Raw genomic sequence first — 144,179 nt, forward strand, 5'->3', positions numbered from 1 at the left:
GCCTCTCTTCAGTAAACGACAAATGAAAGACCACTTCTAAAGCTTAGTTTTGCAACTCTTATATGGCTTTGTCTTTCCTAGTCTTTGGATCTCTCTCCCTTGGCCTGTATGTGATGATCATTGTGCCTTAACATTCAAATGAGACTCAGCTAATCATCTCTGTCTTTTTGACTTGATAGATAGATAGATAGATAGATAGATAGATAGATAGATAGATAGATAGATAGATAGATAGATAGATAGATAGATCTGTAGGGGGATTTTTTACAGAAGCTCAATAAATAAATAATATTATTATATTATGACAAACAACAAACCCCCCTCCAGTGCTGGATTAACCATATAAGCAAAGTGAGCGCATGCTTAGGGAATCAAGGGTAAAGGGAGCACCACAAATATTTTTCATGGCTGAATGTATCACATAAATTATTAAATTAATTAAATTTATAGCCATTTTCAAAATTTAATGAAAAATTAATAATGCCTCCCTGTACCTCCATATGCCGTCACTGTTTGTACATGGCACCTTACACAGTGCATTTTGCATACTGGTGCCATCTATGATGGGGAATTCCTGTTTCATGGTGATTCCCTTAAATGCCATGTTATGTCAAAATATTGTGAAAATAATTTGATTCAAAACAATATTTTTTTATATTTTTAAATAATAGTTAATAATTGATTAAAAATTATTATCATGTAATTGTTGTGTTTCGTGAATTATCTGTTATTTAACTCATTTCTAGTGCATAGAAAACGTTATTTTCTGTTTTAAGAAAAAACAAAAAATCGTCCCAGTTTGAGGAAAAAATATCGTACAGCTAATTACTATTGGATAAAATTGTGTATAACTTTTTTACTAATAAAGATTTATTAACAAAATTTTCACAAAATATAGTGTTCTTCAAATCTTGTACTAAGGATGTGTAAATAGATTTGCAAATTGACACAAAAGCCATAAATAAATTAAATAATCAAAATGGTAAATCTACGGTTTTCATGAAAACCATACATTTCAAAAAAACCTTTAAAATCGACCCCAAACATTAAAATTTGTAAAATTTCGGATGCCATTTTCTCTTCAAGTAACGGTAAAAACGTGATCAGATCTTTATGGAAAAACAGTGCCGCACAAAATAAATTTTTAAATCAATTTTGTGGTTAATGTCAATTTCTACAGGTTTTAGCAGGAGATTGGATAATTTGTAGTCGTAAGAATAATGGCAGATGAAATTAATATTTGTAGCCATTTAAGCCACTTTGTAGTCACTTTGAGACCTAAAACATCCTTAAATATGAGATGTATAAAATATCAAAAAAGCTAAAAGAAAATCTGTGCTAATTGATATTTTGGAATTTGGTTTGCTTCATCAAAAACTAGATATTTTCACGAAAATTTTGGTCCTAGTCTCATTTTGATACGACAATTTTTATGACCCCTAGGTACTATAACAATTAAAGTTGTTTGGTTTATGACATGGAGGCTGCAGTTTTTAATGCATATAAAATTATTAAGATAAAAATAAAATGAAGCATACAAAACTAAATATTATTTTCCTTCTTACTATAAGTATGTTTTGTTTAATTTTGAATTTTTGATAATAAAATAAAATTTTATTTTCTAATTTGTTATTGTTTTAATATTTTGAATTACTAGTGTAAGGGGGCACCAAAATTACTTAGTGCTTAGGGCATCTAAGGGTCTTAATCCAGCCCTGCCCCCCTCAAATATACACCAGAATGATTAAAAAGAAAGAAGACTAGAAAGTAAGAAAACGTGGCAGTCACAGTTTTGCTTTCCTTCTGTCTTTTGCTACTAACTCAAGGGGATTAATAATGCAAGGTATTACCGAGCCTCCCTTTTATGTTAGCTTGTTGATTCAGTGGGCCACCCCTTAAGAGATGTTAATGGCCCAGTACACACCACAACACATAAAATGTTACCATCCATTACAGAGTTGTAGAATATATGATGGGTGCCACTAATCACATTAAAGGAGTATAGTCTCCAAAGAAAAAAAGAGTCTGCCCTTTTTTATATAGTGGCTCTTTGTTACAAGACCAGCCGAGCCTTTCATTGATGTGGACCCACAAGTGCTTGTTGCATTGCACTTCCTCTACATCCACTCCCTGAATAGTGACTAGCCATAAAGGCTGCTTGGTATGGTGAATGTCAATAACCAGGTCCTGGGTTCTGCACCAAAAAACAAAATTCTCCACCTGACTCCTAACCTCTGTCCCATCACCCTTATCAATACACCCTATAAATGCAGAATCATCCAATATTTTTAACAAGTGGCATAACCTGGTGCTCTATTTATGGTCTGACGTATACAGAGTGAAGAGAAAAGGAGACAGAACTGTTCCTTATAGTGTTACAGTGTTGCTTATATCCATATTAGACACACAGTCTTTGAGTCACACAAACTACAGTCTACCCAACAGATAGTCCATTCTACTAGACACTGTAGGCTCGTCCATCTGCATATCTAAAGGCACTGAAGGTATCAAAAAACATAATTCTCACAGTGCTCCCAGGTTTGTCTAAGTCTTGAGAAACAGACAGATAATTGCATCTTCGACTTAAATCTTTGTCTGATAAGCAAACTACAGCGAGCTCAAGTGGTCTGCCAGAAGAGGAAGCATATAATCGAAGCCTAGCCTCTCAAAAGTCCTCAGGATATGAGACTTTATTGCCACTTTTTAGGTTAGGTGTTAGATAAAGAGGCACCTGCCTTCTGTGGCACAGGAACAAAGCAAGATGTTTGCACCAGCAGCAGCACTTTTTGTGGCCTTAATAACAGACTGAACAGGCGGCAGAGTATACCACAAAGCTGGTCAGCACAGGCCTTAAGTACTTGAGGACTGACTCCATCTGGTCCCACAGCTTTTTCCTAGGTGTAACCTCCTCAGTTGTCTCCTCATTTGGTCATTAGTTATGGAAAGCCCATACTGATGATTAGGGGTAGACTCATTACTAGCCATTCCATAATAGTTGGTGATGTATTAGGGATGGTGTGGCGGTACTAGTCATTGGAAGAAAGTGGCAGTGGGAAGGAAAATCAATTCAAAATTTGGTTCAGGGTGTTTTCATGTTAATATATTTTAAAGTTGGTATACTAACCTTAAAAGTTTGCCCCAAATTCCCTAGTTTACCTTGTGCTTTAATTAAATACCTTTCTCTGCTCTGTCAAATGTTATTTAGTATTCTGTTACTTTTGAACTCAATTGTAATCACAATCTGTTTTACTGATTTAGCGTGTCATTTAAAACACACAAGACAAAACTATCCAAAATGTTTTTTCCATCCTAAAAACTAGGGGGTTCTGCCTCCTGCTTGCTTCGCTCTCTAACCCCCAGGCGGGCCCTACACGCTAGTCATTTCCCGGATCTGCCGCTTGCGACGAATCGTGCTGTCACGATGAACACCCCATAAAGATAAACACGAATATCAACTTTGTCTTTGATATCTCCGTCTTTCAAAACTATTATCGCCACGTGTTGGTTTATTATCTATGCGAGTGTGATCTTTCAGATTCACATAGAAATCCAAGAAAATTTCTTTGTCCGCGTTTTTCAGATAAATTTCTTACTTTTGGACGTTTGGATTAGTATCCATTATTGACTGTAGAATTTCTAATACGTCCGATCGTTTAACTCTTTCGATTCTATGTTGCATCACTTCCCTGTAAACATAAATATAAACCTGTCCGAATTGTGGTTTCTTTGAAATTAAACTTGTAATAGCTTTAATTGTTGCGGGACCATAGGTTCGCATAGCGTATGGTCATGAATCGTGTAAATCAACATTTTGAGCCTTGATTGATGCAGACGTGAACAGATTATTGTAGATTCAGATATTTTAGTGTTTGTGGATTTCACTTTCACCAAATAACAAATCTTTTATTTCTCACGGATACTCCTCTTCATTGGGAAGAAACACTACTTTTCCCTGATGGCAACACAAATTAGACGATTTAAACTTTAAAGCCGAACAATATCTTCATACTTCTGTCATATCACCTATGTCCATATATTCAATCTCTTTTCGCTGTTCCATTATTTCACCGAATAATGATTTCCGTTTGTTTGTGCTAGTGATCTTTATTATCAGTTTTTTTGAGACGTTTGAATTTTAGTACTTTCATAATCTATAACCTGCTCTGTATGTGTATCGTTCCAACATTTTTGAACCTCTTTACGATGTTCTACTTTGTCCTCTACTCTTTGTCGTTTCTTCTTCTACTGTTTTCTTTTCCGCCCCGCTTGGACCTGTTAGGTTTTCAGTTCATCTTTTGTCTCGCAGGACTTGAAATTATCTCTCTGAAAATGTCTCGTCTCTCTGAAAAAGTTTTGTCAAGTCCCAAGATTTTTTTTATATAATAGAGAGATGTTAGAAAACAAATATGTAGGATACTTAGAAATGAATTCACGCATTTATTTCTAGTAATATTAACTACTGCAGTGTGTTATTCAATATCTCTTCAAATCATTTTTTATGTAGCTTGTTTTAATCTAAATGCTGCAAGAACTGTTAGAAGAATCAGAAAGCACAAACACATAATTCCAGTTCTTATGTCCTTACACTGGCTCTCAGTTTAGCTTGGGGCTAATTTCAAAATCTTCCTTTTAACATATAGCCTTAAATGGCCAAAGTCCTGCTTATATACTTATTTGAACTTATCATTATTTACAAACCAGAGCGCACATTGAGATCTTAAAATGCCAGCCTACTTATGAGTCCAAGCATTAATAAAATATCAGTGGAAGTTTGAGCTTTTAGTTACAGGGATCCGAAGCTGTGGAATGATTGCTAAAATAAGAAATGCCCCTTCAGTCTCAGCTTTTAAATCCAGGCTGAAGACTTACCACTTTAGTCTGGCATACCCTGATTAGAGCTGCTGATTAGCTGTGCAAACTGCACCTCTGTTTGTTAGTCATTTGTACAAAAAATATAAATAATACAAAATTCATAGACCATTATTTACCCTTCTCTGTTCTGTTTCTTTTATCAATACAAGGTTGCTCTGCCCCCTGCTCACTTCGCTTGACAACTCCCGTGTGTGCTATGAGCTAGCCACTTCGTGGCTCTGCTGCTCGCATATTGAAAAGCAGATCTACAATTTAAACAGATTATTATTTTCATGGAAATTGTTACATGTGCATAATAGACCTAACTATTTTACATTACAGCAAGTTAACCATAGTAAAAAATACTAAAATGTAGTAAATTGAAAGAAAATTATGTTTCATGTTGTGTTAGAGGTATTAATTGTGTTGTACATTATTTTTCCGTTTGGCTTTGAAATTAACATGGAAATAGTTTTTAAATTTACACTTTTACTGTAACACTTCAGTAAAAACAATATTTGGATTTAACGTTTTGTCAATATTGCTTTGAATTTTGATTCTGTGTTTGGAGTTATATCATGACAACACAACATATAACTGCCTGTTAGTGAATATTAATGGGCACTTGGTGCCACTGCTCTGCTGCCAAGGTGTTCCCTTGCCTTGATGGAAAAGTCATCTCAGGTAAACAAGTTTTGGAATCATCGGATAGAAAGATTCTAATATCAGATTGGATGGCTGAGCACAGATTCCACTATAGAATGCATAGGAGGGTGTGGCAGAGATCTCCAGGATTGTGACTGTGTCTGATTTTGTCTTTGACTTTTTTACAATTTTCATATTCTTTGTTGTCAACTGACTGTAGTTCAGCAGTTACAGTTGTGCTTGAAAATGTGTAAGCCCTTTAGAATTTTCTTTATTTATGCATACATATGACCTAAAACATCATCTAATTTTCACTCAAGTCATAAAAGTAGATAAAGAGAAACCAGTTAAACAAATGAGACAAAATATTATACTTGGTCATTTATTTATTGAGGAAAATGATCAAATATTACATATTTGTGAGTGGCAAAAGTATGTGAACCTCTAGGATTAGCAGTAAGTTTGAAGGTGAAATTAGAGTCAGGTGTTTTTAATCAATGGGATGACAATCAGGTATGAGTGGGCACCCTGTGTTATTTAAAGAACAGGGATCTATCAAAGTCTGCTCTTCACAACACATGTTTGTGGAAGTGTATCAAGGCATGAACAAAGGAGATTTCTGAGGACCTCAGAAAAAGAGTTGTTGATGCTCATCAGGCTGGAAAAGGTTACAAAACCATCTCTAAAGAGTTTGAACTCCACTAGTCCACAGTCAGACAGATTGTGTACAAATGGAGGAAATTCAAGACCATTGTTACCCTCCCCAGGAGTGGTCGACCAACAAAGATCACTCCAAGAGCAAGGCGTGTAATAGTCAGTGAGGTCACAAAGGACCCCAGGGTAACTTCTAAGCAACTAAAAGCCTCTCTCACATTGGCTAATGTTCATGTTTGCGATTCCACCATCAGGAGAACACTGAAAAACAATGGTGTGCATGGCAGGATTGCAAGGGGAAAGTCACTGCTCTCCAAAAAAAACATTGCTGCTCGTCTGCAGTTTGCAAAAGATCACGTGGACAAACCAGAAGGCGATTGGAAGAATGTTTTGTAGACGGATGAGACCAAAATAGAACTTTTTGGTTTAAATGAAAAGCGTTATGTTCGGAGAAAAGAAAACGCTGCATTCCAGCATAAGAACCTTATCCCATCTGTGAAACATGGTGGTGGTAGTATCATGGTTTGGGCCTGTTTTGCTGCCTCTGGGCCAGGAAGGCTTGCCTTCATTGATGGAATAATGAATTCTGAATTATATCAGAGGGTTCTAAAGGAAAATGTCAGGACATCCGTCCATGAACTGAATCTCAAGAGAAGGTGGGTCATGCAGCAAGACAACGATCCTAAGCACGCAAGTTGTTCTACCAAAGAATGGTTAAAGAAGAATAAAGTTCATGTTTTGGAATGACCAAGTCAAAGTCCTGAATTTAATCCAATCGAAATGTTGTAGAAGGACCTGAAGCAAGCAGTTAATGTGAGGAAACCCACCAACATCCCAGAGTTGAAGCTGTTCTGTAAGGAGGAATGGGCTAAAATTCCTCCAAGCCGGTGTGCAGGAATGATCAAATGTTACCAGACACGTTTAGTTGCAGTTATTGCTGCAAAGGGGGTCACACCAGATACTGAAAGCAAAGGTTCACATACTTTTGCCACTCACAAATATGTAATATTAAATACTTTTCCTTAATAAATAAATGACCAAGTATAATATTTTTGTCTCATTTGTTTAACTGGTTTCTCTTTATCTACTTTTAGGACTTGAATGAAAATCTGATTATGTTTTAGGTCATATTTATACAGAAATATATAAAATTCTAAAGGGTTCACAAACTTTCAAGCACAACTGTAACTAATAGGCAGATGTTATTGGTTTCTATTTATGTTAATCAGTTTCTATTTTGTTTTCTGTGTGTTTTAACAAATCTGTATTTTTACATGTACTAATTACGTATTTAGTAATTAATATAAACATACTTGGCATTTTACCTGAGAATTCATATTGTATTATTTTATTGTCTGTATGATTCTCTTTACTCTGTCTATTTTTATTGCTATGTAAATTTCCTTTATGTATCCTGTAATTGTTTTAACATAGTGCCCCAGATTCATAAAGCTCCTTTCCAAGTGCTTGAAAAGGCTTGTGAAAGTGTAGAGGTACTGCACACCACATCAAATCACCTACAGCATGTGTGAGAACTATGTGAGACTGCTGTTCGTAGATTATAGCCTACCATTCAACACCATAGTGGCCTACATTCTGATTGCTAGGCCTGGGATTTGGCTCTTCCATTTGCCAAAGGGTCTTGAATTTTCTCATTTAGTCCATTGTAGTATACACTTTATACCTACGACTGCACATCTATGTACACCTCTGACTCCACTGTGATGTTTACAGGTGACACACAGCTTGTGGGATGTATCTTAGGGGGAGGATGACAGTTACCTGATTGACTTGGTCAACCTAGCACAGTGGTATCAGTCTGAGCATTTAAACTTGTATGTTAACAAGACCAATGAGATGGTCGTGGATTTTTGGAGTGTTAAACAGGGAAAATACACTCCCCTCACCATCAGTAATATAACAGTAGAAAGGTTAAACATTTTTAAGTACTTCTTGGTTTGAACTGATGTGTACTTGACTTGGAACACACACATAAGGACTCTGTCTTCAGTAAAGCCAGACAAAAATTTTACAACCGTAGGCTAAAGCCCTTTTACTCCTGAGCCACTGAAAGCAACCTAACTTGGTGTAACACTGCCTATGGCAGTATGGAATCAGCAGAATACGGGTGTGGAAATCTGTACAGAGGATTGCGTGTCTAGCTGAGCACATCACTGGGACTCCACTTCCTGCTTTACATGGTATCTTCATGTGGTGGTGCTTGGTCAAGTCTGCCAGGATATTGAGAGGCTTCAGTGATACCAGAAATAAACTGTTTAAGTTACTATCAGACAGACCACCCTGCAGCATAAAAACTTGGATTGAAAGATTTTGAAGGTGCTTCTGTTCCTATGCCATCAGGTTGCGAAATAAACACAATCATTAGAGTTTGCTTCCTGTTACTGCTATGTTGTATTTGTGGTATGGGCTATTAGCTTTTTCTTTTAGGCACGGTCCCTGATCTACCAGAAAAAAATCACTTCAATTAATATTTTGTGTGGTTTTGCATGTGACAAATAAGATACTAAATCCTGAATACTTATTTGCTGTTAAAATCTCCAAAGTTTACTTCCAAGGTTATGCTGGTGTCTTCTTCTGCTACATTTCTCTTCAGTGTGGCTTCATACTCTTAATGTAATGGCGTTACATAAAAATCAGCAATAAACTAGCAGACAAAAGTGACCAAAGCGAAGATGAAGCGGACAAGACTCAGTCGTCAGAAACACTGAAACAGATCCGAAGTATACATCTCATGTCAAAATGGAAGACAAGGCTACGTGACGTCTGCAGAGGGTATTCGATGATGAATCAGACGTAAACATGACGTTTGGGATCGCACGCTCTACCCTCCCCCCTCCTTGGATGAAAGGAGAAGTACAAGAAGGAGGCGGGATCTGCGGATCACGTGACCCAGCGAACTGGAAGGCTGCGGACAGCGCTAGGGTCACGTGACGCTGCCTGAAGCCCGAATAGGCTCTGATGAGAGAATCGCAGCTGCTTCCTCAGTCACTCAACTGCTTTTTACATCTTTTTTCTTCTCCGTTTTCTTGGTCCAAAAGCAACAGAAATGGATGAAGAAAAGCAAAAACTAGACTTTAATAGGCACTAATGCGCGCTTTTTAAGTCGTGGAACGAAAGCAATTCGACTTTTTATTAAGGAACGCTTTTGTTTTTAAACTGGAAAGTGAACAAGACAAAAGGCTTTCCATTGGAAATGGTTTGGGCCTAGAAGATAGCAGAGGTAAGCGGATTAACTTTTAAAAATAATAATGTCCAAATAAGTACATGATCGTTTTGGTTGTGTTTGTTTACAGTTATTATGTAGAAGAAGGTTTTCAATCAACAGAGATTTTTCTTTCAGAGCAATTAACGTGTTTTAAATATTCGGTGGTTGCCCCGTATAAAAATTAAAGATGTTAATTTGCTTCTTTCTAGAAATCGGTCTGCAATATCAAAGTTGCATTCATTTTTGTATGTGTACAGGCTTGTTGACCCGTGTTTAGGAAATGTGAAGTTAATTTTGATTGTTTTTCTTTGATTGTTTACGTATTCCTGGTTTTAATACTATAGGATATGTAAAGAAATCCAGATTTTGTTTTTGGAGGTAAACATTTTTATTATTGAAGTAACATTGCAGTAATTTAACACCACTGGTTTGTATGCGTTTTACTTTGAACATATATCCAAAAATATTTTTGCTCCGGCCAATCCTTTTACAATTTAAGAAGTGTAAGCCTTTTGATTGTTCCATTTTACATATTTTGTTTTGTACATTTTGGGAATCAATTTAATTTATTTTCGTTAATTATAAGTGACGTCAGTGCTTTGTTCTAGTCAACACTGCATGTAAAGGACTGTGGAGAGAGAGGTTACATGGGACTTGTAGTTTCCTTCTTTTTCACTAATCCAGTAGTGCGTTGTTTTCAGTGTTTGTTTTTTTATTATTATTATTTTAACGTGCCCACAGTTTTCGCTAGTAAAGATAACGATAAATTGAAGTTACTTTTCTTGTTGGTAATAGGAGTCCATGCCTAAATGTTGGTTCCGTGAATCTGACAGCTTGGCATAAGAATATATATATATATACCACATGTACATATGAGTTAAGTTGTGACACATAGCAGCAGTATTCAGAGTTAAGTTCTGAGAACCAAGTCAGTGTTCAAATGTAAATATATATGTAAAGCCTTTTTGAGAAGTGTATATTATGGAAGCTTTGTAGAGGTAAACAAAAGGATTGTATAATGGAAATTTGATAAACTACAGAGTGAAAATAAACACAGTTGACAAAATCTCCAAATACTTATTCATTGATTTTAATTTTTCCCCTAAAGTACTTTTTTCAAAAAATAGAGTACATTTTTAATTAATTTATTACTTAACATATGCTGTCAAAAATTAGGCACACTTTTTTTTTCCCCTTTGTCATGCAGGAACAAATTGTCTTGTGTTTTTCCTCTCAACATAACTCTTATAATTTTATGCGTGCTGTAGTTGCCTTTGAATATCTCATTATGAGACCGCTCAGACATTGACCTTTTAAGCATAAGTGAGTTCCAGTGTAACTTATATTTGTAACATTGGAAGCCATTTTAAAAGCAGAGGGACAGCTGGGGGAGGGGCTGCCGAGCAGAATTAGTCTTGCTGCATAATTACTGGTGTGTGATTTCAAGATCCACAAATCTTAAATCCTTGAACAATACCATAAACTTTGCCTATGTTTAGAATTCATCTGCAATAAGACCTTTATTTGCTTATAATGTGTACACTTATGCTTGTTTGTTTTTTCTTTTTTTATTGATGTTTTCTTGAGCCTTTTTATGGCTGCAGGATTTTTTTTAAACAAATCTTTTGTAAAGTTTTCTGTCTCTTGTTGATCATCTTTTGACCTATTTTAGAGTAAAAGCTTATATATTGAAGATGTTACTTTTGTAAGGTATGTTTATATATTCCTAATAATAAAATGAAAGTGGAATGCCACCAATAATTTAATTGTAAAGAAAATGAAATTTAGTTTTTGTCCAATAGTTTCATTATAAATAAAATTGTATTATCCACATGATGAAAATGTATCCTGAAATCCTCCAGCCGAGGCAACTTTTAACAAATTTCTTTTGAGTTGCAGAATCCCAAATGATTTATTTCCCATTTAATGTGTATAATAATATGCTGTCTGAATCACTTTTAATATGTTTAATAAAATGTATACTTTTCCATAATAAGCTGATCATATTGTTTGTATATTGAACAGTTAAAGCAGTTTTATTGATACTATGCTAGCCCTCAGGAGATCCAATTAAAGTAGCTTTAGGTTTCTTTCCATAGCTGAGCACTATACACAGCAAATCTTTCCTGCTGGCTCTGTGTGTGTTTGTGGTCAGCTGGTTTTTACTTTAGGTGATTAATTATACTTGAACCATATGCACAAGGTGTATTGGGACATACTGAACACTATTATGAAGTTCTGTCCTTTGGTTTGTAACTTTATTTTTGTAGTTACTTGGTGTTTGTGTCAGTACTTTGATTTCTCAGCTTTTTGCCAGTGTGGTCCTGGAAATCCTGCAGTTGTGTGTTATCTTCTAGTCCGATCAGTTATGTAGGTCAGGTAGGAAGCAGTCACAGCCAGGATCCTGTAATAGTACATGATGTTCTACTTCAGCCATGTCGTAGTCAACAGTACAGTAGTAAGCAGAGCTTTTCAATAAAGTAATTAATGAGGCAGTAAGTTGCATGTAACAAGTTGTATGATTTTTTTCTTTTGTTTAATTTGTTAAACTAGTGTTTATCTTTGACTGAGTACATATATGTAAATAATGTAGACATTTGGACTTTGAGTGCTGGGGATTATTGAATAAGTTAATCATAAGTCAAATGATGTACACTAGGTTAAGTTTGTGGTTGCCTAAGCAGGGTGTAAATGGGACATTTATATCAGTATATTAGAAATTGTGAGGGTCTTGTCTGTCACTCAAACTTGTTCACCTCTGCCATTTGAAGCTTGACCTTGGTCTCAATCAACAGCTTATGTCGTGACACGCACAACGCCACCCTTGATTTGGACAATTGGAGAATGGTGGGACAGAAATTGTTTCAAGTCCATGTCGTGGCCAGTGTAGATGTGCACTGCCATATCTACACACTTGGCCTGATAGGATCTGCACAGCTATATATGCTACACATAATTAGCATGGCAACAATGGCCGCCGTATCACATGTGTGGTATGGTAATGCTCTGGCTCGAGTGTGTGTGTGTGTGTGTGTGTGTGTGTGTACATAGCTGACACCACAGCTCCAACCAACTAATCCCATCGCTGGTCTGACACAAATGCGATACATGAATTGAAGGTGTGGGCTTTGATGCAGTATGCACACCAAACCTTACCACTTGCAGAAAAGGCCAATGTGGTGCAACTTGCCACATCAGTGACCCGTCAACTACAGCCAAGTAGTCACACCACAGCTCTGACACGAAAAGAATCCCTGCAAAATAATACAATTTAATTAATCTTGGTGGATTGACTGGGAATGCTATCTCTCATGAGATATGCATGCTCCTCCTGTTGCAACATGTGTTCATGCCACATACCTGACAGGAGAAGAAACATATGGAAAGGTGCTGATGGCAACTTGCATTAGACAGGCCGGGTGATCCTCTTCGTCACTTATGTGAGTCTGGCATTTCTACTTCTACTTTAAGCTTCTTACTTCTGTCCACTCACGAGCAAGGTGATGGCGCACTCCACAGTGTGACCTGGGCTTGTGCATCTCCTAACGGTCACACTTACAAATGCTTCCTGTGAAATGTAGTGCACAAGTGTATGTTGTGTTTTTTTTTTTTTCCCTCTTCTCATGGTGGGTTGTTTTTAACCATATTGCGTTTACAGATGTCATCCTCTTTAGCCCCCACCCTTAGTTTTCTTCTGGACCATTTTCTGAGAACTGCAAGAGTTCAAAACTGGCTTATTCAGGGTTGCTATTTGCTGTCTATTGTGATATTGTATTTGACATATTCTCCACAGCAGTGGTTCCCAAACTCAATCCTGGGGATCCACTGTGGCTGCAGGTTTTTGTTCCAACCAGATTCACAATTGATGATAATCAATAACTGATCTCATTTAATTAGGTGGCATTTTTTTACTCTTATTCTGCATTTTGAAAAACACAACAGTATGTTAAGACATTTAGAAATATTTCTATTTTTTTTTTCTAAAGCTATAAATGCTTAACTCTTTTGTTGTTTTACTCTTTTTTTCATTTTTTCCTGTGTAGTTTGCTCCCTTCATTTAACCCTAATAGTCACAATTAACAACCAGCACAGCAGACACTCGGGATGATGAAAGCAGCAATGACTTCAGTGTCAGACTTGGTAATTAGTAAATAATCAATTAAATAACTACTGTAGAACACCTGGAAAAGCATAATGAAAATCAGGTTGAAAATACTATTAACAACTTAAACAAAAACTGTATATTCCCCATATAACTGCATATTACATTTTAATAATAAATCTACCAAACTTAGTTTGTAATTTTTACATTGACTCCAAAACACAGAAACTGGGAAATAACGACTCGCTTAGTTAGGCTAAGAGTTCAGTGAAAAACAGACGGAACAAAAACCTGCAGCCACAGTGGGTCTCCAGGACCGAGTTTGGGAACCACTGCTCCACAGTGACATTTGACTTACTGTCATGCACTTGGTAAAATATGTTCTCCATTTTACCATCAACACTACATGTGACAGTTAATCTGAAATGCACAACCTTCTTTTTCTGAAAAAGCTAAAACTGTTGTCCACCTGCATATTGTCATTAACTTCACAATATGAATCAACAACCACTTTTAAGCAGTTTTTAAGTAAGAAAAAACACAGACAAAAAAAAAAGCCAAGATGGAACATAATGAACCACAATTTTCCCCCTTTTTCTATGGCTCAACATGCTATTTTTTTAGAATGTTATAGGACACCAACAGAAGATGCATTTCAAGGACTACTAATTTATTTTTGTCGGCACGTCTACTGCATAAAAAGTCAGTACAATTTTTGGCTTTAATGCCAAGATTTTTTCCATTTTTTCATGTTGAATGAATCAACATTAAATCGTCTTATTAACATTACAAAATACTGCTGTTGGTGCTGGATGTACTGTGGAATTATGCACTAATATTTCACGCTGTACCCCTGCCCTCCCACTCCATGCCTCTCGTTCTGTGGGTTCTTTTCTCAGTCCATGCGTCCAAGCCTAAAATAGAAGGCAAGTTAAAGAAGAATACAAACTAAAAGCACAGATAGATGTCACACATCTTCCCCAATCCTCCATTCTTTTTCAAAAGAACAGCAGCATTATAACACACAGTACTTTAATGTTTTGGTTTAAATGTTTCATCCCCTTTAACCTACATTTTCCAATTCTGTTTGAGGACCTGACAAACACATTCATAGTATCAGCTGCTCCTTATTTTTCACATCCATTCGAGACTCCATTTATAATCCCCTCTATACATGGTGCCTATGTGTTAAAAAATCAAGTTTATCTTTATATCGGTGGACTTCACCTACTTTCAGTTCCATTTTATTTGAGGACCGAGGTCTGTGCATTTCTCTAGTGTTGGCTTTTATCAGTAAGGGATAGAAATTTTAAACTTAGGTATTTTGTGTATGTTAGATACATAGTCATGTGCTCAAAATGTCCCAATCACGTTTATTTTTAGTAAAATATTGTTAAATAAACTACTTCTGGAAACTCCATATCTGACATATAGGTTTTTGACATGAGTAAATGGAATATTTTTTTATGTATATTTTGATTTTGTTTTGCTTTTCCCCATTAAAGGTTATTGGGTTAAGAATTTTATCTCTAGTCTTAAGAAAGTGAGATTAAAAAACACCAAATTAAGCAACAAAGAAAATGAGTATTCTTTTAACACGGATGGAAAAATATCCCTAGCAAAGTGAATGGAAATGACAGTTCTGTAGGGAGACTTTTTTTTTGTTTATGCCTCTGTATAGCAGGGATGGGCAAACCTTTTTTTTTTTTTTTTTTGATAGCCTGAATTGTCAATAATGACTCATACAGTGGGCTGTATAAAATCTAGGTGTGCCTAAGAACTCAGGCAGTTAACACATGTTACTGACAAACATTAATTTGAAAAATACATGCTCCAAGAAACAGTTTAATTGTAAAACATCTTATTAAAAGCTGTTAAGAGCAACTGTGAAACAGAGTAATTTTTAAAGTAAAAAGATTATTCTGTGACAGTTTTTATTGTCCTAAACATAAAATAGCTGATGTCAGCCGTTTGTGCTGAAGCAAGACAAGATGCTGTGTGTCCCAGCAATTAATTCATTGCTAAGACTTTGCACATTTCTGTACTTGGTTGTACTATTTCTTCTTTTGGTTAAAAAAGACCTACTTGCAGGTATATGCATTACAAATCAGTCATACTATCTGCACATCATTCTCATAAAGCGTTGAAAGGAAATATTGTAATATCTGTAGAAATCAAAAAAAAAAAAATTTGATCTTATTTTTCAGTTCACTATAACTCTAGGGCTTTAGTGAACATTGTCCACATTAAGAGCTAAAGGAGATGATGGGGCCTTGGGTGGGGGGTGGTTTGAAAAATCTGTCGAGTGGTGTCTAAAATCCTGACGGTGAGAGAGAAATTCGCCATGAAGGATGGCAATCAAATTAGCATGTCCGGCATAAGCCCAAACTTAATGTCTGAATTCTGTTTCTTAAAACTTGGGGGCAGGAATGAACAGCTTTTGCCTGTTGCTTCCATCTCAGGTTGTTATAAAATTTGCACAGTGGAGGAAATGGCACATTCTACACTTCTATACCAAAACTGAAATGAACTCCTGAAAAACCATAAAATCTTATTCTTTGGACATTTACGTAAACTGCCTGAAGGCACAGTTGAAATTCCACTGCTGTTAAGTGCATTTTGCTCCTCATCTCACCTAGTACAATGGTTCAAGTACAGGAATAATCCATTCTGTCTTTTGGAAACCCTTCTAATTTTCTTCTTTCACATTTATAATTGGCACTCTTAATACTGATTTGTAGACACTGTGACTCAAAGTTGCATCTGAAGTTCCATGTTTAGGGGTGCTGCTGCAAACCAAATCCACCTCTGATCAAATCACCACTCATTTAAAAATGTGCATGCAAGACAAAGCAGACCTCTAAAAACTTAAGACAATTACTATTAAGGTGGCAGTGAAATAGACTCTTGTCAATATGAATGGTAAAATCATGGTTTTTTTTTTTTTTGAGCGTCTCCACTTGGCCAACCTCATGGCGCTTACACCAGGCAATTGTGGCATTATCTTGGTAAAAAAAACTCACAAGGGCTGAAATATTTGATATTATTACAAAAAAATGTTTTTTTTTCTCCCTGTGATGCAATTGCTCTACTTTTGCACAATGCAACATTTGCAAAGAGAATAAATGCAAAAATTTAGACACAGTTGTAGTCTTTACTCTGACAGTGTTATTTTCAGGGAATGGAGTATGCTTCTGAGTTTGACAAATTGTTAAAGCTTGTCTTTGATAGAGACTCGCTAATGGACACTTAGATTTATGAGCCAAACAGATTTAGCATGTTTTTTATTCAGTAAATGTAAAATATTTGTTCTTTAGAATAATTTATATTCAGGTATCTAAATACTTGATCTTGGGAGTGTAATATCCTTCAGCAGTATTTTGGTCATTTTTAATAGCAGTGGCAGGAGAGATTTTTTTCATCACAAATGAACATGGTGATTTGCAGTTTTTCTCATAGTTGCAGGGACAGGAAGTGGAGTTTAACACATTGTATGCCAATGGAAAATGCTCGTGTACAAACATACTGCTTCTTCTCCTAAAAACACACAGTCATTAGTCATTTCACTACATCCCATGGGTGTTTTGGACTGCAAATGGACATAGCCATGCTGTTTAATGGCTGCCACTTTTCATATTTTTAAATATTAAATAGTGTACATTCTAATTTTTTTTCAGTGGCAGGAGTGCCAATCCTGCTACCAACCCCCGAGTTTTCCCTGCAAGCGGGTCCTCCAGCTTGCTGGATGCAGATTAACGTCGCTACTGACTTACAATATTTGAGATACAATTGGTTACATTTTTTTGTTTTTCCGATTGGAGCACAGGTAGTTGAAGTGGCTTACTCTGTATCACAGTGTTAGTAGTGGGATCTGAAATTACAACCTCAGTGGTTGAATTCCAAAGCCTTAACCACTACACCACGCTTGTTTTTCGTGTTAGACTTTCTCAACTTAAAAAAAAAAAAAAAAATAATAATTATTCTTCCCATAGACAGGTGCACACAATGATGGTAACAAATTAAATATTGCTCAACGTATTTGCTTGACAGTCCTGGGGACTTCAAAATTCTAATCTCTGCTCACATTCATTTTCTGGACTTGCAATAATGTAAATTGTAACAGCAAATGATTTTTTTCATTAGTTTTATATTTGAAATGCACAATTTTTCAGTTAATAGGAAGCGGTTTAGCTTTCAAAAAAATACCTAAATGTTTGTACATTTTGTCTGTCCATAGCAGTTCTTTGATATAGTACTTACCCTGTGAGAATTTGCAGATGTGCTCATTTGTCACCTGATTGTGTTTTTATATAAAAATGATTTACAGATTGAAAATATTATACCAGCTAACAATCTCCAGTTTATCATCTTTTCAAAGAGGAAAGGCTTGGATTTCTAAGAAATACAGTGCATCCGTCAAGTATTCACAGCACATTACTTTTTCCCAGGGCTCTAGACTAACTTTTTGCACTGGTTGCACTGGTGCGCCTAACTTTTTTTCATAGGTGCACTAGCACAAAAGTTAGGTGCACCCAAATTTTCAACCGCATCACATTTAACACCACAGTTTTGCAAGTTCACTTTATTTATTTGTTGTTGTTGTTTTTTTAATCGCTGTCCATATAGGCAATATTGACTTGTAAATGATTAACTAACAATCTAGTCAATATAAAGTTCTTTATTTGAAGGCAAGCACAATTCTACAAGAAAGGTAACTTACTGAAAAAGTGTTGGTGCTTAAAGTGCTTTACTGAGCTGAAATTTAAACTTAAAAAATCTCAAGATAAATTAACTAAAAAGAAAATCTAAATTAAGTGTTTTAAGGGCTTCAAACTGAACATGTCATGGCTCAATTTCTTATGGATTATCCTCCATTGCAGTCACATGCCTCTCGGATGGCCAACTCCTGTAGTTTGGCCTTCTTGATCTTTGGCCTTCACTAAATCAGCTGGCCACACTCTCTCTAGCATCAAAATCTTCCAGACTTGGGCATGAGCATGCTCGACCTCAATGTGTCCAATAAGTATATTCACCGGTCTTCCTCTCCGCAAGATACGACCGTACACAATGACACATTCCTTTGTGGCGATATCTGTGTCTCCGTCAATCAGGAATGTCATGTACGCACTGTTCGCAATTTGCACAGACGTCTTTTTTTTTTTTCAATGTATCTGCGATGACTCCTATAAATTGGGCACGCGACATCATTGCTGTACGTCGGGTTTACGTTCAAGCCGTTTTTCTTCATAAGAATTATTTCGGACTTGAATTTAGTGAAGGGAAGTTCTTCTTTTGCAATATTGTAGGCAACGTTAAACTTAATTATCATCTCAGCGTCGTCTGATGATCTGTTTGCTACTGCCTGCCGCTGAAAGGCAGCGGGGAGAGGGGACACTTCAGTGCATTTATCGCGGCATGTAATGTGTTTTATAGATGCATTGTGCTTTTTCAGCGTTTCAATTCTAAATGTATTAGAGCCAGTCACAAATGCACTACTGCCGGACATGGTCTTCCCACACTCTTTACAGTAAATACAGTGCATTATATTATCGGCTTTACTGTATCTTTGCCTGGGAAACTGGTCAAGCCACTCTTTTCGAAATGTATACACTTTACCCCTTTTAATTTCAGTGGGCTCGGACTCGATCGTTTGTGGCTCATTATCTAATGCCGTCTCCGGACCAGGGCTTGCTATAACTTGGGAGGTTGATGGCTCCGTGTCAGAGCATCGGTTATGATTTTCGGACGGATCAGGCCCTAACTTAACATTCTTAACGAAAAAGCTGTCAATCGTTCTTTTCATCTTCTCTCATAATCCGCGGCTACATCCACTGTTTACCTGATGGGCTACTCACCTCTCTCTGTCTGACTGCATCACATGCATTTTCAAACGTACACACACGTACAGGAATATCTGGACCACGGCCAATCAGAGGGGGGCGGGGATCAGCCCTTCACTATCTCTGGTTGGTTTAGACCACGATATGGGCCTAATGTGTGTCTGTTGTTGAACAACAGGGAGACTTTAAGAGTCGCAGAGTTTCGTTTTTCCCCTTGAGCGGCTGGTCGCACGGTGCAACCTTTGATTTTTTAGTCGCACCATTGAGAAATTAGGTCGCACGTGTGACCAAATTGGTCGCACTCTAGAGCCCTGTTTCCACATTTTGTTATGTTACAGCCTTATTCCAAAATGGATTAAATTCATTTTTTCCTCAGAATTCTACACACAACACCCCATAATGACATCGTGAAAATAGTTTACCTGAGATTTTTGCAAATTTATTAAAAATAAAAAAATTGAGAAAGCACATGTACATAAGTATTCACAGCCTTTGCCATGAAGCTCAAAATTGAGCTCAGGTGCATCCTGTTTCCCCTGATCATCCTTGAGATGTTTCTGCAGCTTAATTGGAGTCCACCTGTGGTAAATTCAGTTGATCGGACATGATTTGGAAAGGCACACACCTGTCTATATAAGGTCCCACAGTTGATAGTTCATGTCCGAGCACAAACCAAGCATAAAGTCAAAAGAAGTTTCTGCAGACCTCCAAGACAGGATTGTCTTGATGCACAAATCTGGGGAAGGTTACAGAAAAATTTCTGCTGCTTTGAAGGTCCCAATCAGCACAGTGGCCTCCATCATCCGTAAGTGGAAGAAGTTTGAAACCACCAGGACTCTTCCTAGAGCTGGCCGGCCATCTAAACTGAGCGATCGGGGGAGAAGGGTCTTAGTCAGGGAGGTGACCAAGAACCCGATGGTTACTCTGTCAGAGCTCAGAGGTCCTCTGTGGAGAGAGGAGAACCTTCCAGAAGGACAACCATCTCTGCAGCAATCCATCAATCAGGCCTGTATGGTAGAGTGGCCAGACGGAAGCCAATCCTTTGTAAAAGGCACATGGCAGCCCGCCTGGAGTTTGCCAAAAGGCACCTGAAAGACACTCAGACCATGAGAAACAAAATTCTCTGGTCTGATGAGACAAAGATTGAACTTTTTGGTGTGAATGCCAGGCGTCACGTTTGGAGGAAACCAGGCACTGCTCATCACCAGGCCAATACCATCCCTACAGTGAAGCATGGTGGTGGCAGCATCATGCTGTGGGGATGTTTTTCAGAGGCAGGAACTGGGAGACTAGTCAGGGTAAAGGGAAAGATGACTGCAGCAATGTACAGAGACATCCTGGATGAAAACCTGCTCCAGAGCGCTCTTGACCTCAGACTGGGGCGACGGTTCATCTTTCAGCAGAACAACGACCCTAAGCACACAGCCACAATATCAAAGGAGTGGCTTCAGGACAACTCTGTGAATGTCCTTGAGTGGCCCAGACTTGAATCCGATTGAACATCTCTGGAGAGATTTTAAAATGGCTGTGCACCGACGCTTCCCATCCAACCTGATGGAGCTTGAGAGGTGCTGCAAAGAAGAATGGGTGAAACTGGCCAAGGATAGGTGTGCCAAGCTTGTGGCATCATATTCAAAAAGGCTTGAGGCTGTAATTGCTGCCAAAGGTGCATCGACAAAGTATTGAGCAAAGGCTGTGAATACTTATGTACATGTGATTTCTCAGTTTTTTTTTTTTTTATTTTTAATAAATTTGCAAAAACCTCAAGTAAACTTTTTTCACATTGTCATTATGGGGTGATGTGTGTAGGATTCTGAGGGGAAAAAAATGAATTTAATACTTTTTGGAATAAGGCTGTAACATAACAATGTGGAAAAAGTGATGCGCTATGAATACTTTCTGGCTGCAGTATATACTGTAGACTTGCCTCTGCAAGTAACAGTGATTGTTTGATAGGATACTTTTTGTCAAAAAATGCATGTCAGTTTCTGCTTGTTTGGTTAGATTGTGTGTTTTCTTATCAAAGTGACTGGCAGTGTGTGTGTGGTTTTTTTTTTTTTTTTTTTTCCCCTACAGTAATGGAGTACCTGAGATTCTCCACCTATATGGCTCTCGCATATTACTCTGGAGCAAATTAATAACTTTTTTGGCAATAGAGTAGCATTCCCAAGATGGCTTCCTGGGAAAACCTGTCAAACCAGTTATGTGACTAATGTGCCCTTATCTCCTGAGGTTATTAGGCAGACAGCTATTTAAAAAGAAAGCTCAGTCTTTCCCTTAGTCAGAAAACTTAATCGATATTGTTGCTGTCTTCTCAAAGAAGTAAAAGATTTACAAGTAAATTTTGTCTTTCTATGGCAAGATATCTTAGTGGTTAGTGATCCTGCTTTATGAATCTTGCCTATTGGGTTTGAACCCTGTGTGAATTCTGCAGATTCTCCTAAGTCCTTTCAGAATTTTCTCTGGTGTTCCTACAGCCTTCACAAAAAATATTCAGTTAGGCTGAATACAAATTCCAATTGAGAATGATTCTGGATGTAATGTACAGCATGTGTGAATGGAAACTCTGAGATAGACTGATACTTTGTCTAGGGCTGTGTCCTGCCTTAGGCTTAGTGCTGCTCAATAAGGTCTTGGACCCTCTTCAAGCCTAATTTGGATTTAACAGGTTTAACTATAAATGTGTTTACATGCCACTTAATAACCCTGTTATTCATAGAAGTCTGCTTTCTTAAACGCCATGTAAACTTATATTCCGGATGGAGAAACTGGGTTATTGGCCTCGGAGAAACCTGTTTAAAATTATTACGTGGCTATGTAAACCCTGTGCCAGGTTATTAAGGATTTTGTAATCTGCATGTGTCCTTTGGACTTTGTCCGCTTGCGCTTGTGTTAGCTTTGTGGATACTTGTAATGGCCACCGATAAAAGCATTTACAAAATAAATTTCCAGAAGCAGATTTTCCAGTGATCTCATTATTCCTTCTCCTTGCTGAAAAAAAGTCTCTCTTTCAAAAATTGCTAAATTTATGTTTATGAGCTAAACATACAGTGCTTTCCCTAATGCTCTCAAGATTGTTTAACACAATAAAAGTAACATGCATTACGTAGCCTCATTACTTTATAAAGTAACAAGTAACCTAATGCAACCCTTAATTGAATTAAAAATACCCACATTATTAAAATTTCAGCATCACTGGGTGTAAGGTAAGAAGTAAATGTACCTGGGGCCTCATGTATAAACAGTGCGTACGCACAAAAATGTTGCATAAGAACATTTCCATGTTCAAATCGCGATGTATAAAACCTAAACTTGGTGTAAAGCCACACACATTTCCGCGGTAGCTCATACCCTGTCGTACACAAGTTCTGCGCTCGGTTTTGCAGACTGGTGGCACCCAGCGTCAAAGCAGTGCTACTGTTCCTGTGTGGTTACCCGGGTGTTTTGTGTTTTTTTTTTTTTTAATTTTTATTTTAAAAAAGATCCACATATCCCTGGCGCGGCTTTATAAATACACTGAAATTAACCGCATATTGTTTAATACATCTGATTGTAATTAACCTGTAACAATAGGAAGCACGTGGTGATTCACACACACACCGAGCACATAGAAGATCAAATACAAAACAAAGCATTTTACGTGCAACTTTAGTACGATGGGACTTGAGAAACTAGTAAATTAAACTATTTTAAGTTGAAGTTTATGATTTACTTTAATGAAAAACTACGTGATTAAAAGTGGAAATTACGAGATTTAAGTTGAAATTTCGTGCTTTTTTCCTCACTGTGTGCCTATTTTTTTTTTTCTCTCTCTGTAACCTAATAAGCTTTCATATGATGCGCAGGCGGTGGGCTACGATTCGCCTTTTCACGGCAACTAATATGTGACAAGTTTTTTTTTTTTTTAATTTCGGCACTGTCTGACTTTGTGAACATGAGCTTTTGATCGTCTCCGACATGCTATGTCACTCGATCAACTTCCTTTTGTTATTCATACCACTGTTTAAACCAACAAATAGTATGTTTTTCCTTGCCTCTATTTGGTATTCGTTTTCCCTTGTGCTTTTGCCTTTGCCTTTTCACAGAACACTGAGCTTAAGGGCTATTTATATTGATTTGCATATTCAAAGAGGCGTAATTCTGGGAGGAGTTGGGGCAGGACAGCAGGCGCATGCATGTGCGTTACTTTTCACGTTGACCGGGTTTTATGTAGTGGAAGAACGTGGAAGCTGGCGTTTGAACAGATTTATGAATCAGAATTTTTTTGTGCGTGAGCAAATTTCTGTTTTTGTGCTTATGTCATGTTATAGTGAGAATTATATGCACGGCGTTGTGTATGAGGCCCCAGGTCCTTTGCACGGCTCAATCTCACAGCCATGCAGAAAAGAGTATGTTGCATGCATTCCAGTAACAGAAACCTTAGTGTCAATTTGACTAAACATATCTATATACTACAAGAAAATGGTTACAGCCATCATGCTTATTTTTGGATTCATGGAGGCCAATGGGAACTTTTAACTCCTCTCTGCACAGTTTAATGACACCTGAGGATTATTTTCTTGTTTCTGAGTGAAATGCTTAGAGTTTTTAATATCGCTCAGTGTTTTATTTAAAATGACACACATTTATAAATTTGGGTTAAAAACCTGCTTGGAGAAGGTTTTTTTTATTTTAAAAAAGAGGTGAAAACTCCACAAATGGTGCCAAATGATCTATAATATACTGACCTGTCATTACTGGTATATGAAATATATTGTATCAAAGAACAAAAACTTAAACAAAAAGTACCCAGAGCAAATTGTTTCATTAGCAGTTTCAAAGCTTAAGAATGTTTATCTGTCACATTTGAGAAGTCTGCTTTCGGATTGTAGTAATAAAATTGACTGTCCAGCCTTTATACCCAGAGTAATATATATTTAATTTTTTTTTTTGTACCCACCTCACCCTGAAACTGCTGTATAATGATGCCAAATGCTTTATGTGTGTATTTAAGTTGTGCTATTAACAAAGCTTTATACTGGTACAGTTGGTATGTCTTGATAACCTCAAAAGTGAAATAATTGAGCAATCAGTATTAGTACATGAAATGCACTGTATCACAAAACGGAAATTTAAAAAAAAGAATGGAGCCTTTAAATATAGTAAATATGCAAAAAAGAAAATAAGACATATCTCTTAAAAGTAATAGTTAATTTATTTCCTTTTTTGAAAAACCATAATGTTTGTTGCATACAAAAAAAATTTTTCAAAACTAAACTAAAGTCTTCTTGGAAGGCTTTGTGGCATTTGTAGGAGGAACCCAAAAAAAAAAGTTCTGGCAGGATTGTATCCTCTAGATGAGGTATATAGGGTATGTTTATTTGTGTGCCTTAGCCTTTAAAGGAGCATGTGGTGGTTGCAGTGAAGAAAAGTGAGCATATCCACATGCTCAGAACTGAGGCTTGCTCTGCAGAAGATGCATTGATGGTATGGATGTTGCTGAAGTACACAAAATGGATTTTGCCAGCATTGGATAGTGTGGTGCATTTGTTTTCCACCATGTCAGTGGGTTTTCATTCTTGGACATGGTATGTTCTCTGAAATACATCAAGACCTCCTTCTGCACAACTTGGTTTAACTGGTGCTCCTTATCCTCTTCATCACTGGTGCTGGATTTTAATGATGATCCTAGCCTGTTTTCAAAGAGCAATGTTGTACCCTTTGGATGCATTACAGTTTATGTTGTGTTATGCTGCAGGCTCCATTTTCACTTATGGTGGGCTGCCTTGTTTCCTTTTTGAAAGCAAGTGCCATGGTTTATGCTGTGCTTTGGACCTTGAATGCTTAAGTTTCCTAAATCTGGGATCCAGAGCAGCAACAATTAGAAATGCGTTTGGTGATTCAGGTTGAAATGTGGATAGTCCTTGCCATCGCTGTGGTCTGTTCTGCCACATGAGCTTGGTATGACCTTTTACTGGTACAGTCTCAAAAGCTAAACTCTGAATGGACTTCGTACTAGCTGTGGAAGTGAAGAGGGTAACATATTGTTGCCCACTCAAACTCCTTCAAATGGTTCAAAGGACCACTCAGTTCCTCAATCAGGTTCCACAGTTCAGGCTTGAGATCAAGGTAATTGTGTGTTCTTCTCTGTGTCACTGCTATATTAGAGAGCATCTTTTAACCATCTTTGTATCAGCAGCCTGGATAACCTGTGATAAGCACTGTTTCTGCAAGTACTTGCATCTTGCACAAGAATGTGTTGCGGTGCACCCATTTGCCACTGCTTTTCCTTTAAATGGGTGCATGCCAGTTCATTTATTTATTTATGTATTTTTAAGTGTTCAAAAATGCATTTTGCACAGGGTGTGATCTACTCACCGGACTGATGTCCATCCATGTTTTCTGCCAAAATCTTCATTGTTGCTACAACATTATCACAGTTGTCATGGACAACAGTTTTGATTTTCTCTGTCAGAATGTTGAATTTGCCAGTAACACCTTCAATCCATTCTGCAATATTTGGGGACATTGTTGTCTGACTTTGGCACGCCATTTCCCAATCCTCCCCAAGATAGTGATACGTCACTCCCAGATATGCTTCTTTAGCAACACTCGTCCAAATGTCAGTTTTGAGTACAATGTTGTCTGTGTCGTGTTGCCTTTGATTTCTTCATACTTTTTCTCCATTTTCATGAAGTAGGTTCTTGAAGGCAGCATGTACCTGGCATTGAAAGTTGAAATGATCTTTTAAAAGCCTTCATCCTCCACCATGAACAGAGGGCACATGTCTGTGAAAATCATGTTCCAAGATGCTTTCTGTGAACTGTGCTGCTTGCTTAACTGAACATGATGCAGCTATCTGCACAAACATCTCCAGACAATGCTGTGATTTACATAAAAAGAGGTGAAATACTGATATTACTGATTACTGATAATACTGATAGTGTAAATATCATATTTAAGTACATAATACTAGCTAATGTACATTTATTTACTATGTTGAAGGATTGCCCTACACCCGGTGACTCCACTCACTGCTGTATCAGGTCCACTTTCACTGACAGAATCTGTTATTTCTACTTCCTTCAAAAGGGCAACAGTTATCCGTGTACCTAAGAAAACAAAAGTGGACTGTCTGACTACAGATGGGTGTAACTTATTATGAAGTGCTTTGAGGGACAGGTGTTGGGACACATTAAGCAATGTACTCGGTAGTCGTGATTGCCTGAAATTTGCATATCACTTCAACTGGCCCTCAGAGGATGCCATGTCCCTTGCACTTTATACTATCACGTCTGTATAATGCAAACTGCTATTATAGTCCCATTTTATCACTTTCAAAGCTGACCAAACTCCTCCATTTAGGACTCTGCTTGATCACCAACAGTGATAAAACAGCTTACAGAGAGTTGGCTACCTACTCGCTGTGGTGCCGGGATAATAATCTCACCCTTATTGCAGTAAAATGAAGGAACTGGTCATAGACTTGAGAAAGCATACCAGACTTCCATCTACATCAGAGGGGATACTGTTTCATGTTTAGCCAAAAATGTTTAACCAGTATCTCTTGGCTTACAGTTTGCTATCTGTTCTCACAAATGTCTGCAGGTGCACAGCGGAAGTCCATTCTTACTGGCTACCTCACATACTGGTATGGCACTTGATCGCCTCCAGATCTTAAAAACACTGCAAAGGATAGTGATGGATACACAGAATTATACTGGCACAGGTCTACCTTTTCTTTTAAACGTATACTTTGGCAAACAGTACAGGATCATTGGCACTCAACTGTAGATTTTAGAGAGAGTTTCTACACACAAGTTGTAAGGTTGCTGAACGGTTAATCCTAAGAATAAAAATTACAACAAATATTGTAAAAGTATATAACTGTATTTACATGGTATGTTGCATACTAACTACTGTAGACTTTATTTATCTTTGTATTATAGTCAACTGGCCTAAGGAGACAAGCAAATATGAACTTCATTGTACTATGTACACGTGACAGTATACTTTAAAAACACTAAATGGTGTGGTATTTATTTTGCATAATGCAGAAAATCTGTAGCAAATTTAGTTACTGTATAGGTCTGTATTAGCTGGGAACAAATCCATTTCTCCATCCCCAAAAGTAATGGTGACTTTAAGGTTTAATGTATTTTTCTTTGGTCATATTACTTTCCATGTTAGCTGGGCTTTAGGTGTTTGTTTACATTTCTTCTTCTTTTAGTTGAAGTTAAACGTAATCCTCCGTATTTTTGGTTTAAATATTATCATTTCAAGGTGGTAGGATATCAAGCCCTAAAAAACAATTATTTATTATGCTTTTTGTTGAAAAATGTGCTTCTTAGCCTTTACAAAGTTGGTGTGGTTTTAGGAATATTATATAAATAATTTTAATTCCTTTCTAAATCATTTTAAATGTAATTTTCTTATGTTTGAAGTGCAAATATATGAGCACAATATGAGTTTATTTCTTTAAGTAGTTTTTATGTACATTTTTATAGTATGTAATGTGCTGTTAAGTTTTTATATAGGTCCAAATTCAGTTTTTCTCGTGTGTTTTTGCAGTACAGTTTTTTCCAAATCATTGACTGGGTGGGATTTGGGTTATTTTTAAACAGCGTACCACCTTTAATAAAGGGTATTTGGTTGCTACTATCATTTCAAAATTGTACTAGTTTCCCTATTGCCAAATGCTTCCCTGCTGAATTAATCGTAGGGAAGATCAATTATTGGATTACTTTTCCATGACCACAACCCCCTACTTGTGAGGGTAAAGTCTGACAAGGAACCTGATGCAGGGAACAAAATACATTTTAAATAGTATGTTTTTTGTAAGTTAGTATGTAACCTTTTTTTTAATCTTAAAGTACTTTTTTTGAATGGATTAGAATGTTTCACTTTGTCCTGGATAAAGATAGATAGAAATGTCCCACCTTGACCTTGTCCGGTCTAACCCTTCATCACTTAATAACTAATGTGTGGTGAGCATTCTGGCACTTTTTAGTAGGTTAGAAAAGTGTGTTATGAATGTTTTTATTAAATTTTGAGAAGTTACTCTACTGTATGTTATACAGTGAGCTAAGTGCACTGTTTACTTTGCCTTTATTTTGTTTACTTAGGTTATGGACTTCTATATTTTAAGAGTTCATCGTAACTGTGTTTTGTGTAGTCTTTATGGTCACCTGGTGCAACACTGCAGTTTCCTTTTGGGATCAATAAAGTAACCTTTCTGCTATCTCCTGAACTGTCTTTCTACTCATTGTTTGAGACTTTAACGTTTTAGTGTTTCAGTTGTTCATTAAAAAAAAAAAAAAGATTTTATAGTATTGGTATAATGGGTTTGTTGGAATAAGTCGGTTTGCAATTTACTTAATTGGATTCAGTTTGCATGTGCATGCATGTAAGGTAATGACTGCCATTTATAGGGCCCTATAAAATAGTTTTTATTTTTTCCACAAAATTTAACTTCACTTTTAGGGTCTCTAGGATATTTGGTACAGCCTGAGCTGATGTGTTCTCGTTCAGAAAGAACTTTTTGTAGAGGTGAATATGTTCAGTGAGGTACCCTACCGATTTGTACCAGCTATTCTACCTGGTATTTCCTGCCTCTAGGGTTCCTGGCAGGCTTCTTGAAGAAGGCAGACTTTACCCACATTACTAGTTATGCAGCCTCACTAAAGTATTTATAGTGCTGCCAGGTCTCTCCCACCAAACTGATGACATGACACAAGCAGGTTGAATGAACACTGTTAGGCATAACCCATTTTAAAACTTCCTGGTATGCTTTGACAGTATGACACATTGTCTGTAACCACTGCTAAAATGTCATTTAAAATTCAGCTGGTTTTTGTGAAGGGGCTGAAGTGCTGCTGCCTGTGAAAAGGTTCAAAAGTTGCAGCTCTCCATAAAGATAACAGCTGCCAAAAAGTACTGGACTTCAGTACCTGTAATTGTAATTATGTAAAATATTTCTAATGATTCTTAAACCTTAAGTGTTTATAGATTGAAAACCTGCTTCATTACATATGTAGCTTTATCTACTGTATATTTTAAAGTTTATTAATTACAAAGCAATAGCAATCTAATCTGGAAGATGCTAAGTCCGGGAATTAAACAGAAAAAAAAGAGACCCACTTTTAAAGACTTGTTGCATCTGAGCAGAAGCTTGCTCTTCTGCCCAGGTTTGTAGGGGCTAAATTTATAATGGAAGAGTCAAATGTGGACCTTGCATGCCTCGTCACTGCGAGGCAAAACATTTATTAAACTCAAAATCATCATTTTTGATTTTTAAAAGGGAACCCATTAACAACCAGTGCAGTTCACTAATAACATTTTTCTTTGGGAAAGACTGTTAATACGGGTTTAATATAATTTTGTGTACAGTTAGAACTGCTTACATAAACATTCTGGCAGTGCACCTCCTTATTTACAATGTTTAATAAAAGATGCATCTTCATTTTTTTCGAGCTGTATGCCTGACTTGCCAAAGTATCTTTTCGTGTCCAGTTTATGGTATACTGGCAAAACTTACAGAAAAGTTGTTGTCCAGATTCGTAAAAGTCGCCGGGATATTGTTGTACCCTCAGTTTTGCAGTTGAGCTTGTGTTTCATTCTTTTTATTTTTAAATTTTTTTTTAAAAATATGTAATTAGGTTATCTGATACCGTCTCATGCAGCTGGCTAATTTGCATGCCTTTAACGAGAAAACATACAGGAAACAATAGAGGCAATACTGAACTTCTACAAAGAATTGTGTTCGCTTGAAATACAACAAACTAGAAAATAGTATCTGAATGACAGAACTACACATTTTTCAATAGTCTAATTTATTGGGAAGTTTTGTAACAGTCACTCCTTCAGTCTCAAAATTCAGCACATTTCTGTTTTTTAAATCTAAAATCCCTTTTAATGTGTTAATTCTGTGATTCTGGCCATGTTTTCCGCGTTGCGGAAATTCTAGGGCCCTAGATTTATAGATATAGAAGGCTTCAGGTGTAAATTGTTTGCATTTCTAAAGTCACTTTTACAGAGTGCAGTCAGTGTGAACTACATGATAATGTAAAGTGCTGTAAAAAAAAAGTGTATCACTGTTTTCTAATGTGACACACAGTTACAATTTTTTAAATATTTTTGTAAAAACTCATTCTTTGAAATAACTGAAAATGTTAAATGATCCAGGTGTTTTGGTCTTGTACTTGTTTGTGTAAATACCTTTTGACCCATTGCCTTTTCAGCACCTGTGTTCTTTAGTTTGTATGTTTAGAGGCTAGTTGAGGTATTCACACTGTCATTTATTTTTTAATGGTATGCAAAAGTCTATGTACTACTCCAAAGAATTGTATTCACCTTTTTCTATAATCAAATATAACAATAGTGTTACTATGCTAATATTGTATGTAGTTTAATTCATTTCGTCTGGTTTGGGTGGATTGTGATTGAGTACTCTTTCCAGAGGGCCGGCCAGCAAGTTTTCTGCCTAAAGCTAACAATGCAGGGGTCTCGCGTGTAACCTCCTGCACCGCCGTGTTCAATTTCAAACCGGAGCTCTGGCAGCCACTTAGTCCAATCCTGATGGTAGACTCCGACAAAGGAAGCCATCATTGTCTTTAGGGTCCGGTTCACCTGCTCAGTGCGATTTAAATTGGGGGTGGTATGCTGTCTTCAGTTGAACCACCACCCATTGTCTCAAATTTTTCAGCTACTGAGCTGGTAAACTGCAAGCCCTGGTCTGTGATGATGTTCTTCAGCACCACCCATCGGGTAAATATCTCGTCCTTCAGGGTGGAGCATATCTTCTTGGCTGTGGCATTAGCTGTGGGAAATAGCTCCACCCATCGGGTAAAATAGTCCACAACCACCATCTCTGGTCCTTGCTTGCAGGAAATGGTCCCATTAGGTCCACGCCTGTCTCTCCTCTGGGGTAGTGATGTTTGCTGGATGAAGCTGTCCATAGGGCAGACAAGATTAGCTTTTGTATTGTTCACAGGTAGTACAAGTCTGGACACGGGACCAAATGTCTTTGCGAACAGTCGGCCACCATGCCACCTACAGGATTTTGAACAGTGTCTTTGTACGTCCAAGGTGACCACCGATCGGGCTATCATGGTAATATTTTTGGAACGTAGGCACATATGTCTCGGGCACTGATAATGGTAACCCCGATCTTTTGTTGGTGCACAGCGATAGTGCCCCTTGAAGTTCCTAACACCCAAACAATCTGTCAAAACGAGAGGAAAAGATGCATACAAAACTGTTCATATCACTAGGAAGGTAAATCCATTTGTCACCATGTACAGTGAATATAGAAAAGAATCACCTCCTTCAAAATATTCCCATTTTTTTTGCTTTACAGCCTTAAATGAAAACACGCACAAAAAATTTCTTCCCAGCTTTACTTGCTCAATGCAACCTTTAACATCCAAGTGAAAGATATCACAGCTACAGTTCAGAAAAACTATATAAAAAAACAAGACATACTGAGATTAATAAAGCATCACCAGCAAAATGTCAATATTTTGTTGAACCACCTTTTGCTTTAATGACAGCCTTGAGTCTGTTGGGATACTTTTCTATCAGCTTTGCACATCTAGATTGAGCAATATTTACCCACTCTTCTTTACAAAACTGTTCAAGTTCGGTCAAATTGGTTGGTGAGCATTGGTGGACTGCTATCTTCAAATCTTTCCACAGATTTTCAATGGGATTTAGGGACATTCAATTTTTTCTCCTTCAGCCACTGTGTGGTCCATTTTGCTCTGTACTTTGGGTTGTTGTCGTGTTGAAAAGTGAACATTCTGCCCATCTTCAACTTTCTGGCAGAGCATAGCAGGTTTTCCTCAAGAATTTGACGGTATTTTGCCCCATCCATTTTTCATTCTACCCTAGAAAGAGCCCCAGGTCCTGCGACAGAGAAACACAGGATGCTGCCACCTCCATGCTTTACTGTAGGTATGGTGTGTTGTGGATGGTGAACTGCATTGGATTTCTGCCAGGTGTACCAAGTATTTAACAGATTTTTTTTTTTAACAATAGGATGGGTTTTTCACCCATGTTCTTCTGTTACTGTTGCCCCACAGAGGTTTGCGTTTTTTTTTTTTTTTTTTTTTTTTTGCATTTACCATCTGGAATAAACCAAGTATGTATGTACATTTTCATACCAGCTTCTTCCAGTGCTGGGTTATAGGGGTGGAGATAATGCTTTTGCTGGCAGCCATAAATGGCAGGAAATAGGCAGCCATGAGCCTATAGTCATACAGACACATGCATTGTTTCTCTGCCGCTTTTGATTCTAAGGAGAGCATCACTGGCTTGCAAGCATATGAGACTTATTCACAGTATGATCGGTCTCCCCTCTTTTTCTCTGTGATGCCACCAAAGGCATCAACACATTTGTGCAAAACTTTTTATCCTGTTTCTAATTGTTCCTTTTAACATCCCTGACCTCTCCAGCCCCTGTTTGATTTTATTTCCCTTCTGTAATTGCATTTGCTTATTCCATGCTGGGGGTGAAGTGAGTATAATTAGACACAGGATTTAAAAAAGAAAAAAAAACTGTACAGTGCTGTGTATCCCTTTTAAGGAGTGGCGTGAGATGGTATTATAGCAGGAAACGGCCATTAGCTGAAACCGTCTCCCCTCAAAAGATGCTTGCAGCTCAGAAATCATAAGTGTTGTGATACAATTACTTATTAGTATGCTCAGAAAACTAACATGGGGATAATGTTCAGCAGACGGACTTCAGGTATGGTAATTAAACCTACATTCTTGAACTGTAAAACTGCATACCATAATGCTTCAAAGTCATACTAAGCAGTAAGTCTACAGTAAATCAAGCATAGCCTCTAGTCCTTCATCAATGTATTGTTTGCAATAAAGTCAAAACTTTGCTTAGAGTCTGATTCGAGCTCTGCACATAACAATGTGTAATGGTCCATAAAGATGAGCTGTTACATAGGCCTCATATTTGTTTCCGTTTTATGCTGTAGTACAACAGTGATGTAGTACAAATGATCAGTCATAGACAACTATTCGTCATTAGAATGCTTTGAACCTCAGCTATTCAATGGTAATTAGTCTTTAACTCTGTGTGGTTCGATGTATGTGGGATATTTGATTAAAGCAGATTAACTCGGATGAGGCTCGCTGCTCAACTTTATGTATGCATCATTTAATAATAAGAGATCGCACAGTATGGAAGCTTGATTTATCTCAAAGAAGCCATCCTTGGGTATGTAAAAATACCATTATTGCTTTTGATTGACTTAACTGTGGGTTTATGCAATGTACACAATCAACCTTGAATACGACTTTCTCCTGACGGCATAAGTGGTTATTTTTTATTAGAACACATTTTACATTTTTTTTTTTTTTTAGTTAAAATCATATAATTTTCCAACTTTTCAAACAAGACTATCCTTGCAATTTATTTTTAAATCCATGTTAGGGTTGTCACAATACCAAAATTTCAAACTGATACGATACCAAGAAAAGTAAATTGAAATTGAGTACCATTTTCAATACTTAACACACAATATTATGTAACTGAAATTTGTATTGCAAATAAAACCCTTACCTTTTTGTAAATCTTTCTGAAGTAGAATATATACAGTACATACAAAATTAACAGTAATGTATAACAGTCTATTGAACATTAAATACATTTAAACAATAAATAACTAAGTTAACAGTAGTGCAATTTTTATGAAATACTAGGTGGCTCTTCCCCCTGCTTGCTCCGCTCGCCCACCCCCGGGTTTGGTTTACTGGATATACAATTTAGAGAGTGTTATTTTCATGGGAATTGTTACACATGCATTATTTTCACTTATTCTTTAAAACTTTAGTAAAAGCAATATTTGGAATTAACTTTTCTTAAAGATCGCATTAAATTTTGATTCCGTGTTTGGATTTGCATCGTGACAATGCAACGTATTAACTGCCTGTGAGTGAATATCGATTCTTTCTCTCTAATCGACTTTCTCAAATGTTTGTCCATGTTCGTCGTTCTTAGCTTTGTTGATGTGTCATCTAGAACGTATAAAATTTATACGTCCTGAAAATTTATAAGAGCTGAGAGTGCAGGAAGTGTGTCTGACAAAAGCATTCACACGGCTGAGGTTAGATAACCGTGGTGTTGTTTGAAAATAGTTGTAAGTAGGGCATGACTTGAAAGAATCAATTTTAAAAGTCTCCGTCTCCTGGAACTAAAAACCGCGCAGGTGTACTGCAGCAACATTTTTGAATTTTTTTACGACGTTCTACTTTGTCATCTACTCTTTGTCCTTTTATTTTCAGCCTGGGCATGATTAAATCTTTCTCGCGGGACATAGAAGTGTCTTTCCGAGAAAATAACATCTCGTCTACTTTGAAGATTTGTTGTCTCTCCATTTTAATAAAAAAAAAAAAAAAATCAATAGGACACTTTAATTCAGTGTGCAAATTACACTCTCTTTTGCTTTTTTTTTTTTTGCAATTTAGGACTAGCATGTCAACGTGGTCACCTTTTTAGATGTACCCTTTCTGGGCAGCAAATGAGCTCAGAATATTTTGCAAGATGATGTAATTTTTTTTTCTCGTTTCTTTTCCATCATGCTCATGGATTTTCCTCTACACTAAGTTCAGGCATCTTCTCATAAACTGTGCATTCATTTGTGAGATGCAGTTTCAGATGATACAATGTGCGGATTTGACCTCTTTTTTTCCCCCAGTATGTTTAACAGTTCTTTTAGATCAGTCTTGGCTTTCTTTGATGGTTGGTTGGTGCTTGAAGTGGTGTTTGCTGAATATGAGTTTTCACTTCAAGCAAATGAGCACTGTTATTTAGCATTTCGTTGACTTCTTTTAAGACAGTGAAACTATCTTTAAACCTTGGGTCAAGAAATGTTGACATGTTGAGATCCAGCTGCCGAGGGTGGTCGTCTTACCTCTGTCAGAGGTCATTTTTAAAAATTTTTTTTATTTAATATTTTCTTCAACATTAACTGTAGAACATAGGGAAGGGCGGTGTGTTTTTCACCACTCAAAGCATCTCTGAAAGAGCTTGATTTCCTTAGCGTTGCATTTTATTCCAAATAAAAACATTTAAAAAGGTTTATTTTTTTTGCCTTGAAAAATTACATTTTTATTAAATCTCAAAAGTATAATAAAGATGCAAATAGTAATGATTGATAAAAATATGAACAATAACAAATAACAGTAATAGTACTACTAACTATGCCAAATCTGTATATAATCTTAAAGTGAGTCCTTTGTATGGTAAGTCTTAAAGCACGGTGAAAGACAGAATCCAATGTCCCAGTCAGAACTATAGTGTGTTTTTTTTTTTCCTTCAGATTTTCTTTCCAGATTTATCAGTTTTTGAGCAGCGCATTGCACATGCACGATAGTTTTTTTTCTCTGTTATCAATATCAATAAAATATTTACCAATAAGACGCCCTGGATTGATCCTCGATGCTGTGTCGACTGTGTCTCTTTAGCAGTATCATGGATGGTGGATGTGGAGTAACGATTTGTTGTACAAGTTGGCTTGTAAAATTTGCATGACATAGTTATGCTAGCTTTTTTTTTTTGTATAACACGAATGCATACCAAATGCATTGTTCCACCAAATGACTAAATATCCTTATGAGGAAGCAACAAAAGAAATGCTACATAATAGGGCTGCAACTAATGATTATTTTTGTAGTCGTCTAATCGTTCAATTTTTCGATTAGTCACAATTATTTCATGTCTGACTATTTTGATGCCTGTGACCTGTGGTTGCACGTGCTGTTCTGGGCTTCGATGCATGTCTTGCCTCATCTGCTCACGTCTGTTAACCTGTGAATGTCACCCTGATGTCTCTGCATTAACACGATTACAATTAATAATAATCAAATTAAAATAACCAGTGAAACATATGAATTTGAAAATAATCAAATGTTTTTATATTAGTGTGACCATCACAACAAAAAATAAATACATTAAACAATGCAAACTAAACTGCACACAGTTTTTAAACAAAAAAGTGCATTTAACTTAACCAAAAAATACATCGTTAAAACTGAAATGTTTTTCATATTTTAGTAATAAATGACAAAATGTAGACATAAACTATATAATGTGTAAAGCCTGAAGTGCAAAGATCAAATAAACACTTTCACAAAAGATTCAAGGATAATACAGTAGCTTCAATGGTGCAGCGGTGGGAATTGCTGACTTATAATCCGGAGTCCCTCCTGTTCAATCCTGACTGCCTCGTATATTTACCGTTTTGAGTAGTGAGTTGCTCTTATTGTTAATATTAAACAATAAACACATTTGATTTGCGTCTGTAACAGCCACTGTATTAAATGTATAGTACTTGTAAAAGTTGTTTTGTCCCCCACCACACACTTTTATTCTCTGTCACGATACATACCTCTCCCCCCGCAGGGTTCTGACTGTTGCAGATAAAAGGTAACTGGGAATAACTGTAGATGTGAGTAGTGTTTTGAGACAATCGAACTGGAAATTCTCTGATCTGGATGGATAAAAGCTGACACACAAACGCTAGTAAATCTGCCTTATTCGTATCTCATTGTCACTTGATTTTTTTTCTTGTTCAATTTTGAATGTTACAGCTTACGCCGAATTGGTATGCGCCTTAAGGCCCGTGATGTCAAAGCCGCACTGACAAAAAAAACAGACATAGGTATATATATTTGGAATTATTCATTGTATCACCTTTTATAGTACATTTCGGAAAACATTGTGACATTTTTTCCCCCTGATCTTGCCCAGTCTGCACAGGACTCCAGGACATGCAGAGGAAAGAATGTTCGTCTGCAAGGTGTGCCATGAACGCTCTTCTTGGACTGCATACATGGCTTGCACAGTACATGTGGTTTGATCACCGCCAGGTCAACTTGTTATAGCACAAGCAACCGGCCACCTGCGTGCTGCTGCTAGCACTGAATAAGCTCATGCCTTCTGGTGTCAGTGTGCATTAGTGGGGGGAAAAAAAAGAAAGAGACAAATATGTGACATTTTGAAGAAATCCTTGATCTGACCCTAACTAACTAGCAGCACCATCATAAATTCTCAAGCAACGGCAGCATCACATCTCCAGGATGCTTTCATTTCAGATGCTCATGCATCGAAATGGTGCTGCCATGAAAAGAAAGCTCTGATTTACATAATCTGCATTCAACACTTTTTTCTTTTTTTGTGAAGTACTCCCTCACTGTAGAAAGTTTGTCTCAATTTTTTTCCATCCCCTTCCCCCTCCTGTATCCGATTCGCCATTGCAACCACGTTTATTTTCCTCTACATTCTTCTCCTCAGACCTTGTCCTTCGTTGGTAGGACTGTGTGCAGTCTTTACAAACAATACTGCTCCCAGACGTTCATGTAGTGCTTTCTTTGTTACTGGAGCCTCTATTGAAGGTTCTGTTTATGATGCGTCGACAATAAAAAAAAATCTGCGTTGTCGATTACGTCGACTAATCGTTGCAGCACTACTACATTATGGGATAGAATGTCAATTCTTGATCCACGTGATTTACACCATCAAAGTCGGCACCGATGACCTAGCAACTCTGTACTAATTGTATTTCGGCTCAAACATTTTCCTGTGTACAGAACTAAATTCCAAATGTATCCAGTTTCAGAGTCACAAAGCTTGTAAAGTTTTATATGAAATCTTGCTCTTTTTGATGCAATGTACTATATCCATGACAGTCTGCCCTTATAAGCCATGAGACTTTAATTGATGCTGACATTACAGTCCAGAATGTAAATGCTCTGAAATTTTACTACAATTGCCTGGTATATCTACCATATTTTCTTCATTTTGGATACTGGATGGGTATTCTCATCAAAATATTCATTGTTGGTAAAGTGCAGATATTTCATAATTGGTGAAAACCTACACTCCATTTCTCCAAAGAATGGCAGCACTGTACAGTTTGCCCTAGTGACTCTTGGGACTAAAGCTTTTAGCATGGTTTTTGCAGCCCTAGTAGCGCTCAGGTGGAACGCTAACGTTAATGGACTAAAAACATCTCATGCAGCCTCAAGAACTGTAATGTCACTCAGACGTTTGGCGGCATGATCTATTTTTTTTTTCCTGTCTTCTGATATAAATGAGCACACAGCTTGCTGCTGTTGTTAAAAAAAAAAAAAGACAGTTTTTCTTAGTCTTAAGAGGGCTTGTAGAGACAGAAGGTATGTTTAGGTTCTTGTGAATTGCAAGGTACAAATTGTGCCAAAAGCAGGGGATCCTTGTAAGATCTTCTTGAAATGCTTTTTTGTTTGATAAGGTATTATCACTTGTGATCCCAACCATTTTTGCCATGTCTAGCTGCAAATCATCCTGAATAACCTCCTGTTTGGCATCCCTTAAGCCCAACACAGCCCAAACACCAGCTTTGCATGTCCCAGGACTGGGTAATGAACTGGAAAGTTACTGCTATGTATGTTGAGGCATACCTGCTGTTTCACAAATCAGTTGTGGTGAAAAGTAAGGCTTCTGTGCAAGACTATTAATTACTTTCTATTTCTTCATAAAGTGTAGTGATTTCAGTGTAAATGTAAATTTCTTAAAGGAAGACTATCTTTTATTTAGTTGCTGCACAAGCTGCTGAAATCCAGGTTTTTTAACAGTATATACAGGTACTTGATCCCTGCATATGTATTCTGCAATTGCCCTGTTTAATCTTTTGGCACCTGGTTATTTATTTATTTTTGGGTCACACTTTTTATGTAGTGAAAATGCAGCTGGTGTAGGGTAGGCTGTGATTGTGAAGAACTTTTCCTGTCCTTTTTTTGATAATGAGACAAACCATTTAGATGTGACATTTGCAACATGGTTTATTTTTAAAAAAAATGAATGCTTCCTATATCTTAAACATTGTCAGTCAAAACATAAATAATATTAAATTACAGTGCTCAGCATAAATGAGTAGACCCTCCTTAAAAAGTACAAATTTAATCAGTAGCTCAATGAACAAAAGAACAATTTCCAAAATTTTCACAAGGCTGAGTTTTATTGAACACTTGTTTAATTCCATAACATGAAATTAAGGTTAATAATATAACTTGGATCACAATCTTCAGTTTTACTCAAATTGGTTGAAGCAAAAATGAATACACCCCGCAACAAAAACTACTACATCTAGTATTTTGTATGACCACCGTGATTTTTAAGGACAGCACCAAGTCTTCTAGGCATGGAGTGAACAAGTTGGCGACATATTGCAACGTCTATCTTTTTCCATTCTTCAAGAATAACCTCTTTTTAGAGCCTGGATGCTTGATGGAGAGTGATGCTCAACTTGTCGCTTCAGAATTCCCCACTGGTGTTTGATTGGGTTCAGATCAGGAGACATACTTGGCCATTCAATCACCTTCACCCTGTTGTTCTTCAGAAATGCAACAGTAGCTTTTAGATGTGTGTTTTCCATCATTGTCGTGTTGGAAAAGTGCACGACGACCAAGTGAACGGAGTGATGGCAGCATCTTCTCCTTCAGTATAGAGCAGTACATTGTTGAGTTCATGATACCATCAATGAAATGCAGCTCCCCAACTCATGCAGCCCCACATAAGGACACTGCCACCACCATGTTTCACTGTAGGCACCATGCATTTTCCTTTGAAATCCTCATCTTTACAACGCCATACAGTTTTGAAACCATTAGTTCCAAAAACGGTGATCTTTGTCTCATCACTGCAGAGTATAGAGTCCCAGTAGTCTTCATCTTTTTCAGCATGGGCCCAAGCAAATTCTAGGCGTGTTTTTTTTGTGCATGGGCTGTAGGAGAGGCTTCCTTCGTGGACGATACCCATGCATGCTATTCCTCTGCAGTGTGCGCCGTATGGTGTCACGGGAAACGGTCACTTTCTACTGCTTTAGCTAACTGCAGTGAACTTGCATGGCGATTTTCTTCAACCCTTCTCATCAGAAGACGCTCCTGTCGAGACGTTAACTTCCGTGGACGGCCTGCAAGTCTCTGTAAGATGGTTGCACTTCCATCTTTCTGAAATTTTTGGATCGCTTTTGCTGCAGTATTTTGACTGATATGTAAAGCTTTGCTGATCATCTTGTAGCCCTCACCTTTTTTGTGTTAAGTAATGATTTCCTTTCTCTGATTTTTTGACATTTCTCTTCCATGTGGAACCATTGCTGACAGCATGAAATGGGAAGGGCTTTTCTTTAAGTAATGCCCTTTTATAGTCACCTGTCTGCTGGACACCTCTTAAATGAATCATTAGACTCACCTGTGGTTGAATGCCTGTTAATTAGAATTTTTTAGTCTTAAGTGTGGCTTTTCTCCTAAGACTATAATTGGGGTGTACTCATTTTTGCAACATGGGTTTGAATGAATTTGTTAGAAAAATCTCTTTTTTGTGTGTGCAAATTAACAAATCTTGTTTGCAATCAATGGCCCACATTTGTGGGAGTATTTTGTAGTACAGTATCTCATAGAAAATGTTGATACTGAAAGGAAACTAAAGGTTTTCTGACAAATGTAGTGGGGTGTACTCATTTATGCTGAGCACTGTACATAGCCATTGTAATCACATTCAAAACCATTAAATTAAAACTCTTTTTTAAAATATTAGACATAAATTATTACACAACATTGTATTTTAGACAATTTTTTTTAACTCATCTACTTATAAAGTAGATAGGAATGGAGCACATATCCATCACTTTTACATGCCTTTTATATATTGTGTTAAAACTGAAAAATTTCTAACAATTGCATGACTCTAAATAATTACAATGCCAGATGGCGGTTTTAATTTGGTAAACGTTCAACAAACTAAAATGCAACAGGCACATATATATATTTCCTTAATTAAAAATACAACAAGTTCTTCTTGAAACTCTGTACTGTGTTGCATGCTGGTCCTTTAAATGTTTGGCAAAATTGATAGTGTTTACCTCCTTTGGTCAGTATTGTGCAGTAGCACAACTTGCATATATAGGTTTGTGTGAATCCTTGGGTTTACCATCTTCATTTGGCAAAAAGCCAAAGTATTTCCAGGCACCACTGCGACCGCACTCTTTGTCAATTAAACGTGACAGAGAAAGCCTGACATAACAACAATGAGTGCAATAACTCAGATGACTCAATACATGCAACAACAGAGAGTACTGGAAGTGGGGTATGTAAAATAGATAACATGAAAATTAAATATTGAAACAGTTTTAGACATGATTGGATTGATACCATTGATGCTTTCAATGTTTTTGACACCAATTCATATTTAGCAAGATGACAAAATTGTTTTGTGTTATCTGATACTAAATACGTTTCAGAAAGCGTTATACTGTAGTTAAGTAATGAATGTAGGAGCAATATAAAGTTGGATCTGCTGCTTTCAGATGGGTTGAAATTAATTTCTGAAAATGTGATGTGCGTATTTAGTCCGAGCCTTTTTTTTTTTTTTATATATATATATATTGCATAATGAGGATAACTTTAAAAATAAAGTATTTAATCAAAAAAGCAAAAGTATTTTTTGGCTCAATGCATTAGATAGTACAGTATTAATAAACATATTTATACATTGTCACTAAACAAATCTGTCTCTTTGTTCTTTCATGTGTAAATCTTGGAGTAGTGGTCAAAAATTAGAAAATTCTGGAAAAAAAGTCTTAGCCTGATAAACTTGCTCAACATAATGCATTAAATGTGTGTTTTTGTTAATTTAGCTTGCCAAAACAAACGATGCGTGTTCTTGGATGAATCTTTTCTTATAAATGAATTAATTTAGTGAGGGTCGGAACTGAAAATGTAAATACTAGATATATATGAAATGTACTTTTTCCTTTTTTTCCTATGTAGATAATTATTCAAGGTAACTGGTTGAAGATTAACATCGAAAATGATGTAGTATTATCAAAAATCATTTTGATGCAACAGCTTATTTAGGTAAAATTTATCCTAATATGGCTCAAAACGGGACTGTTCCATGTTTTGCAAAGGGGGAAGAAAAATTTTCTTCTGTTTTTTAAAAATAAATAAATAAATAAATAAAAATGAAAAATTAACATTCACATATTAAATGTAAGTCATACTGTACTTTTAGTACTCAGTATTTTGACAATTCTGTGTTTGGCCTTGCTTATAGCAAGTATTTTTGTTTACTTTCAGATTTTACTGTTGGATATTGTATTTATGGATTTGGGAGGGGTGATTGCTGCATTTATTTTCATTGTCTGCTTTTATCGTTTTTAATAGTCATTAAATTTTGATTAAATACTGTGATAATAACATATCTATGCTAATGTATGCTTTATATATTCATTATATATTATTGAAGTGAAAGAGGGGGATTCCATTAGAGTTGAGATTTAATATTGATTCACTAGTATGATTCACCACCCCCCACAATCTGAACTACCTAACTTGGATTCCCCCTTAAACAAGCTGAAACATCCCCAACTTGTGTAAAATGAGCTGTAGTGAAAAACATTGCATCTGAAATAGAATATGCTGTTAAACTGAGAGAGGGAAAATTAAGTTAAAAGATAGTTGAGCTGACTTTGATCTGTTCCAGTGCCAAAATATATTGTCTTGCATTTTTGTGGAGTCATTTCAATGGTTCATTTTCCTGAACCATAAGTTTACAGATTGTGGAAGACCATTTAATAGGTCAAAAGCACACAGGATAATTTTATAAAAATCTAAATTTCTAGAATTTTAAATCTTATGAGTAAAGAATCATGTGTAGATATACTTTCACCTATTCAAAAGTTAATAAAAATCTGAACCAAGAAGTGACCAAGAGATAACAGGAGTAATGAAGTATTTGAAAGAGGTGGAGAACAAGATTTTTTTAAAGTATTACTTAAAGGAGAATTTGACGTGTAAGTATATAACTTGCAGAAAGAAATTGGCAGTTCTATTTTCTTATTTCAAATATTTCCATTTCCATGTTTGTATAGTTTGTCATAAATGCCACTAACTTTAAGGTGAGAAGTTAATTCTGACAAACTGGTTGGAGGTTCTCTGTGTTATCCATCCTGCACTACAGTGAACTTGGTATAGGAAGAGCTGTTAATTTTTCATGTAAGTTTGTAACATAGTATGTAGTTAATGAGTTAAGAAATGCATATTTTCCAGCTCCTTAACTTTACATAATATTTCTCTTGACAAAATACAAGAGTACAATATGTATTTGCATTTCTAAATATTGGTAGCAGAGTTTTCTAGGTTGTTTTTACATTGCTTGAGAAAATGAAGTAATGTCCGTTCAGCCAATGAGAGAGAGTGATCTTTTTGTAAATGTATTATTAACCGTTGGTTGTTTTCACTATTTATGCATTGATTTTCCTCTTGTCCTCTGGTTTTTCCTTCTGCTTCTAAAACATTTACAGGATAGGTTAGTTAGCAAGTCTAAATGAGAATTTTCTTTGAATTACACATTCTCGGAGTTTACATGAGCTAGCCTTGGGATGAAGTGGTTGACTCCTTAGAGACACCAGCTCCATATTTGATAACTTGATATCCAGGTTAGAAATGAGTGAATGAGGAATTTAGTAGGCAAGGATCCACAGTGTAAAGATGTAATTGATTCGGCTTAAACATCATGACAACAGTATAAGGTTTCCAGAATTTCACAGAAAACCATGTCATGCATCTTTTTAAAGTTTTGAGTATGTTGGAAGAGAGCTCGAGCAAGATTTCAAATTTAAATGGAAAGCGGTGTTTCATTTCAGACTAAGACATTCTTTAGGGCTTTAGCTACCAACCCCTTAATTGAGATACTAAGGAAATTTTTACTTTGTTCTCAGGGTAAGTACATTTCCTTTAGCTAATGAATTTACCTTTTGGTGGAGTCTTGAGTTTTTATAAATAGCAATTACACTATGTATATATTGTCAAAATTTGATAAAAGATTTTTTTTCAAAAGAGAATATTCCACTATTCTTACAGAAATGATTATAAATAGCAAGTTTATGGTTCTGGTGAGAGAGGACATGTAGGTTATGGGTGTAACAGAGCAATTTGCAATGGTGACGGACGGGTTAACAGACGAGATTAGACAGGAGTCCCTGTGGACTATGATGATTGCTGACGATATTCAGATCTGTAGCAAGAGTAGGGAGCAGGTTGAGGAGACTCTGGAGAAGAATGAAGGTCAGTAGGAACAAGACAGAATACATGTGTGTAAATGAGAGACAGGTCAGTGGAATGGTGAGGATGCAAGTAGTAGAGTTGGTGACAGTGGTTTTTAAATACTTGGGATCAACAGTACAGGTTAATGGGGAGTGGGGAAGAGTGCAGGCAGGGTGGAATGGGTGGAGAAGTGTGTCATGAGTAGTTTGTGACAGACGGGTATCCTCAACAAGAGTGAAAGGGAAGGTCTACAGGACGGTAGTGAGACCAGCTATGTTTTATATAGGTTGGAAATGGTGGTACTGACCAGAAAGCAGGAGACAGAGCTGGAGGTGGCAGAGTTAAAGATGCTAGGATTTGCATTGGGTGTGACGAGGATGGATAGGATTAGGAACAAGGACGTTAGAGGGTAAGTTCAAGTTGGATGGTTGGGAGACAGTCAGAGAGGCAAGATTGCGTTGGTTTAGACATGTGCAGAGGAGAGATGCCAAAAATATTAGGTGAAGGATGCCAAGGATAGAGCTGTCGGGGAAGATGAAAAGAGAAAGGCCTAAGAGGAGGTTTATGGATCTGGTGAAAGAGGACATGTAGGTTATGGGTGTAACAGAGCAAGATGCAGAAGAAGATATGGAAAAACTGCTGTGGCAACCCATAACAAGTGCAGCTGAAAGAAGATGTGTACTTCATAGTTTAGTGTGTTTTTTTTTTTTTTGTATCTATCTCTATCGTCTCCCCAGAAAGTTTTTCCAGCTTGGGTGGCAAGAAAAAGTAGCTGGGTGGGGTGGGACGTGGAAATTTGGTGGTGTGGAAAATTAAATGTGCACGATTTTTATTAATTATTATTAATTTTCCAAAGCTCAATATAGGTTTGACACTTGTGAAAGAATATTTTTATTAAATTTAAGAAGTATCCAATTCAGGATACTGCAATCCTAACAAATTTTAAATAACAATTGTTATGACATGAACCAAGAGGCACAAGTATTGTCGCTGTCGGGATGAAAAATGAAAGCAATGGGAAAAAAAGTATAGGAACCCTAATGACGAAAAATTTAAAAATATTCTTCAAAGCCAACTTACATATGCAGAAGGTGTCTTCAGTTAAATATTTATTCTTCTTTTCTTCCTAGAGGCCCAGTTGTCTGAAGCTTTCCCATAATCAAAGTTCCCAGGATCTGGGCCCTCCAAGGAGATCGCTTGTACACTGTTGTAGTGACTGTACTGCAAAGTCATCAGACAGCCATCTAGTGTCACTGGCCATTTTCAGGTTAATCTGGGGAATGTTCAGAATATTTTGAATTTCCATTAAACCAGCCATCCTAACTGAAGAATTTTGGAAGAAATAGAATAGCTGTCTTAAGTGTTCAGTTTTGTTAAAGTACAGCAGCTGCTGCTTAGGCACTTGTAAGGGCCATTCGGTGGTATTACACAGTGGCAGTTGACCAAGAGTCCAAATGTTTGATCTCTAAGCAGTTTTGACACAACTTTGTTTCCCAATCATAACAGCCGCTCAATCTGACCCTAGTCCAACCAGATTACTAGTTTTCAAGCCTAGAGTGTCAATAGTCTCACTCAGTGTGTTGGTTATAGTCTCCGCTTTGCCGTCAATCATATTGCGGGTTGATACAAAACTAACTCTGACCTCTTTAGTGACCTGGAAAACATTTTTAATTTAAATAATTGTTTTACATCTGAGATCTCTGGTTTCATCACACAGAATACTGAAATACTTTTCTGTGTGTGTATTTTTCAGTATGTTAGATTTTATTTCTAATGCTAAGACATCCCTCTAAGTTATTTAACACAGATACAGGTCTTTCAATTTGACTAATTCCAGTTTGCTCTAGTACACGCTTTCCTAAAAGTTCAGCAGAAGACCCAATGTGTATTTTACTTTTTATCATGGTCCACCAAGCTTTCTTTTCGAATTTGTGTATGGCATGTTTACCCAAAGTAACCCCTCCTTGGGGGGTGTTTGTTTGAGCACCACATAACATTTTCTTTGACCATTAGCCAATCAGAATCTTTAAACTATTGTTTGTTTATGCCAGATAAGCGGTGCTTAGATTTATCAATTGGCAGAGTGTGTGCTGAAGAGACTTCCCCTGATGGACCAGTCTCTGCAATGTCCTTGTCTGAAATTGCCACATGAGGAGCTGACGCCACACCATCATTAGTTTGTGATGTCTCTTTTCTGAAATAACTGAGCAGTGTTGTTTTCTGAATACTTCTTTTACTCATGTTGGTAAAACGTTTGAAAAAAATTTAAAATACCTGTGAATAAGACTTTTGAGTGGGAAAGGGAGAGCCTGTTGGATATTCAATTCACACTTGCACTACGGCAGGTACGCATTCTTGACATTTCCACTTTATTCTCGTTTATCTCGAGATTAAATTCAACATGTACACTTTATTCTTGTAGTTTGTCATTAAAGTAGAACATCGTAAACTAAACTTAATCCAATGAGAATGTTTAATGTACTAGATTTTCTCAAACCCCCATCATAAGTTATGTAGCAACATGTCGACTTTATTCTCGTCATAAGCGTCAAGATTAAAGTGGAAATGTCGAGAATAAAGTCACCATCTCAACTTTTTTCTCGATATACAGTTTTTTTTTCTTCGCTTTGTCCGTATTTTTTTTTTTCTTCACCGTGGCCCTAATATTCCGTACAAAACCCTCAGCAATTCAGTGACAAAACTTTTGCTCAGGACACAGTGTGTGCTGCAAGGGTTTCTGCACACTTTTTGCAATATGGATGCAGGTCCAAATATGAGCAAATACAAGAACAGCAGATGGGATCACTTTAAACAGAAACCACAGTGAGTGCTACAAGGATTTTTGCACACAGAACACACCTAATGCTTAAACAACTGTATGTGTATATATTGGTTTGCTATATACTTTACAAGAAGAGAACTGCTGTATGCTTCGCTGCACTGTACAGACTGCGCTGACGCTGAGAACAGAGAAAACTTCCTGACGCCTTTTTTTCTGATATCTGACAGGCTGGTTTCACTAGACTTTTTTTTTTTTTTTTATTTTATCAGACCTCCTCTTGCCCACCCACCTCCACATCCTCTTTGCTTGTGAACTGCCGCTCTGCTCCCGCTATTAGCATGTACAGCCCCGTCTCGCCCGCCCACCTCTCCATACTCCTTGCAACTGTATTAAGCTGCTACACCCCCGCTATTACCATGTACAGCCCGCTCTCGAAACCCCACCTCCCCATACTCTTTGCTTGTGAACTCTGCTCCGCCTCGACACCCGCTATTAGCTTTAGCAGTATTTGCCCACCCGCCCGCTCGTCCCTTGCCATCTCTGCAGTGATGCGAGATGACAGCCAGGTGCTGTATATTGTATATATTGTATATTATATTGGTATATACATGTTTATTTCCTGTATGTGCATTGGAACAACACAAAAAGCAGAGAAAAAAAGCCAAATCTAACATTTCACACAAAACTCAAACCGGGCTAGGCAAAATTGACACCCTCAACTTAATATTTAGTTGCACACCCTTTTGGAAAAAATAACTGAAATTAACTGCTTCCTATAACCATCAACAAGCTTGTTACACATCTAAACTGGAATTTCTGATGACTCTTCTTTTGCAAACTGCTCAAGGTCTCTCAGATTTGAAGGACGCCTTCTCCCAACAGCAATTTTGAGATCTCTCTAAGTGTTCGTTTGGATTTAGATCTGGACTCATTGCTGGCCACTTCAGAACTCTCCAGCGCTTTGTCTTCAACCATTTCTGGGTGCTTTTAGAGGTATGGTTGGGGTCATTGTCCTGCTGGAACACCCATGACCTCTGACGCAGACCCAGCTTTATGACACTGGGCCCTACATTGCGCCCCAATATCTTTTGTTAGTCTTCAGATTTCATGATGCCTTGCACAGTCAAGGCATCCAGTGCCAGAAGCAGCAAAACATCCTCAAAACATCTTAGAACCTCCACCATGTTTGACTGTAGGTACTGTGTTCTTCGTAGGCCTTATTCCGTTTTCTGTAAACAGTAGAATGATGAGCTTTACCAAAAAAGCTCTACCCTGGTCTCATCTGTCCAGAAGCAGTACGCCCAGAAGGATTTTGGCTTACTCAAGTACATTTTGGCAAACTCCAGTCTGGCTTTTTTATGTTTGTGTCAGCAGTGGGGTTCTCCTGGCTCTCCTGCCATAGCGTTTGATTTCGTTGAGATGTCGACGGATAGTTCGAGCTGACACTGTTGCACTCTGAGTCTGCTGAACAGCTTGAATATGTTTTGAAGTAGATTGGGGCTGTTGCAGTCTTTTATGAATTTTTCTCTTCCGTCCATGTCCAGGGAGATTAGCTACAGTGTCATGTGCTGTGAACTTCTTGATTATGTTGCGCACAGTGGACAGAGGAACATGGACATCTCTGGAGATGGACTTATAGCCTTGAGATTTGTTGATATTTTTCCACAATTTTTTTTCTCAAGTCCTCAGACAATTCTCTGCTGTTCTTTCTGTTCTCCATGCTTAGTGTGCCACACTCCAGCACACAACAGAAAGGTTGGGTCAACTTTTTCTCCATTTTAATTGGCTTCAGGTGTGAATGCTATATTGCCAGCGCCTGTTTCTTGCCACAGGTGAGTTCAAATGAGCATCATATGCTTGAAATAAAACGATTTACCCACAATTTTGAAAAGGTGGCAATCATTTTGTACGGCCCATTTTTGGAGTTCTGTGTGACATGTCAGATTTGGCTTTTTTTTCTGTATTTTTGTGTTGTTCCAATGCACATAAAGGAAATAAACGTGTATACTAAAACATTTGTAATTGCAACAGTTTTCTGGGAGATAATATAATTTAATAATATAATTTGATAAATTTCAATAGCACTTTATTTGATGGGTGTCTGCATAGTGTCTTTATAGCATATGCATAAGCATGGAATGACATTTAAGAAGCAGTACTTGATTAGTAATGACAGTTAACATTAGTATTTGCAAAATGTGGGACAAAATATTATTGCTTTTAAAATAAATAAATAAATAAAATCTCAACACTGCACTCATTCAAAATTCACCATAATTTAACCCAAATGTATTGCTATATCAGAATCTACAAATATTATGGGGTCCTCCTTGTTTTAATACCGTATAGTGACATCTATTTTATTATACAATAAAATCATTTTGCAGATAATATTAAAATAATCAAATATTGCTTTTTAAATGTTACTCGGTAACCTCTTGTATTATGAATCTCCACATAGACATCCGTCAAGAAAAGTGTTAGCCAAATATATTCTCCAATTAGACATTTAAAATCTTGAATTAGCTGAAATTAAAGAAACCGCAGGAAGACTTGTGTAACCTGTAGAATTATAGAAAGATACATCTTCAGTTGCTCACATGTAGCAGGCACATCAGTCTGTCTCAAAAGTATGTCCTCACAGTTCCTTCTCAAACATAAAGTGATGGTCTAGATCTGATGCAATCCAGCGGCATTGGATGAATGGAACATAAAACGCAAAGAACCGGCCATTGTGACTGACAAAGTTGTTAATGTGATCTATGCGGTATAGGTTATGGAGCTACTTCACATCGGCTGCTTTGCTCACACACTCAGTGTTGGAAAAAGTCCAACAATTGTCCATGCTTGCTCAGCTGTTAAACTTTTTCCACCATTGCAGTACAGCCAGCTACATGCTTAAAGTAAAGCAACGTTTATAGTATTGTAAACACACAAACTTGGGATTGATGTGGTCCCGCGATGAAATAGCACATTGGAAATTCTAGAAAGGTTTTTGTAACTACAGCCAGCCATCTTGACAGTGAGGTTGCTCCCAGTGTGACTAGCATTCAGCGCTTTTGTCTGCGAACCCCCAACATCATAATGAAAACATTTTCAAAAACTCTGTACAACTAAAATTGAATCTCTGAAATACCTGGTTTGAATAAGTGATCGTCCCAGAGTTAACATTATAATCTTGTTCCAGTACAGCCAATCGCCTTCCAGATACTGCACCAAGTTAATTGGATCCCCTCCTGACGTGAATGTAATGGTTCTAATTACAAGTACTCCAGAATAAGTGTGTGCTTTCCTTGAGAATTTCACTGCTAGTAGTTCATGGCAACGCAAAGAATACCCGTACATCCTTATTGGAAAGCTGCTTTCAAAAAAGGCTGTATGATAAAGATGTGGAAAGGCACAAGTTTGGAGACAGATACAAAAATGATTACCAAGGCTTTAACTGTGCCTTTTAAGTACCAATCAGTGCCTTACTGAGTAGTGGAAACTATATGACCCCCACCAACAGCTTGCCTAGATCAGACAGTCTCTCCAAACAGGATGACCAAGCAAGGAGGACAATTGGTATCTTTAAAGGACTTACACAGACTTGCCAATCTCAGCCAAGAACACTTGTATGTGACAACAGTATCCCAATCTTTACATAGAGCTGGTCTGTGTGGCAGCATGGCAAGAAAGAACCCTGCTCTGATAAAGTACCACACTAAGTCTCATTTGTGCTTTGCAAGTAAACATTTGGAATATCGTAACGCAATGCTGCAAAAGATTTTTATGGTCAGATGAGACTTAGCACGGAGTTTAGTCAAACAATTTCGATCTATGTTTGGTGAAGCCACACCATACCTACTGTGAAGGATTGTGGTGGCAACATTCTTCTGTGATTGTATTCCTCTTGAATGGGGCAGCAGTTCAGGATTGATGGGGGAAATGGATGTGGCACATTACAACCACATTCTTGAGGAAAACCTATAGCCCTCTGTTAGACAGCTGAAGATGGGCCAGTGGTTCACTTTCCAGCAAGACAGTTCAGTCTAAATGCACTGCAGATAGACAATGCAGTTGCTTAAGGATAGTAAAGTGAATGTCCTTGAGAGGCCTAAGCAGTGTCCTGGTTTAAATCCTATTTAAAAGAGAGGAAAAAAAATGTTGATTCAGTGATTTGTCAGTGTCAGTATAATGATTTATACTGTCTATGACAAATACTTCCAGTCAACCAAAAGCTATCTTGTAAGAGTATATTTATGTATTACTAGACATTAAGCCCGTTACAATAACGGGCGCTAGAACAGTAGTGCATAAACATTAGTAGGAACAGTCTACTGTATATTAAATGGCAAGGACCTTGACCTCATTCTGTTTCTTGTCTTAATTTTTTCAAGAAACCTAAAGTAAAATAATAATAAAAATAAAATAGAAACGTACATGACAATACAGTAAGTATAATTAATATTGCCTTAGTGTAAAACAATCTGTAAGACACAATATCTGAATAATCTTTTCTAAGGTTTGCTCTTCTGAGTCTTTCTCTCTTAGCGTTTTTCTGACATCATTTTCTTTAATCGATCTATTTGCTCGTATTTTTCTTTCTTTCAGCGTTTCTTTTGTTGATGTTTACTTGTTGAGCTGACCATTCTTCCAGAAGATGTTACTTATATAGGATTTGATTGTCTGTGTCTTTTGTCCTACTTGACGTGTCCCTTTTTTGGGTGGCATTTTGTTAGTAGATACGTCCGCAATATTTTCTCCGACAGTAATACTGGCTTGTATGTGGCTGTAATATGCATCCTTTAATATGTCTTTAATTTTCTCTCGCAATAATACTAGTTTGTATTTTCATAAAATGCATGTAATTTTCTCTGACAGTAATACTGGCTTTGATGTCCGTAATATGACTTTAATTTTCTGTCACAACAGTGGGCAATCAGCAGAGTGTCCCCAGCAACTGATGTAATGTGTGGCGTGCTGCTTATAATCGTGCCTGTGGCGTCTCCCCAGCAAGTACTGTGCAGTTCCCCAGCAAGTATTTTAATCTGTGGGGGCGTGCAACTGATTATTTTGTGTGGCATCTCCCTAACAATGGATTTTATGTGCGCTGCTGCGACTACCTAATCGGCACTCTCCCCAGCAATGGTGTCCTTTATATCTTATCATGCTCGGCCGTTCACTGTGTGCCCAGCTTCCAGTGTGTGTGCTTTATTTGCTCATCGTGCGCGGTGGCGGCGGCTAGGCCGTTCACTTCGCGCCCAGCTTCCAGTGTGTGTGTGTCCACGTGCCGAGTGCATGGGAGGGGCACGGTACAATGTGCGGCACGGCCCGCGCATGCGCACTTCACCAGAAGAGACACACGGACACTTGGACGCACACAGGGGTTTTATTAAAAAGGATTTGTGTATACTTGATTCTTTCTGTCCTGTTAGGTAGTGTGGTCTTTGATGGTTTAGATTTTGTACCTGTTTTCATTGAAAACCTGCAGAGATGCCAATTTTGCTCGTAGTTATGCTTTGTACTGTATGTTTTGTTGTAAACAAGTTAAGCTATATGACACGTCCTCTTTTGCTCACTGCTATTTTCCTTGATTCATGACTCTTCTTGAGGGTAAAAGCCTTCATTAACAGCAGTTTGCTTTTGTGATATATTACAATAACTTTAGTTGTTTAGATAAATGCAACTGTTAATTCTTGCTCTGGCGGAAATTTACCTACTGCTTTAGACTTGTTTAAAACTTATTTTTTATGTTTACTAAATACATTTTCTACTACTTTTTGTATGGGTAATATTGAGAATTCATCCAAGAGATTCATTGAGACAATCTCTATATGGCATTGGGAAAGCCATCTGAGGGAGGAAGAGTGTAGTCAGATTATGTACAGTACATCTCAGCAACAGTTAACACAATTATGCTGTCGTCTTTAAATTAGAGTGCACATTGTCTTATTTTTGTTCTTAAATTGTGGGTTTGGACCAGCATAAACAGTTTCTATGTTTTAACTATTATTTTGATAATATTAGTGGTACATTAATTTCTTCCCATGATCATGTGGGTTTTCTCTGTGTGCTCCGTTTTCCTGCCTAAGTCTAATGATGTGCAGTGAGGTGAATTGGTGTTGCTAATTTGGCGCTTGTCTGTATGTATGGTTATGTTTGTGTTTGTCCTGTGATGAAATGTTGCCCTTTCCAGGTGGTGGTCCTGCCTTGCACCCTGTGCTTTCTGAGAGAAGCTTCTGGTGCTTGGTGACCCTGTCATGGATAAACAGTTTGGGAAGATGAAAGGATGGTACATGAATGCACAAGTATTGTATGAAAATTATTAAAACCTCTTAAATAAAAATGTGTAGCTAGGGTCTAGAACAGAGCCATTTCCAGGACATGTGAGTAAAGATTCTGTACCTACATATCAAAAAGCTTAAGTAGGTTGTACTCCATTTACACCAGAATCCCTGAAGCCGACGAAAAAACGTAAAATTCCTTCGCACCTCTCCATCAACGTCTTTTTTGCAGATGTGTTTATCAGCACAAGCAGCCTGCTATCCCATTCCCCAAGACTGAGCTGAAGTCAGTCGCAAAATTCTCCGAGCTCAAGTGTAAATATATTATTTGGAATACATACATTTCATGTGTGTTCCGTGTCTATCACGATCTGTGTAAATGTAGGATGACAGGAAATGCGAGGTAAGAAATGCTGAACACATACCTAAAACAAACTTTTTCCATGGTATACTAATAATGACATGAAGTGTATAATGTGTGAAGACTTTATTACAAATATCAAATAAACACGTGCACGTTTATTCAGGAATATAACTAAAGAAAAAAAATCAATTTACATGTTGCTGTCAATGAGTTAAAAACCCATGCTTTAAATGTTAATTGACAGAAAGTTGATCTGTATTCTTGGAGGTAAGAGCTGCTGTCTTATAACCAAAAGGGTCTGGGTTTGAGTCCGGGCAGTCCGTGTTTTGAGTAGTGAGCTGCTACTATTATTACTGTAATATAATAAAAACATGCATTTGATTTGAGTCTGTAACACCCAATGTAAATTGTGGCTACTTTTAAAAGTTAATGCTTTTTTATTTTTTTAGTGTTGGTGTTTTTTTTTTTTAATTTTTTTTATTTATTATTCAGCTTTATCCTGTCAGTGATGTTCACGCGTTACAATGAACTTGCATCTCTCTGAGTTGATGGCATTTATCTCCATTCTTTTCACAAGAGCAGCAATGACTACAGTGGTTCATGTCTGCTCAGAACTATTTGTTGTACTGGCAATCAAAGATATGATGCCCCTTGACCGCCGTCAGACTATCTTTGGCATTTGCGCTTTGACAACAAAGACACCCATGCAGAACGTATGAAAAATGATAGGTTTGCTGAGATTTCAGACATCTGTCAAAATTTTGTTGAGAACTGTGTTTTGATTTACAATCCAGGGAAAAGACTTTCCAAGTCTGTGGTCATAGCGCACATGGAACAGTTTCTGGACAAAGGCAGAACCGTAACATACAGCTTCTTTACAGCGCTTTCACTGGCTGATAGACTGCTACACTGCAACACAACTCTACTTGGGACCATTAGTAAAATGGGACTTCACCCTGCAGCTAAAGTCATTTCAGTACGCGAGCAACTGTCCATGCTGTTGTTTATCTGGCAGTGTCATGCTGACGGTGTATGTGCCCACGGAACACACATGAAATGTATGTATTCCAAATAACAATATATTTACCCTTGCGCTCTGAAAATTGTGACTGGTTTCAGCTCCGTCGGGGTGGGGTTGGGGGATGGGATAGCAGGCTGCTTGTACTGATCAACACATTTGCAAAACAAAAGATGCTGATGGAGAGGTGCGAAGGAATTTAAGGTGGCTTGGGATTAAGAGTTTTTTTCATAGGCTTCAGGGATTCTAGTCTTTAAATCTCACATACTGATGTATAACTTTATTAGGGGACACATCTCTGTCAAACTTTGACAATGATGACATTGAGCCCCAAACCCAAGACAGAGAAATACAGCACACATGGTATGAATAACATAAAATTATTTATATTCTTCCAAGCACCATTTCACAAATCTCTCCAGTAATCAGCCACAATAACCATACACAATAATGACAATTCTTCCTCCTCTCTACCTTCGTTGAGTGTTGCCCGCTGCTTTGTAACTCTGACTCGAATGAAGTTAGGCAGCAGACTCTTAAGTTGGACCCAGGAATGCGTTATGCTGTGTCCTCCCAGAAGCGCTTCTAGGCTACAGTAAAGGTAGGGAGGTCCTCCCCCCAACAGCGCCATCTTTAGATTGTCAAGGACCCTGACTCTAAGTCTCATGTATCCCTCTGGGTGTCCCGATTTGGGTTATCATACGAGAACCACTCTGATCCTTGGCTTTTTTTTCGTCCATCTCTCAAATCATACCAGCAGGGTACAAATTTATTTCCTTGTCCTGCTAACTAATCTGTTGCCGTCCTGGTAATGAAGTTTCTCTGATCTGTGCGAGGATGTCCGTTCTCCTGCTACTCTGTCTATGTGTATGTGTATAAGTCTCAACAATTCCTAACTTTTGAATACATTAAACATATAACTAGGGCCCTATGGAATCAGGTTTTTTTTTTTTTTTTTCCACAAATTAGATTTTGTTTTTAATTTTCCGTTTTCACCGTTTTTATTTTTTCTTTGATTCTGATTTATTTATTTATTTATTTTTTAACTGAAAGAAAAGAATTACCGTAAAGCCAAATGTTTACTCGCCCATCACTATGATGAGAACTATGTGGTCTTGGGTATCAATGGTTTCATCAACTATAACATATATTTTCTTGCCATGAATCTTTCGAAGAATGGTGTCCTTATGTTGTTCAATGACACAGGGTAAATGAGTTTAACGAAGACTGCTCATTTTCTGACAGTGTGCCTCTTTGTTTACAATACTTACTGTAATAAAGAAAGGACGCATCTTCGTTATTTTTTTCGAGCAGTATGTCTGACTCACATGGACACAAACTGTCTTGCAAAATATCTGAATGGTAGAACTACAGATTATTCAATTGTTTTGTTGGGAAGTTTTGTAATGGTCACCCCTTCTGTCTCTAAATTTTGCACATTCTAGTTTTTAAATCTAAAATCCGTTTTAAGTGTTAATTCAGTGATTCTGTCCATGTTTTCCGCATTGCGGAAATCATAGTGCCCTAGATAACCTACAATTGTTTTATGCCCAAATTGTGTGTGTAGTGGTGTGTTGGTTTTTTTTTTTGTTTTGTTTTTGTGTATGATGTTTAAACATCATAGTCATTTCAATAGCTATATTCTCTTCTGTATTTGTTTAAAGTTAGCCCATTACAGAACATTTGTCTATATTGTTTGTTCATGTGAATGAATAAATCATTTTTTTGATCAAATAAAATTGCTCTGGCCATGAACACACAAGCTATACAGTTTTGATTTTAGCAACATAAATTGTGCATTCTCTGTACCAATTGCAGTTCTAGTAAGACTTGATGTATAAAAGTTAAATCAAACCATTTAAGTAACTCGGGCCTGCTGCTATACATGTTAAAAATGATACAGAAGGCAATCTTTGGTAAATATGTAGCATTTGGTTTGTTTTAATTTTATTAACGTCTTTCATAGAATGCATGCTGATAATATTTATGCAACATACTGAAGTGGAACATCTTGATGGATGATATACACCACCCTTTTTTTTTTTTTTTTTTTTTTTAAATCCATTCATACATTGTTTACAGTTATATACAACTTGCCTGGTTCTAACTAGATCAATTGGCAGGTAGGAAGTTTTGTAGCTGCCAAATGAAATTGGATTTAGTTCCAGCTCCAAAAGAAGTTATGGAACTAAGAAATGTTACACCTGCTTTATTATACTGTATGTCCAGCAACTCTGTCAAATTCCTATTGACTTGATGTTTGCATGTGAATAACCTGATTTTGACATATGGTGAAATTTGACAGAACTGTAAAATTTCAATCCTCCTTAGACTTATTTTCAAAACTGGACTGTTGGCATATGTTAATAATTCAGAGAGACGTGGTAGATGTAATTTTTGTATTTTTTTTTTTTCTAAACTATAATGATATCCTGCTTTTCACATCTGGTGATTTTTGTCTTTGTTGCTAGCAACATGAACCGTGAAGACCGGAATGCTCTACGTATGAAAGAAAGGGAAAGGCGAAATCAAGAAATCCAACAGGGCGGAGAGGCCTTTCCAGCTAATTCTCCTCTCTTTGCCGAGCCTTATAAAGTTGTAAGTTTTTTTTTTTTTTTGTTTTGTTTTTTGTCTTAGTCACAGTCTGATGTGAATAATAAAAAATAATCACAAGTTATTGGGTGTGTGTAGGTACTTTTTCACTTTTGGACACTTTTGGACAACAAGTTTTCTTTAGCGTTATTGATGAATACTTAACTATGAACGTTTTATTTTAAAGCAGTGTAACCTTTTTTTGCATGCACTGTAATATGTATTAGATTGAGAGGATCTGGAATGTGGTGATTAATATTTGGTGCAGAGATTTAAAGTGAGTTTTAGATGAGGTCATTAATTTCACATTGCACAGCAGTGACAAAAGTGAAATTAACACACTCCAGAATTCAAGTTTCTCCCCATCTTAAATGGACTTGTCTGCAAAACAGTTCTTTTATTTAACTCGATGGTTAATGGACTTCAAAATGCAGTATACATAAAGTACATAAGATCATTCTAACTAAAGTTATTGTAAAACGTAAAAATAGGTAGAAATTAAACTAAAACTAAGCCGATTTTTCTTTTTTTGTGCTTGCCTTAAAGTCTTATTTTTGGGAAGATTTTACAAATGGAAGAGCCATCTCTTAGTCTAGGAAATTTCAGTTGTAAATGAACAGTGGAAAAAAATTATCAATTGCCTAATTGGTACTATTTTGCCCAAACAGCCATTGTTTGTTTTTTGAAAATATGAAGTAGAGAAGCTTTCTTTCTATAAGCTGTTAAATTTGCTGTGACATTAGTTAATAGATATCATAACAAATAATTACACAAAGAGTTATCCCCTAAAGGCAAGACAGTATGTTTTAACATTACTACAGGAGGAAGTAGGGTGAAATGACACCTTGACACCTTTTATTGGCTAAATTAAATAATTACAAATGCAAGCTTTTGAGGCAGCTAAGGCCCCTTCATCAGGCAAGGTGTAATAAAGAAACTGACAAATACTCCAGCTTATATTGGGGCAGCAAAGTGATTTTTTTTCTTTCATCTTAACAACCTTTTTGTTCAAATATTAGCAAAATGAATGCACCTGAGATTAATTAACCCTAAAAGAAGAGAACAATTAACTAATAAAATGTAGAGATGAGAGAACCATCACTAAAGAAAGTCCTGTAAGGTTTTTTTGAAGTGCATTGTCTATAAGATAGGCCACTGATGTAGTCAGCTGGTCAATCAGTCTGTTAGTCCACATAAAGTGGAACCTCGGTTCACGAACGTCTCTGAACATGTACAAATTGGGTTACGACGAAAAAGTTTGCTAAACTTTTGCATCTGTTCATGACCACACACTCGGTTGACAAACAAGCCAACCAGTTTACCTTCCGGTTTGTATGCGCCAATTTCCGCACGTGTTCAATCTCTCCCTGTGCATTCGCTGTGAACTTTTAGTGCTCTGTTTCGTTTCCCTTCCGGTTCGTATGTGCCGATTTCTGCACGTGTTCAGTCTCTCACTGTACTGTACATTGTTCTCTGTGCATTATGCAGAGGGACTCTCCCTCAAAGCTGTAACCTCCTCTCAACCCAGCTTTATAACGAGTCCACTGCTCCCATCAAAAAGACCAGTTTTAATAATCACCGCACTCGCGGCTTAGTGAGGGGGTGTGGTGGTGTGTGGGCGAAGCGGTTCCTGAGGAGTTCGTGATGTGGGCGTTTCTCCGCTAAGTGCACAGATAAGAAGCGGTCCGCATCCGTAATTGTTCCAGGAGCTGTGGATTGTCACGACTACCACGCCTCTTCATAAACAGAAGCGCAAGTCGGCTAAAGGGAAAAAGAAAAGAAGAAAGAACGGGAGGTTGCAGGAGAAGGCAGGAAGCAGGAGGATAAATCCGGTGGGGGGGGAGAGAGAGCGTGCTTGGGTGTTTATCTCAGTGTTATTCAATGTTTTTACATTTAGTTTACTATTACACTGTGCATTCTATGGTATTAACTATTGTGCTTAAAAATCTTTAAAGAAAATATATTTACATACAGTTTGTATGGTTTGGAACGGGTTAATTGTATTTACATACAATCCTACGGGGGAAATTACTTTGGGTCACGACCAAATCGGGTTACGACCAGAGTTTTGGAACGAATTTTGGTTATGACCCGAGGTTCCACTGTATCTGGTCATACCACTCTTGTCTCTATTCAGACCATTTTGTAGAGTGTTGAATTTAAGCATACATTTGTATTCCCATTCTCTCCACTCCTGTTGGGTCTTGAAATCACCCATAAGCACAGTGACCCTCAGATCCTTTATGCTGTGGCCATTACTGTAAAGTGTGCTGCCACCGGAAGATCAATACTGTTCTGATTTAATATGAAATCTATGTGAGTTCATTCGCTGGCGCAGTGTCTGACCAATTTCCCCTATATACAGTCCAGTGTTGGGCCACCTTATGCACATGCTTAGGTAGACCATATTAGCAGATTTGCATGTGAATGGACCCTTTATTTTATTCTCCTTCTGGCAATGTGGTATAACTACCTGATCTGTCGTGTAGTTATGTGCATAGGTGCTACACCTGTTCTGTAGGCAGGGAGATATGCCACTTGCTGCTGAGCCACACACAGAGTTTCAGACAATCAGTTGTTTGAGGTTTGGTGATTGCCTGTATGCAAGGAGGGGAGATTCTGGGAATATATCCTTCAGTTTGTCTTTCTGTACCATGGGTTGAAGCTTTCATAATTTTACGAAGTGTTTACAGATGTGGATTATATGTTACAACTAGTGGGACCCGATTCTTGGTTTCTGCACCTTTGTATTCCAAAAAGGTTTTCTCTGGGTATAACCATAGTTCTTTTGCTTTGTAGGTCTGTTGATTTGGGAGTGTATCCTTGTTTATTGAAGTCTGTCCTGAGTTTCTGCAGTTGTGTGTCCTGATCCACTGGGTCAGAGCAAATACGATTGTAACGTATTGCCTGGCTGTAGATGGAGTTCCGTATATGCTTTGGGTGAGTTACGGTCACCCAGGGTTGACAAGAGTTGTATGACCAGATATGTAGACTAAGGCCGGGGTTATACTTCACGCGACACATGCTGCAGCGGACACTCTTGCTACGCAAACGTTGTTGTGTTTATACTTGTGCGCGTACTTTACGTAAATCTGGAGGAATCCACCAGGTGGCAGTGCGAGATCATGGTGAGAACAAGTTCGGCTTCGCTGTGTTGTGAATTGCCTAGAACACCCATTACATTCCGATGACACCTTACCGCAGTATCTCTAAAAATGATGTTTATTGATTAAATCATCAATCTTAGGGATGTGCCCATTCCAGTAAGCATTGGGCACAAGTGAGAAACAATCCCTGGACGAGGCCTCTGCTCATCGCAAGGTGAATACAAGCACACACACTAGCCTCATTTTAGTGGCACCAAATCTGTACATTTTTGGAAGGAAACTGGAGCACAGTGTGGAATCCAAGCAGGGAATATTAGCGGCATGGCTTCCTGTGAGACAGCAGTGCTACCGCACCACCACCGTGTCACCCCCATGTGTGTAATCATTAACTTCTTCTTTCGGCTACTCCCGTTAATTATTAACACTATTCATTATTTAAAGGAAATTAATGATTTATCTGTAAAATGTAACATACACACTTTAATGCATTTCATCATGAAAGTGATATCAAGTATAAATCGAAAGATTCTAAATGTGCAAAGAGTTGGAATATTTTACATTTGTGTTCTGTGTGGTGATCTATTGCTACTTGCCATAGCAGTTAAAAAATGGGATGACGTTAATGATGGTCTGCTTTAATGATAAAGTAAACTATGAGGTTTAAGCCGTGGAAGTGGAAATTTCCACTTTAATCCCGTTTTCACCAAGTCCTTAAATTTTTTTTCTCAGTGGCTCAAATACAAAGCTGTTCTTTATGTTGCTGTTGTGAAGTTGCAAAAAAAAAGATGGCACAGAAGATGGTATGAGACTTTTAAAATGTATTGTGTCATTACGATCGGGAATATGCGACTCTAGAATATAAAAGCTCCATGAATACATCTGTATGTCGGCATTTTGCTTCACCACATCAAACCATTCATCAAATATCGAAGCAAGCACACCGATCTTGTAGGATCCGCAAAGCTTTCTGTAATGTGTAGATAGTAAACAGACTCTGAAGCGCATTCCAAATTTTGGCATGCTGCACCCCACCCCCGACTTTTTTGCTGGTACTGCAACTCGCGCACACGTTGCGTTTAATTTCTGAGGACCTGCGTGGCAGCCATGATGCGGGAGCGTACGCATTAGCGTGAAGTATAAATCACCCCTAACAGACTGATTGACCAGCTGACTACATCAGTGGCCTATCTTACAGACAATGCACTTCAAAAAAAAAAAACCTTACAGGACTTTCTCTAGTGATGGTTATTTTATCTCTACATTTTATTACAATACAATAGTTTATTATTGTTCTCTTCTTTCAGAGTTAATTCATCTCGGGTGTATTCATTTTGCTAATACTTGAACAAAAAGGTTGGTAAGATGAAAGAAAATCACTTTGCTGCCCCAGTATAAGCTAGAGTATTTTTCAGTTTCTTTGTTACACCTTGCCTGATAAAGGGGCTTTAGCTGCCTCGAAAGCTTGCATTTGTAATCTATTTAGTCAGCCAATAAAAGGTGTCATTTCACCCTACTAACATGTTTCAACTCTACTGCTATTACAATTACTAATCATTGTGGCTAAAATTTAGCACACAACACTTCTAAATTCCCCTATTGCTAAAGAGTTGCCTGCAGTATTTAGCCATTGTATGTTACAGCATGTTTACATCCTACGTCATCTGGTAAAATGTTATTTAATCTTATAAAGCTTTTCACTCTACAAACTGCTAGACGTGAAATACTGTTTTAGTATAGATGTTCATAATATGTTGTCATTAGTCTTTTCAATTCTAGTCCGCATAACTAACTTTTATAGTAAGATGTTTTTCTTAGCTTCTATTAATTGATGCAAAATTTTACTTATCCTAAAATTTCAAGGTTATTAGTATAAAGGAATGTAACCTTTAAATGGAGCTTTGTCCATGATAGGCTATTTTGGATATATTTCTGTTCAGTATTTGCTTATTAACCAGTCCTGTGAGCTTTATATGTTTTTGTTATTGAAAACCGTGCAGGTGAAAAGGATGTCCGGTAGAGATTACATATTACCTTTCAAAGCATTCAGAGTGTCTGACCATAAGTTAAAATGCAATATATTTCAAAGGACTTTGATATTCAGGATGTTTTTGCTCATAATGATCTGAATGATTCCCTTTTCAACATTTTACAGTGACAAGGATTGTGATGGGAGGTGAGATCATATCTAGATTCTTTCAAAACAAACTGCCTGCTTACAAGTACATAGGTAATGCATTTCAAAAGTGTTAGACGCAGCAAATTTTTCAATACTCATTCAGAAACTGAAACAGACACCACTAGTGTGTTATTGTTATAGGTTAAACTTTAAAAATGTACAATGTTTGTCTGTTAATGGAGTACTAGAGCAGTCAGGGCTTTCTGCATACTTTATTGTGTTGTAAATGTGAGTTTTCATTAATAAATTTGCCATTTTGCCCGTTAGTGCACATTCAATAACTCATAATGACTAAAGATAAAACATTTTCAGAAAGGTGTACAAATTTATTTAAAACTAAACTAAATGAAAGACATGAAGATAAATACTTGAGTGACGTAAACAAGTGAAAATTGTATCTAATAATGGTAATGTCTACTCAGATTTCATATTTCTAGTGAGTAACCATTTCAGATAAAGATGATACATTTTCTTGTAAAATTGTTTTGCGATAACTGACGACAAAAGCCAGGTCACTAGGAAAAGCAGAAATGAGTCTACGGCACAAATGTTTTACTCGTGTGTAATTATATATAGCATCTTCAAAAGCCTCTCCAGTAACCTAATTTATTTGGCTGATGTATTTAGCTAACGTGTCTTGCAGCATTTGTGGTACAACTGGTTACTTTTCTTTTGTGTTTCCAGTTGGAGCACAGGCAGGTGAAGTGATATGTTAATAGTTGCATGGCGTCAGTAGCAAGATTTAAACCCACATCCTCAGAGTTTGAAGTCCTAGGTCCAAAGCCTCAATCGCTACGACACACTGCCTGCCAACAATATTAGCTTGTGTTCGTCAGTAATTGGAGAAAAGAATGCAGCCTTACTTGAGTATCATTCATAACTCTATCATGACAATCCTGTATGGTGCTCTGGTATACACATTTGACTGAAATATTTACAGCTTGCTATCTCATGTCTTTGAAAGTTTTAAATCAACTTTCTGAAGCTTTCTTTATGTATGGCCTGAATTTTGTTCTATGTCTCTCACTATTGCACATTATATCCCTGTAGTGTTTGCTGTTTTTGTCATGTGATTTGACAGCCAAAAATCAAGCTTTGGTCAAAAAATGTTTGTAGGTTGCCCTGCTATGCTAGCTGTCCTGTGCTTAATAGCTTTCTTTATTTTCATGCACACTTGCACATAAGTGTGTTTTTTTTCGCGGATTTCTGCGGACAATGGGTCTTTTTAATTTAAGGTACATGCTTCCTCAGTTTGTTAGCCCAGTTGATTTCATACAAGGGACGCTATTGGCAGATGGCTGAGAAGCTACCCAATCAGAGTGCGTATTACGTATTAAATAAAACTCCTCAATGATATATGATATGCTTCGCACACTTAAAAGCTCTAGCAGCACATATTGATTTTTGATTGTTTGCTTTCTCTGTCTCTCTCACTCTCTCTGTCATTCTCTGCTCCTGACGAGGGGGTGTGAGCACACGGGCTGTTTGCACAGAGGCTGTTTGCTTAGAAGATACGGGCGCTCCTGTAAAAAATGCTGAAAGACTTCCTTCACATTGAACCCTTCATTGCACCGCTTTATCACGGAGCTTTGCATGCTTAAAAGCCCAACAGCCCTATTAATTTTTTGATTGTTTACTTTTCTCTCTCTCTCTGACATTCTCTGCTACGCGTTCTCCTTTGAAGATGAAGATATATTTGCATTCTTTTAACTGTGAGAAAGAACTGTCATCTCTGTCTTCTCATGGAGCACAGTTTAAACTTTTGACTAAAGCGTGTTATTTCATGTCTAGAGGGCGCTAATAATGTTAAAAAACGTATTTAGAAGGTCGTAAACATTTTTTCAATGCTGTAACTGCGAAAATATTAGATTTATAAATAAAAAATTGTACTTATTCTTTTTATTTATCTGTCTGGAGCGGATTACCTGCGATAAACAAGGGTTTACTGTATAACTGTGCGGAGAATATTTATAAACCGTGTGGGAGAGTTTCTAAGGGCTTAAAATATATAAAAATAACCATACAAACATATGGTTTCTACTTCGCGGATTTTCACCTATTGCGGGGGTTCTGGAACGCAACCCCGCGATCGAGTAGGGATTACTGTACATTACAGGCATTACGTCTTCCACATAAGTTTATACTTAAGTACTCCAGTTTCCTTAAATTTGTTTTAATCTTGAAATAGCAGTTCATCTAGCAATATAAACCAATCATGCACTAGTATCAACAGAATTGTAATGGTTTATTGCCAGGTTTAAGACTCCAAAGTAATACTACAATATCTGATTGAACCTTCAAGTTAAAACCATTGCTTTTTTTGATGTTACAGTAATTTGCTGAATTATGTTATAATATATTTGATAGTATTTACAGCTCACACTGTGTGAAATGTTTGTTCTGCACTTGATTTTAAATTGCTAACATTCTGTATTTATATTAGGCAGCTGATTTTAAAATTAAAGTGTTGAAGTCACAGAGAACAGTCAATTTTAATCAAGAATGCTACAGAAGGTTCATCTTTTTAACAAATGCTGGCAGGGGTGTTGCAGATAATGAAGTGCATTGTTGCTGTATTAGAATCTTATCAGTGGTGGCAAAATTGGGTATGAGTGAAGCAACTCATGTTTTGCCAAAACTATTATGTATTTACCACAGAATTTGGCACCTGTCAGCTGCAAAAATCAAAATGTCACTGTCTCTGACCCATTTAGTCAATGTCAGGGTTGTTGGAGGCAGAAGGCCGAAAACGGCCCTGCATAGGGTGCCAGTCCATTGCAAAGCTCACACATCTATATGCATACTCGCTTACATGTGATCTGTTTCTGGCCATAATTTTTGTAATCATTTGCCTCTTAGTCAATGCCATTCACCCAAATGTTCTTATTTAAAAATGCTTTTAACCAAGACTTTTCGTCATGTGGTGGGTGCAGCAACGCGCTATCAGTGCATGGTCCCAACCTTTGTGCCAAGTCTTTCCCTACATCAGCATTACAGTGTCTTTTTGTTTTTTTCTTTTTCCCCCCTCATTTTTGGCTATATTTTCTGTTAATGGTTTTGCTTGTTCCTAACTTGTTTCAATTTTGACATTTATGTCCGTATTTCTGACTTGATTCTTTCTTGCAAAATTTGTGAATGCTTATTTTATATTAGTCAGACACCCCCCGTTTTCCAATAAAATGTCTCTTCTTGCAAAATTTGTGAATGCTTATTTTATATTAGTCAGACACCCCCCGTTTTCCAATAAAATGTCTCCTCCTTTAACTGCCAAATTCATATTAGAGTTTATTTTAATGATGTTTCCAATATATAGTCTTTATTCTAAAATCTGCTTGTCTTACTGTTAACTATGAGGACTGATGAAGTGGAAACCATAAATGTACTCCGCCATAACAGTGTGACAAATGACATTGAGTATTTTCATTCCTTTTTTTAATGTGAGGTGATACACATGTATTTGGCTTGAATTTTAAATGTAGTCATTCTGTGCTGTCCTAATCAACTGATCATATTTTAAAGACTGTTTTAAGTAGACTATCAATTAGTATATATTTGTAGTTTTTGAAAAAATGCTTTATACTGAAGTACACTCACCTAAAGGATTATTAGGAACACCTGTTCAATTTCTCATTAATGCAATTATCTAATCAACCAATCACATGGCAGTTGCTTCAATGCATTTAGGGTTGTGGTCCTGGTCAAGACAATCTCCTGAACTCCAAACTGAATGTCAAAATGGGAAAGAAAGGTGATTTAAGCAATTTTGAGCGTGGCATGGTTGTTGGTGCCAGACAGGCCGGTCTGAGTATTTCACAATCTGCTTAGTTACTGGGATTTTCACACACAACCATTTCTAGGGTTTACAAAGAATGGTGTGAAAAGGGAAAAACATCCAGTATGCGGCAGTCCTGTGGGCGAAAATGCCTTGTTGGTGCTAGAGGTCAGAGGAGAATGGGCCGACTGATTCAAGCTGATAGAAGAGCAACTTTGACTGAAATAACCACTCGTTACAACCGAGGTATGCAGCAAAGCATTTGTGAAGCCACAACACGCCCAACCTTGAGGCGGATGGGCTACAACAGTAGAAGACCCCACCGGGTACCACTCATCTCCACTACAAATAGGAAAAAGAGGCTACAATTTGCACAAGCTCACCAAAATTGGACAGTTGAAGACTGGAAAAATGTTGCCTGGTCTGATGAGTCTTGATTTCTGTTGAGACATTCAAATGGTAGAGTCAGAATTTGGCATAAACAGAATGAGAACATGGATCCATCATGCCTTGTTACCACTGTGCAGGCTGGTGGTGGTGGTGTAATGGTGTGGGGGATGTTTTCTTGGCACATTTTAGGCCCCTTAGTGCCAGTTGGGCATCATTTAAATGCCACGGGCTACCTGAGCATTGTTTCTGACCATGTCCATCCCTTCATGACCACCATGTACCCATCCTCTGATGGCTACTTCCAGCAAGGATAATGCACCATGTCACAAAGCTCGAATCATTTCATATTGGTTTCTTGAACATGACAATGGGTTCACTGTACTAAAATGCCCCCCACAGTCACCAGATCTCAACCCAATAGAGCATCTTTGGGATGTGGTGGAACGGGAGCTTCGTGCCCTGAATGTGCATCCCACAAATCTCCATCAACTGCAAGATGCTATCCTATCAATATGGGCCAATATTTCTAAAGAATGCTTTCAGCACCTTGTTGAATCAATGCCACGTAGAATTAAGGCAGTTCTGAAAACGAAAGGGGGTCAAACACCGTATTAGTATGGTGTTCCTAATAATCCTTTAGGTGAGTGTATACTTAATCTTTTGGGACCTATATAACAGGTAATTGATCATATTGCACGACTGGAAGGCACTGCAGTTCACATTAGTCATCACTCCATTTACAACAAAGGAATGACATCTGTGGAAGAAAAGTTAAACTTAGGGGTCACATAGTCAATTAGGATAAAGTGTTTTGATATGCTTATTAAAATATAGCATTCATCGTAAAGAAATGGTATACAGGGTTAGTAGATGTTGGAAATCTGTTCAGTCATATTAAGAAACCAGATAAAGGTCAAATGAGCAGAAAATGTACTGAAAGGTGACTGAGATGACTAAGAAGTATATAGACGTCCAGTAAACAACCAGAATTGACAGTTATTACATATGCAGAAATTTCAAGAATGGTAGCTCAGCTCGCTGGATATAAGAGTAATAAGGATATAATAAAGTAGACTTTTATATAGTTCATTTTAATGTAAGCCAATGAACTAATTAGTGTAAAATGTATGCATTGAATGACACTATGTAAATTCAATAGTTTATAAAATTAACCTCTATCATTTTTTCTATTATCATTCTGACCATGCTATAATAAAGAATGCTTCCTCTAAGGATTTTTGTTTGTGTTAAACAAGAATTCTTTTTATGGAATGCTATTTGTTTTTAATAAAATCAATAAAATTACAAAAACAACATAAGATCATACTTAACTGCATTATATTTGAATTATTGGAAAGAGACACCTTCATATACAAGTAGTCTCTGTGCAGTCTTAGACGATGAGGTGTGTGTGTGTATATGTGTATTATAAATTTTGGGAAGGCAAGACATTAACTGTTTAAAAAATATATATGTATGTGTATGCATATAAATATATAAAAAATAAGCAATTTTATACACATTGTTTTAGGTTAGATGTGTACTGCATAACTTTAGATTTGTTTCAGGCAGTATGTACTTGTTTTATACAACATTTTGACTTAAGATAATTTTATACTGTGTCACTTTTCTTTACAGTCCTGTAAAGAGGATAAACTATCTAGCAGAATCCAGAGCATGCTTGGTAATTACGACGAAATGAAAGAACTTATAGGAGATAAATCACTTCAGAAGCTCATCGTAATGCCCAAACCAACTGTCCCATCTACACCAGAGGACAAATCTAGTCCCTCTCTATTTAGGGAACAACATAGCAGCAGTGGTTCAAGTCAGAGCAGCAAATGGACTCCCGTTGGACCTGCTGCAAACAACTCCTCCTCTTCCTCTTCATCAACAACTTCGTCACAAACACAGAAACGATCTAGTGTACAGAGCAGCCACAATAGTGGCCAAAGGACTAGCAGCAGCAGCACCCAAAGACACGAAAGAGAGTATAATATTAGTGGACAAAAGAAAAGCAAGCATGGGTCAGAACACTCAAAATCTCATTCATCCAGCCCTACCAAGGGTTCTTTGAATTCTAGCCATTCCAGGTCTCATGGTGGAGAACACCATAGTAAAGAGCACCATCGGTCCAAGTCGCCACGAGATCATGAAGCAAACTGGGACTCTCCTTCTCGTGTACACACTTTTTCATCAAATGGTCAGCATGCAAACCAGACTTTTCCACCATCGTTGATGTCAAAGCCCAGTTCAATGCAGCAAAAACCAACTGCTTATGTTCGTCCAATGGATGGTCAGGAGTCTCTTGAACCCAAAATGTCATCAGAGCATTACATAAGTCAGTCACATAGCAGCAACATTGCAGAAATGAAACCAAGTAGCAAGGCATCTCTAGCTAAACTCAAGATACCTTCTCAACCCCTTGAGGTAAGATATGTGTGTGTATATGTGCTATAGCTGATCTAGTGAAATAAAATAAGTACTTTAGTTGTAGGGTTTTATGATTCCAGTTTTGAAACGGAATAGCTAGGAAAATGTAGTCCAGGTGGGTTAGTTTCCTAGTAATAAAAGAAATGCTTTCATACAGTTTTCTGTGGAAAGTATAGTAAAATAAAAACAAAAGGCTAATTTTGCTGTATCAGTTTTGTTTTTAAAAAAACTAATTTTCATTGTTTAAATTCAGTACATATATCTGGCATGTATTATGAAGGCTTTGTGTGTGTTTAAAAAAAAACAAAAAAACCCTGTGGTTCTGTTTAGCCCAATTTCTTTAAAAAAAAAAAAACTTGCTGCTGAAATAACGTTTTACTTTTTTATTTTGTACTTTTTTTTAGTACACCTTTTCTGAGATGCCAGAAATCCCTCAGAGAATCAGTGACATAATGATAAGCTTAGATTGTTATCATTGGTTATTTGTTGCCTATTATGATAACCAATATCAACCACAGTCCAAGAGATTTTAAATTTCTAAAGTTCACGTTCTGAGGGTTTTTTTTTTTTTTTTTCCCCTGTTATTGATTAAGTAGGAATATAATGCTGCATATGTATGCACCTAGCAGTTTCTATATCATGGACCTGGTAGCTGGTGAAAAATAACATGGGATATAAAGTTTCCTTTTAAACTTTTGCAGATAATTCTCAATTATTCCTAAAATGCTTAATGTCAATGAAAACTGGAGAAAGTAAAGCATGTTAACCTTTATATCGAAAGCGTATTAGACTTTAAAGAGATGTTCATAGTTTTTAGGCAGTACTGTAGTTTTTGTGTGTTTTGTATGGCAGGAGTTGTGATTCTTGATAATGGTTGTAAGAAGAAAATTGTGTAACATTTTTTTATGTACTAAATTTAGTAGAATTTATTGTAGCTATTTAAAATTCAAATTTTATGTTTTTATCACTTTCCTTAATATAGGCATCAATGTCTGGTGATGCTAGCTGTGTAGATGAGATTTTAAAGGTAAGAATTTAAAAATCCTTGCCTCATTATTTTTTTTTTCTTTCACTATAATGTGTATTTAAAATTTCTCCTTTATACATCCATAAATCATTGCATTAAATGTGTACTTTTGTGAATGCAAAATTGTTTTTTTGTATATTGTATTCTATTGGATAAATTTGCAGTCTCCCCCATTTTCGTAACAAAGTCATTTGCATTCACAAACTTAACAATTTTATTCTTTTAGTTTATACCATTTTTAGAGTGGAGTAATTTTTTTCATATTTACATATACATTTGTTATGCAAGTCCGATGAAACATGTAGGTTTGTACAGTATTTATTTAAAAGTATTTGCCGTTATGTGAATTATCTTAAAAATATTTCATTGATCCTCAGACAGTCTCACAAATGAAAACAATATTTTCATTATTAGAAAGCTTTAAACTTTTACCTCACATTGAATGAATAAATAAGCACATCTGAATTAATTCTTAGTCTCTGTGAAATGTGAAATATCTGCACATTTGTTAGTTTAATGTTGGTCTTTTCTAGGAAATGACACAGACATGGCCACCTCCGTTGACTGCGATTCATACACCATGTAAAACGGAGCCTTCCAAATTTCCATTTCCTACAAAGGTCAGATTATTTTTCTTTTGATCTGTTAAACAACATGCATTTTTTTCCCCAGAGCCTTTAAGGAAATAGTCATGTATTTCTAATACAGCTATGCGGTACCCTTCTAAAAAATCATCAATAGCTTGTTGGAAACTGCATGATATAGAGACTGCAAAGCTTTGCTGTGTTCTGTGAAGTTTCATAACCTAGTATATGCTGGAGAAACATGAACATGAGCTAATTTGTAACTGCTTTAATTCCTTGTTTCCATAATTTGTATATACTTTTCTCAAGTTGAAATTAGCTTATTTGATAATATAAAACTTTTTCTTATGTTTTATGTACATGAAGCAGTGTAACAGACGTCCATTCTTGATTTTGTTCTGTTAAAACTTTTATATAGTAAACGTTAATGGCAAGAGGTATGGAATAATGAAATACAATTAATTTAAATTAGAGATATGTATAATGTTGCTATTTTAACCAAGAAAAGTTTTTTTTAGTAAACAGTAGGACAGGATCAATAAAATTGTTGACCACAATAAAGAGGGTCTGGTTGAGAAGCATGGCTTCACATCTCATTTAGTTTGCAGTATTCATTAAATCTTGATTACCTGTATTGTCATACTGAATCTGCATTAAAAAATAGTCATTATAAAATCTGCAACTATGTTTTAGGTATTTGGAATAATTAGTGCCTTGGAAGCCAATTCTGGTTTAACTGGAGCTTTTTTGTTAATCACTTTTTGTCTGTAATTTTAATTGGATACCTGTGCAAAATCTGTTAGCTAAATATGTTCTAATAATCTTTTCACCTTTCCAATAGGAGAGTCAGCATTCAAATTTTAGTACTGGAGGGCAGAGTAAGTAGATTGGTCTATAGTCTTATAAAAACAATGTATCCAATTTTTTTTATGAGAATTTAACACAAATGTTAAACGTTGCCTCATCTTACCATTTTATTTTTTTGAAAATGAGTTGTTTAAGTGTCTACGGTTAATGTTTCTATTGGCTATGGTTTTCACTGCCAAAGAAAGTTCTCTTTCATATTTAATAATGACAGTTAATCTCTTATTTTTTATATAAAAAAATTAAAATGTTGCTTGTTTTTATGTTACAGAGCGTTATATCTCACCTAAGCTGTCAAGTGGTCAGCCTTCCAAGGGGTATGTATTTGTACAGTGTGCATTTTCTGCTTAAATTCACCTACATACTGTATCTGAATTTGTATCCAAAAGTATATTTGGCCAGATGTTTTTAGGCAGCTTGTTTTATACTTTAAGTTTGTTTAAATATTAGAATAGCCTGTTTGTATGAAAATACATATTTTCTGTTTAAATGTGCATACATTGGACTTTATAAATAATGCACATTAATCTCAAAATATTACTTAAAGCAGGTGTGTACGCGACAAGGAGAACAGGTTTGCCTCTGTAGGTGTAGGTTTTGCTAATATTGGTGTATTATACTTGGATACAGCATGTGTTGTAAATTTCAGTTTAAACAAGCTAGGAGTATGAGAACGAGTAAAATGTCTTGTCATATTGCTAAAACTTCAGAGATTTAATATTTGAGAAATTATTAATAGTAAATACTAAATTTCCACCAAGTGACATATAAAAAAGTTGTGGTCAAAATCCATCAAATGGAATTTTAGAGCACCTTCTGCATATGTGTCCATTAAGTTCTTAATTTTCAAATACTGTTTTCATGTAATCAGTCTTAAGACCACTAAAAAATATTAGTTGTCATTGTCAACTACTTTCCTGTTAAAGTTGCAAAATATACCTTGCAGTCTGTCATATTTGAAAGATTTTTGTTATACACGTTATGGGGTTTAGTGGTTTTTGGTAAGCTACATTTGTGCAGTAATTTGTTACTATATTGGAAAGTCTGGTCAGAATGCAGATAATCTGAATATGTTTTAAGGTTTGTTCTTAGCAGATGAAAGTACAAAACAATCATCAAATAGAGCACATGACAGTATATCTTGGAAGGTCTTGATCAATTGATGATGACTCAAACAAGTCATTGTATGTTAACAAGATGTAATGAAAAATAAACAAATTATTAAATACAGTAAATGCATGGCAAGGATGAGAAGTGTCAGTAACGTGTTGTCTGGAGTAAATCAGATTGCAAAGATTGTCTTAATCTCATATTGTGATTTACAGTTTTCCCAAGGCTCATCTCCTAACCCATAAACATTATGCAAGAGGTTATAGTTGCTGTTGTACATATTTCCTGTGTGATGCAATAATGTCTGATAAAACAAGTAATGGCAGTATATAGTGCTCTTTAATGGTGTGTCAGTGTTCACTGAATCACAAACGACTTTACTGTTGAATAAACCAAAGACTACAAGAAAGTTATTGCAGTGAGTGTGTTTCTGTGAACTTTTTACATCACTGGTAAATATGTCAGCCCAGTACAATATGACCCTACAAGTGCAACTATTAGTTGTATCCAGTGGTGGGTAGAATAGCCAAAAATTGTACTCGAGTAAGAGTAAAAAAAAGTACTTGGTGAAAAGACTACTCAAGTACTGAGTAACTGTTTGAACATAATTTATTTTTTAGAAATGTTGTAATAAGACAGACAAAAATATAAAATGTGCAAATTCTGCTATTTCCAAATAATAAAATAAAAAAATGAGTAAAAATAAATCACATCTTTACAAAGTAAAGATGCACAAATAACACAAAGTTCCAAATCTGTTTTTCACAAAGCTTTTGAAGCCGATACCTACCGTGGATAACATGTATGTTTGAACAGTGCAAACTACTTACAGTGACAAGATACACTGACAGTATAATACCGCATATTCACTTAATGGTGTAGCGGGTCCACGACATAAAAAAAAAAAAAAAAGAGGCCAGTTTCAAATCCATAAAGCCGTGTCACTCTCCGTGGGCGCAATTGCACGACCGCAGGGAGTTAATGAGGTAGTTAGAGCGAGTTGCACTGCACATGCGGGTCCGATCATTCTTTTTTTTTTTTTTTATTTATTTATTTTTAATTAATTTTATTACAATCCATACAAAGCAATCCAGTTTTTACAAAAAGAAAAATTGAGTTAAGAACAGAGCGATCCCCACCCCTGAGTGAGAGAGCAAGCCGAACGGCGTTAAATTTAAGGCTTGTAAACATACCTAAATTAATAAATTTGAAGTGCTTTATGAACTTATTTTAAAATATTACTGATTAGATCCTGCCATGTTTTGAAAAAAGTCTGTACGAATCCTCTTGAGTATTTGATTTTTTCCAATTTCAAATAATATAACACATCGGTTTCCCCCTGACTTAAAAGAGGAGAGTTTGGGTTCTTCCAGTTTTTATCAGAAGAAGTCTGCGTGCCAAAAGTGTAGTGAATGCAATCACAATTTGTTTGTCTTTCTCCACTTTAAGCCCCTCTGGAAGAACCCCAAACACAGCTGTTAATGGGTTAGGAGGGATTGTGAGTCCAAGGCTATCTGAAAGGTAATTTAAAAGTTTTTGTCCAGAATAATGTTAATTTGGTGCAGGCCCAGAACATGTGACCCAGTGAGTCTGGGACTTGGTTGGAACGTTCGCAGGTTGGATCATGCCCTGGAAGCATTTTGGAGAGTTTTAGACGAGACAGATGTGCTTGATATATAATTTTAAGTTGTATAATTGTATGCTTTGCGCATATGGAGCTCGAGTGACTTCTCTGCATTGCTACTTTCCACTCCTTTTCTGATATATTAATTGAGAGATCTTTTTCCCAGTGTCCTCTTGGATCTTTGAAAGGGAGGGACTGTAAAATGATTTTATATATTGTAGAGATGGAGTCTAAGTCCTTGAGATTGAGCAATATTTTTTCTAGCATGGATGAGGGTGCAAGATGAGGAAAATCTGGGAGGTTCTGTTTAAGAAAGTTCCCAATTTGAAGATCGTGAAAGAAATGTGTAGCTGGAATGTTAAATTTGGAATGTAATTGTTCATAGAATGCACAGATGTTGTCTATATAAAGATCTCTAAGCAAGTTAATTCCAAAGTTTTTTTAGATATTAAAAACTGCATATGTTTGTGAAGGTTGAAAGAGGTGGTTCTCTTGCAGAGGTGCCACAGATAGAAGCTTCTCCATCTTAAAATGCTTTCTACATTGGTTCCAGATTCTAAGTGAGTGGAGCATAATTGGGTTATTAGTATATTGCCGATAGCGTGTGTTTATTGGAGCACAGAGCAAGGAATATGAAGAAGTACTGCAGGATTTTACTTATATTGCGGTCCATGCCTGTGTATGTTCTTCTATTTGTGTCCAGGTTCTTACCGCCTGTATATTTGCTGCCCAGTAATAAAACTGGAAGTTAGGTAGAGCCATGCCGCCTTCTGCCTTTGTAGGGTCGCTCTTTTGATGCATGTATGTTTTGAATTCCAAGTAAATGAGGTTATTGTTGAATCTAATTGCCTAAAGAATGATTTATTAATGTATATTGGGATGTTTTGAAATAAAAAAGGAGCTTAGGAAGAATATTCATCTTAACAGTGTTAATTCTTCCAGCTACAACAACAACAACAACATTTATTTATATAGCACATTTTCATACAAACAGTAGCTCAAAGTGCTTTACATATTAAAGAATAGAAAAATGAAAGACATAATTATAAAAAATAAATCAACATTAACATCGAATAAGAGTAAGGTTCAATGGCCAGGGGACAGAAAAACAAAAAAACTCCAGACGGCTGGAGAAAAATAAAATCTGTAGGGATTCCAGACCATGATACCGCCCAGTCCCCTCTGGGCATTCTACCTAACATAAATGAAACAGTCCTCTTTGGATTTAGGGTTCTCACGGAAGGGCTTGATGATGATGATGGTCACGTAGACTTCTTCCTTTTAATCCGTCCATCATTGTTGGAGCATCATGAAGCTTTGAGTAGGTGGAGGTGGCGCAGGCCACCACCACAAAGAAACCGGAAAAAGAAACAGAAAAGAGAGTAGGGGTCAGTACCGATTTTAGAGCCACCATGAATAGTTGTTATGATGAATTGAACATACAGAGTATCAGGATTAAGTTAAATTACGATTAAAATGAAGTTATAAAAAGGCCATGTTAAAGTAATGTGTTTTCAGCAGTGTTTTAAAGTGCTCTACTGTATCAGCCTGGCGAATTCCTATTGGCAGGCTATTCCAGATTTTAGGTGCATAACAGCAGAAGGCCGCCTCACCACTTCTTTTAAGTTTTGTTCTTGGAATTCTAAGGAGACACTCATTTGAGGATCTGAGGTTACGATTTGGAATATAAGGTGTCAGACATTCCGATATATAAGATGGGGCGAGATTATTTAAGGCTTTATAAACCATAAGCAGAATTTTAAAGTCAATTCTGAATGACACAGGTAACCAGTGTAGTGACATCAAAACTGGAGTAATGTGTTCTGATTTTCTTTTCCTAGTTAGGATTCTAGCAGCTGCATTCTGCACTAGTTGCAAACGATTTATATCTTTTTGGGTAGTCCTGAGAGGAGTGCGTTACAGTAATCTAGTCGACTGAAAACAAACGCGTGAACTAATTTCTCAGCATCTTTCAGTGATAAAGAGGTCTAACTTTACTTATGTTTCTTAAGTGAAAAATGCTGTCCTAATGATCTGATTAATATGTGATTTAAAATTCAGATTACAGTCAACAATCACCCCTAAGCTTTTTACCTCCGTCTTGACTTTTAATCCTAATGTATCCAGTTTATTTCTAATAGCCTCATTGTATCCATTATTGCTGATCACTAAAATTTCAGTTTTCTCTTTATTTAACTTGAGAAAATTACTATTCATCCATTCTGAGATACTAGTCAGACATTGTGTTAGTGAATCAATAGAATCGGGTCATCAGGTGCTATTGATAAGTACAGCTGTGTGTCATCAGCATAGCTGTGGTAGCTCACGTTGTGCCCTGAGATAATCTGACCTAACGGAAGCATGTAGATTGAGAATAACAGCGGACCCAGGATAGAGCCTTGTGGAACACCATATTGGATATCATGTGTCTTGAGTTGTAATTCCCACAACTAACAAAATATTTTCTCCCTGTCAGGTAGGATTCAAACCAATTTAAGACACTGCCAGAGAGGCCCACCCATTGACTAAGGCGATTTCTAAGAATGTTGTGATCAATGGTGTCAAATGCAGCACTCAGATCTAAGAGGATGAGAACAGATAAATGGCCTCTGTCTGCATTTACCCGCAAGTCATTTACTACTTTAACGAGTGCAGTTTCTGTGCTGTGATTTGTTCTAAAACCTGACTGAAATTTATCAAGAATAGCATGTTTATTTAGGTGGTCATTTAACTGCATAATGACTGCCTTCTCTAGAACTTTACTTAAGAAGGGCAGTTAGAGATGGGTCTAAAATTTTCAAGAGCGAGGGGTCAAGATTATGTTTCTTAAGTAGGGGTTTAACTACAGCAGTCTTAAGACAGTCTGGGAAGACCCCAGTATCTAGTGACGAATTTACTATGTCAAGAACATTATCAATTAGCACGCCTGATACTTCTTTGAAAAACCTTGTTGGTATCGGGTCAAGGGCAGGTGGAGGGTTTTAATTGAGATATTATTTTTGTAAATCAGGTAAATCTATCCTAGTGAAAGAGTTTAATTTGTTTATAACAGGATGTTGGGGTTTAGGGGGATCCTTAGTGTTGGGGAGATATACTATGTTATTTCTAATATCATTAATTTTTGATTGAAGAATACAGCGACAGCCTCACAGGTTTCACTGGAAGCACTTAGGAGGCATTCCTTTGAGCTACCTGGGTTTAGTAGGCGATCAATTGTTGAAAATAAGACTCTAGGATTACTAGCATTGTTATTTATAATATTAGAGAAATAGCAGCGTCTCTCAAGACGGACAGTGTTATTGTATTCTGTTATTTTGACTTTTAATATTTCGTGGTGGATAGTAAGTTTACTCTTCCTCCATTGACGCTCAGCTCTACGGCATGTTCTCTTTAAATCAGACACTCTTTGGGTCTTCCATGGTATACCAATGCTAGAAGATTTTTTCACTGTCTTTTCAGGTGCAACTATGTCAACAGCAGCTCTCACTTTAGAATTAAATCTTTCCACCTTACTATTTACATTGTCCTCGCTATTATAGCTGGCACTATAAACGGACTGATTGCTTAAAATGTTTGTAAGTTTTAAAGCTGCTGCGAATCAAAGAAGCGTTTTTAACAATATGCTTCTCATGAGTGTTTTTATCATTATTTCTATATTAAAAGTAGAAGAAAATGGTCTGATAGACCAATATCAATGATCTGTTTTATATCAACTTTCAGTCCTTTAGTAATCACTAAGTCTAATGTATGACCTGCTTTATGTGTAGGCTGATTTATGAGTTGTCTCAAATCAAAAGAATCCAGGAGGTTCATAAATTCTTTTACTTTTAGATCACACTGATTATCTATATGAAAATTAAAGTCGCCAACTATTAGGAGTGTGTCATAATTAGTAATTAAAATTGACATTAAGTCAGAGAATTCCTCAAAAACGCGTTATATTTAGGAGGTCTATACACGGATAGTATTAGAACTTGAGAATCTCCATGAATAACAACGGCGAGATACTCAAAGGACTTGAACTTACCAAAACTGACATCTTTACATTTTAATCGCTCGAGTAAATGTTAGCCAATCCGCCCCTTTTCCCTGGCGGTTTGAATGAGTAAAACTGTAATCCGGAGGCGCAGATTCGATTAAAACTGACGCGGCATCTGAATTCAACCACGTTTCATTTAGTGCAATAAGATCTATTTTTTTATCACTAATAAGATCGTTGATAAAAACGTTTTGTTAGTTAAAGCTCTGACATTTAATAGTGCCATATTTAATGTTTCGGAGGTGCAGAGATGAGTACTATATGCGTTATTGTTATTTGGAATAGGAACTAAATTATTATTATTAGCGCTCTGTGTATATTTTTGTTTAATCTGCGATCTGTTTTTATAGTTTTAATACATTGTTCCTCTAAAATAGTGATTTTAATTAGATTATTGGAGTTTATGCCGTATTTCCTAGGTTTTCTACGTGCATTGAGATTGCTTATTACAGTATTAATGGTGTGAACTTTAACGGAAGACTCTATTAAACATTCATCATGTCCTGGCACAGCAGTATTATTTCGGAAGGGGTTAAGAGCAGAGATAGATAGTCAAGAAAAACGAATTACCTTCGATATGTTTTCGGAGAGGACCCGGGCGCCGAAACTGTTCGGATGCAGGCCATCACGCTTGAAGAGACGCGGCCTTTCCAAGAAGAGATTCCAATTGTTGATGAAGCCGACATCCTTCTTCTTGCAGAAACCCTGTAGCCAGTTGTTCAACCCTAGCAGACGACTGTAGTACTCGTTGGATCGTCTGACGAGAGGTAGTGGACCCGAAACGAAGATCTTTGCCGACAAGTGCTAGTGTGCAGGTCCGATCATTCTCAATTGATTTATTGGCTTACCGTGGCTTGTGATTAAGGCCCATGGAGACACTCCGTATATATATACGGGTCAGCACAAAAAAGAAGGGGGAATCAAAGAAAAGGAGAAAAGACATGAAAGGCAGGCTTGGGAACGATGATCTGGTTTTTGTAGTGAAGCTGTGACCGTTTAGCAGTGAATAGGAGCCCTCGTGACTTAAAAAGTCTCTCACAGGCTGCAAGACACAGGAAGTTTGTGTGTGGTCATGTGACTGCATGGCTACGTCTGATTGGTGAAACAGTCATTCTGTAGATCCACTGGCAACTTCTCTCTTGCAAAAATATAGTTTAATGTATAAATGGAAAAAAGTAACGAGTCGAGTGTTCAGTGTAGCGGAGTAAGAGTAGCGTTTTTTTCTTCACAAATGTACTCAAGTAAAAGTAAAAAGTATGGTGCAGTAAAACTACTCTTAGAAGTTCATTTTTTTTTTTATATATATAAAAGTTAAGTAAATGTAACTCGTTACTACCCACCTCTGGTTGTATGTATACTATTAGTGCCATTTTTAAACTTATTTGCAGATTGAACTTGAAAGAAATCTGTACATGCTCCCCCTGCAATCCCTCCACATGTACTTGTTTTCATTTTAAGAACTTGCAAGCTCACAACACTTGTTGAATATAGATTTTACTCTCCAGTTTACTATTTTAAGTTTTCGGATATTTGAGTTTCGAATAAATTCCCAATAAGCATGTCAGTTTTTCACTGTTCTGTCCAGATCTGAACTTTACCTCTTTGCTTTCAACATGGTAATGTTTCACTTTAAATTGTTAACATTATTGAAAGTAAAATTTTTTTCAAAGTTTTTCAGTTTTTTGGGTTTTTTTGTGATTAGTATAATTGTTTAAGAGTGATTGTCACACAGTTATTTGCATTAGCACATACTCTACAACATGTACCAACAACACATTGTACTGCAGAGAACAGTAAACACAATTACTGATAATCTTAAGCCATACTTTAACACAGAGGACATGTAATTTAGATCTGGTGTGTTTTGAATTAGGTGAGAAACATTACTTTTATCAAAAATAGATGATCTAACAAGTCCAGATTGTACATTTGTTTTTAGTTTAGTTTTTTTTTTTGTGTCAGAAATTGCATATTAAAAAACTGAAGCTATATTTCAATAACAATTTTCTAATTTTAAGTATAATGAAATGTGAATCAAATATAATAGATTTAATATCATTTTAATTTTTAAAGAATTCCATTTGCAGTCCCAATCTATAATGCAAAATCAGTTTCTTTATGAACAGTTTTGTTGTGCAAGCCACAGACCTGAAATCTGACACACATGTTCCTTTCACTTTAATTCGGGTTTTTGACATCTAACTTTTTTTCCTGCAGCCAGGATGCTTGTATGGGCAGCTCAGAGTCGAAGCGAGTGATAGGAAATATGGAGTGATCTATTAACAAACAAAGCAGTATTGTACAGGTTGTGATGGTTATCAAGCTTGCATTTCAACCAAGAAATCCAGATTCAGTTCCAACCCATTTTATTTCACTTTTTCTTTAATCAAACATTTCCCGTTTTGTTTTTGTTATTGCCCCAAGCTTCCCAGTGTGGAGCCATATTGTCTCTAGTCATTTATTGCAATTCCAAGAGTAATATCTCGCCATTGCACCATAATCGCATCCTGGCAGGCACGGCTTCTCTTGTCATTTTTAAAGTTGCACAAGTCTGGTTTTTGATATTTAACTTTTTGTCCCAAGATCTCATGAATAGTTTACATCACACTTCTCTCCCCAATTCCCCTCTTCAAAACCCTAATTAACATTGACAGTAATGCTTGGAAATAATTCCTGATCAAAGCTGGGGGGAAAAGGTACTGTTTTCATAATCGCAAGTGGTAATACTCTGCAGTGTGATCTATCGACATAAAAACGGCACCTTGCAAGCTATGATGGTAACGTTATGGCCATTGTGCTTGCCTTTCTACCAGGAAATCCCTTTACATTTAATGTGCGGTGGTCCACCACCACTTTTGTCTTGGCCCGAAGCTGTGTTGGGCAAGACTGTATTGTCTCTGGGGTTATTTACTGCACCAGAAGGAAATACCAAGGATGATACTGCATAGAAAGAAGCTTTCCAGTGCTACTAAATTTATATATAAAATGCAACAAGTGTGAAGTTAATAGGTAGTAGTATCATCCTGTAAAGAAGTACAGTAAAAATCTTCTTTCAACAAATGACCAATTTGCAGTGCCATCATACATTTACAACTGTTCAGAAATTTAAAAATAGCACAATTTATGAACACAGGATATTGCATATTATCTTTTTTTTTTGAGAAGCCCATGTCTCTGGTTATGTGGCAAAAATGTGTGTTAAACCTTTGCTGTAGCTTGACATGGCTCCCAGACAATACTTGATAGTAGCTAATGTTAGATGTTCCAATCCTTTATTAATTTGTCCATCAATTGTTTTCACATTTAAAGTGAATGATTTCATTAATTTTTAATGTGTTGAATTCACAGCTTGAACTTGCTATATAATATAAACAATTTAAATGTGGTGTTCTTTTTCTCTTTTCAAAACCCTAGTTGTGATGGGGATCCAGCAAAGTAAGTATTTAAAATTATTTTCCATAAAAACTAATTTCATTGCACACAGGTTTAATATGCAAAAAGTATCTCTCTTTTCTCTTATAATAAGTACAAACTTTTAATTTAGTCTAGAAAACTTCATAATGTAGAAAGTTAAATTTGTTCTAGTTTTTTGTTCACATTCTTACATGTAATCCAACTGCTTTCAAAAATTGTTAAGTAACACAAATACCTCATTATAAATAGTATGCTTATGTTTTTACAACATGTGGTCTCATAGCTGTTTAATTTGTTTGCTATAGTATGCTAGAAGATGACCTTAAACTAAGCAGCAGCGAAGACAGTGATGGAGAACAGGTATAATTTTGTTTTGTTTTTTTGTTTATGTAAGAACATAATGTAGTGGTATTCCCATGGATTGATTATCTTAATTTGTTTTCTTAACAGGGATCAATAAAAACTGCACCTAGGAATACATCTGCAAGGTATTTTAATTTCTGTATTATTATGAAGAGATGTACTGGTATTAAGGGGAAAAAACCTGAAGCATTTCTCTCTTGTTTCTTGTTCAGTAGTAATTCTGAGCCATCCCAACACAATAGTGAAGGGGCAGAACATTCACGGGATGATTCTAGTAGTCACAGTGGAACAGAAAGCAGTTCTGAATCAGATTCGGAGAGTGAGAGCAGTTCAAGTGACAGTGAGGCCAATGAACCATCGCGTGTCACATCCCCTGAGGTGGGATTTAAAGTTAAGAGAGTTTAAACCTTCACTCCATTTCTTTTTGAAATCATGCTGCATTGAATCTGCATTTATGTGGAATAATTTAATTCTAAATGTGCACCAAAATGTGAGATTTTACCTCTTGCATTCCTTTATCAATGATGTATTTACTTACAATTTTGTATGACTAATTTTTCTACTTGATTACTTACATATTTAAATTTAGCTAATAACTATGAATGTTATTGCAACTTGATTGATCGCAGTGAATGTATAAAATTTTACTTTCAGTGCTGTGTAAAAATTGCAAATTGTATATACTGTATTATGACACATAATTACATTAATTTTCATAGCCTGAACCACCACCAACAAACAAGTGGCAACTTGACAACTGGCTAAATAAAGGAAACAAGGTTTCACCAGCATCTTCTGTGGAGAGCAATGTTCCACCAAATTACAAGAAGGAAAACCGTGACCAGAGTACAGGCAGAGGGTATCCTAGCCAAAATGGGTCCAAAGAGTTCAATGCCTCTACTCCTGGAAGAGACTCTCGTGCCTCCCAGAAGGTGTCTGAAACTGGCCGTGGTCGGCAAAGGTCCCCTGCACAAAGTGAGAATACAACACCACAAAGAAGATCAGTAGGTATAAAAAAGCCCAAAAAATCTGAAAAGCCACCTGTGCCTGAGGAACCAAAGGGTGGTTTAAAAGTTGAAAGTGAAACTCCTCCTGAAATACCTTCAAACCGGCCAAAAGCAGCAACAAAAGGGCCCAGAAAACTCGGCATTAAAAAAGAGTCAAAGTCATCACCTCGACCTGCTCCAGAAAAGCGTAAATTCAAGACTCCTAGCAAGACTCCACAAAAATCTAGAGAATTTGTAGATACAGACAACTCATCCTCTGATTCAGAGGGAAATGAAAGCACCCCTTCTTCCTCACAGACGCCAAAATATTCTGAAAGTGTCCAGACTCCAGTGAGCAAACAGTGTACAGAGGATGAGGATGGTTTTTTTAGGCCAAGAATTTTCTCTCCTATGGAAGAGAAGGTACCACTCTCTCCCCTGAGCGATCCAGATGATCGGTATTCTGTTATACAGTCCCTGATTGTTAGGATTGATTTGACTCTTCTGAGCAGAATACCAGGAAGACAGTTTAAGGATATAGAACACTCCAAGGTCGAGATTGAGAGCACAGTGGAAAGGGAAAATAAAGATTTTCAGAAACCGCCTTTGGAAAGGAGTTCTGCCAAAGGCAAAAGAAAGCATAAGGTAAAACAAAATTTTTTTTAAATTATTTGGCTGGTTTCTTTTTATTCGCTGGTTATTTAGTGCTTTAGAATAATGTTACTGTCATCTATCCACATCTGGTTCCTTGCTATTCAGGGGTGCGGAAATCCAAAGCCCGACTCATCCGACACGGTTAAATTGACTATTGGACAAGCGTGTTTTTCTGGTTTGTTGTCCGTGGGCAAGTGCACTTTTCTGGAGAAAAAAAGAATTATATGTGCTACACAGGGCACATTTTTACCACTACTTTCAAATTTTAAACATTTGGGTACATACTTTGTGTGGAAACAGTCTACTTAGGCATGTTCTTCATGTCTCAAATTGGTCTTCAATATTGTTTACAAAATGATGGCTGATTTTTCAAAGCGGAAGCACTCTTACGGTCTTACAGAAGTATTTTATCCTACTATTTACACGCTTAGAGATGCGGTCATTTTTTTCATGCTGACATTACGATATAATCTGATGCTTTTTCATTATAATCAATAACTTTTATATATTGATAAATTCATTATTTCTACGTAAAAATGTGGTCATTTTACTTACAATGCAAAATTTTTCACCACATAACAAAGCTTGTTAGGCAGTTAATCTTTCCTGAAATTTGTGATTTTGCATAGGTTGTGATATATTGAGGGATTAAGAAATTTATCGTGTGACAACATCAATTTTGATGAGCCGTCCATAGATCATTTTTGATTAGAGAATTTTTCATATAAAACAAGTTGGTTTCAGGCTCAGTTTATTAAATATAAAGAAAAACATTCTAACGGTTTCCAAAAGTTATGAAATATCAATAAAAATCTTCACTTAGACGCGATTATTTTTTCCCCGACATCATCGGTAATATTTACTTCTTTGGAAATGTACAATTTTGTGAAATTTCGAATACATCTTTAGGAATTCTCTGTGTAACCCATAATTCACTGCGGTAAGCACATTTTCTCGCTATATGTGTGTTGCTGAAACTGAAGCAAGTAGCATCACGTGGATCGTTTCTTGATTAAAACTGGCACAACAGGCCTTGAAAAACCTGACATTGAGGGCAAGAAAAGAAAAACAAAAGTTGAAAGGGATCGTGAGTATAATAAAAAAACGAAGAGAGTCTTTTCAATCGCAATGGCTCAAAGAGTTTCTGTGAGTAAATGCAGACGACACTGACTCCATTTTTTGCCAAATTTCCCGTCAGTATCCACTTATTGCCAACAAAACATCCACATTATTTACCGGCAAGAAAGTCAACACTACTGTCGCATCGGCTGTCTGCAAAACACATTGCCTGTATGTCAAAGCATGAGTCTAAAAGTAAGAAAAAAGTTGGTTCAATTGAAAAAGCGTTTTCTAAAGTTGAACGCTTGGAGGTTGAGCGTTAGGCTAGGCTGTTCGATACAGCTTACGCTGTTGCAAAGCACAACAGGCCATTTACTGACTTTCAATTTCTGTGTTCTGTGCAGGAAAAGAATGGTGTAAATTTAGGGAGTGACCATCGAGGCAGGGATGCCTGTGTTGAGTTTGTGAAGTCAATATTGTCTGTTTTGTTGAATGATGTCTCAAGGACAGTGTTCTGTTATGTAACTGTAATATGTGAAACAGAACTAGTGTAACTATAATGAAGGCATTGTTTATTAGTGAGATTAAATAAGGGAATCTTTTATATAATGTTCTAGAGCAAGGTGGTAAAATACTACTCTCTGAAAGAACTTTTTTCAGTTTTAAAATGGAAGGCAGTTTTGGTATTAATAAAAGAGATAAAATAAACTTTTTCACTTTTGTTATTTGTTTAAGGGCAAGTGAATTGAACTGGCGGACAAGTGGATTTTCTAAGTTTACTTGTCCGTGGACAAGTAGAAAAAAAATTGATTTCCACACCCCTGCTATTTCTGTGGGAAGCATAGGGCATGATTTTAATTTGATATTTGAATTTAATCCCTACAAATATATATTCACAGACACTTAATAATAAGCAGTAAAATGGAAAACCAACATGATTATTGAAAGCTAATGTTATTAGTTTTGAGAGTTCAAAGGATATTCAAACATACTTGATTCCCACTCTTGGAACTAGTCATTTGAGTAGTTTGCACTTCAGTGAATGAAGAGGGTGCTTTAATATGCTGTATGTGTATGCTTTAATTGTCTAGGTATATTAATAAAGGCATTTCTAATTACATGTATATAACCTTTAGAAACTGTTTTTTATTCTTCTGCAAAGGTGTTTTTTTTTAATATATAAAAATTTATTTGGAGTCTGCTGACCGTTCTCCACTTTAAGTACTGTTTGGGCAATAGTAGTAGTAATACTGCAACTAACTTTGAAAAAGTTAAGAATATACTGTAGTATACTTTTCACCTCTCAAATAAGTATTTTAAATTTCACTCTTTTATGTAGATTGAAGAAGACAGTGTAAAGAGTGAGAGTAAAAAACTTAAACTGGAAGAAAAAAGCAACTCGAGTCACAAAACAAGTGTCAGTAAAGGGTAAGCTTTTTTTTTTTTTGGTGAGACACAATGCTGAATATGTTATCTGGAATGTTAACATATTTTAGCTGTTTTCCTCTCATACTGCTGCTCATTTGCTACAATTTTTTTATTTCTTGTTACTGGGCTTTGTTTAAGGATAGGGAAAGTAGAGAATGAGGTTCATTCCTTGGCACCATAAATAGCTGATGTTTTGGAGTGGCAGTGAAGGAGCATTTTGAAAGATGGGGTTAATCATTCTCACTGTTGGAGATGTGGCAATAATATAAAATTTCAATTTAAGAGTTTTTCTAGCTGTTAAGCAATCATTATGTATTAGCGGATGTATATACGTTTTAATAATCATCTTGTTCAATGTATATCAATCTGTTTACTAGATGCTTAAAAACAGCTTGTAAAGAGTTGTAAAGAGCTTGTAAAATTGTTTTTTGGAACTGTTATACCATTACTGATTGCTTAAAAGTAGTTTTATTTTATAATTCTCCTCTCTCCCAGATGTTTTTTTTTTTTTGTTGTTTTTTTTTGTAATGTTGAGATGGTTTTCTTAATCAGTGTTTTTTCCAGTTTAACCAAAAGGTCTGCAGAGAAAGAGAAAGAACCAGTACCATCTCCATCTGTTGCTGCTCAGCCAAAAAACCCCAAAACTGAGCAAAGTCGTAAGCGAACTGCAAGTCAGTCATCTGCTTCATTGTCCAGTAGTAACAAAGACAACGTCAAAAGCAGTACCAAGAGCAGCTTGATTTCCTCTAAGCACAGGAAAAATGAAGAGAAACAGTCTGGGACAAGCAAGGTACTTTAAATATTTTGTTTTAGAATATATGGGTTGCAGTGGAAGATATGGGGGAATTCAGCCTAAATGAGTTTTGAAATGCCAAAACTTGTAAAGGTAGATTATATTGCAATTAAATTAAGAAAGCAGGAAATTTTAGGTTAATATGAATTTGTGAGTAGACCTGATAGGGGCTAAAATAAAAATGCACAAAACACATTATTGTCTTAGATGTGAGCATTTAAGTTATTAACATACAGTGCATCCGGAAAGTATTCAGCGCATCACTTTTTCCACATTTTATGTTACAGCCTTATTCCAAAATGGATTAAATTCGTTTTTTTTTCCTCAGAATTCTACACACAACACCCCATAATGACAACGTGAAAAAAGTTTACTTGAGATTTTTGCAAATTTATTAAAAATAAAAAAATTGAGAAAGCACATGTACATTAGTATTCACAGCCTTTGCCATGAAGCTCAAAATTGAGCTCAGGTGCATCCTGTTTCCCCTTGCATCCTGTTTCCCCTGATCATCCTTGAGATGAGATGTTTCTGCAGCTTAATTGGAGTCCACCTGTGGTAAATTCAGTTGATTGGACATGATTTGGAAAGGCACACACCTGTCTATATAAAGTCCCACAGTTGACAGTTCATGTCAGAGCACAAACCAAGCATGCAGTCAAAGGAATTGTCTGTAGACCTCCAGATTTGTGCCTCGAGACAATGCTGTCTCGGAGAAGGTTACACAAAAAATTTCTGCTGCTTTGAAGGTCCCAATGAGCACAGTGGCCTCCTTCATCCGTAAGTGGAAGAAGTTTGAAACCACCAGGACTCTTACTAGAGCTGGCCGGCAATCTAAACTGATTGATCGGGGGAGAAGGGCCTTAGTCAGGGAGGTGACCAAGAACCCGATGGTCACTCTGTCAGAGGTCCTCTGTGGAGAGAGGAAAACCTTCCAGAAAGCCAACCATCTCTGCAGCAATCCACCAATTAGCAATGTACAGAGACATCCTGGATGAAAACCTGCTCCAGAGCGCTCTTGACCTCAGACTGGGGTGACGGTTGATCTTTCAGCAGGACAATGACCCTAAGCACACAGCCAAGATATCAAAGGAGTGGCTTCAGGACAACTCTGTGAATGTCCTTGAGTGGCCCAGACTTGAATCCGATTGAACATCTCTGGAGAGATCTTAAAATGGATGTGCACCGACGCTTCCTATCCAACCTGATGGAGCTTGAGAGGTGCTGCAAAGAGGTATGGGCGAAACTGGCCAAGGATAGATGTGCCAAGCTTGTGGCATCATATTCAAAAAGACTTGAGGCTGTAATTGCTGCCAAAGGTGCATCGACAAATCATTGAGCAAAGACTGTGAATACTTATGTACATGTAATTTCTCAGTTTTTAAAATTTTAACAAATTTGCAAAAACTTCAAGTAAACTTTTTTCACATTGTCATTATGGGGTGTTGTGTGTAGGATTCTGAGGGGAAAAAATGAATTTAATCCTTTTTGGATTAAGGCTGTAACATAACAATATGTGGAAAAAATGATGCGCTGTGAATATTTTCCGGATGCACTGAAATTTGGTTGGTTTGCAGTTTCTCTTCAGTCATGTAAATTCTTCTAATGACTTATTAAGTTTACAGCAATTCAGACTTACTCGTTTGCATGGCGATTCCCACAAGCACTCACGTCATGCTTGTGCTTTAGAAGCCCTGTGGCTGACTTACTAGAGAGCGCTCTCTCTCTCTCTAGTTGCCCCAGGTATGTTTGTAAACCTGGGCTTCTGCTGTCATTTAAAGACACACAAACCCCTAAGTGGTCTGTGCACTCCAGTGTACATTGGGAGTCAACATATACTGTTGAGAGGCGCACATTTTGTCTTTCCCTACTGCCATTCTCCAAGAGGCATTTCAAAATTTGCATTTGGAACTTATAACGAATTACCCTACTAGAGCTGAGCAATTAACTGATTTCAAATCGATATTGAAACAATATGATTAGTAAATCCTACGATTTAGGATATTAAGTTATGCAGTGGGTCTGACCAATAGGGCTGTTGAACCAAACACTGCTGTTTGATCATAATTCGATTTTATAAAAAAAAAAGTCTGATTTGAAGGCAAAATCTGCAGTATTTTGCAGATCTGTTTTTGCACTTCGATTGGCTTTTTCGTAGTTTTGAATGGGTTAGATGTGGGGTTTTTTTCCCCCTCCCCATTAATAAAACTTACAGCTAGAACATTTTTTCTGTGCTTCTTGATTCCCAAAGTCAAACCCCCCATTGCTGTGGGTGCCCTTTAGGTGGTCCATCAAATCAGACCATTAAGGTCATCCATTAATTTTTTACTGACGTAAAAATACTCTTGCATATAAAATGTATATACTGTGTGTATTTATAGGTTACCAAAGAATCGTTTTGATTGAGGGGTGCCCATCTAGCGAGTATGATTACATAACATACCCAAACTGGTTAATTTGTGCAGACAGTAACTCAACATTACCTTTGGCAGGTGGTTGTTCGTACGTCCAAATCATCAATGTTGACCACAAAGCATAGTACATAAATAATAAATAAATAAATATTGCAAAATGCTGATCATTGGTTCCACTCCTTAATTACATGACTGACTACCTGATATTTCACTGGAAGACCTTGATATTGGCAACAGAATTCAGCTTTCCAACTGTATGAGTGACGGTGCCAAACAGTCGGATTAAATAACAATGTGCCAAGTTCAATTACTGGGCATGGGCAGTCTTGACCAAGTTGTACTGAGGGCAAGTTTTTACTTAGCTCTGTTTCAGTGCATAGCTGCATGTGGGTGTGTATTGTGCAACTGCTGCATTATCTTTTCTGCTTTTTACATACCTGCTGTCTTACCTTGGCGGTCCACTATTTTGATGTCCAGTGTGTTTTTAATATAGTCAATAGCACTCAATTAATAATCTAAAACCTCCACTGTTTGTTGGCTGATTTTATTGTTATTTTGGAGGCCTCGGCTTATTGCTTTTTTTTTGTTAACTCTGTTGTGTGACATCTGAGTGAGAGGTCTGCTCTGTTGATGTGAGCTTGTTTGCTGCTCGAAATGGCACTGTCCTCTGGTTACAGATCACCTTTTTGAACTAGCACTTGATTGATTAACCCATCAGCATCTCTGCTGTTCATTTATTTTGAAATCAGTGTTAAAGTGCAATAGGATTCACTTTATTTCAAATTACAAATTCATATTTCCTTGTGCCTGCCCACAAAAATGCAAAGGCCCACCTAAAGATTTGGTCTGGTTGACAGGTCTGCCATGTATGCGCTCAGAGCAGTTTTTCTAAATGCTTCTCCAGTGATGGAACAAAATCAGATGTGAAATATAATGTTACATTTACTCTAAGATCACTGTTTAATCCTCTGACCTTCTCATTAACACTAGAATTACCAAAGCCTATGAAAAAACTTGTAAATCCGGCCCACCTTAAATCCCTTTGCACCTCTCCGTCAGCGTCTTGAACCTTTTGTGTAAGTTTTTATTTGATCTTTGGACTTCAGGCTTCACACATTATATAGTTTATGCCTACATTTTGTCATTTATTACTAAAATATGAAAAACATTTGTTTTAGCAATGTGTTTACACAGATTGTAGAAACAGAACACAAATGAAATGCATGTGTTCCAAACAAAGATCTGTTATTTCCACTCTAAAACTCCAGCACTTCACTCCCAGATAATCAAGGCATGAGGTGGGAGAACTTTGTGCACATTCTGCTGCAGTAGGGGGATGGAATAGCAAGCTACATGTCTTTATCGGCACATTTACAGGACAAAAGACACTGACAGAAGAGGTGCGAAGGGATTTAAGGTGGGCCGGATTTTTTTCATAGGCTTTAATTCTGGTGTTAAAGCAAATGGAAAATAACTTTTGATTTTGCTTTTATTACAATGCTTTAAAATCCCCACTTTAACCAGCCTTATGCAACGCGGCATGCCATGTGACATAATTAGTCTCAGTCTTTACCTTGCTGCTGGTTTGACACATAATGCCTAAAACTATGAGATTAAATTGAAAATATGCAGGCCACCTTTATTAAAATATTGCTATTGCAGTAAAGGAGAAAAAAGTAGAAAGGTGCAGAGTGGATTTTTTTTCTGAAAGAGGACATCTCCAAAATAATAAAACTACTCCACATTCTATTTGCCAGCTGTTTTTTTTTTTTTCACGGTTCTGACAGTGTCACACTAGCGTGACTGACCCATATTTATCTGGAACTTTGTCAGGACAGCAAACCATAAAAGAAACCATGTAAAGGGGCCTAAATCCTTACAAAGCACACTCACTGGCATTGCGCCTAGCTACATCATTAATATTTTTTACTACTGTTTACTTGCTGGTGAGACTGTAAAGCATGACATGCTTGCGACAGTTTTGGTTGGGTCCCGTTACGCACTGTTGGTGTACTGTGACATGTCTTCCTGCTACATGGACAACTATGAGGAATGGGAAGCAGGGATGAGGTAGAGCCCCGAGGAAGGACATGTCTGTAGGAAGAATTGAGAGACCTTGGTAAAGGATAAGATTGTGCTTTTGTGCCAAGTCTAAGCATCAAGCTGTTAGTAGTAGACTGAAAAGATTGTGGTGCTAATGAGATCCTTTTTTTTTAGGGTATAACTGGCAATTTTTTTTCCCAGTTTTTGTTCTTGCTCTTGTTGCATTACGTTAATAGTAAATGTTTAAATAGCTGATACTAACGTACATTACAACCACCATTGTTAATCTAAGTAATCTAAGTTAGACTATATAATTAAATATTTACTTATTTTTAATTTGAATATTCAAACCTTAGTTTTAGGATAATTTGATAGCCTTGTACAGAATGTTATCTTTCTGATGCTAAGGAAACTGGCTCTCATATTCCTGTGCATACCAGTCACGAGTTTACCATCAGTGATACTGTTTAGTATTAGAGCACTGTGGCCATGTCATGTCTGAAACCAACAAAGGTTGATGATATGGTTTTCTTGACAAAAAAAATCTGTAAAGACTATAGTGAATATCGAGAAGTAGAGATGTCAGGGAAACAAGTTGTACAGAAGGTTTCTGTTTGGAGTAATTTTAAGATTTTTTTTTGTTCTGAACTATATCCTGTAGGGAGAGGGGGTTCAGAAGATAAATGCTGATTATATTTACTTATTTTTTGAATGTGCAATATTTAGATATTTTGTGCAGCATTTTGATTCTGTTTCTGTTTCTTTAGTGATCATTTTTGATAAGGACTCTGTTTGTCAAGCAACATTGTTTAGCCCTATACCCCACTACAGATTCTTTTTCTTTTCTTTTAGATTCTTAAAAGTAGCCCACCCTTTGCCTTGATGGCAGATTTGCATGCTATTGGCTTTTCCTTTACACTCATTACAAACCATTTCTGTTGGATTTTGGTTGGGTAATATAGAGCCAAATCATCTACTGCAGCACTGTATTACTCCCCAAATTGTCCTAACATAGCTGGGAGATATGTTTTGAGTCCTTGGTTTGCCATTCATGTCATGACCCTCAGTAGAACCAGTTTCATCATAACACATGATAGTTTTTGCAGCTGTACTGGAAGAAAGTTTTTTAAAGTTCTTAAAAACTTCCAGTGACTGACCATCTCTTAGATTAAAGATGAGTGGTTATAATAATGATATGATTTTGCCTTTATATTTCCAAATCTAAATTTTAATAAAGTGAAAACTTTTTTGGGGGAAGGATATTTCAAAAGTTTTTTTTAGTTAAAATAAAATCATACACTGGCATCAAATTCATTATTTGTCTTAGAACCAAATTTCGAGTATTAAAGCATAAGCCTTTAGTTCAGAATATGTAAGATTATTGAAAATATTCATTCAGTTGTGTCCATACATTTGTTTGGTGCTGCATGTATTTAGAATGGAATTTTACTTTAAAAAAAAAAGTTTTTATAAATATCACTGGCATAGATGGGATTTTACTTTATGAATATAGCACATTTTCGCAAATAGGCAAAGACTAAAAATGTAACCAAGTTTATAAGTGCAATAGGTCTTTGAATTTGAGGCTCTCAAATGTATTTAAACTGCACATTTAATTTTAGGAGAAGACTTCAAAAAATTCTGAAAACCACTCTCTTCCTCTTGCTACTTCAGAGAAGTCTAGAAGATCGAAGCTAGCATTTGAAGACAGGTGAGGTTAACATATTAAGCCACCTCTTTAACCTCACCCCCTCCCAAAAAATGTGTGTATGTGTTTGTGCATGCGTGCAGTCTCCTTCATCCTTAATCTCACACTGAAAAAGAGAGAAGTAAAACTTTTCAATGAAGTGAATTTATTCTGAGAAAACAAATCTCATGAAGAAATTAATTTTAACAAAACCACACATGACTTGACTTGTGGCACCCAAGCATTTAATACTTTGTACAAACCACTCTTTGCCAATTAAACAGCACAGAGTCTTTATTCTCTTTTGGGCTGCAACTAATGATTATTTTGATTATCAATTGGTGATTAATTTATTGATTAATCAATTAGGTGGATTGTTTTAATTAAACAAAGTGCATGAAATTGAACTTTTCACCAAATAGGTTTGTATAACATTTTAAAAAAAAAATTCTTTAATAAATGAATTGCTTATAGATATTTTTACAATTATAGGTTTTGTACAAATGTATATAACTAAAAATAGTAATAAATAGAAATAAAATATTTAGTATTACTTCTGGCTCTGATTGTGCAATGAACCCACAAGATTTCCTTAACAGTTTTCAATAAATTAACTAAACTTACAATGTAGCTTATGTATTCAGAATCATATTAAACATACACTTCAAAGTTAAAACGTAATTTAAGTTAAAAGGTTGTTTTCAGTTTCTGTGAAAGAGACTGGTTACTGGCAAAGCATCAAGTAAATTCTGACCACCACAGAAGAGTCTAGTCTGTTGAACTATCACAACTTTTTTTTTTTTTTTTTGTGTGTAATACAGCACCGTAATAGAGTCGAGTGACCACAAAATAAAAAGGGGGGTTTGTGGGGTGCGTTGATCAAATATAGCAAGTGAAAATCTGAATGTTGGCTACCTACTAAAGAGGCAACAGAAAAAAAAAGTATCAAAATTTTATGTCGCATACTAGTGTTTTATTTGCACTGTAGAATACTGGACTTTGAAACAAATTATTCAAACAAAAAAGTCAAGCCTTTATGCCTAGCTTAGCAAACTTTGTGTTCAAATATCTGTATCTAATAATGCTGAAGTAACATTCAACTTACGGGGATGACGGTAAGCATTCCTCTTCCACAGAGGAAGGCAATGTTAAGTTTCCTAATGAAATGCTTGTGCATCTATGCATTTGAGTGGCAAAGCATTCTCAGCCTGATAATATAATTAACTAATAGCTGAAAGTGATTGTTGCCAACGTTTTTAATCGATTATTATTGATAATGATGATTAGTAGTTGTAGCCCTACTTTTCTTATAACATCCAAATGTTAAAGAATACAGAGCAGGGAATCTGAAACCATTTCTATTTATAGATTCTCTCCAGATCATCCAGGATCCTAGGCTTTCTTTTGTGCATTTTCATGCTCAGCTCACCCTACAGGTTTTTAATGGGATTTAGGTTCAGGGACTGTCCCTGGCAGAAGCTTGATTTTTATGTTCCATTTTCCATTTTTGTTTTGTTTGGACATGTGGTTTGGATCACTGTCCTGCTGGAAGATTCACCAATGGCCCAGTTTTAGTTTCTTGGCTTAGACTGCCAGATTTAAATTTAAAATCTCCTGATATGTCATTGAGTCCATGATACCATGTATCCAACAAGGTTCTCCAGGCCTTTGGAGGAAAAACAGTACCACAACATCACAGAGAATGCATCATACTTGACAGTGGGGATTAGGTTCTCTTTGGTATAGTTATCTTTCATTTTGTGTCATACCCTCATGTAGTGTTTGTTTCCAAAATGCTCAGTTTAAATTTTGTTTGACCATAGAACATGGTTCCAATCAAAGTTCCAGCAATGTTTAGCAAACTCCAGACACATGTGTGATTAAATGACAAGATAGGCTTTTTTCTGGCATTCCTTTCATATAATTTGTTGGCATTGAGGTAATGTCTGATTATAGTTTTTGAGACTGCTTGACGCAAGGATGCTGCTTTTTTGTGTACATCTCCAACAGTGATCCTTGGAGATTTCTTTTTTAAACCTCTCTTACTAACTTGCTCGCAGTATGTCAGGGTAGAATAAACGTGGGATCTCTTTTAGGCAAGTTGGTAACCGTTCTAGTTGATGTGATCTTGTGGATTATTGCCCCAACTGTAGATATGAGTGTCTTCAGCCAATAGTTCATTTTTTTTTTTTTAATGTAACACTTCCTTGACTTATGAAGGTCAACCCTCTTTCTGTCATTTGTGTTTTGTTTTCTCTTGTCTATCCATTGTTGATGAATGAATAAGGGAATTTTGTTCTCTGTGCCCCTTTAAATTTATAAACAAATGAAAGAGGAAGTCATGGATCACTCTTCAAAGGATTTTTTTACAAAATGTAATACTTGAAAAACTTAAATGCAAATCATCAGTTCACACACATCAGTTACACTTTGTTCATAAGAAATATTTCTTGATGAAGGATTTTTTTCTCGGAATAAATTTTACATGAATTAAAGGTCAGATTTCTCACCTTTACCAGCAGTGCCAATAACCGTGTATGCGTGCATGTATGCTTGGGTTTTTACCTCCCCTTGTTTGGAATGTTGTAAATTACAATCGTACTTCTCTACCATAATATGAAATTTAATTTGGTTTATTGCTTTTTCTATAAAACACGTTTGATCCTAAATATGTTTTGATCTAATATGTAAAAAGACTATTAAAGTGAAAATATGTATTTTTACAGAGTATATTCTGCAGATCATTATTTGCAAGAAGCCAAGAAGCTGAAACACAATGCAGATGCTCTGGTAAGACAGAAGAGCAATTCAAAATAGTGTTTTTTTTTTTTGTCTTTTTTTTATGCATTTTAATCCAGGTTTATTGTCAGATTAGTGGTTTGTCTCTTAAATTTAAATTTTAGATAAGTTACTTTTAATTGTATGGTCAGTTTTAACATTTAGAATTTTAATGCATTTATTACAACAGTATAAGAACTAAGACGTAAGATGTTCGGTGAACGTTGTATACGTACATTTTTGAAATGTTAAAGATAATAGTTTTTATTATTTAATGTATGTGCACATTATCGTTTGAACTGTAACAGGACCTTTTTTATTGCTTATATTTTTTAATGCAGGTTGACAGGTTTGATAAAGCTGTCTACTATTTGGATGCAGTAGTTTCTTTCATTGAATGTGGAAATGCACTCGAAAAAAGTGCCCAAGAAGCAAAGTCTCCTTTTCCAATGTATGCAGAAACAGTCGAACTTATCAAGTAAGATACTTTGATTAAATGTTTCTTGCTGCGTCTTGTATAATTTATATTATCAGTCTTTATTGGTATATTACATAAGGTAGTGACATGTTTTTGGTTTGCTCATGCAATTAAGGGTTGCACTATAAATTAGACAATATTATGAACCTATTAAAATGAGGTATTGAAAGAAAAATGGAGAAACATAAAGGTCTGCTCACTTAGCATAATTTCAAATATGGAATTTGGAAGAAAATAATTGAAATCACTAAATTGCTCACCCCTTGTTTGACTAGTGGTCAATGTCTAAATTCAGACCTCAGTTTTATATTGCAACTTTGTGCCTGCTTGAATGGCATAGCTTAGGGCAGATATTACTAAATTTTGGATTTGCAGAACACTGAGTTGCCAACATAAATAGCCCAAAGTGGGAAAAGTATAAAGCACTGGTCGTGTTGGAGAGCTGTTTAGAGTCACTAGTCCACTTAACTGTTAGGCTGATATACTTGCATGAGCTTGAGGATACTGCTGCTATGTAAGCATTGTACTGTCAACACGTGTATGTGTACTTTAAATTAATCTGGAGGATTCCACCAGGTATCAGTGCGAGAGATCCTCACAGGGAGTAAACAATGTCTGGTTTTCACTAGGTTGTGAGTTGAAGGAAGAAAGATGTTGAAAATAAAAATAGTTTGCATTCTGATGCTGTTTTGAAGGTACAAAAAATGTGCAAAAAATGAAAGCCAACAGCGACACAAGACATTTGTATGTCAGCATTTAAGTTTGATGATTTGAGCACCATTGAACCCAAAACAAACGCAGATTGATCCTGTTGGAGCTGCAGGCCTGCTGCTGCATGTTGATAGTAAACAGTAATGCTGACGTTGCATATCACACATACGCTACCCATAATTTTGCTGGCACTGCAACTCATATATGCATCACATTAATTTCTGACAATGTGCTCACAGGGACACATATAAAAAGAATTCTTGGAATGTGTGGCAGCCATGATGCGTTAAGTATAAACTGGCCCTTAGAAGGCAGGTGTCAACAAAAGTTGACATTAAGGGGATAGAAGGTTTTAAAGTGTTTCTAAACATTGAGGATCATCTGTAGTGAAGTTGTTTGATTTTATCTACTAGATGGCTGTGAAGACTACAAAATAAACTGAGGCATATGCTTGAAATGTATCTGTTCTATTCAGCAGAAGCCAATCTCCTTTTTTTTTTTTTTTTTAAATATTGAGTGAGAGATTCTTTCCCCAGTGTACTCTGGGGTCTTTAAAAGGAAGAGACTTTAAAATCTATACTAATAAAAGGCAAAGCCCTGACTGATTGACTGACTCACTCATCACCAATTCTCCAACTTCCCATGTAGGTAGAAGGCTGAAATTTGGCAGGCTCATTCCTTACAGCTTGCTTACAAAAGTTAAGCAGGATTCATTTTGAAATTCTACGCGTAACGGTCATAACTGAATCCTACTTATGTACATATATACGGCCATAGCCTGCAGCTCGGTCGCCGTGTGATGCGGAGTTGTGTCCCCCATCGCCACACCTCCCATGTAATTGAGTGCCTGCCCATATAAGGCCGTCCGTCAGCAGCAATTCAATAGACACGCTGCCGCTAAATATTCGCATGCAAATCAAAAAGTTAATACCGGGAATGCCTGTTAAACATCTTAGATTCACGAGTAGTGATTTGGGTGGTGAGATGTCTGTCAAGGTGTTCACTGTAATATTTATATGTTATTGAAATTTATTATCAGGCATGTTTTAGGCACCTAGGTCCTTAGGAAGGCACCAGAAAAAGGGACCTCAAGGTTACTATTATGGAAGTTAATTTAGAGCACGGATGCCGTGAATGTAAGAGCTGTAATAAAGTTCCCTTGCATACTTTAAAAGAAAGTCTCGCCATCATTTAATTTTTCACAATTTTTGAAAACAAGACATGGTGTCAGAATAGAGGACAGTCATGGATTTTGTTGGAGTGATTCTCTTAACCTGCCGGGAGAATGGAAAAAGTTCGGACAGCACGTGGAGCTGATGTTTTCTGTCCCGCTAAAAGGCAAAGATGAGAGTGAAAAATGCAGCTACCTGCTCCTGTGGACTGGGGAAAAAGGAAGAGACATTTTTAACACATGGACTCTCACCCAGGAGGAAGCCAAGGTACTGAAAACTTACTATGACCGTTTTAAGGTTTTTGTCATGCCTAAGACGAATACAATATTCGCGAGATCCAAGTTTAATGAGAAGACGCAGGGTATAAACAAGACTTTTGATCACTTTGTAACAGAGTTAAAATTGCTGGTGAAGGACTGTGCTTATGCAAACGAAGATGAGATGGTCAGGGATAGACTAGTGTTTGGCACAAACTCAGCAAAAACGTGAGAGAAACTTTTAAGCACCGGGTCTGAGCTAACATTAAATAAAGCCATGGACATCACGAGATAGCACAAGCACAGCTGAGAACCTTCGATGCATGTACTCCGAGCGGCTCAAGTGAACTGACTGTGAACGCAGTACGCAGACAACAAGCAAGAGCTCCAAAGAGCGCTGAACAAAAAACACATTACACAATTGAGAAAGCAGCAAAAAGAATATGAAGCGAGTGACGCATACAAGCATATTCATAAGTGCAGCTACTGCGGAAACAAAGCACATGGTGGAAAAAGTCAATGTCCAGCTAAAGGAAGACTGTGTAAAAAATGTAGTGTGTGATGTCTCAGGTAAAGATGAAGACGAGCTGTTTATTGATGCAGTAAGAAAGGAACAACCCTCTAAAGCTGAACAAGCCTTTGTAGACATATCAATAGGAAAGGAAGGTGTAAAGTTTAAGTTTAAATTAAGTTCATAGACACGCTGCCACTAAATATTCGCAGGCAAATCCACAACTTAATACTGGGAATGCCTGTTAAACATCTTAGATTCACGATTTGGGTAGTGAACACTTCGATGAATGAAACCTGTTATCTTTACAACGGTTGACAAACACGGAATGTAACTTGAATACAACACATCCTTTGAAATACGAACCTGATTCAAAGAAATAATGATAATCAAATCCTTGATGACAGCAACACTCATGACAGTCACAAAACAATTACATTGACAATCATGTTATGTTATTTTTAAAATTGTTTCTTTTCTTTGTCATAACTTCTTTAACACACTACTTCTCCGCTGCGAAGCGCAGGTATTTTGCTAGTATTTTAAAAATTGTAGAGATGCTATCCAAGTCTTCAAGACTGATCAATAACTGTACTGGAATAGAACAAGATGGAGTGTGAGGAAAATTGGGCAGGTTCTGTTTAGCAAAGTTTCTAGCTTAAAAGTAGTGGAGTAATTGCGTTGACGAGAAGTTGTATTTGAAGCGTAATTGTTTGTAGGATGCAAAGACACTATCTAGGGGAAAGTTTAATTGTTTTAATCCTGGACATTTTCCAGACATTGAATAGTGTATATTGTTGAGACGGTGAAAAAATGTCGTTATGTAGCCTTAAGCGGTTGGTTGTTTGAACAGTATCATACTGCATAGTATTCATAATTTTTCAGATTTGTCATCTGAATGTTTTGCACAGATTGAGCTGTGTCAATTTGTGTCAGTTTTTGGCAAATTATACTTGAAAAAACATCCATTGCCTCTGCTGACCAGTGTTCACCAGGAGTGAAAATTTCTGAATAAAAGGCAAGTAAAATCTTATTAATTTCTGTGGGTTGGTTAGTGATATTACCAGATTTCAATTTAATTTGGGCTATAGAGGTTAATGAGTCACACATGCGTAATCTACAGTAAGTGCTAACAAATTGCTCAGCATCGCACCACAGAGATAGTAACAAGTGCGTGTGGGATGAGTTTTAAATTCTACGCGTCTCCTAAGAAGGTCATTTAACTCCACTCTGGTTTGTGTAATTTTTAGTTTGTGCTGGATCAGAGATCTGCAGATGTGCATTCTCCAGATTATTCTAATGATTTTCCAGATTAATATTCCTGAGTGCCGTATGGGCTATATTGAATACAAAGCCAACATTTGGGTCTTGGATATGCCATTAATAGCCAGCCATACCTAAGTAGGGTTCTGAACAGAGTCTTTGTTCAGTGCTATAAATTCCTCAAGTTTAGTGGAAGTTTGTTCAATAAAATCTGCATTTTGAAGTAGAGAAATATTAAAGTGCCAGCAAGGGTGGCTTGGAGGATAGATGGAGATAAAACTGTAAATTTACCCAGTAGTGGTCGGACAAGGAAAATAAAGATAGAGATACATTCACAGTGTGAGGAGCAAGACATTTTAAAATTAACATGTAATCCATCCTGGAGAAATACTTGAAATGAGGGGAAAAGAAAGATAATTCCTTTGCTGAGGGATTTAGTAACCTAAAGGGAGTGTGCAAGGTTTAGATCAAAAATAAGCTTAGCAAGCGCACATGAAGATGGGGGAATGTGCTGTTTAATCGGAGAAGGTTATTAATCAACCAGGGGGGCAAAGAATGTGTTTGCACCCATACCAAAATGGGATTCTTGCAAGCGGGCTATCCACCTTATTGCAAAATAATAAATCGGCCACACTCGGAATGTTTGCAAGTGGAAGAGAGCGATTTTGCATTCCAGGAAAAGACAGTTAAATTAGCCATTAAAAAGGATAGTGGCAAAGGGAAACAATAAATGTAACATTAACGAGAACCAGACGTGTTTGGCCCTTGGACCCGCCAGCAACCACATATAATACAGTGTATAGAACAGCTCAGGAATCCCAACCCCAGGACCCCTGGAATAAAACTAACAAAAACTGTGTATATAACCAAACCGGAATAAATTTAAACTTCAATATTTATATAAACTGCTCAAAAAAATTAAAGTAACACTTTGAAAACACATCAGATCTTAAATGTAAAAAATGCTACATTGTTTGATGGAAATTAAAATTATCAACCAACACGGCTGAATTCAAAGTCACTCCGGAAATCAAAGTGAAAAAATGATGTGCTAGGCAAGTCCATTTTGCTGAAATTTTATTGCAGCAACTCAAAATAGTACTCTGTAGTTTGTATGGCCCCCAAGTGCTTGTATGCATGCCTGGCAACATCGGGGCATGCTCCTAATGAGACGACAGATGACGTTCTGAGGGATCTCCTCCCAGATCTGGACCAGGGCATCACTGAGCTCCCGAACAGTCTGAGGTGCAACCTGGCGGTGTCGGATGGACCAGAACATAATTTCCCAAAGATGTCTAATTTGATTTAGGGTCTGGTAGCAGTCAATGTAATCCATTCCTTCATCCTCCAGGAACTGCCTGCATACTCTCACCACATGATTGTCGTGCACCAGGACCCACTGCAACAGCATAGGGTCTGACAATGGTTCCAAGGATTTCATCCCGACACCTAATGGCAGTCATGGTGCTGTTTTCTAGCCTGTAGAGGTCTGTGCGTTCCTCCATGGATATGCCTCCCCAGACCATTGCTGACCCACCACCAAACTGGTCATGCTGAACGATATTACAGACTTATCTCCTCCCAGAATTATGCCCCTTTGAATATGCAAATCAATATAAATACCCCTTAAGCTCTGCGTTCTGTGAAAAGGCAATGGCAAAAGAACTTGAAGATAGAAGAATTTTGGTGAATACCACGTGGAGGCAAGGAAAAACGTACTATTTGTTTGTTTCAACAGTGGTATAAACAAAAGGAAGTTGATCAAGTGACATAGCGTCGGAGAAACTCAAAAGCTGAAGTTCACAAAGTCGCACAGTGCCCGAAATAAAAAAACGTCACATGTCAAAGTTGCCATGAAAGGGCGAATTGTAGCCCACCGTATGAGTGTCATATGAAACCTTATTAGGGTACAGAGAAAAAAGCACGAAATGTGAACTTTAATATCGAAATTTCCACTTTAATCACATATATATTTATTTTGTCATTAAAGTAGAACATCATAAACTTCATCTTAAAATCATACAATTTACTAGTTTCTCAAATCCCATCGTAACTAAAGTAGCACGTTAAATGCTTTTGTTTTGTATTTGATCTTCTATGTGCTCTATGTGTGAATCGCTACGCAATTCCGGGCTTTCTCTTCCTCCGACAGGACACAGAATCCATTACATTCATGATATTACAGCTCTCTGAATAATTAAAATACTAAGATGTATACATGATATCATTTTCATGATAGGAGTTAAAGCATGTTATTAAACATGGGAACACAGTGCAGTGATTGTTCATGTCTCACGCAAGATGCTTGCTGCGCCATGCGCGACCTTCGATGAAATACTTTATTGTAGCAGTACTGTAGTAGTAGTCTCTTTCAAATGTACTAACCCCCAATTCCTGTCCGTCCTTTACTTTCTGCAAATACCCAATCACCACACAATTAGCTCTTTAATAGACGTTAAGCCATCTGTAAGCTTAGAATGCCGATTCTTCAAAACCTTTAAGGAACATTGAAATATCTTTGTAGTACATGTTTAATTATTCTATCCGTCTATCCTTCCTGCCTCACACTGTATTCTTGCTGGTGCTAGCGCGACACTGGAACATTCCGTGAATGGAGCAATGGCTCCATGCTAGCGCTGCGGTACCGTGTCGTCTTCATGTTTAATTATTAACAATATAGATTATTTAAATGAAGTTTTATCTGTATAATAAACATATTTTGCTGCATTTCATATATTGTCATCATATGTAAATATGCGCTTTATAAAGTGGCTCAGTTTGTGCAATATTATAACTATATCGCAAGTTTACAGTAAGGTAATTGTACTTATAAGTACAAAGCATTCTACAAGGAGCACTTGATGGACTGATTGAGTGCGTTTGTAGTTCTTGGGATGAAACTGTTTCTGAACCGCGAGGTCCGTACAGGAAAGGCTCTGAATTGTATGAGAGCAGTTCAATAGACAGCATGGCTGAGGCAGCGTTTGCTTGATGCTGTATACCGATAATTCTCTTTCTGATCAGCTGCTGTAGAGCTGTGATTCCCCACTCGGATACAGTGATATAAATACTCTGAATGGTGCAGTGAGAGGAATATGGAAAAAGATGATCCTCTGTGGCAACCCCCTAATGGGAGCAGCTGAAAGAAGGTGGTGCAGTGAGAGTAACAACACTAAAGCAGTTATGGTATTTGGAATATTTTTTTCCATTCTGTGGACCATTATATTGTTACAGGTTAATTACAATCGGATGCATTAAACTAATAAACAATATGCGGTTAATTTCAGTGTATTTATAAAGCCGCGTCAGGGACGTGGATTTAAAAAAGAAAGGGTAACCACACAGGAACCGTAGCATTGCTTTGACGCATGGGTGCTGCCTGTCTGCAAAACCGAGCACAGAACTTGCATACGCCAGGGTATGAGCTACTGTGGAAATGTGCGTGGCTTTATGCAAAGTTTAGGTTTTATACATCACGATTTGAACGTTGAAATGTTCTTATGCAACATTTTTGTGCGTACGCATCGTTTATACATAAGGCCCCAGATCAGTATCCCAGAAGTTTCAATAACTTGATGCTAAAAAGTGTGTGTTTTAATTTTTTTTGAGCAGTATAGTTGCATACCTACATATAAATACAAAAACAGATGTGTGGAAGAACTCCTAACAATACGTTCGCAAAAAGACAAAAATACAAAAGAAAAATTAAACAGTACAGGAATAGTTCTCATGATACAAAGCGGACAAGTACCAGTTGACTAGATTGTCCAGGGCATTAACCGCTTGTTGAGGGTCAGTGGGAAGCTGTTGCCCTCTAGGGAATGAAATCCAAAGCTTCGCTGGATAAATCAGATAGGCGGGAATGCCAAATTGTCAAGCCTTTCTGATTGCTGGAGAAGTGGCCTTTTGTGCTTGTGCGGCGTGGGTGAAGTAGTTGGCAAAAAGGTAAATCTTCTGTAATTCATGGGTGACGTTTTGAAGTTCACGATCCTTTTTCGGAAAGGTATCTCTGTTAGAATAACAGAGCAGCTTGATGATAATAGGACACAGATATGTACTGTCACTGGCCTTCATATGTATGCTATGCGCCTGCATAACTTCCAGTCTAAAATCGGGATATGGGGTAACCACACGGGCCACTGTTTTTCCAGAAAGCTGAGCATATTTTCACCTTCAGTATTCTCTGGGATCCACATAACTCTTACTTTATGAACAAGAGGACAGAGTAATAAGGTATAATGTCTTTTCACAGAGAGATTTGGTTTAGACTGGCAAAGAGCATATCTCTGCTTCATGGTGCTCCACTTGAGTGCTGAACTATATAACAATAGACAAAAGCTTCTGTTGTTCATTTCTAATTTCTACGATGTCTGCATGCAGGTCAGAAAAACTTCTGGATTGTCCCATTCAGGGTTGCACTTAAAACTGCATTCTGCTCAGAGACAAAGGCTTTCAATAAGTCGCCAATCAAATCACTTCAAACAGAGTCTGCAGCCATGGCGGCTTCCACCGTAGTTCATTGGGCTTGAACAAGGATTGTTTGGATGGTTCTGTCCACCCTAACAATCCATAAAAAAATCAACTATTCAGAAAGGTATATCTAGGAATTGAGGAGTGATTTATGAGGGTAATCCGTAGAAAACAATTATTACGGGGCACCTTTAGAACACTGCCGTACTCCACTGAGCAACACATGGTCCCCCAGCTTGTAATACTTTAGAAATGTTAAACTGTGTAGGGAGGTTGTTGTCATGTAATTTATCATCTCGTGATTGATAGTAATGTATAATCTAACATCCTCTAGGTGAAGAGATCAGCACCCATAGTTGTCAAATTTGGCTTCACTTCCAACATGAAGCTGTGTGATGTGCCTCCAGCTTTTCATTACAATATTTTTAAATACTGCAAAAGTGATAGTCAAGTGAAAAAAAAATTGGCAAATAAACTCTAATAGCACAAAACAAGTGATAAATTGGAGAAAAAAAATACTGAGCAAGACTTGAACACACTGTTGTTTGGGGCATGGTTTGTGAATGAATCCATCCCTTTTTGTAAGGGATAGTGTAAAAGTTAAATTTTCTGATGACGTCTTGTCTTTAGCCTTTATTGAAAAAAAATAATACTCCTGAGAGTTAAAGCAAAATATTAAATTAAATCTATTAATTTTCTGACATTTTCTCAGATCAAGTCTAATTTTAGAATTTAGTATATAATGAAAAGATCTTGTTTTTTTTTTTTCTCTTTTTGTTTGTTCCTTGTAGATATACTATGAAATTAAAGAGTCACATGGCTCCTGATGCTACATCTGCTGACAAACGGCTGGCTGTGCTATGGTAAGTCATTGCTTGGGCCTTAAGAGATATTTACACTTTCAAATAGTTTTTGGTTTATATTATGAAAAATTGTTTTGTGTTAAAATTTAAATAATGCAATTTTTGTGTTTTGTAGTGTGTTTTACCCAAAGGTAGCAATAGTCTGCTTTTATTTCATTCACAGTTTAATGAAAGCCATAGTTTACAACTATAATTTTCTCTGAACAATTAAATTTATAGTAAAAGTAATACATTTTGCCTCTGCTATAAAGGATTTAGCGGAGTGTTTTTTTTTTTTTACTATTAAATTCCAAGTATTAACTGTATATAGATATGTGATTGAAAAAAATGTTGTGGCTAGTGGGAGTATATTAGGCTTAGTATATAACACCTGGAAAATACACTCCCTGACACAAATCAAGTATATGGATCTATTTTTTTAAATACTTGTGCAACCTTGAATTAGGGGAAAGATCTTCAGACTATGGGTCAATAGATACATTATACAGTAGCTAATCTTTGGCTGTTAACAATATCAGCACTGTAAGACACCCTTTTTATAGGCTTTGGCTCATAGTTTGCCATTCTTTCTATAATTTTTTTTCCAGTCTTAGATGTCAATCTCTTCTCTACTTGAGACTGTTTAAGCTAAGGAAAGAGAGTGCACTGAAATATTCCAAAACACTAACTGAACACTTGAAAGTAAGTTTATATGCTAATTTGGTCCTTTGAGAATGATGGATTTTATGAAAAGCTGAAGAAAATCATTAAAGTACAAAATAAAAAGTATTTGCAAAAATGGTTTGTTTACTTTATAAAATTTTTGTAAGACAAATTTTAGTTTTAAGTCTAAATGGCCCCCTGTACCACCTTGTGGTTCTACCTTTTGTCAGTTTCAGGCATTTACATATACAGGTATGCTTTATGCATTACAATGCTTTATGTTGGTATGTTGATTTACAGTATGAAAAACATCTAGTGCTGTCATGTCTGTCTGTGCACATGAAACAAATTGGCACTGATGTATTGAAATTTGTTGCACTTCAAGGTATTAGTTGGAGATGTATGATTTCAGATCTTTTGAAGTAGAGTGCTATGTGCAGAATTTCAAAGCTCCATTTTAAAAGCATTACATTTTCAAACTTCTCTGATTTAAAACAAATATATTCTGTGCAACTTTACACAGGTCTGCAAAATTAAACTATTAAATACTTGAATTGTTAATTAGTTTTATTTGCATTCATGTACAGTACAATTAGAATATAATTAGAATGTTTCCATCATACAACATTTATATACAAAAAAATTAACATTTACCCAATTACATAAAACAATTGTTTTGGAATATTGTTCTAAATCAGTTTAACCTAAAGATAATTAATAAATCTAATTTTTGCAAACATATATAAAGGAAACAACAATACATATTTATTGACACACACATAACCTCTTGTTTTTGTTACTTAGTTTTATTTGATCCAAAACTTAATTTTGGTGGTCTGTTTGTACACTTTTTATGGTATGTCCCTATTAAATCATCCAGCAGTAGTCTCTGATCATACTTATGTTCCTGGTGCCTTCTTTCCACATCCTTGATATACTAATAAAATCTTTTACCCTGGTGTTTGTTCACCACTTCCAAGATTTTTAGGGAGAAATTCTAAATGCAAACCCAAAATGTGATCTTTAAGAGTCATTTTGCAATCCAATTCTTTAAACTTAACTATTAAAACTTTCACAGTTTCTTTAGAATTGTGTTTATCTAAAAACTTACAAATGACTGCTTTCAATGACACTCAAGCTTCTCGTTCCAGGTCAAATTCTGTATCAGATATCAGTCTTCTATTATCAGGTCTGCAAAAATGCCCTTTTTCAATTTAGCCTCACATACTGTATACCAGAAAACCTTCATTACAAACGTAAAGAATAGACGTCACCCAACTTAATATGAAGTGGTGGTACCTGTACTTCATCTGGCTCCATCAGGCCTAGTCTGATGATGCGTTTTTCTACGTGACTATCCCTTCTAAACATAATGTAAATTCTTAGCTCTGCTGTCCCACTCACAGAGAAAACATGGGTGATTTATATGTCCTGACTACTGACCCAGTAAGATGCACAGAAAATTCCAGATATATTCTTACCTTATTATTGAATAACATAACCATTTTGCTTTAAACATGGATATTAGTGTTATAGTCAAACAACTTAGCATTAAAATAAATTGATATTTAATTGGAATGCATAAACAATAAAAAAAACTGATAGCAAATAAAATGTTGCATGATGGAGAAAAATAGTTTTAATTTTTGAATTCAGTGACCAGAAATATTTTTCAGTATACCTGTGTTATGGATTGGTTTATTGTTCCAAATTTAGCTTGAAAGAAATTAGTATACCTTGTGTATTTTGTTTACTTTCCTCTTTAATCATCTGATAGCTACTTCTGCTGACTGTAAAAGTAAGAACTCAAAACAAAACAATTTCCTTAACATACCGTATCAAGAAATGAATGACATAAGAAAAAAGTGATGTAGTCATGGCTCTGGATGCACAGGGTGAATAAACACATCTACAGCATTTGCGTGACTCTATATTGGGGGGAAAAAAATAAAAAAAATCTGTAGATCATTGAGTAAGTGTTCACTGACACTATAATTTATCAGAAAAGCACCGCATTGACTTGCTATCCATCTTGGATTATTATAGTCTGCAGTCTAACATAAATTTTCCAACTGTCTAACAGCTACTATTTTTAAAAAGGAATGTTAACTAAAATCAGCCATAAACTATCCGCAGTTAACAATAATTCAGAAAATGTAATTTCATATCATTTGAGTTTGAATCTGTCTTTATTGACTCAAATAATGAAGGTACTGTTTTTCTATTTTATTATCACTATTTTTAGATTTAACTCATTGTTACAAAAAGGTGAAAACAAATAAAAATATATGTAAAAAAAATAAATGCTACAAATTTCAAAACTGCAAACCAAGTTCCCTGAACACACCTGAATATATTATTCTATCATTTTCTCACTTATTTTTTACATTTTTCATTATGCAGTCATTTTATACTGTTTCTCAGTGATTACTTAGCTGTATGAATTCCCCTTGAATTTACTGGTGTATTTAAATGTTTCATTTCTTTTCAAGTGCCTCTGTTAAATACTAAACATGTATTTGTTTTAAAGAGTTTATTTCCACAAGTCCTTATGTATAAATAAGCCTGTAGATAACTTGTGCATTATCATGGTTTCCTTTCATTAGTACTGTCTTAGTGGCAAAGAACCACTAATATGTTTATATAACTTGATAACTAATGATGCCAAATATAAAGAATGTAATTTGGTAAAAAAAAAAAAACAAAATTAGAAATGCTAAATGTGCAATTATATCTATTGTACTCTTTAGAATTCCTACAGTAATAACCAAGCTCCATCGCCTGGAATGGGCAGGTAAATATTCTCCTGTTATTAATAAATGTGCTCGTCTGATAAAGAAAATGTTTTTTGCAGAGCTTCATATTTCATCAGTATGTTAATAAAATCTAAACAGCTATACACAGTATCTGGAGCTGGTTCCTGTCTTGTGTCTGCTGCTGTCTTGTGACCTATTATTGGAACATTTGGCGTAAAAAATAAATAAATACAATGAAGGAACAGCAAACTTTCACATATCAGGCAGGAGTTTGATAGTTTGAGGTTTTATCTGTGTCATGAAGCCTTTGTCTTCGTCTTTTTATCACTTAACAATATGAACTTTAGTAAATTCTTTCATAGTTGTCTATTGCACTCATGCCATACAGTGTTTTTTATAAGGCAATGATAAATGACATTTTATAAACATTTCTTATGTTGCCTCCTTAATGCAAATTTGCTAAATATTTTATTTTTGTCATTTTACTAAAAATTACAATGTAAAACTCTTTAATGGCTGTTCTGAAAATGTTTCTTTTATTCTTATAAATCAGCAAAGCAGTTGGTATGCCTTCCCCGGTGTCACCCAAGCTATCCCCAGGTAGTGCTGGAAACTACTCATCAGGGGCCTCAAATACCACAGGAGGTGCTTCTTCTGTCACCATTCCACAGAGGATTCACCAGATGGCAGCCAGTTACGTTCAGGTCACTTCCAACTTCTTATATGCTACAGAAGTGTGGGACCAAGCTGAGCAAGTGGCAAAGGAGCAAAAAGGTAATAATAATGTTAATGTCTTAAATGGCATTTCTTCTTCATAGTACAGTATTGAGAATAAAATGGGCAAAAAGTTCCCATTGAGGCCTTATATTAATATTGTCCTGGTTATACATTGTCTAATGTTTCAGTATTTTTACTACTTTTCAATATTTGTTTGTGAACATTTATCAAAGTACTGTGAGGTTATTTTAGTTTCATCTTTTGAGTTTTTATCCCTATACTGTTTTCTCTTGTCATTTTATTATGTTTTTAGTTTTATTAAATTTTGAACATTTGTTTTTACTTTTTAATTTGGGTGATTTTTTTTTTCCCCTCAGTGTTTTCTTTTAGTTTTTGCTTTGACTTTAAAAGTGAGCATTTGCTGAAGATTAACAAAATCTATGTTGCGCCTAGCATGCATAACAAAGGAAATCTAGCCCATAAAACACTCAGTAAGGCTGTCTATGCTTCAGCCATCAATAGAGAAAGTAAGCTTCTGAATGTTTTATAAAAAAAACTAGGGGGCCTTGTCCCCCCTGCTCACTAACCGCCAGGGGCAGGCGCTGGGCACCCGCTATCTTGTGGCTGAGCAGTTTGAAGAGCGTTGGGGCACCCCTCTGTTAGAGAAAGCAATTGTAGTTTAAGAGTTGGTATACAGAAGAGTATGTGGGGCACGGAAGGAAGAAGTTTTGGTCTTTAGTTGTTATAGATCGAAAATCAGTTACTTGAGTATTTCACTACAACTGTCTTTTTGAAATACCAATGAATATTAAAACGTAGTAAAAAGTAGAAGTAAAGTAAAATGTAATAAAAAGTAAATAGACTTAATTACATTATTGCCTCATCAAAAACAATATTATGAATTACTTTATCCTCTAACTTGTATTCTATAAACATTGCTTTTTTGCATTTCTGTTTGCATAATGTTTGGGATATTTTTCTCTTGTTTATTGGATGATTTTTTGTTCTTGATTTTTATTATACCTCTTTTTTGTTTTCCTTTTTTGACGTTCATTATCAGCTCTTGCTGCTCTTTTCTATTGATCTAAAATTATCGTGATCTAAAATTTGACGTTCTTGAACAGGTAATTTGCTTTTCTGCCTTGCCATTATAACCAACAGTGTTGAAGGGTGAGTTAGCACTGAGAGTGTCACGGGGTGGTGCAAAGAGATGATGTGCACAGTAGGAGTAATGATTGGGTTAGTTACGTGGAGCGGAGTGGAGTGGTCAAGGCTGAATAACGTGGATGAGACGGAAAACCTTTTTTTTTTTTTTTATGAGAGATGTGTCACTCATGTCGTAACATGTCTATTTGTTTGTGAAGTGTGCTGTTTGCATTGTGTATTTTGTTTACTTTCCTCTTTAATCATCTGATAGCTACTTCTGCTGACTGTAAAAGTTAGAAATCAAAACAAAACAATTTCCTTAACATACCGTATCTAGAAATGAATGACATAAGAAAGAAGTGATGTAGTCATGACTCTGGATGCACAGAGTGAATAAACACATCCACAGCATTTGCGTGACTTTATATTGGGGGCAAAAAATAAATAAATCTGTAGATCATTGAGTAAGTGTTCACTGACACTATAATTTATCAGAAAAGCACCACATTGACTTGCTATCCATCTTGGACTATTACAGTCTGCAGTCTAACAAATTTTCAACTGTCTAACAGCTACTATTTTTAAAAAAAATAACGTGGATGAGATGGAAACCCTTCTTTTTTTTTTTTTTTTTTAATATGAGAGAGTTGTCACTCGTGTCATAACCATCTCTATCTGTTTGTGAAGTGTGCTGTTTCCATTGGCAGTAGCGAGCATTTTACATTTTAGATCAAACACTTCACAGTGCCTTATGGAGGCAGGTAATTCAAACAACCTCCCAGACATTTAAAAAAATAAAAAACAGCTGTGCCCAGTATGCTTTCTTGTGTTCTGATTAAGGTGATCAGACAGCAGCTTTTTGCTGTGATGGTGTTCAAGTTTGTTGACCAACACAGCCTGTCCTTTGGCATATTTGTGTGGTTTTTTTTTTTGGTTTTTTTTTAAGCATGTCACTGTCCTCAAACTTTTTATAGACTTGTTCATGACGGCTGTTTAAGTTTGTGTTTACTTTGAATTCCTGAATCCAGACTGCCATTTTGTCGATCACACACTGCTCTTGTTACTTTCAACTTCAGATTCCCAGATAGTACTGTCCCATTTTTTGACACATCCTTTGTTAATGTTAAAATAGTGTGTTCCTTCTAGGCAGCTGGCACCCTTCATGCTCCATAGGCATTACGTAGTGAAAAAGGAGGGCCAGTCAACAGCAGTGTTCCCTTTAAGCCTGGGTACATTGTAAGCACTACTTATTATACAGTATAAATTATCTAGCCATATCTAATAATCAGACATTTGTGTGCATTGCAGCATTTGCTTGAAAATGTATTTATTAATGTGAATTTTTTAAAAACTATTCAGTCGCAATCCATTTATTCTTTCATCAAGCTGAACAGATAGATTACATGTTGTCCATGATCATGAAGCCAAAAAAATGTTATTTATAAAAAAAAAAAAAAGACAAATAGAAGAAACTGGGAGCTGGGGCAGCACTGGGACACCTTCAGGAAGCTTGCGAAAAAGAGCAACATGAAGAAAATAATTCTGCTTATCGTATGCAGAGTCTGGGGGCAGGCAGAATTGTTGAATATCTACACAATTCCTGTTACATGCTTTGTACATCAGTGTGCATTTGTGTTTGCACATATTACAGAAGGTGGCCTTTCTTCCTTTATCTTCAAAAAAAAAAAAAAATTAGACTTTAAATGTTTTTTCAAATAAAATGTTATTTTATAGAATGTTTTGATTGTTGAAGTATTGTCAGCTTAATGGTGGACCCAATTCTTCCTTATTCACCGTCTTTGTTGAATTGATTTTGTAAATTTTTGCCCGAGTTTGACAGACTTGTTTTGAAGAATGCTTGGCTAACTGGATTTAAGCAGAAGTGTTCCTTTTATTAGTGTAAAACCGCTCGGATAATTCCATGAAGGTTGTATTACTTTGCATTCAATTATTAGGTATATTTTAGAGTGCTAATGTATTTTGTCATAATAGGTAAATTAGATGTACTATGTAAAAAAAAGATAATGTTGGTTTAGTGAGTCCAATCACATTTAATATAGTTTAGCAACACTCTATACAGGTACCTATAGTAAGTAAACACCGTGATCTAAAGACAGTAGCAACTGTGAAAGAAATTAATCTTGCCTAAAATTTTTCAACCCCAGCCAACCACAAAGCCACAAAACATTACACATTCAGTCTGGCTTCTAAAAGGCATACAGGTTGCCGATGTATTTAAAAGTTGCATAAAAAAAGAAAAAATATCACTTTCTGATGAATGTTTAATTCAGTTGTAAATTACGGGTAAACAATAATTTCTGGATCTGTGACAACAGAGGTTTGGTGTGCTCAAGTCAATCTACGGTGTATATATATATATATATTGTTTGTATTTAAATAATTTATTTTGTAAGTTTAATATGAAAGACTGATATTCTGTATTTATGTTGTCTGCAAAAGTAGACTATTTTGTTGCTAACACATTTGTAAAAATGTTTTTTCTCTTTCAGATTTTTTTACAGAACTGGATAAAGTAAGAGGCCCTTTGATATTCAATACCAGCACTATGACAGACTTGGTGCGATACACCCGACAAGGATTACATTGGCTTCGACAAGATGCTAAGCCTGTACAGTAGAAGAGCTGAAAATGCAACTTTGTTTTTAATACATTTTAGTGTTTTTTTTTTTTTCTTTTTAATATATGTGTATACTGCCTCAGATTTCTCCTCAACACTGTGTCCATTTTTATATCAAATATTGCCAAAAAAAGCCCTTAGGAACAGAAATGGTGCAATCATACTATAGATAAAGGAAATTTCTATTTTGTGCAGTTTGTATTTACTACCTTTTGAGTTGTGGTTGGGAAAAGGTCACAGAAATTGTGGCCTAAAGCCATTTCCTCTAATGTGAGACATTAATGAAGGTGTTACATTTTTAGGGTCTAAATATTGAGTTTCTTTTAGCTCATCACTGAACAGTCTTAAACCTGTTCAGTATGTCAGTTTTTCATTTATAGTAGTATATCTATTTTTCGGTATAGACCCAAATATTTATTTTGCTACCGTTGTGGTCTCTAATCATATATAAAGACATGCCAAGTATCACTGAGTTCACCAGTAATGTCAGAAAACCTTAAGTGCTTACAGTTAGAGCTGCAGACAGAAGTGTTTCTTTTTATTGTATTTTTAAAGACATATGATGGGAGACATTTTAAAGCTATGTAAAGTATTTAAGTGCTGTACGTGAATGCAAATGCAGGCTTAGGTTAGGTATAGCTCATGACTTGTTAACGGAAACATTGAAAAATGCTGCTTTTAAATTCTGCGTAAAATATCATGTAAAAAGAGGCTGAGGTGAGTATTAAGGGCACTATAAATATATTGTTATTCAGGGTTTAGATAGCTGAACATCTGACCATGCAGGGTAAGAATTTTATTTATTTAAAGAAAAAACTTTATCCCCATTAAATATGTTAAGCATTATGCCCAGTTCTGTAATATCTACAAAATGATTCCGCTGCTTTTTAATTTGGTTTTAAGATAAATACCTTTTGTTAACCAAAGTACCTCTTTTAACCAAAGGTGCTTTATGTGTGTGTCTGTGTGTGTGTGTGTATATATATATATATATATATATATATATATATATATATGTATGTGTACATAATACACACACACACTCTTTAATATCTGGCTCTGTGTACCTTGTAAATAATATCCACAGAGGCAACCGCATCTTGTATGTTAAGACTGTTTTTTTTTTTATTTATAATGTGCATTCTTTGAGCACACCTTTCACTAAGCAGCCAAATAAGGTGTAGAACATTATATTTGTCGTTGTATACTAAATACAGCCAGTGCTTTTTTTTTTTTTGTGTGTGTCAATTTGTCTATTGCTTGAACAATGTAGGAGGGCCCCAAGTTTTTATGCACACTAAATTTTATATATCCCTAAATTGGCTTTCAATATCTTTGGTGCAGGTTACAATTTGAGTCAGTTTATAAACAACACTGCACAGTATTTAATGGATCAACAAAAAATGAAATAGTAATGGCAGAACGTGTGGCTGATCAGTTGCTTGTCTTACTGACAGTGTGTCATCTTATTTGAATGTGGTAGTTAAGTCAAGACGACCTGTCAATTTATAACCTCACTGCTGATTCTTTTTGGTTTTTTAACCTTGAGAAAATACCTTGGTCATTAGACTCATTACTGTATTTGTGGTTTTAAGCATTTAATGTGCTATGTAATGAGTTTTAAGTTATTTCAAAAATGCATTTTAAGCTTGTTTTCATTCCTAAATTTTAATCTCTTGATTTTTGAGGTACACATGGATAGCCTTTAAAAAATACTTTATAGAACATGGAACTAAACTAGTTAAATGTCTCTTTGTAAAGTTAATGCTCAGCCCCTGGTCATATTACTAATATGGCGTGTTTACAAGCTTAGCAAGAAGTGCAAGGTTGCCTAATGCTTTGAACCGCTGCTACCTGGATTTGTATCTCTCTCTCTGACAGCCTACTAATACTGTGTGTATCCTCACAGTTGAACATTGGTGACACGCCAGCTTTGGCAAGGTTTTCTTTTATTGTTTTTCCTTATTTACTAAAGTTGCATGTCAGACATTTTGTGACTTATTACTATCTATATAGTGAAAGATAAGTTACAGAATGCAGCACTGTATATTGATTGGGGTTTGAACAACTCCACTGCTTTTAATTCCTTAGCAGTGTGTTCGCATGGTCTCTGTAGCCTTTTCCCTTTAAGCAGTTTATTGTGCAAAGTAAACATGCAGATAACAACAATAAAGTGTCAAAGTGCAGTTGCAGATATTTTACAAGAAGTACATCCACACATGTTGGGTAAGTGCACTTTGGTCAGCACAGCCAAGCAGGTGTGGATATTCCTTTTTTTGGTCAGAAATCACAACACTGTGTGGCTTTAAGTGCAAATACCTTGAGTATTAAACAACACTTTAGCATTCTCTCAATACATTACCACCATCTGTTGACAATTTCATCTCTTTGCAGGTGAAGGCTTCTCATACTCAAGAGTTTAAACTTGTGTAACTTTTATAAGATTTGAAGTTGTATTATTACAATGTTATTTGATTATAAAATAATTCTCTGAGCCCCATTTTCTTCTGCCATCTGGTTTTTAATGAGCATTGCTGTCGAGAGAGCTATACTGCCATCTCTTACCTAAAAATAGTTATGCTAGTCAAGGAAAGGAAAATAAAATTTTAGAAAGTATCATAGTTCTTGAGGTTGGCAAAAATTTATATTGATTCAAAAAAATCTCATTCTTTATGCAGTGATTTCCCCCCCCAATTCTTTCAAATATTGTGCACATGTAACATTTTAACACCATCCTGTAAGAATGTTAGCCAAGGTGTATATCTGGAAGACGTCCAGTATATTGGGCTTTGTATAAAATGTAACTTTTCAGACACTCTGTCATGGTAAATGTGTTAGAAGTCGAAGTATGACTTTCTGTTCTGTTTCATGCTACAGTATTTCAGTAATCTGACTGTTGATTGTTCCCAAAGATGAGGGTAGTGCATAGTATTGAACAAAATAAAGCAGAAGCCCCTTTTGACCTCATCTCGGTATTTTCACAGGTTTTATGTATAAACGTTTTCTGAATGGTTTAAGCCAAGTCAAGCAGTATCTTAGTCAATACATTTTTCAAATTACAGGTACCTGCTTTTTGCACAAGAATGTAATTAGTTGGCGGCTCTAGGTTTTGTATGTGAATTTCAGTTTTGGACACTTTATGGATATCGGATCATATTGGAACTGAAGGGCAATGATCAAGTATAAATTCAGTATGTGTTTCTGTTGCACAATTTCTTGTTGGATTATCAAAAATAACTTTGAAATGAATCACAAGTTAAGAAGCCTCCTACAGCTGGCATGTGCTTCCAAGTAATTCTTGACCTGTTTATAATGGACTGATTCATTTTAAACTCTCCACATCCGGCAGTTTAATGCAGCTTGCCATCTAGTAGTTTATTGATTTGATAACCCTGCACTTTTTTGTAAAAGGGAAACACAAATTACTATTTTTAATATGCAGGAAAGCAATATTACTTTAGCACTTGATTTAAAATATTCAGTATAATTAAAACATGATAAAGTGGGCGTTAATTATACTATTAGTGAAGATTTGATTCCACTAGTCCTTGCCTGAACTTTTCACTACCAATAATATATAAAAATGAAATCGGTCCATCCCACAGGCAAGCAAGATTACATTGGTTAAAAGCTATGCCATCGACATTTCTGCATTTATGTATCATGTTCTTATGTTCAGTTACGTTAAGCTTTTTTTAATGTTGTTATATCATGTCATCTCGGCTAACAGACCAGTTCCTTGAAACGTATCAACAAAGACTGTTTCTGGGGGGTGAATGCTTAAAACTTAGCCTCTGCTTTGCCTACTGTGGCTAATGATTATTTTCCCTAATTTTCTACCTTAATTTTATAATTTACAGTGGAATAAAATATGGCATAGTGTGTTTTTGTATTTATTATCTCATTCTGTAATATACCCTTTAAGTACACCAGATATTAAAGCATTTATTATAGAGTATTTATGTTTCTGTAATGTATTTCACCATTATTTATTGCATAATCCCATTTATGTGGTTATAAGGCTTAAAAGCACCTCAGTTTTGGATAATGTTGCTGAAAAGGACACTTTGGACTTTTTATGATTTTTATTATGAGGGATAAATTAGTTGTTAAATGTCAGATACAAGCTATGTACAAAATGCCATGCTTTGCCTCTACTATAAATTACAGGGGCTGTCTCAGTCTAAGACTTGAAATCTTGAAGAGTATTTATTGATTCAATGGCCACATGAATCGTAGCACATGATATATTCTGTTATAAATAAACTGTAAATACTAAAGCTTACTTTTTTGCTCCACTTTAAACTTTTACCCTGATTGTTGTCCTGTAATTAGAAAGTATCTAAGAATTTTACCCTTTTTTATTATTTTTAAAAACTTGTTCTAATCAAGTGCATTGAAGAAATGTATATAGTTTGTGTTTTTAAGATATATCTACATTTTTTCAGACTCCCATTAAATGGAAGTTTTGATACAATAATTGAGTGGCACCTGATGAATTATTCAGAATGTGACAGAGATGTTTTAACCAATTACTGTCAGCTGTAATTTTTCTGTGATTTAAACAAGTTTAGATCATGTTCATTTTAAGTGTACACTCTTACTTTCCCACAGTTTAGGGGGAAGGCAAGTTTGTTTCAAGGCTGTCAACTCTTGGTCTTAAAACTATTATCAGCAATAGCTGATTCAAAACAAAGTAAAACTGTGGATTGTTTAAAAAATATATATATATATATATATTATGGATGCAATATGAAAGAAGTAATTTAAAATAAAAGATGTGTTTTATTGTGAGTATTATATAACCCGTAACGAGTTTTGAGTCTGTCTTGTATATTCTTTGTATTTTTGTTGTATTGGAATTCTAGTAATACCTTTTAGAATGTCTGTAACCCACATTTTTGTGTATTTTTTAATAAAATAGCAAGTAAATATTTGGTAAAAGTATCACATTTTAATAATGTATAAAATACAGCTTTATAATAACTGTTAAAATGCTTTGTATAATGCAGAACTGGAACTTGCTGTATGTTGAAGAACTAAAGTAGATTTTCTGTATTAATAAACTTTATAATTCTTGGGATTTAATCGGTTTGTGTCCAGGGTTATGCATTGTGTATTAAAAGGGCTAATTTATTTACATTATGGAGCGGGGAAGGAAAAATGCTTATGATATACCCTCTATGATCACTTCTGTTGTTGCACTGACAAAATCATCAAACTGGTGGTGGTATTGCAAATCTAGACATAGTATGACCATTTCAAAAATTAACCAGATGTTCAATGTAGGAGTTTTTTTTTTTGTTTGTTTTTTTTTTGTCTTCACTGTCTGTAGAGTAAATGTAATTTAAACCTATAAATACTGCACTGTACTTTCCTCTTCTCATCAATACAAGGACATATCTCTCAATTTCAAAAGTGACCCAGACAAAGCATGACATCTTGTGGTCAGAAGAGAGGATTGTGTGTGTGTTCCAGCCTTAATGGCCAAAGCCTCTAGCTTGTACTCTTGCTAGCTAGGGAATCCTGGGCTCTCGGGGATGACACAGTGCACAGGCACCTCACATGTGAACGGTTTTAGAACGGCCGACACTTACTTTTAATAAAACTACTGCAATATGTTGACACCAATAAAAGACTAACCTTATCTACAAGCAGTTCATGCTGTCATATAAGTACATGTATCTAGTTCAGGGGTGCCCACACTTTTTTGGCTTGCAAGCTACTTTTTTAAATGACCAGGTCGAAATTATCTACAGTGCATCCAGAAAGTATTCACAGCGCATCACCTTTTCCACATTTTATGTTACAGCCTTATTCCAAAATTCATTAAATTAATTTTTTCCCTCAGAATTCTACACACAACACCCCATAATGACAACGTGAAAAAAGTTTACTTGAGATTTTTGCAAATTTATTACAAATAAAAAAATTGAGAAAGCACATGTACATAAGTATTCACAGCCTTTGAAATGAAGCTCAGAATTGAGCTCATGTACATCCTGTTTCCCCTGATCGTCCTTGAGATGTTTCTGCAGCTTAATTGGAGTCCACCTGTGGTAAATTCAGTTGATTGGACATGATTTGGAAAGGCACACACTTGTCTATATAAGGTCCCACAGTTAACAGTTCATGTCAGAGCACAAACCAAGCATGAAGTCAAAGGAATTGTTTCGAGGCACAAATCTGGGGAAGGTTACAGAAAAAATTCTGCTGCTTTGAAGGTCCCAATGAGCACAGTGGCCTCCATCATCTAAGTGGAAGAAGTTCAAAACCACCAGGACTCTTCCTAGAGCTGGCTGGCCATCTAAACTGAGCAATAATAGGGGGAGAAGGGCTTTAGTCAGGGAGGTGACCAAGAACCCGATGGTCACTCTTTCAGAGCTCCAGAGGTCCTCTGTGGAGGGAGAACCTTCCAGAAGGACAACCTTCTCTGCAGCAATCCACCAATCAGGCCTGTATGGTAGAGTGGCCAGATGGAAGCCACTCCTTTGTAAAAGGCACATGGCAGCCCGCCTGGAGTTTGCCAAAGGCACCAGAAGGACTCTCAGACCATGAGAAGCAAAATTCTCTGGTCTGATGAGACAAAGATTGAACTCTTTGGTGTGAATGCCAGGCGTCACATTTGGAGGAAACCAGGCACCGTTCATCACCAGGCCAATAGCATCCCTACAGTGAAGCATAGTGGTGGCAGCATCATGCTGTGGGGATGTTTTTCAGTGGCAGGAACTGGGAGACTAGTCAGGATAAAGGGAAAGATGGCTGCAGCAATGTGCAGAGACATCCCGGATGAAAACCTGCTCCACAGCGCTCTTGACCTCAGACTGGGGCGACAGTTCATCTTTCAGCAGGACAACAACCCTAAGCACACAGCCAAGATATCAAAGGAGTGGCTTCAGGACAACTCTGTGAATGTCCTTGAGTGGCCCAGACTTGAATCCGATTGAACATCTCTGGAGAGATCTTAAAATGGCTGTGCACCGACGCTTCCCATCCAACCTGATGGAGCTTGAGAGGTGCTGCACAGAGGACTGGGCGAAACTGGCCAAGGAAAGGTGTGCCAAGCATGTGGCATCATATTCAAAAAGGCTCGAGGCTGTAATTGCTGCCAAAGGTGCATCAACAAAGTATTGAGCAAAGGCTGTGAATACATGTAATTTCTCAGTTTTTTTTATTTTTAATAAATTTGCAAAAACCTCAAGTAAACTTTTATGTTGTCATGATGGGGTGTTGTGTAGAATTCTGAGGAAAAAAATGAATTTAATCCATTTTAGAATAAGGCTTTAACAATGTGGAAAAAGTGATGTGCTGTGAATGCTTTCCAGGTGAACTGTACCTACATTAAAAATGATATATATAGCAGCATAGTTTTACTGTCAAAGAATGCAAAGAGTATGTGACACATGTTTTGCCCAAATTCTGGGCTCATCAGGCGTACACACTAACTGCACCCCCTCTCGGGGAATTGAACCTCGGGCGTCGGAGGCAAAGCCACGGCATGTGGTTCATTTATTTGACAGCATGTAGATCGGGGTAATTACATTCATGCCATTCGTAGTCTGAATCACAATTTGATTGTATTGGCGCCAAATGGATTCCCTATTGGTAGCATGTGGAGGGACTGTAATGTGTGGCATACCAGGTATATTCACAAGGCAAGTTAAAGAACTACTGTCGATGTTTGTCAAATGTCTTTTGGCAGGAACACTTTAGTTGAAGGGAGTGCAGAAACTACTGGGGGGATAGGGGGGCAGCGGCAGCAATTTCTTAAACACTAAAAATAAATGTCAGATTTGTTGGAAAAGTGGGTACAAACAAGTGCAATGCGACAAGCAAAACCAGAAGGCTACTGCCCTCTGGGAGGTGGAAGCAGGCTTCTGAAGATGTTGAGTGTTCACAAATAAGCCCTAATGATTTGAGTAATGTGTAAACTGTCACAAAGGTATAAATATTTTGGAGATTTGACCTTACTCAGGAAAAAGCTCTTTATTTTGATTGCAGACTAGCAGTTATGCAACAGATGAAATTCATGTGTTTTTGATGAAAATTAATCAGACTGTCTGTTGGTATATAGGTATACCAATAGGTACCGCACTTAACAATTAAACTAGTACTACACAGTGAATATCAATCAAGAATTAAACTCATTATCCATTTGAATAAATATTTTATTTCTATTATGGATAAACCATTGTCGCATAGGAACAGCATACACTCAATATCTGGAACATTATTCGTCATTCACATAGTCAGCAGGATTCTTGCGCTTCAGCTGCTGATTCACACGGTTTCCCCAAGTGTATGTAAAATATGCAGCCACAAAAGCTTTGAAGAAAGGAAAAGAAAAATCACAAGCTGTTGCATTTAAACTGTTAATGTATCTGATGAAAATAAGTTATTGGTAAATCATGACCAAAATGGTGGTCTGAACATGAAACTGTATTTACAGTACAAAGCTGCAGGGTTTTTTCCTCTTGCATTTGAGATATTTGTATCCAAGAGCAAAGAACACATACATGCTTTAGATAGGAACACATTACAATTTAAAACAAAGCTTCCCTTTAAGAAATAAAATGGAGCACTTACGTGGAGCCACTATTAACACCTGAGAACTGAACCTTCTCCACACATTTGGAATTCCCTTGGAGAAGTAGTTGGCAAATGCTCTCTGTTCAAACGGAGATAAGGTATAAGTAATCACATGTCTGATTCTGGCTAGACCTCCAAAATGTCGACCCATTTTCTCTTTTAGAAGATGGCCTGCAAAGAATTATCAACAAATAACAGTTAAAGTAGAGCAGCAACTGATAATACTGCCAGCTATTGTACAAACTGTGATGGTCAGTGCAATTGTCTATACTGTGGTATGCTGGGCCAGTGAATAAACACACTGAAAGGGCTGGCGAGAACTGAAACAAAACTGAAGAGCGGTAGAAGTGTGTCAAGCAACACTACTTGGGGCTCCTGTATACCAATGGTAATTTGCCTAAATAATGCCTCACTGTGACTACCAAGTAATTTTATTCCTTTTTTGCTGCAGGTGTACACACACACACACATATATGTATATATATATGTATATATATATATATATATATATATATATATAAAATGTGATGAGCTTTTGTAAAAAGCCAAATTTCCCCTTGGGGACAAATAAAGTTCTATCCATCTTAGGAGGTATCAAGTAGGTTTTCATATGTCAGCTCAAACTAGACTCTGGTTTCCGTACATCAGGCTGTCCCATGCTGATCTTGAAGGGCACACAGCTCTTAATATCTACATGTTTTGTTGTGAACAGCACATACTTTTCAAACAGATTGTAATCCTTTGTCCTATTACTTTGTCTTGTCAGAATTTTACTAATAATCTTTCTTTTTGGGTAAAATCTGTAAGTATTTAGTGGACTAAAAGGGATTAGAGATCCTTTCCAACCAAACTTTTTAAAATTTTATTAAAACTTAATGATTTATCTACACACCATTCTTTAGTATCTTCTGTAAGAGTAAAGAAAAACAAAAACACACCAAACAATCAGGAAGAGATTCTCTCCAACTTGTCTTTGTGGAGTAGCTGCGGACACTTCCAATATCTGGGTAGGGTTTTTCTCCAAACTATACCTTGTGATGGCCTCGTTCCTGCTTTGTACCCGAGGCACGGATTGAACTGAATTAAGCAGGTTTGATATTAGTAAACAATGCTGGGCGCTAAATGCCATGGTAGCAGTAAACATTTACTGTATTAGTAAAACTCAAAATAAAAATGCAGACAAGTATTCAGTCTGGATTTAGGAAGGGCCACTCCACCAAGATGATGTCTTCAGTAAGTAGAATCATGTTACAGCAGATTAGAGCTTCCAACATGTCATCTACTGTTTGAAAACTCAACCTCCACATCCTCTATGCCACCCCCTCTGACCATGGCTTTACAAGGACTGTCCTCTAGTCCTATCTCTTGACCTGATCCTACTGGGTGTCCTGCTGTGCACCAGGCAAGCACAGGGGTGTCCCAAGGTTTGGTGCTGGGCCCTCTTCTCTCTCGACATCTCCTAAATAGGCACTATTGGACTATAACTGACAAAGTTTGCTGCACAACTCCTGTCATGTCTGGACTACTCCAACACTCTACTACTAGCAGGAGTACCAGCATGTGTCACCAAGACGCTGCAGATGATACAAAATGCAGCAGCACCCTGTGTTGTTCAGGTAGGCACATCTTTTCAGATGACTACATTGCCTCCCTGTACCAGGCACAATTTAATTTCAAATTCTTGATGTTTGCCTATAGCATAGTCAATAGGCCAGCACCTATATATCTTACATATAAATGTTTACGTGTGTGTGTGTGTGTGGCTGTCTGGTCCAGAGGTGGAGTTGGAGTAAGGGCTGCACCTACGAGGATACACAAGTGAGGCCAGCACGTCTGCAGCTTCACTCTGTTGCGGCAAAGCGAAACCTCTGAAGAAAGAGTCACTCATTTAGCGGCTAATACAGCAGCGAGGTGAGCACATTGGCAAACGGTGTCCCATTTATTTTTTCTCCCACCACTAATACATAAGCGAGGTGAGCACGCTGGCAAAACAAAACCTCAGAAGAAACTTTCAATTACCTGACACCGCGACAATTTAATTTTTTCTGACATTTCAATAGTTTCTAGGACCCCATGCTTACAAAGATAGTACAAACCCTATATTTATGTGTGCGTGTGTGTATATATTTATATTAGTGGAGATTCAGCCCAACTACAGACAGACACAGGACACATAGTAGTCCTAAAAACACACACGTTTTACTTTCTTCTGTTTTTACAGCACCACACAATTCACAAATCCCCCAACAATGTTCACAGTCCTTTTCCTTCCTTCTCTTTTATTCTTCTCTGCCACCTCCACTCTTCTCCTTCAAGCTCCGTCCTCTGCCTCCTGACTCCCTGAATGGAATGAGGTGGCCCCCTTTATAGTTCACCTGGATGTGCTCAGGTGCTCCCTGATGACATTCCTGCAGCAATTCCTGGTGTGGCAGAAGTGCTGCAGTCCATGGCTCGGTAAACATTTGGGCGTCCCCTGACGGTAGCCATGAGCTTCTAAGTTCCGATCCCGTGGCCCCGATGCAAAGCAGGGTGGCTGCCTCCCTGGTCCTTTCATCCTCCAGGTGTCCGCCACAAAAATAAATAAATAAATAAATAAATATTATATACACACACACATACGAAGGGTGGGCCATAAATTTCCATACATAGGAAAAAAAAAACTTTTTTTTTTATGAAAAACCTTTATATATATATATATAAATATATAATATGCTCTACATGACTGCCATTGTTTTGAAAACACATTTCAATCCTGACCCACCCATCAGTATTATTTCAATTCGTTGCTCTTTATTCAAACACATTTCTTAGGGTATCTGAAACATACATCATCTTGGGGAATGTATCACCAACGCCATTACAAGCATAACTCCAGCTGTGCTAATACGTGTTTATCAGCAGTGGTGGACACAAATTGAAATGTGTTTTCAAAACAATGGCAGTCATGTAGAGCAGGGGTGGCGAACTCCAGGCCTGGAGGGCCGCAGTGGCTGCAGGTTTTCATTCTGACTTTTTTCCTAATCAGTAACCAGTTTTCACTGATAATTCACTTCTTTTCCCTTCATTTTACTAGTCCTGTTTTTAAGGATTCAGCCCTCTGAATTTATTCCTTTCTTCATTAAATGACAGCCAAACAGAAATGAGATGTGAAACGAGCTGACAGATGACCAATCTCTTAATGAGAATCTGGTTCTTGCTGTTGCTCTCATTCTGCCACAGCAGACATTTCTAAAACTGTTGATTTTTCTGTATTTCTATGAACACCGTCAAAATATTTTGGTGACCTGAGAGATCAACCTTACCGAGACCATCACCTTTCTTTATTTTCAGATATTGTGTGATGTGGCGGCTTGTTTTGTGTCTCATTATTGTTTGGCTGCTAATTAAAGAAAAAGAAACAGCTATGGGGCCTGAGTCAAGTTAATTAAAAGAAGTAATCAGCAGCAAAAACTGGTCACTAATTAAGAAGATGGTAAGAATGAAAACCTACAGCCACTGTGGCCCTCTAGGACTGGAGTTCGACACCTGTGATGAAGAGCATATTATATAAATAAAAATGTTTTTTCATAATGTATGTAAAGTTATGGCCTCTCTCTCTCTCTCTCTCTCTCTCTCTCTCTCTCTCTATCTATCTATATATATATATATATATATCTATATATATATATATATATATATATATATATATATATATATCTATATCTATATATATATATATATATATAAGAGAGACTTGAGACCCTATACTCCAGCTCAGCTGGTGAATAGTGTCTGGTGATGCCACCTCTGCAAGCCATTACATCTCAAACCTTAATCTCTGTAGCTCCTAGCTGATGGAACAAGCTGGCGGCCGCCATTTGAAATTCTGGCTCCCTTTACAGTTTTAAGAAGCATTTGAAGACTCCCTTATCCTGAGAGGTTCTGTGTAATATTAACTACTGCCTTTTGCAACCTACATATTGTTAATAGCTTGTGTTTTATTCTTTTCCAAACATTCTCCCAAACAGATGTTTACTTGATTATGGTGACCTTTGGATAAAAATGTCTAATAAGCAAACAAATGTAAATGTATAAATTAAAATTAACATTCAAACTGGTTGAAGCAAAATCCTGCAGCAACTGCGACCTTCCTTCCTTTTTGTGCTGCTCCCGTTATGGGTTGCCACAGCGGATCATCTTATTCCAGATCTTTCTGTCTTCTGCATCTTGTTCTGTTACACCCATCAAACATTTTAAATTCTCTGAGCAAATCTCACCAAAATGTATACAATGATTAACCAGTAAATTCATAGAATAGACTTGTTGAGATTTAAAGTCAAACATCCCAGAAACAAAACCCTGTCTTTAACTGTCCATCCATTTTTCATACTCAATAATCCAGTGCAAGGTTGAGTTTTAGCCAGGAACAATCACTGCACAGGATGCTGGCCTCACTGCTGGGTGAATAATGGGGTCAATTTCACATCACCAATCCAGCATCTCTTTGAACCAGTGGGAGGAAACCCACATGGATGCAAGGAGCACTTGAATTTAAACTTTGGTCTCCTTTTTGTGATGAAGCAGTGACAACACTGTGGAAGCCAGTTTCAGTTTACCAGCATATACAATAACAACAGTCCAGGACACAATCACCCACACAAACACCTTTAGAGGTGGTCAACCTAACCTAGACACAGTGGGAGATAAAGGAGAGCATGCAGCCTTCACAGTGACTGAGACAGGATTCAAACCTAGGGCTCTACAGCTGTGATCAAACAACATTAACCACTGTCCCGTAATGCCACCCATCTGAAGAAAACTTATAAAAAAGAATAATTTGAACGTCAACACTAATATAAAGACTGCATGTCCAAATCCTTCCTTGAAGGCTGACTGGTGATTGGCTGGGAGTGCACGAATGGGTGTGGAGCGTGTGGGACTTTTTATATATAACAAAAAAAAAAAAAATTGGACCACGAAATGTTACTCTCAGGTGAAATTAATACCAGCTGCTTACCTGGACCTAAAATCTAAAAATAAGTGCTAAAAGCTACACCAAATTTAAAAGCAATACACCTACCTATTAGCTGTTCAATAAATTTTTTTAATAAGACTATTTTCTTGCTTTCCTCAGAACACTGTACTCTGTATAAAAGGTAGATAAGATCCCTTTGATGACAAATAAAATGCATGTACAAAAACAAACAGGCCATTACTTTCCAATTTTGGAACAAACATATGCACTTTTCTTTTATGTAGCTTCTAGGTTTCTAATGAAATTGTATGAGTGACGTGGAATATGCACGGCACGTTGTACTACCAAGTTTAAAAGTAAGTAATTTTTATATTGGCTTGCCCATAGAGACTATAAACGTCACACAGAATCACGCTCATGTTTACTGGTTATATTTACATTAAACGTTTACTCCAAAACAATATTTTTTTCCCCACAAACTGCCAGGAGACGATGAACAGAACTCTAAATTAAAAGCAATCAAATAGTTGCTCCCCGTCGGTATCTCCAAGGTTAACACAACATATTTCAATTCCACTTTGCCTTACATTTCGCTGCAACTATTTCAAGAGAAACAGATGTCAAAATACTTTTCCTGTTTCACATTATTTGTCACTTTTACAATAATTTTATATTAGGCAGACACAATTAACTTGAAAAGAGTCTCACAAAACTCACCTCTGCAGCAGGATCAGTGGTTAATGGCGGTAGACGTAATTTCACTTCCTCACTTCTAGAAACACTTCCGGCGCAGCACGGGAGGATAGTGCGCATGCGCAGCACAGTCAGTTTAGTTACTGGCTGGTCGAGATGGGCTGGTCGTGTTGTTTAGATGTCTGTGATGGATTCCGGTTTGTGTTTATTAACAAATGAATGTTTCGAGTTTTACTTTGAAAGATGAAAACTCTTAACTCCTGACTTTTACAACGCCTTCATGAATAGATTTTATGGGGAGAATTTAAATCCCATTTTAAGTAAGTAAGACGCAGGTAGGAAATTCGTTTTGCCGAGAGGCAATTTATTATTAATCAATTGTAGGACGACACAACGTTGTTTTTAACAGAAGCATTACACATTTTAAAAGCAATTGACAATATTAAAATATTTTGTGAGGCACCCGGCCTTTTCCTCAGTATAAACAAATGTGAGCTGATGGCAATTAATCAATGTCATGATAAACACATGTAATTATCTCAGTCAAAATTTAGGCTTCATATTTGGAATTATGATTACTAAAATGTATATACTAGATAGATTATAAACTTTAGCCCAAATAATTAACAAGGCACAAAATTGATGAAATTCATTGCACCAAAGGAATCAACCCAAAAAGGGAAGAATTGTATTAGCTGAGAGAATTTTCAGATTAACTTATGATGCCCTTTACTTACATTTTGACAACTCTATCTGCAAATGCTTTCTCCAGGTCGACAAGAACGCAATGCAACTCCTTCTGGCATTCTCTGTACTTCTCCATCAGCACCCTCAGAGCAAACATTGCATCTGTGTTGCTCTTTCTTGGCATGAAACCATCCTTTTGCTCACTATTCATCACTTTACTTCTTAACCTAGCTTCCACTACTCTTTCCCATAACTTCATGCTGTGGCTCATCAATTTTATCCCCCTGTAGTTACTACAGTCCTGCACATCCCCCTTATTCTTAAATATCGGCATCAGTAGACTTCTTCTCCACTCCTCAGGCATCCTCTCACTTTCCAAGATCCCATTAAACAATCTGGTTAAATGTAAAGATGTAAAGAGAAAGAATCACATCTAATTAATCTTCTTTTTATAGTGGCAAGATTTATCAATCAGAAACCTTTGTTTATTATATTTGAAAATGAAGTGAAATTGTATGTTATTACCATTTCAACTTCAAATACAGATGTAACTATTAAGCTTTAAAAACTATTAATATTTGCAAAGTTTTGTTTTTTTCTGTAGTGTCCTCTATTGTGCTCCTGACAATTTATCAATTTGTTGTTTGTTCTATATTGCTATAATTGTGATGTTTATATTATAATCAAGATTTGGGAAAAAAGGGTAGTGACAGGACAACTGTGGTTGTACAGATGCAGCCATAAGCAAAGTAAAACAGCTACACCTGGTCTAAAAACTATTTTAATGCATCAATATAAAAAGTGATCTTTTAATCCACTGTAGTAAACACATCCAGTAGAGTTTAGCTGCAGAAACATGGTGCATTCACAACTTGTGAAAAAATGTAGTTTTGCACATTCTGAAAGGCATGTAGACTTTCACACAAAGTACAAGGTAATCAGATTTTCCCAGGGATCACATTTTTTTTTTTGTTTGATGTAATATAAGGATAAAACACCAGGCAGCTGGACAATTTATTAACTAGGGTTTTTTTAATCTACCAATCCAACACATTACTGGAATGAGTGAAGTTGTACTTTTTAAAAAATGATTCCAAAAGCATGAAAATATGTTGTAGACTTATGTAAGTGTGACAGTGTTCTGGTTATTGCAGCATCACGTGTCTTACACTGGTTTTGCATTGATGGTTTGACTCTGTCTTATACTACTGCCAAATAGGTTCCATCTTGATACTCTATTGGAAAAAGTAGGTTTGGAAAATTAGTGAATTAAAGCCTCAATAAAAAATACATGTATATTTACCTAATATCTAGTCTTAGACATACGGTTTACTTCACTGCTACAGCACCACTAGCCTTAAAGGATAAGTTCAGTATTTTTCAAGTTGAAGTTATTTCTTTACAAACGTGACATAAACTGTATGCATTAGCCATGTGAAATTGTGTTCAAAAGTCCAGCATTTTGTATAAAGTATAAAAAATATCTTAATCTGCATTGGCAATAGAGAAAACGGAGCATGGAGTACCACTGGAAAATATAAGCCTTAAACTTTGAATACGTTTTGATACAAGAAAACATGCCTTCCGTGTTTTTGACACATGTTTGTGACAACAAAAGGGATTTGGAAATAATCAGTTTATCACATGTTCCTGGTACTATTTAAGTAAGTCAAGACCAACCACGTGGCATGAACAGTTTATTATAATTTTGTCATTCGAGGGGGTGAAAGATTGCAAGTGCTGATGTGTCACACACAAATGCAATATTCTTAAAATGGCTGGATCTCATAATATTGGTGTTTTTTGTTCATAAATGACTTGCATAAGCTATTTTACAATGTAAGACAGAGAGTGATACTAAACAACTATTTTTGTTTGAAAAACGAATGCTTTCTGTAAATTTCAGGCTTTGTTTTCTGGTGGTGCTTTGTGCCCCATTAATTCAAATGTAAAGTGCCAGTTCAGGCAAGATATATTTTTTTAAACTTATAGAAAACTCTCTGTATGGCAAATGCATATAAATACTATGTTTGTGAAGAAATAACTATGACTTGAGAAATGCCAAACTTATCCTCTAACATGTCCATTTAAGAATTAGGCATATGCATCCTAATAGGCACTTTTCAAATGTAAATATCTCAAACGCTAAGGATTATGTCAGTAAGGGATGTTCTGCAGATACACAGGTAATATTTACTGGTGTCACATGTTTAGTTTCATCTTTGTACGAACATGACAACGAGTAAGGGATGTGTGTGCTTTGAATTTTGGAGTCTCATGTTTTACTTTTGACTATAGAATGGGAAAAACGAAAGAAAATGGCAGACATTGTGGTTGAAGGCACCATACCTGTTAACCTTTCGTACAGTGCCAGCACTGTCAGTAAGCACGATATTGGCTGTCAGAAAAAGGGCAAGTACGACTGCTGGAAGGTTAGCATACAGTTGGTAAAGTTAGGGGAAGGGACTGCGAAGGTGGTAGGGGATGAGAACGGCGCCCGTACGCATGTGCAGCACGGCCGCCCTGATGCACGCTGCCGAGAGTTGATTCTACAATAAAATAAAATAAAAAGAAAAAGAGTAATAAAAATCATCACCCCGAAAGCAGATAGTAGATGTCACATAGTATATGTGTACCAAATTTCAAGTCAATAGGTGAAACGGTTTGCGAGCTACAGGTGATTTAAAATCCTGTACAGACAAACGAACAGCCACAGTAGCGTATTATATAAGAAGATATATTATATATATATATATATATATATATATATATAGTGATAAGGCGCTATATAGCGCCCGACCTGGCACAGACTACGCAGAGGCACGTGTTCACACTGAAGACCTTTTTTTATTTTTTTCTCTTCAGCCGTGGGCACACGTCTTCCCTGTGTCCCACCGGCCCAACACAGTCCCAAGCACAAAAACCCACACTTTCCTGCTCCACCACTCCTCCCAGGCAACCTCATCCTCTTCCTCCCGATTCTGGCCTCGAGTGGAGGTGGCTGGCCCTTTTTATACCCCACCCGGAAGAGTTCCAGGTGGTTGACCACCTGGTCCTAATTGCCCTTTCGGGTGGGGCTGAGAAATCAAGCAGCCAGGCTGCGGAGTCCATGCAGCTCCCCCTAGCGGCCACCCGAGCCCCCAACCAGGCTGTGGAGGACTCCATCTCCCATGGAGCCCTGCGGGTGGTTGGGGAATCACCGTCCGCCATGGAGGCTGCCACCAAGCGTCCCGGGGGAGGTACTGAACTGTCCATGGTGGCTCCCCCAGAATATACGCAGCAAGGGTGTTCTGGCCGGGCATGGGACCCGGCTGTCCATCACAAAAATATATATATATATATATACACACATATATACATACAGTGGGTACGGAAAGTATTCAGACCCCCTTCGATTTTTCACTCTTTGTTATATTGCAGCCATTTGCTAAAATCATTTAAATTAATTTTTTTCCTCATTAATGTACACACAGCACCCCATATTGACAGACAAAAAAGAATTTTTGAAATTGTTGCAGATTTATTAAAAAGAAAAACTGAAATATCACATGGTCCTAAGTATTCAGACCCTTTGCTCAGTATTTAGTAGAAGCACCCTTTTGAGCTAATACAGCCATGAGTCTTCTTGGGAAAGATGCAAAAAGTTTTTCACACCTGGATTCGGGGATCCTCTGCCATTCCTCCTTGCAGATCCTCTCCAGTTCTGTCAGGTTGGATGGTAAACGTTGGTGGACAGCCATTTTTAGGTCTCTCCAGAGATGCTCAATTGGGTTTAAGTCAGGCACATACTGCTTAGAATTAAGGCCAAAAAGTTCTATCTTGGTCTCATCAGACCAGAGAATCTTATTTCTCACCATCTCAGAGTCCTTCAGGTGTCTTTTAGCAAACTCCATGCGGGCTGTCATGTTTCTTGCCTCTCCTCAGTGTGTGGAGACAACCAGGCACTGCTCATCACTTGTCCAATGCAGTCCCCCCAGTTAAGCATGGCGGTGGCAGCATCATGCTGTGGGGGTGTTTTTCAGCTGCAGGGACAGGACGACTGGTTGCAATCGAGGGAAAGATGAATGCGGCCAAGTTCAGGGATATCCTGGACAAAAACCTTCTCCAGAGTGCTAAGGACCTCAGACTGGGCCGAAAGTTTACCTTCCAACAAGACGATGACCCTAACCACACAGCTAAAAAAACGAAGGAGTGGCTTCACAACAACTCTGTGACTGTTCTTGAATGGCCCAGCCAGAGCCCCGACTTAAACCCAATTGAGCATCTCTGGAGAGACCTAAAAATGGCTGTCCACCAACGTTTACCATCCAACCTGACAGAATTGGAGAGGATCTGCAAGGAGGAATGGCAGAGGATCCCCAAATCCAGGTGTGAAAAACTTGTTGCATCTTTCCCAAGTAGACTCATGGCTGTATTAGCTCAAAAGGGTGCTTCTACTAAATACTGAGCAAAGGGTCTGAATACTTAGGACCATGTGATATTTCAGTTTTTCTTTTTTAACAAATCTGCAACAATTTCAAAAATTATTTTTTTTTGTCTGTCAATATGGGGTGCTGTGTGTACATTAATGAGGAAAAAAATTAATTTAAATGATTTTAGCAAATGGCTGCAATATAACAAAGAGTGAAAAATTGAAGGGGCCTGAATACTCCACTGTATATATATATATATATACTATATATATATATATTAAATATCCATCCATCCATTATCCAACCTGCTATATCCTAACTACTGGGTCACAGGGGTCTACTGTAGCCAATCCCAGCCAACACAGGACGCAAGGCAGGAAACAAACCCCAGGCAGGGCGCCAGCCCACCACATATGTCTTATATATATTTCTCTTCTGGTTCATCATGCTTCCTCTTCAAAACCAGTCCTGCCCACACGCAGCCGACACAGCATTTCTCGATTCCTATTCGTCCTCTTCCAAACCCTTTCCCACGTTGCCTGTGGCCTCCCATACACCCCCACACCCATAGAATTACTAGACACTGCATGACCAGCAGCGTAGTATATCAATGTCGCCGCCATATTGCAAGTGGTACTGCTGTGGTGCGAAGTAATGGATAAAGATGTCTCACGCATGTGCTGCTTGGGATTGTAGAAACCACTGTACACTCTGAACCAGATCCCGGGGGATTACATTTCATATCGAAGGCTGAACAATTGTTTTGGTTATATTTGGCCATTAGAAAATCCCATTTTATAATCTTAGCACTCAAGGTCACCTTTTTAACAAATTATAGATTACCAAAATGTATTACTCTTAAACTTGTTGAATTCAGTACACAACTGCTGCAAGAATGATCTATTTACATATACTTTGACCCTCATGGTTTGCTGTTATGCCAAACACTCCAACCTCCCAGTGTTTAAGGCTTAATGTAACGTAAAAGGGAATGCTGGGTAGATTGCAATAACCAAAAAAAATAAATAAAAAACACTGCTCCTTATCTTCCCATTCTTTGTGTGTTACTTACAGTAAATACCAGCCTGAAACAAGATAAAACGTAACAGAATATTTCTTTTTTTCCAACTGGTGCAAAAAACAAACTTCAATAAATAATTCCAGAAATAGTATGTCCCCAACTGGGATGGATTGGGACTATTAAAAATTAGTGAGGGAAATGGTTGATTAAAGAATAAGTTAAATGTAATTGGTAGGATTTAACCTAGATTTCTTGGGTGAAAGGCAAACATCACAACCTGATTAGCATGAATTCTCTGTCGAGAGATAATACTGTAGTATGTCATACTGTAGAATGTCATGCAGCCCTCAGTTTTTTGAAATCATAGCTCTTGTTCCTGGCTTTTCCTGGATATTAAATTTACAGTGGAGACTGGAAATAAATTGTGTTTAGACTAAAAAGGATCAGTGATCCTAGTTCATTATGAGCTATTATGGGGTTAGGACCATTCACTCTGATCCTGTGCAGTCTCAATGGCAGGGCACGTCCTAAAGTTATATGTCAAAACCTGAATTATGGTATGAAGTACCTGTGTGCCAAATTTCAGTTCTGTGGCTTGAAAGATAAAGCTTTATATGAAAACCAAACTATTGTGTACCCATTTATTACCATGCAAACTATACACATTTGAAATGGCAAAAATAAGAAAAAAACCCAACATGCTCACAAAGATGGTCTACTGCAGTCACTTTGTTGTGTATTACAGTTATAGCACAACAGTTCAACAATAAGGAGACTGTGTCTGATCATGTTTCTGTAAAACAATGAATTACAAGGGACTGGCAGTATGCATCATCTTTCTAAAGACATCAAACACTCTATGCACACCATTATGCAGTGTTTATATGCAAAACTCCTGCATGTTACAAGTGGTATGAACATACATTTTTGGAAAAAGGCCCATGGGGCTCTTCAATTGTTTTAACTTATTCGTTTGGAAAAAAAAAAGGTTCACTTCCTAAGCTCCCCCACCCTACTTTCACCTAGGAAAAGATGTGAGTTTATCTAATAATTTCAGTATTTTTCAATTCATATTGAAACAGTTAATTGGAAGATTATTAAACATGTGGAATCTCTTTCTCTCCATCCAATCTTCCTTTTCTTAATCAAAAATAAGACTGCTTATCTCTGAACATAATCCCTTTCCAGTAAAATGGTTTTCCTTATGATATTCACAAGCATGTAGGTCTGTCTTCATTGAAACAGTAAAAAAAAGTTATGCTACAAGGCGGTTTAATGCAGAAATAAAAGTATTCTGAAGGTTTTTACTCCAACCAGTTTAACAAACAGTGTGCTATTCTTTATTTAAATTCATCTCCTTGTTTAGTGAACCCTTTCTGAATTCTCTTATTCTGTTAAAATGTTTTTTAGTATTTATTCCACACTTTTAAATGCTTAAGTTTCCAGTTTTTTTTTTTTTATTTCACTCAATTTGCCTAAATTTTCCTGTGATGTACAGAACAGAGGTGTCTGGGCAGACAAACTCCCAGAAGGCACAGGTAGTTCGATGATAAAGGAAATGAAATTAGCCTTTGATATGCTATATTTAATATGCAATGGAAGGGACTACAGAGTTCGTTAAGACATTTCAGAAGAATGTCTGACACTGGCCTTTCCAGTATCGTAAAAAGCAGAGGGAAACCACCCTAGTGTAAGCATCATAATGGCTTTAAAGTAAATAGCTTTTTTTCAAGGTATCGTCAGGGAGGAGGATACACTTCTAGCTGGAATATGCCCATGCTAACCTTTTAAGTGGGAAAGAAAGGTTGCTCTCTAGAAGTGTTCCTCTAAGGTTATGAGAATGAGATAAGGAAGGCAGTTCAGAGCCAGAACTGAAAAATAAAATTGTGCTTGAACTGCATTTATTATGGCTACAGTGTTCAGTCCGATCAAGAATATATTGGATGGTTGAGCTATAAAATGTGGAAGATTACTCTGCAATAAAATTGCATTCCGTTCATTGCCCAGATAGCAATAGGTGTAACACAGGAACCATTCCTTAAGTTTTCCAGCAGTCTTTTGGATCACATTAACTTAAAAAAATAAATAAATAAATAAATAATAAAAAAAAAAAATCTGCAGTTAATCTGGTAGTAGCAGACCCCATAATTTTTCAGCCGATAATATGATGCATTAAAGAATGTTCAGCAAGGCCTTGGCATGCATTTGGCCTAGGCCAACATGTTTTATATTCCTACACGACTCTTGTAAAATAATAATAAAAACCCCTAATACACAAGAAGGAGGAAGTAGTGGTTAGCAGTGCTAGTGCCACCTCACAGACCCAGCGTGCTGGGTATAGATCCCACACCTGGTCGTTATTGGTGTCACATTTGCAAATTTTCCTTCCATCTGCATGAGTTTTGCTCCCACATCCACAAAGACGTGCATCTTAAGTGCCAATTCTAAAAGGTACCCTGTTTGAGTGTACCCTGCAAAGGACTGACACCATCTTTACAGCTGCTTCTTACATTGTGCATCATGCTACTGTGATATGCTTCCAATCTTTTTGACTGTGGCTTGAATCACCAAGTCTGAGAAACCCCCTCTTAAACAGTGATACAATGGGAAACGAACACAGCTCTTCCTCTACTCTTTGCGCATCAGCTACTAGCCTACTGCCATGTTGTGTATTATGCATGTCGCGTGCAGTTTCAAACATTTAAAAGACCGCACTGCGGCTGCCCTAGTGTCTCACTGTCTTGTCTCTATTCCCCCTGATATCCTCTGCTTTATTATGCTGTACTCAAATAAAGTTTCTGTTTCTTGAAAACTCTGAATGAACCTGTGCAATTTTGTGACCCAAGCGTGACAATATAAAATAGATTGGCACTAGCTCCTTATTACACTGTACTGGAAAAAAACAATGAACCAACAGTGTTTACATGGTATTTGGTTGCCTATTTTCAGAAATAGTGAGCAAAAATTTAAAAAAGGTTAAAACTGTATTTTTGCACGATGCTACCATATTTCAAGAGTAAGCAATAAAAAGTCAAATTCAGGCAATATCAATGAAAAACTAAGATAAAACCAAAACTTGTCAAAAGGGACTTTATGAAGATTTACCAATCTTCAAAAGGTGAGCAGCTCTGTTTTTCACTAGTAAGCAACAAGAACTTTTTATATATAAAAATTGAAAACATCACTTATTACAAGAGTTAAATAATTCAGTGCCAAAGACACAAGGTCATTAAATCAATGTGTTCTTTACAGTTCCACTAAAACTACTAAGACTTTAATTTAAACTATTACAATTTGAAGCTGATATAGTGCCAAATCTAACATAAAAACACAAAGAGAAAGTACATTGGATAGTTTCAGCTTCAGAAGAAAACTCTGCAGAACAATAGTGAAGCTCACAACAATAAAATGATTTAATGACAGGTCAAAATGGTGACATGTAAAATGTGACAAGGTGCTTAAAACATATGGTGAAGACAATTTTAGATGGTGCAGTTTGTGCAAAGCTTCAAAACTTGATATTTTTCCTTAGATATATTGGATTTTTCCAGAATAGCATACCAAGGCTTTTTGTCATCCACTAGGATTTTTTTTAGGATACCTTCATTTTTACAAGTTTTAATTCTCATTACAGAAGGAGGTTTTCCTCTCTCTCTCTCCAGAAATTGTATGCTCACTCTCCCCACAAAAAAAAATTAAACAATTCAGGAGAGCATTTTATAATAATCAATACAATAATCAGTGAACCTAAAGGCAAAAAATTGCAATGTGCAAATATTTTTCACATTTGCCTTGTAAAATAAACAAACAGCCAGATTTGTTACAAGCACTTTACACAGATACATAACTTGTGCTTTGTTAACAATGTTGAATATCAAAAACTATTTACAATAACTTATACAATATTATTAAACACAGATTGACAAAAGTAGTAGTTGTCACAATTTAAAGACAACTTTTATTCTGTACATCAGGAAAACAGTTGTCCATTAGACAACTGTTTAAATCCCCAGATATAAAAACCACAAAACCAGGCTAAAATATTACATCACAATTAAGAGGATTAAAATCTTGTGTGTCCAGAACATTTTCTCTGTATAAAAGGATTTGTCAATCTGTTTCTAACAAAACAAAAAAAAAAAAAAAAAATTAAAAGAAAACTGAAAATGGGAAAAAGACATTTTCCACTCCTAAGCATTCACATAATCTACTTTAACTGGCTATCACTCATTCAGTATTTGGTGGAAATGTGTGTTAATAAATAAAAAAGGCACCATATACATATTCCAAACAGGTGAAATGACTGGGGTGTCCTCTCTGGTCAGTATTAACATTGCAGCTCCCTCTTCTGTTGTCAAGTTCATTCTCTCTCAGCCACTTCAAAACTCACTCCACAAATTTCCTATCTCTATAATTGAAACAGTATAATGAAAAATTCTGACTCGATACCCCATAGAAAATAGTGGAGCCAGTTCATGCTGGCGGATTCTTAATGCTTCAGCGGCAGGTACATTTGGTAGCTATCATGTCCTGGTACTCTTTGTAAGCAATCGAACCATCATTTTCAATTGTTAAAACACTTAAGGGATTATATTCTGAAGGGACACAGGAAGGTCTTGGCACTGATGAGTCCAGTTTTTCATAAATTATATTTTGCACCATAGTGTGGACAGGAGACCCATATCGGTGGCCAATGGCTCTTGGACAAACCCCTTTGCAGTATCGAGGATTATACCTGTGTGGTGCAATTATCCAGTGGTCCCAATTTAGTTGCCGAAAGCTCACCCTAAAATCTTGTAGCTCACATTCATCTGTGGGAAACTCAAAGTTCCGGTAATGTTCGGCAAGGCTAAGGGCTTTAGCTGGAGACTGATGGGACAGAGGCTTCTCACTTGCTACATTCCTTCCAAGTGGCAAAGATCTTTTTTTCAAAGCTAGTGAAAGAGAGGAGTGGAGGTTAACCAGGTCTACAGCAGACCTTTGTTTTTCTGAGCTCAGAGTTTTTTCATCAAGTGTCCATCTACGGTAAGCTTGTTCACTGGTGTCATTCAAGTACAAAAGAAGAGGGGGTGGCTTGAGGACTTGTCCAACAGTTTGCTCATCAACTTGCTGGCTACCATCTTTAATGCAAGTAAAATTGACCACAATGTGAATGTTCTTCATATAGGAAGCAAGCATGGGTTGGAGAAAGGAGGTAATGTCTACCTCAATCCATTTGCGCCGATTCCTTCGTTCAATCTGGACATGGATGACTGACTGCTGGACACTAAAACATACTTGCTTGTCTGGGCTTTCCTGGCCCTTGATGTGTAGGTAGCAAACCAATGAAACTGGTGGCACAAATACTTTATCAAAAGAATAGAGCAGAACAGACTTGAGTAAGTGCTCCTCAGCTGTTACACGGTCTAGTCTGTAAGACAGGTCTTGAGAAGAGAGACCTGCAGAAGAGATATAAATAAATGATTCATACCAAAAATCTCTCTTAGGTTTTCTTTCTAACAAGCTAAATATTGAAATGGTGGTTAAAATAAACCCATCACACAAAAATGCATATTTCAAATTTTGAAGTTAATCTTTAAAACAAAACAGAAAAATATATTTTTAAATTAAATGTAGGCATCACATTAATGCACAGTAGATGCTTGCATTGCTATCAAGGGGACTGGAGTCAAATTTCAGCCCAGTTCATCTCATGAGACAATCTGGTTTATTAACGATCGGCTTAGCATTTAACAATATCAAAATCCATGAGGCTAGCATCAAAGCAAAGTTTGGAATGAACAGTTCCCTTGCATTAATGGATTCAGAACTTCCTAAATGGTAGGTGAGCTTGAAAAATAAATATCCGACAGTCTCTCCTCATTCACTGTAACACACTGGGTTATGCTCTTTTCACTTTTTTTATGCTCACATACTGTTGTGATCGGACTCAAATTCCACCAAGTTTGTTCATGACACAAAAGTAGTTGGTCCAGTTAGAAAAAATGATAATACGGTCTACAGGATGGAGGTTAAACTGCTTATGGGATATTGTAATGAACACAATCGGTCTCTCAACTTCAAAATAAAGGAAGCAACTTGAAAGGGTTCATCTCCCTATTGAAGTTAAACAGATTGCTAAGGAACTGGCAGAAAGTCTGAGTGTTTCTATTACTGAATATGTAAAGCAAAGAAGTACAGTAGTAAGCGCAGCTGCTTCACAAATTCAGCATCCTGGCTTTGAATCCTGCACATAGACTTGCAAACTTTAAATAGTGACTGTGTGTTTTTTTTCTCATGCATCTTTAAACATGTTTAGAGTAACCAGTTAACCTAATCTATACTAGCTGTGTGAATGTGTCCATGAGTGGGCCATACGATAGTCTGACACCATGTCTGTGGCCCGAGTCCTGCTTTGTGACCAATGCGGTTGATATAGGCCTCCATCCCCTCATAAGCCTAAGCTGGACTGAACAGTTTGAAAATATTAAGGTGTTAATTACCGAGGATCCCTCATTGTCTATCAATATCACCTATCTTCTTGAAAAGGCTGAACAGCACCTTCAGTTTCTTTGGGAAACTGCTCTTTGCAATAAAGATCAGGAGGGACCAGCAAAGTAATTAACCACTTCACAGTCTATGTTGGTAATGTCAGTGTGGTAGACCAAAAAGCCCTGCAGTGGGCTTTCTACCATTCATTTAAGACCGTTATGACAAGAGATCCCTGAAAAACTCTTTGCCTTGTGTCCCACACACCATGGTAACAAATGTGTTAATCAAATCACGTGTATACAGTACATTTGATTTCATACCAGCAGACATGTACAACTATTTTTTATCCTGAGACCATTACACTAATTAATGCACATGTGAACATCTGCCTACCTGAAGGCCAAGTCTTCATTGTGTTCTCTAGTCATTTTGTGTTCAGTGTCACACATGATGTATGACAATATACATGATACTTAACATTTTTAATTTGATGACTTATGTATCGATTGTTTTTTCAATTTGTTTAATAATTTGTGTCTACTGGGTTATGTTTTACCATGAAGTACACTGTTGCTGCACACTTGCTGTTTCTCCATTAATGAGACTAGTAACCAACATTTGTTGTAGTGAAAGTCATAGTGACAACCTGACTCAGATCCCAAGTCCTATGAGAGAAACACTGGAATATGGGAGTCCTCTGCTATTTACAATCTCATTTCTACAAAATGAAATAGTTGAAGCAACTGAATTTGAAGTGAGACATCATATCATGAATGAAGGGAATTCACAGAAATCAGTTCTTATTCTGGAATTCTAATAATTTCAAAATAAAGGCAGTATGGCACGAATGACAAATGTACAGTATTAATCATTAGATACCTACATGCCACGGACGCTGCATTGAAATAAGAGAACTTTTAAAGTACTTATTGCTCTCCACACTTTTCCACATACCTACACATTTTTAAACAGTGATTTTGACCAGGCTATTCAGCCCAATACAACTTGTCAATACTTATTCATCTAACTTCTACAGAATACCATCAAGTCCAGAACTTAGCCCCCAGTAATATCATCACCCAGACTACTTGCAAACTTATTGCCTCCAAATACAAATCAATGATAAGATTTAGTTCACTTTATTGGGCTTCTTTATTCTACCTTTGGTTGCGGAGTCTGAATATTGTTTCATTTCTTGTTGAAAATATAAAACAAAGAGACCAAATGTTGTATACTAGCACATTTAGAAACTTAACTTCCATCCACCCATTCTCAAATCTACTTAATTCAATTCAATGTCATTGGGCCCTACAAACTATGCCAGTAGAACTGATGCAACAAAGGGCACGGCTGTAACCAGGGTGCCAGTCAATTGCAGGGCCCAATCGTAGACACACGGGCCAATTTGGAATTACCATTTAATCTAATATGCTTATATTTGGGGATGGGGATGGTGGTGGGGAATTGATGCAGGGATGGAAAGCACATGTAAACTTCAATGGCCATGCATGAAATTTGCATCCAGGATGCTGGATCAGAGCTGACCATTGGGAAACCATGCCACACTGTTTAATGCAGAGTACAAATAAGATATGCTTATCAAGATGCAATTTAAAATATCAATGATCAGAAGTGAAGATGTTGAAAGTATGGTCGTGAGGGCAGATGGTCACTGTCCATGCATGTAATGCTTTTGGGATATACCTTCTCAACTTACCCTGTTGGATGAAAGAAATGAGAGGTCTGCAATTCAGGAACAAACCATTCAAAGATGTCGACAGCTTTAAGTACCTCAGATCGATGTTTAATGCAGGGGGTGACAACTTAAAAGATGTCAACACAAATAGCTGTAGCATTAAATGCTATGAATGACTTGGATAACCTCTGGAAGAACAGGAGTATCAAAACAGAGATAAAGATGTGGCCATTATTTATAATACTGATTGCTCTGTAGAGTTGTGAAAGCTGGATGTGAGGGAAAGGTGTGGGTTGAACTACTTTTTGAAGTGACAAAGGAAAATTCTCTCTGTGCATCTGCTTGGAAAGATCAATAAAGAAGAAATTAGAAAGTATCTAAACCATAAAAGTGCAGTTGGTACACCTACACACCAATGGCTTAGCCATGTACTCAGAATGGACAAAAACAAATTGCAAATACTACACTTCACGGCCGTGTTGATGGAGTTACCAGGAGAGGATGTCTGAAACAAATATGGTTCCAGTTGGCACCAGTAGAATTCAACGATACGAGTCTCCCTGTTTTGTGGGCTGCACATGACAGCCGTCAATGGCGCTTGCTTACTTTTAATTTATGCGAGAACCTACATGAATGAGGAGTGATGAGCATATCATATAGAGATATGGCAAAGAGAAGAAACCCTGTGAATAAGAAGGTTAAGAAAATGGATGGAATAATGAATCCAAAATTCCTACACTGCTTACAGTGACTTTATAACTGTAATTAATATGTTCCAACTACAAGATCAGATCAAAGAATACCAGAGCACCTAACAAATCTTCATTTTCTTATTAGGCTGTATATTAACGCCTTAGCATCCCTTACATAAGTTTTATTCTGAAGTGGATTTTGGTAGGCAAGACTTGTGATAAGGATAGCTGGTTTAGATTTCAAAAGTCACATTAACAATTCAAAAAACCCATCCATCCACTTATGAAAACCACTTAATGCAACTATGAGTTACTAGGATTGGAGAATATCTTGACAGCATTAATTAAAAATCTAAGAGCATCCATGCCCATGGCAGGACGTACTCATTTGTGAGACTAAAATATAAACGGGTACATCTCTGGCTTGTGGGAGAAGAGCAAAACACCCCCGCACACAAAAAAGGGAGAACATCCAAATTCCACACATAAAAAAATGACACACCGGGATTTGAACCCAGGTCTGGAGCTGAGTCAGCTGTGCGGACTGTGGAACTACTGACCCCAGTGCTATTATTTAATTTACCAATAAAGAACTGGATTGAGTGGATATGAAACGGGATGGACTTGTGCCTCAATCAGAGAGCTGAACTAATCGTTTTTGTATACAGCACTCTGCTTGGTTCTCATTATTATCATTTTTTTAATAATTACGATAGGCAATACTAACCAACCGTCATGAACCATTGCTATTTGGACGCTATTTAACAAACGCGTCGCCAGGCTCTACTCACCGCTACTCTTTTTCGGGCACTCTTCTCTGGGAGCGAACAGGCGCACCGTGTTGTACAGATGTCTCACCCTTAGTTTGGGCACACCTTCGTGGGTCGCAGACATCCTGTAGATTCGTTTCATGTAACGCAGGTACCGCGAATCGGGTCGGAACCGCGGGCTGGGTTCCTCCCAGCCATCCTTATCGTATAAAGCCTTCAGCAAGGACGACAGCAGGTTACCCTGATGGTCAATGGATTCGCTGTCGCCGGACAGTGTATCAGCAGCCCGCTTTGTCTTGCCTGGCTGGCATAAGGCTTGGGTCCACCGCAGGCACAGAAAAAAGCACGACACGGAGAAGATACCGCTCCACATCGGACCCATGGCTGGGAGTCTGTGAGGGGAGGTAG

At 36.8% G+C, this 144,179-nt stretch overlaps 3 protein-coding genes across 7 annotated transcripts in view; 1 reads left to right on the forward strand and 2 right to left on the reverse strand.

The window, feature by feature from the left end:
• The first annotated feature begins 9,118 nt into the window (after positions 1–9,118).
• aff4 (AF4/FMR2 family, member 4) lies at positions 9,119–118,507 on the forward strand. 5 transcript variants are annotated; one of them, XM_039775806.1, is made up of 22 exons: positions 9,119–9,391; positions 57,297–57,423; positions 68,501–69,292; positions 70,278–70,322; positions 70,856–70,942; positions 71,748–71,784; positions 72,042–72,087; positions 81,958–81,978; positions 82,263–82,317; positions 82,408–82,445; positions 82,533–82,710; positions 83,040–83,951; positions 86,359–86,447; positions 87,012–87,237; positions 93,320–93,408; positions 96,111–96,174; positions 96,504–96,640; positions 105,816–105,887; positions 106,475–106,568; positions 109,280–109,323; positions 109,839–110,059; positions 113,659–118,507. In XM_039775806.1, exons 2-22 carry the CDS (start codon positions 57,301–57,303, stop codon positions 113,784–113,786), a joined length of 3,498 nt encoding a protein of 1,165 aa, XP_039631740.1. In that variant the 5' UTR covers positions 9,119–9,391; positions 57,297–57,300; the 3' UTR covers positions 113,787–118,507. The 5 variants fall into 5 exon arrangements, with proteins under 5 accessions (XP_039631740.1, XP_039631742.1, XP_039631741.1 ...); XM_039775808.1 differs by having other exon boundaries at positions 82,533–82,698; XM_039775807.1 differs by having other exon boundaries at positions 82,536–82,710.
• Positions 118,508–121,936: 3,429 nt separating this feature from the next.
• Positions 121,937–128,143, reverse strand: LOC120542771 (cytochrome b-c1 complex subunit 8). The gene is made up of 3 exons (XM_039775427.1): positions 128,047–128,143; positions 122,373–122,546; positions 121,937–122,111 (listed from the first exon to the last, which is right to left on the reverse strand). Exons 2-3 carry the CDS (start codon positions 122,524–122,526, stop codon positions 122,017–122,019), a joined length of 249 nt encoding a protein of 82 aa, XP_039631361.1. The 5' UTR covers positions 122,527–122,546; positions 128,047–128,143; the 3' UTR covers positions 121,937–122,016.
• A 9,142-nt stretch (positions 128,144–137,285) lies between these two features.
• The window catches only part of gdf9 (growth differentiation factor 9), a 7,230-nt gene continuing 336 nt past the window's right edge, over positions 137,286–144,179 (reverse strand). Inside the window, exons 1-2 of the mRNA XM_039776061.1 lie at positions 143,793–144,179; positions 137,286–139,580 (exon numbers count right to left, since the gene is read on the reverse strand). The exon at positions 143,793–144,179 is cut by the window's right edge and continues 336 nt beyond it. Coding sequence (XP_039631995.1) covers positions 138,640–139,580; positions 143,793–144,153 — 1,302 coding nt within the window. The 5' untranslated portion in view covers positions 144,154–144,179 and the 3' untranslated portion in view covers positions 137,286–138,639. The remainder of the gene's footprint in view (positions 139,581–143,792) is intronic.

This window comes from Polypterus senegalus, chromosome 13 (assembly GCF_016835505.1).
Source record: "Polypterus senegalus isolate Bchr_013 chromosome 13, ASM1683550v1, whole genome shotgun sequence".
Taxonomy (NCBI): domain Eukaryota; kingdom Metazoa; phylum Chordata; class Cladistia; order Polypteriformes; family Polypteridae; genus Polypterus; species Polypterus senegalus.

What these genes read in the sequence shown, in the direction of transcription:
- LOC120542771 (XM_039775427.1), bottom strand. Translation starts at nt 122,526, where the DNA reads ATGGGTCGACATTTTGGAGGTCTAGCCAGAATCAGACATGTGATTACT. An exon ending in GGTGTTAATAGTGGCTCCAC is followed by an intron (nt 122,112 to 122,372) that starts GTAAGTGCTCCA and finishes CTTTCTTCAAAG; the next exon opens with CTTTTGTGGCTGCATATTTT.
- aff4 (XM_039775806.1), top strand. Translation starts at nt 57,301, where the DNA reads ATGAACCGTGAAGACCGGAATGCTCTACGTATGAAAGAAAGGGAAAGG. An exon ending in TTTTAGTACTGGAGGGCAGA is followed by an intron (nt 71,785 to 72,041) that starts GTAAGTAGATTG and finishes TTTATGTTACAG; the next exon opens with AGCGTTATATCTCACCTAAG. An exon ending in AACAGTCTGGGACAAGCAAG is followed by an intron (nt 87,238 to 93,319) that starts GTACTTTAAATA and finishes ATTTAATTTTAG; the next exon opens with GAGAAGACTTCAAAAAATTC.